The 121,896-nt window shown below is 47.3% G+C and overlaps 1 protein-coding gene across 1 annotated transcript; it reads left to right on the top strand.

Moving 5' to 3' along the window:
• The first annotated feature begins 58,903 nt into the window (after nucleotides 1–58,903).
• Nucleotides 58,904–119,780, top strand: UCK2 (uridine-cytidine kinase 2). Its single transcript, XM_073643008.1, has 7 exons — nucleotides 58,904–59,179; nucleotides 89,887–90,046; nucleotides 99,410–99,506; nucleotides 102,217–102,362; nucleotides 107,990–108,087; nucleotides 110,293–110,341; nucleotides 118,794–119,780. Exons 1-7 carry the CDS (start codon nucleotides 59,084–59,086, stop codon nucleotides 118,934–118,936), a joined length of 789 nt encoding a protein of 262 aa, XP_073499109.1. The 5' UTR covers nucleotides 58,904–59,083; the 3' UTR covers nucleotides 118,937–119,780.
• Nucleotides 119,781–121,896: the final 2,116 nt, after the last annotated feature.

A 121,896-nucleotide genomic window follows, 5' to 3' on the forward strand; every position in this document is an offset into this window, starting at 1 on the left:
GATGGTCCAGATGGATGGAGTGGAGGATGGCTGGTTGATGGACACCCCACGCAAACACGGATACAGCGCCAACAAGGAGAAGGTGGAGTAATGTTTTGGGCTGGAATCATGGGGAGAGAGATTGTCGGCCCCTTTAGGATCCCTGAAGGGGTAAATATGAACTCCATAATGTATGTGGAGTTTCTCAAACAGCACTTCCTGCCATGGTTCAAGAAGAAGAACTGTGTATTCCACAGCAAGATCATTTTCATGCATGATAATGCACCGTCTCATGATTAGTAATTTGAAAGCTTAAAATGGTTGGTGAGGTGATTTTAACCAATCATCATGCTTTTACTCTCCCCAGGATGACACAGGGGTAGAAAAGTCGTTTCGGATCCATGATTTGTTCATCTTTATGAACGTGAGTCTGTCTACATTATCAGTGGAGAGCCGCGTGCACTTATCTGTCAGCACACCACAAGCAGCGCTGAACACACGTTCAGACAGAACGCTGGCTGCGGGGCATGACAAGATCTCCAAGGCGTAAGTGGCTAGCTCCGGCCATTTATCCAGATTGGAAGCCCAAAAAGAGCAAGGGTCCAGTGACACAGTCATGGCTTCAATGTTTACTTGGAGATACTCCTGTACCATCGTCTCTAGGCGTTGACTATGTGTCAGACTTCTTGTCTCCTGTGGCCTTGCAAAGGATGGGCTAAAAAAGTGGTGAAATGATTCCGCAAAATTGATGTTACCAGCAGATACTGTGTTTCTGTTACGGTTTGAGTGCTGAACACTCGACGGTCCCACGGTTGGCAAGTTGGAACTGTGAGATTCACTACGTGCACCACTGCTGTTTTGTGGAAAAGCACATGTAAGATTCTGCAACAGTCTCTGCTGATACTCCTGCATGCGTGCATCCCTTTCTATGGCAGGAATAATATCTCAAATTTACTTTTGTACCGGGGATCTAACAGTGTGGCAACCCAGTAGTCAGGATTATTTCTAATTCTCACAATTCGAGGGTCATGTTGCAGGTAGTGCAGCAAGAAGGCACTCATGTGTCTTGTGCATCCAGGAGCACCAAGTACCTGTTGTGTTGGTGGCGAGGTAACAATCATGCTTCCTTACTCTGTCCTCTCCCCCCAACCTCGCACAACCGAAATGTGATCAAGGTCTCCTTCATCTGATGAGTCTTCCATCAGTTCGTCCTCCACTTCTTCCTGGGCTCCTGCACCTTCCTCACTAGTTTGGCTGCTACCATGCGCCCTGGTAAAACCATCTCCCCCACCCTCACATGCCTGCCGCCTTGGTGCTGCCGACCGTCTGGACCTTGCAGATGTTAGCCCTTCCGCATACAACTCCTCCTCCTCTACTTCCTCCACCTCCTCTTGTGCCACCACTTGACTCCGAATTCTGTTTAACATGTGCTCCAGCATGTAAATCACCGGAATAGTCATGCTGATAATGGCATCGTCAGCACTAAACATCTTCGTCGCCATTTCAAAACTGTGCAGAAGGGTGCATAGGTCCCTGATCTGAGACCACTCCTCCAGCGTGATTTGCCCCACCTCTGGATCTCGTTGGCCCAGGCTGTTATGCACACGCCCGGGCTGAGCGGCGTGTGCGTGTGATAGTAGTGATTCCACTGGACCGTGCCGGAGAGTGAATGCCTGGAGGGGCGTGACTAAGTATTCACCCGATCCGACCAGGGTCGCACGACGGCATACGACGCCAGTGCACCAAGGAGGAACCGAGCAGAGGGACCAGGTGCTACTCCAGGACAGACCCCGGACACGGCTGTTGACCCACACAGGGGAATACAGGAACAGGCTGGTAGGCTGGCACACAGACTGGAGGGTATAGGCAGGCACGACTGGTATGCAGGCAGGCGGGTAAAGGCAAGCGCAGCTAGAGTGCAGACAGGGAGGCACTAGCAGGTAGGAACACAGGCGGGATAGGACCCAGTACACACTGGGACTCAGGAACAGGCAGGTTAGGCTGGCACAGACTGGTGGATATAAGCAAACACGGCTGGTATGCAGATGGGTGGATACAGGCGAGTATGCAGGCAGGGAGGTACTGGCCGAAAGGACGGGCTGGAGCACAGAAAGGTTAAGACCCAGTACAGACTGGGTCACAGAACCGCAGATGCGGTAGACAACCACAGCAGAGAGGGAACGCCCGAAGCGGTGGGCAAGAACAGAGCAGGACGGGACTGCAGGAGCAGCGAGCACAAGCAGGGCAGGACAGGACTGCCGGAGCAGCGAGCACAAGCAGGGCAGGACAGGACTGCCGGAGCAGCGGGCAGAAGCAGGGCAGGACAGGACTGCCGGAGCAGCGGGCAGAAGCAGGGCAGGACAGGACTGCCGGAGCAGCGGGCAGAAGCAGGGCAGGACAGGACTGCCGGAGCAGCGGGCAGAAGCAGGGCAGGACAGGACTCTGTTCACACGGAACAGACAGGAAGGGAAAGACAGAGCCAGACACCCACAGGGTACTAGCAGTGAAGTAGCGAGTGGACCACAAACTCACAAACGGGAGTACAGAGACAACAGGCAGGAGTTAGGTACGAGTTCAGACTCTGCAGAAAAAGGAAGGGAACGGACATAGAGGAAAAACAGGTAAAGGATAGGAGAGAGTTCAGACTGGAACTGAGTGTACGGAGGAGACCGACACTGCAGCGGGATACAGGAGCGGGTCTGGGAATACTGCCCCCAGAGAGGCGGGAGGAACAGGCTAGGAGCGTGTTCAGACAGGACAGACAAGATACACAGAAAGGACTCAGTTCAGACACGGGAACTAATACCGCAAAGCAGGAGACATACAGGACTTAGTTCAGACACGGGAACTAATACCGCAAAGCAGGAGACATACAGGACACAGTTCAGACACGGGAGCTGATACCACAAAGCAGGAGACATACAGGACTTAGTTCAGACACGGGAACTAATACCGTAAAGCAGGAGACAAACAGGACTTAGTTCAGACACGGGAACTAATACCGTAAAGCAGGAGACAAACAGGACACAGTTCAGACACGGGAGCTGACACCGCAAGGCAGGAGAAATACAGGACACAGTACAGACAGGCCTGGAAATAAAGCCTCCAGGAAAGGCGGACAGGGAAACAGGAACGGGACCTGGCAACTACAGAGTGCAAGCACACACTGAAAGAAAACACATATGCACAGGCAGGGATAGAAGGGAGCTGCTGAGCTATATACCAAGTGTCAGACAGCAATAGGCTGAGGACGCACAAGGGGTGTGACCCACAGCAGGTACAAAAAGCAGGAAGTGATCGGGCGCCGCCCTTAAGCAGCAGAGACAGACACAAACAGACAGCATGGAGGGAAGCCAGAGAGACACTCTGGACAGGAGATCAAGTGCGCTCTCTTGCACAGTGGGAGATGGACCACCATGCAAGGACGCCGCCAGGTATGTTACAGTACCTCCCCCCTTACGCCCCCTCTTCTTCAGGCCTGCCAGAATCTTCCGCAGGGAATTCGAGGACCAGTCGTTCACTGGGTTGGAGGGGGACAGAGACTTGAGGGTAATCTCTGCTTCGAGGTACATCTTGTCAAGCTCACAGGAAAAAATAGACGGGTTATCAGGTACATAATGAGGAAAAGTCACTGTCTCTTTGTTATCTGGTGGTACCCCGGAGGATTCAGGAAACAACTGGAGGTCCTCCGCCGGGTCAGAAGAGTGCAGAGGCTCAGAGAAAACAACTGCTTCAGAGTACACTATGTCGGACTCACTGGAGGAAGCAGGCGAGGTATCGGGTACCGAGTATAGGAAAGTCTCTGTCCATTCACCACCAGGTGGCACCCCGAAGGGTTCTGAACACAACTGGAGGTCCTCCGCCTGGTCGGAGGGGTGTAGAGACTCGGGAGTAACCTCTGCTTCGGAGTACACTAGGTTGGACTCACTGGACGAAGCGAGCGAGGTATCAGGTACAGAGTATAGGAGAGTCTCTGTCCTTTCACCACCAGGTGGCACCCCAAAGGGTTCTGAACACAACTGGAGGTCCTCCGCCTGGTCGGAGGGGTGTAGAGACTCGGGAGTAACCTCTGCTTCGGAGTACACTAGGTTGGACTCACTGGAGGAAGCAGGCGAGGTATCGGGTACCGAGTATAGGAAAGTCTCTGTCCATTCACCACCAGGTGGCACCCCGAAGGGTTCTGAACACAACTGGAGGTCCTCCGCCTGGTCGGAGGGGTGTAGAGACTCGGGAGTAACTTCTGCTTCGGAGTACACTAGGTTGGACTCACTGGACGAAGCGAGCGAGGTATCAGGTACAGAGTATAGGAGAGTCTCTGTCCTTTCGTTACCAGGTAGCACCCCGAAGGGTTCAGGAGACAACTGGAGATCCTCCGCCTGGTCGGAGGGGTGTAGAGACTCGGAGGTAACTACCACTTTGGGGTACCCATTGTCAGGCTCACAGGACGAAGCGGACAAAGTATTGAGTACCGGGTGTAGAGAAGTCTCTCTCCATTTGTCATCGAGTGGTATCCCGGAGGATTCAGGAGGCAACAGGGGATCCTCCGCCAGGTAGTAGAGGTGCACAGACTCAGAGGTAACCACAGCTTTGGAGCATCCTTGGACATGCACACCGGTTAAAGAGAGAGAAGCATCTGATGCCGGGTGCAGGAAGTTCTCCTGTGTGGAGTCTGGATGGGCAGAAGTCTCTTCGGGCAGGAGAACTGGTGCACTACCCACGCACATTACCCATTGGGGTTTCTCCGGGATACAGGGAGATGAAGCTTCAGTAGGGACTTCTAGGTTGGGGTCAGGAGGTCTCAGGGAGAACAGACCCTGGCGTGACGGCTTGCCTCTACGTCTAGCACGTCTGGACTGCCTCTTGAGGTTGAGAGAAGTATTCCGGAAAGCGTAGTCACCCTGTGAGGATTCTGGGTGGGCAGTAGTCTCATTGGGCTGGAGGACTATTGCGCTACCCACACACATTACCCATCGGGGCTGCTCCGGGATATTGGGAGGTGAAGCTTCAGCAGGAGCCTCCGGGTTAGGATCATCGAAGACCATTAGAAAGGCCACCAGGAAGGCCATTAGGTCCCGGAGGATCGGATCCTGTGTTTCATATAGGGGGTTGATCCATTCCAAGGCATCACCCGCCAGGTAAGACATCATAAAGGCCACTTTAGCCCAATCGGAAGGAAAGTAGAGAGGGTAGGCCTTAAAGTGTAGCATGCATTGCTCCACAAATGCACGACACTGTCTTGGATCCCCATAGTAACGTGGCGGATCCGCAGGAACGAGAGCTGATAGATCCATCTGGACGGTGCGTAATTTCGCCTGGAACTCAGCTAAGAGAAAAAAAATTTATTTATTTATTTTAATGCATATATTCGCTGGAAAACTTCTCAGAGGGCGAAGGCCGTGGGGCTCAACGGGAACCATGGCCTGAGCATGCTGTTATGCACACGCCCGGGCTAAGCGGCGTGTGCATGGGATTGATAGTGATTCCACTGGACCGTGCCGGAGAGTGAATGCCTGGAGGGGCGTGACTAAGTATTCACCCGATCCGACCAGGGTCGCACGACGGCATACGACGCCAGTGCACCAAGGAGGAACCGAGCAGAGGGACCAGGTGCTACTCCAGGACAGACCCCGGACACGGCTGTTGACCCACACAGGGGAATACAGGAACAGGCTGGTAGGCTGGCACACAGACTGGAGGGTATAGGCAGGCACGACTGGTATGCAGGCAGGCGGGTAAAGGCAAGCGCAGCTAGAGTGCAGACAGGGAGGCACTAGCAGGTAGGAACACAGGCGGGATAGGACCCAGTACACACTGGGACTCAGGAACAGGCAGGTTAGGCTGGCACAGACTGGTGGATATAAGCAAACACGGCTGGTATGCAGATGGGTGGATACAGGCGAGTATGCAGGCAGGGAGGTACTGGCCGAAAGGACGGGCTGGAGCACAGAAAGGTTAAGACCCAGTACAGACTGGGTCACAGAACCGCAGATGCGGTAGACAACCACAGCAGAGAGGGAACGCCCGAAGCGGTGGGCAAGAACAGAGCAGGACGGGACTGCAGGAGCAGCGAGCACAAGCAGGGCAGGACAGGACTGCCGGAGCAGCGAGCACAAGCAGGGCAGGACAGGACTGCCGGAGCAGCGGGCAGAAGCAGGGCAGGACAGGACTGCCGGAGCAGCGGGCAGAAGCAGGGCAGGACAGGACTGCCGGAGCAGCGGGCAGAAGCAGGGCAGGACAGGACTGCCGGAGCAGCGGGCAGAAGCAGGGCAGGACAGGACTCTGTTCACACGGAACAGACAGGAAGGGAAAGACAGAGCCAGACACCCACAGGGTACTAGCAGTGAAGTAGCGAGTGGACCACAAACTCACAAACGGGAGTACAGAGACAACAGGCAGGAGTTAGGTACGAGTTCAGACTCTGCAGAAAAAGGAAGGGAACGGACATAGAGGAAAAACAGGTAAAGGATAGGAGAGAGTTCAGACTGGAACTGAGTGTACGGAGGAGACCGACACTGCAGCGGGATACAGGAGCGGGTCTGGGAATACTGCCCCCAGAGAGGCGGGAGGAACAGGCTAGGAGCGTGTTCAGACAGGACAGACAAGATACACAGAAAGGACTCAGTTCAGACACGGGAACTAATACCGCAAAGCAGGAGACATACAGGACTTAGTTCAGACACGGGAACTAATACCGCAAAGCAGGAGACATACAGGACACAGTTCAGACACGGGAGCTGATACCACAAAGCAGGAGACATACAGGACTTAGTTCAGACACGGGAACTAATACCGTAAAGCAGGAGACAAACAGGACTTAGTTCAGACACGGGAACTAATACCGTAAAGCAGGAGACAAACAGGACACAGTTCAGACACGGGAGCTGACACCGCAAGGCAGGAGAAATACAGGACACAGTACAGACAGGCCTGGAAATAAAGCCTCCAGGAAAGGCGGACAGGGAAACAGGAACGGGACCTGGCAACTACAGAGTGCAAGCACACACTGAAAGAAAACACATATGCACAGGCAGGGATAGAAGGGAGCTGCTGAGCTATATACCAAGTGTCAGACAGCAATAGGCTGAGGACGCACAAGGGGTGTGACCCACAGCAGGTACAAAAAGCAGGAAGTGATCGGGCGCCGCCCTTAAGCAGCAGAGACAGACACAAACAGACAGCATGGAGGGAAGCCAGAGAGACACTCTGGACAGGAGATCAAGTGCGCTCTCTTGCACAGTGGGAGATGGACCACCATGCAAGGACGCCGCCAGGTATGTTACACAGGCTATATGTCAGAACGTATTGCACCAGGGCTTGTCGGTGCTGCCACAGTCGCTGCAACATGCGCAGAGTTGAATTCCACCGGGTAGGCACATCGCATTTTAGCCGGTGAAGTGGCAGGCCCAACGACTTCTGTAGAGATGTAAGTCGCTGAGCTGCGGGATGCGAACGGCGGAAGTGAGCACACAGCGACCGTGCCCTCTGCAGAAGGCCATCTAGTCCGGGATAGTGGGCTAAAAATTGCTGGACAACCAGGTTGAACACGTGAGCCATACAAGGCACGTGTGTGACAATGCCCCGGCGAAGGGCCGCACCCAGGTTTGCAGCATTGTCGCACACGGCCTTCCCTGGTTTCAGGTCCAGTGGAGACAACCATTCATAAAATTGGTTCTACAGAGCTGACCACAACTCCTCAGCTGTGTGACTCACATTTCCCAGACATTTCAAAGTAAAAACCACCTGATGACGTTGAGCCCTACTGCCAGGATAGTAAGGAGGTGTGCAGGATCCCTTCTGCACAGTTAGAAAGCTTGTGGCATGACCAGACAGGCTTTGGGTGCAGGTGGAGGACCGAGAGGAGGTTGAGGAGGCAGAAGCAGTGGAGGAACTTTGAGATAAAGAGGATTGACGCACAACTCGTGGGGACGGCAAAACTTGGACAGCAGCCCCTTGTCCTGCTGTCACCATAGTTACCCAGTGCCCAGTCAGCGACATGTAAAGCCCCTGTCCATGCCTACTCGTCCAAGTGTCTGTGGTGAAATGCACCCTGTCACACACAGAGTTTCTAAAAGAAGCGGTGATGTTGTGTGCGACATGCTGGTGGAGCGCAGGCACACCTTTCTTTGAGAAGTAGTGCCGACTGGGCATCTGGTACTGGGGCACTGCGACGGACATAAGGTCTCGAAAATCCTCTGTGTCCACCAGGCGGAAAGGCAGCATTTCTGTAGCCAAGAGCTTGCAGATGGTGAAATTCAACCTCTTAGCTTTCTCATGGCTAGGAGGAAATGGTCTTTTACTTGTCCACATCTGAGGGACCGAGGGCTGGCTATTGTGCTTAGACGGGGTTGATAAGGGTGTCCCCTGCAAACTGCCGGTCTGTGAGGAAGATGCAGGCAGACATGTTAGGTTGCCTTGATCCAAAAGTGGTGCTATCAATGTCGGACAGCGCTCAACACCAGCTGGTGTTACCACCTCCAAAGAAAATGATGACCTGCCAATCACGCTGGCTGTTGCGGGTAAAGAGGTGGCAGGTCTGCGCCCCAAAACAGGTGTGACTGCAGTCCCCCCAGTCACAGAGGATGAAGAGGCCGCGGATGCACAAGATATGGCAGACGGTGGTTGGCCCGGCCGGCAAGGCCGCATTGTAGCACAGTGAGCTTCCCACTGCAACTTATGCTTCATGTCCATGTGCCGGTTCATGCATGAAGTACTCAAACTATGTATTTTTTGGCCTCTACTTAGCTTTTGCTGACAAATGTTACAGATAACACGAGTTGGGTCATCTTTATCGATCTGAAAAAATGCCCAGGCTATGCAAGGCTTAGCACCCATGCGACCTGAAGAGCCACCACGACTTGTGGTGAGAGGCAGAGTTGTGTTTGAGGATGCAGTTGTTGACGTGCTTCCAGTACTACGTCTCTGTCCAGGAAGGCGCAACCTGACCTCGTCGTCACTAGCATTCTCCTCCACCTCCTCTGCTGACCTCATCTCTTGGCTGACTGTGGGTTGACAGTAAGTGGTATCTCCAACCTCATCATCATCACCCTGTGCGTTATCACACCCGTCATCCTCAGAGCCAACCTGTTCCTGCCCTGACAAAAAACTGAAGTTGTCGCTCCAATCAGGTATTTGAGTCTCATCATCGTCTTCCTCATTGTCTCCACCAACAGGAGTTACAGTTTGGGAATGAGGGTCTACATTATGGTCAGAGCCTTCAGCGTCTGGTCCTGGATCCGACTCATAAAGATTCTGTGCATCAGTGCAGATCATTTCCTCGTCTGGATTCACAGAAGAGCTGGAGCCGACCTCTGATTCCCAGGCTATAGTATGAGTAAACAGCTCTGCAGACTCAACCATCTGTTCTACCTCATACTCAGACGGGCAGCTGGAGATTTGGGAGCTGTGAGGAAGCAAGTGCGATTGGGGTGACACCTTTGAGGACTGGAGTATTTGTGATGTTGAAGTTGAGGTGGAGGAGAGCCCACTTAAAGGAGCACTTGATATCCGTTGAAGCACCTGCTGTTTTTGTGCCTCATCTGGAATTTGTAGCGATTGGCGTGGCCGTAAGAAAGGGATCTTATCACATTGTCCGCTAAAAGAAGTAGACATTTTAGTTTGGCTCGAAGATGGTCTTTCTTCTGCAGATGTTACTGTTGCTTTAACACCTACCCCACGGACACAACCTTTTTTCCCCTTCCCAAGACGCCTATTCCCCTTTCCACCAGCAGCAGGCCTTTTTCCACTCATTTTGGTGGTTAACTAATTCACAACTCTGGAGTTGTTTGCACAAAAAAACAATGGATGGGAACCGAGCAGAGCTGAGTGGCCAAACTGTGGTATTAGGTCAAAACTATTGGCTGGGTTAGATGCAGAAAAAAATTATATTCAATTTGCAACCTGATGGAGGTCAGTATAGATGGACTAATAGACCAAGTCCCACACACTGCTAGAAGCCCAAATATTTTTTCAGAGCTAGATGCAGAAAAAAATTATATTCAATTTGCAACCTGATGGAGGTCAGTATAGATGGACTAATAAACCAAGTCTCACACACTGCTAGAAGCCCAAATATTTTTTCAGAGCTAGATGCAGAAAAAAATTATATTCAATTTGCAACCTGATGGAGGTCAGTATAGATGGACTAATAGAACAAGTCCCACACACTGCTAGAAGCCCAAATATTTTTTCAGAGCTAGATGCAGAAAAAAATGATTTTTCATTTGCAACCTGATGGAGGTCAGTATAGATGGACTAATAGACCAAGTCCCACACACTGCTAGAAGCCCAAATATTTTTTCAGAGCTAGATGAAAAAAAAAATTATATTCAATTTGCAACCTGATGGAGGTCAGTATAGATGGACTAATAGAACAAGTCCCACACACTGCTAGAAGCCCAAATATTTTTTCAGAGCTAGAAGAAGAAAAAAATTATTTTTAATTTGCAACCTGATGGAGGTCAGTATAGATGGACTAATAGACCAAGTCCCACACACTGCTAGAAGCCCAAATATTTTTTCAGAGCTAGATGCAGAAAAAAATTATATTCAATTTGCAATCTGATGGAGGTCAGTATAGATGGAATAATAGAACAAGTCCCACACACTGTTAGAAGCCCAAATATTTTTTCAGAGCTAGATGCAGAAAAAAAATATTTTGAATTTGCAACCTGATGGAGGTCAGTATAGATGGACTAATAGACCAAGTCCCACACACTGCTAGAAGCCCAAATATTTTTTCAGAGCTAGATGCTGAAAAAAGTTATATTCAATTTGCAACCTGATGGAGGTCAGTATAGATGGACTAATAGAACAAGTCCCACACACTGCTAGAAGCCCAAATATTTTTTCAGAGCTAGATGAAGAAAAAAATTATTTTTAATTTGCAACCTGATGGAGGTCAGTATAGATGGACTAATAGACCAAGTCCCACACACTGCTAGAAGCCCAAATATTTTTTCAGAGCTAGATGCAGAAAAAAATTATATTCAATTTGCAACCTGATGGAGGTCAGTATAGATGGACTAATAGAACAAGTCACACACACTGCTAGAAGCCCAAATATTTTTTCAGAGCTAGATGCAGGAAAAAATTATATTCAATTTGCAACCTGATGGAGGTCAGTATAGATGGACTAATAGAACAAGTCCCACACACTGCTAGAAGCCCAAATATTTTTTCAGAGCTAGATGCAGAAAAAAATTATATTCAATTTGCAACCTGATGGAGGTCAGTATAGATGGACTAATAGAATGATGCTATGCCCAAAAGGTTTTACTTCACTAGGTGCAGTAAAAAATTGGTATTCTATACACAGGTGGTGTAGCTTGCAACACAGATAGGCTACTCCACTGACTAACACACTCTGCAATAGGCCAAAAAGGATTAGCTTTGCTAGATTTAGCCAAATGCTGTGAAAAAAACTTGAACAGCACTGGCACAGACCTGCCTGGCAAAAACTGATAGGAACTGATGTAACTTAGTCCTGAAAAGGACTGCAATTACAATTTGTCTTTACTCCCAACCTATCTATTTAAGAGCACAGACCTGCCTGATAAAAGTCATAGGAAATGCTGTAACCTAGTCCTTAAAAGGACTGCAATCACAACTATTCCCTACTCCCAAGCTATCTGTAGATTTGTGCGAAAATTGGCTTGAAATTAACGAGGTATAGCACACACAGCAACAGCGGTGCCGTCTAACACGCAGCTGCAGCAGTGAGAAAATGGTGGCGACGGGGAAAATGGCTGGGTCTTATAGGGCAAGGACATGCGACATACACTGCCAATGACACATGCCCTTGCTTGTGCGAAAAAAAGCACTTCGCTCCGTGTGTGTGCTGCTGATAGGCTGACAGATTGCACCTCCCCACTGTAAATGCGGGAAAGAGAAAAAAAAATGGAGATCTTCATTATTCCTGCAGAGATCCATCCCCTGCCCCTCCCCCCGCCCCGCTGTACACTCAAACTGCGTATTAACATTAATTTTCATCATTACTGAGAAAAAATCCAGTTATGATTTTGGTGCACGAACAGTTATCGAACATAACCTCGAACAGCCAAATTTTTTTCAAATCGTTCGTGTTCGCCGAACGTCTCGAACACCGCCCAAAACAGCTCGAATTGGAGATTGGCGAACAGTTCGAGTCGAACAACGCTCATCTCTAGTGTTTAGTTGCTTCCTCGAATGGGTTGTAATGGACGTTTCTAAGGGGGCACATATTACCCATTACCTCGAAAACTTCTTATGCCTGGGCCCAAAAGATTCGCCACAGTGTGAATACACGCATTAGTCCACCTGTGAGAAGGAGAGAGCTGGAGGGAGAGCGGACACCACAGAGCCAAGGGGTTAGATGGAGAACGGAAGAAGGAAAGAGGGCGAGAGAGGTAAGGGAGTACAGTGGAAGGCCGACCTGAGCTCCCCCTTGTTCCTGCTGGGCGGGGAACAGCCCTGAGAAGAAAAGCTGCTTGCGCATCCCTTTGAGGTTACGGGCGCGAGCGGGCAGAGGGACTACGCTGGAGTGCGAAGCCAACACGGTCAGTCCGTTCCTGCCTGTGCGACCTCCGTGTCACCGGGTTTGTGCCAGATCCGCGGTGGACCCTGACGGCCCGCCCCCCTCTCCCACTACTGGTGCCTGTCCGTTGGTGGGTCGAGCCCCCCCGCGGTGGGGGGAGTAACATCTGCAGAAGAAAGACCATCTTCCAGCCAAACTAAGATGTCTACTTCTTTTCGTTGACAATGTGATACGATCCCTCTCTTACGGACACGCCCATCGCTACAAATTCCAGATGAGGCACAAAAACAGCAGGTGCTTCAACGGATATCAAGTGCTCCTTCAAGTGGGCTCTCCTCCACCTCAACTTCAACATCACAAATACTCCAGTCCTCAGAGGTGTCACCCCAATCGCACTTGCTTCCTCACAGCTCCCAAGCCTCCAGCTGCCCGTCTGAGTATGGGGTAACACAGATGGTTGAGTCTGCACAGCTGTTTACTCATACTATAGCCTGGGAAACGGAGGTCTGCTCCAGAGCTTCTGTTAATCAAGACGAGGAAATGATCTGCACTGATGCCCAGAATCTTTATGAGTCGGATCCAGGACCAGATGAAGAAGGTTCTGAGCATAATGTAGACTTTCGTTCCCAAACTGTAACTCCTGTTGGTGGAGACAATGATGAAGACGATGATGAGACTCAAATACCTGATTGGAGCGACAACTTGACTTTTTGGTCAGGGCAGGAAGAGGTTGGCTCTGAGGATGACGGGTGTGAGAACACACAGGGTGATGATGACGAGGTTGGAGATCCCACTTAGTGTCAACCCACAGTCAGCCAGTCGATGAGGTCAGCAGAGGAGGTGGAGGAGGATGTGACTAGCCCAAGGAATGGTGATGACTTGGTACCCAGACCTTTGCCTGGCCTTTGGGATGTCGCGGTGGTCGGCTCCCGGGCCCGTACCCTGGGGTCACTCTTTAAAAGGGTGGATAATTGTTAATTTTATAAGAGTTCGTGACGCCACCTGTGGTATCTGGTGAGAAGCACCAGCGCTGCAGCAGTCCACTGAGGCCGGTGATAAGGCAGCTCGATGGTATAGCTCCCCACAGGTGGAGCTAGGCCTCAGGGCAGCGTATGCAGGGGGAATGCAGGACAGGCGAGCCCCAGCTGGGTCAGAGCAAGAATGGGAACGGACACGGTAGTCACTTCAGTACCTTTTACTGGTGGAAATTCAGGCACATGCCGGAGCACAGTAGGGTGAAGGGTGCATATCAGGATCCCCCCCAATGAGTGGGTGTAGGGCCTCCTGTTTCTTGCCTCTGCGTAGTAAGTTTCTGAACTGCCTGGAGCTAGGCCTAACTTTGTCTCTGTCCTGCACTGGCTGACCTTGTTGTAGGGCCTTGTCTTGGAGTTCACGCTCCCGGTATGCGGGGCCTAAGCGTCTCCTGGCTCTGTTACGTATCAGCACCTTAGCGATCCAGGGACTTGTAGTTCTCCAGGGATTCCGGTTATGCCTTACTGGGTCATAGAGATCCCAGTAAGCTCGGATCCGGTGTCCGGTAAATGCTTCGGGGTGAGCTGGTTAAGCTCCTCTGCCCCCTATGTACTAACTCTCCACTCGCCTTTGGCCTACTCGGGCCCTCACTAGGCTATACACACTAATGGCAGCTTGCCGCGCTTCACCGATCTTATGGCGCCGGCACACCTTAAGCTCTAACGGGGCTCCCTGAATCTAGCTAGCAGGAGCCTGAATCAGCTCCACTGCAGACTGACCTCTCTTAGGCTTCTCTACTGCAGGAACTCTTCAGAGGAACTGAACTGCCTAGCTCCACCTTCCCTATTTATATCCCTAACGGGCTCCCTCTGCTGGTCTGAGGTGGAAGGTGGAGATGTGTGAATGTTTATGGGGGCCTCTTGTGGAGGATTCCATCAATGCACTCTTCGAGGATCTGTGATACCAAGCGCAGCTGGGCGTCACAGATGCTATTGACGACGAGGTTAGATTGCGCCATCCTGGACAGAGACGGAGTACTGGAAGCACGTCAACAACTGAATCCTCAACCACAACTCTGCCTCTGACCACAAGTCGTGGTGGCTCTTCAGGTCGCATGGGCTCTAAGCCTTGCATAGCCTGGGCATTTTTTCAGATCAATAAGGATGACCCAACTCGTGTTATCTGTAATATTTGTCACCAAAAGCTAAGTAGAGGCCAAAAAATCCATAGTTTTAGTACTTCATGCATGAACCGTCACATGGATATGAAGCATAAGTTGCAGTGGGAAGCTCACTGTGCTACAATGCGGCCTAGCTGGCCGAGCCAACCACCATCTGCCCCATCTTGTGCATCCGCGGCCTCTTCATCCTCTGTGACTGGGGGGACAGCAGTCACACATGTTTTTGGATGCAGACCTGCCACCTCTTTACCCGCAACAGCCAGTGTGATTGGCAGGTTATCATTTCATTTGGAAGTGGAAACACCAGCTGGTGTTGAGCGCTCTCCGGCATCGAGAGCACCACCTTTGGACCAAGGCAACCTAACTTTTCCGCCTGCATCTTCCTCACAGACCGGCAGTTTGCCGGGGACACCCTACTCAACCCCGTCTAAGCACAACAGCCAGCCCTCGGTCCCTCAGATGTGGACAAGTAAAAGACCATTTCCTCCTAGCCATGACAAAGCTAAGAGGTTGAATTTCACCATCTGCAAGCTGTTGGCTACAGAAATGCTGCCTTTCCGCCTGGTGGACACAGAGGATTTTCGAGACCTTATGTCCGTCGCAGTGCCCCAGTACCAGATGCCCAGTCGGCACTACTTCTCAAAGAAAGGTGTGCCTGCGCTACACCAGTATGTCGCACACAACATCACCGCTTCTTTGAGAAACTCTGTGTGTGACAGGGTGCATTTCACCACAGACACTTGGACAAGTAGGCATGGACAGGGGCGTTACATGTCACTGACTGGGCACTGGGCAACTATGGTGACAGCAGGACAAGGGGCTGCTGTCCAAGTCTTGCCGTCCCCATGAGTTGTGCGTCAATCCTCTTTATTTAGAAGTTCCTCCACTGCTTCTGCCTCCTCAACCTCCTCTCGGTCCTCCACCTGCACCCAAAGCCTGTCTGGTCATGCCACCCGCTTTCTAACTGCGCAGAAGGAATCCTGCACACCTCCTTACTATGCTGGCAGCAGGGCTCAATGGCATCAGGCGGTGTTTACTTTGAAATGTCTGGGAAATGTGAGTCACACAGCTGAGGAGTTGTAGTCAGCTCTGGAGACCCAGTTTCATGAATGGTTGTCTCCACTGGACCTGCAATCAGGGAAGGCCGTGTGCGACAATGCTGCAAACCTGGGTGCGGACCTTCGCCGGGGCAATGTCACACACGCGCCTTGTATGGCTCACGTGTTGAACCTGGTTGTCCAGCAATTTTTAGCCCACTATCCCTGACTAGATGGCCTTCTGCAGAGGGCACGGTCGCTGTGTGCTCACTTCCGCCGTTCGCATCCCGCAGCTCAATGACTTACATCTCTACAGAAGTCGTTGGGCCTGCCAGTTCACCAGCTGAAATGCGATGTGCCGACACGGTGGAATTCAACTCAGCACATGTTGCAGCGACTGTGGCAGTACCGACAAGCCCTGGTGCCTGGGCCAACGAGATTCAGAGGTGGGCCAAATCACGCTGCAGGAGTGGTCTCAGATCAGGGACCTATGAAGTTGACGTGCCCCCTGGGCCGTGGGGTACCCGGAGCCGGGCCGGTAGACGCTGGGGGTGGTAGTCACTGTGGCGGTGACCCGGTCCGTGACCCAGGGCGGTCAATCCAAGGGTAATTTGTATATATGGGTTTTATAATGTCCAACTACGCCACCTGTGGAGTGCGGCCAAAGGGGCCGCCGCTGCGGAACAGTCCTCTGAAGCTGGTGGCTTTGCAGCAATGGTATTATTACTCCCCACAGGAAGAGTGTAGCTTCAGGGCAGTGTGGGTGGATGATGGTAGTTGTAGTGCAGGGAGTCAGTAATGAACACAGAGTCCATGTGATGCAGTCCCAAGAACTTTACTCACAGTTGTTGCAGTCCAGATTACAGGTACCAGAGCATTCTCCCCCGTCGTGCTGTGCGTACTCAGTGAGGGGCTCAGTCCACCCCCAGATAGCTCCGGAGTTCTTAGCAGGACCCCCTTCTGTGTGTCCTTTCTCTGGCCTTCTCCCTGCACCTCACACCCAGTGACACTTCTATCCGGTATCCTCAGGCCTTGGCAGGCGACATATGTTCCGTCCCCTGCGTCCTATCTGGCTACCTTCTTAGTGAGGCTGGTGTACACTTTGGCCTGCAGTACATGAAATGCTGCTGCCTCCGGTTTCTAGTTGAGCCTTGCTGTTTCTCCGCTAGTTGAGGGACCGGTTCCCCTTATCTGGCCTGACACTGGGAGACATGATGATGCCATCTTATTAATGCAGTGCACTAGGCTGGTGTTTTTTGTTATGAAGCGTATATTTTTGTTAGCCAGGCGCGCGCCCCATATTTCTATTGCTACCACTATTGGGAAGAAAAATTATTTTCCGGGCTAGATGCAGCTAAAAATTATTATTAATTTCAAAGCTGGTGGAGCTTGGTATAGATGGCCTAATATAATGAGAACCACACACTGCTACTATGCCCAAAATTATTTTCCAGGCAAGATGCAGCTAAAAATTATTAGCAATTTGAAAGCTGGTGGAGCTTAGTATAGATGGCCTAATAGAATGAGTACTACACACAGCTAATATGCCCAAAATTATTTTACAGGCAAGATGCAGCTAAAAATTATTATTAATTTCAAAGCTGGTGGAGCTTGGTATAGATGGCCTAATAGAATGAGTACCACACACTGCTAATATGCCCAAAATTATTTTACAGGCAAGATGCAGCTAAAAATTATTATTAATTTCAAAGCTGGTGGAGCTTGGTATAGATGGCCTAATACAATGAGTACCACACACTGCTACTAAGCCCAAAATTATTTTCCGGGCTAGATGCAGCTAAAAATTATTATTAATTTCAAAGCTGGTGGAGCTTGGTATAGATGGACTAATAGATTGAGTACCACACACTGCTACAGGCCCAAAAGGTTTTACTTGGATAGGTGCAGTAAAAAATTTGTATTACATACACAGGTGGTGTAGCTTGCAACACAGAGTAACGGGTCTGGGAGGTGGAACCTCTGAGCAACTATACAAAGGGGCAGTCCTTGTAAGGAAGCGGGTGACTCCCAGGGAAGGCGGGCAGGCAGTCACGGCTAGTGACGGGGACAGTCTCTGGGTAAGAGGGCAGGAGGTCACGGCAAGTGACGGGGACAGTCTCTCGACAGGCGGGTGGTCACGGCAAGTGACGGGGACAGTCTCTTGACAGACGGGTGGTCACGGCAAGTGACGGCTAAGCCTCCAGGTAGGCTAGCAGGCAAGTAGCAGGTGGACGCTCCCAGGTGAGCGGCAAGAGTCTCTGGACAGACAGGTGGTCACAGCAAGTGACGGCTGAGCCTCCAGGTAGGCTAGCAGGCAGGTAGCAGGTGGACGCTCCCAGGTGAGCGGGCAAGAGTCTCTGGACAGACAGGTGGTCACAGCAAGTGACGGCTGAGCCTCCAGGTAGGCTAGCAGGCAGGTAGCAGGTGGACGCTCCCAGGTGAGCGGGCGAGAGTCTCTTGACAGGCAGGTGATCACAGCAAGTGACGGCAGAGCCTCGAGGTAGGCTAACAGGCAGGTAGCTGATGGACGCTCCCAGGTGAGCGGGCAAGAGTCTCTGGACAGGCAGGTGGTCACAGCAAGTGACGGCAGAGCCTCCAGGTAGGCTAACAGGCAGGTAGCAGATGGACGCTCCCAGGTAAGCGGGCAAGAGTCTCTGGACGGGCAGATGGTCACAGCACGTGACGGCAGAGCCTCCAGGTAGGCTAGCAGGCAGGTAGCAGGTGAGCGCTCCCAGGTGAGCGGGCAGACGGATCCATAGACAGACTGGCAGGGCTGGTAGGCAGACTGTCGGACCGCAGGAATGTCAGCAGATAGACACGTATCAGGCAGGTATCAAACAGGAAACTGGCAGGTAACTGGCAGGTAACTGCCAGGTATCTGGTAACGGGACCTGAGGGCTGAAGCAGAGTGAAAGGCTATGCTACAACATTGCCCAGGCACCTCCATTTTGGAGGAGGTGCCTTATATATGGAGAGGTCCTCCAGCCATTGGCCGGGGACTCCTTAGGACGGCGTGCGCGGTCCCTTTAAGAGAGGGGGAGCGCGCGCGCGCGCCCTAAGCACAGTGGCCGGGAAGGAGCGCGCGCTGCCAGCAGAGCGGGAGGAAGACGCCGGGCACGGAGCGGAGAGGTGAGGGGAACAGCGTCCCTGCCTAGCAGGAGGCAGGGACGCCGACGCTACAGTACCCCCCCCCCTTTAGGCCCTCCCTTTTTTAGGCCAGATAGAAATTTATCAAGGATGAGAGGGGCATGGATGTTCTCCCGGGGCTCCCACGTTCTCTCCTCAGGACCAAACCCCTTCCAATCTACTAGAAAAAAGGTCTTTCCTCTTACCCTTTTGGTGGCCAGAATGTTCTCTACCTCAAACTCGTTTTCAGCAGAAACCGGAGCAGGGGGCGTACCTGTGGACTTGGAAAAAGAGTTAAGTACCACGGATTTGAGGAGAGATACATGGAAGGAGTTAGGGATCCGCAAGTTGGCCGGGAGTTTCAATTTATAGGCCACCGGGTTGATCTGTTTTATAACCTCCAGTGGGCCGATGAACCGAGGCCCTAACTTGTAGGAAGGAACCTTGAGCCGGACATACTTGGACGAGAGCCAGACTTTATCTCCAGGACGGAATTGTGGAGGATCCAGGCGTTTTTTGTCTGCATGTTTTTTCATACGCTCGGACGACTGAAGGAGTGCGGATCGGGTACTCTCCCAAATGGAAGAAAATTCGCTAACGAGAGATTCTGCAGCCGGATTGTCCACCGAGGTGGAGACGGGAAATGAGATCCGAGGATGCCGACCGAAGACTACAAAAAACGGGGATTTGGAGGAAGATTAGCTCTCGTGGTTATTGTAAGAGAATTCGGCCCATGGTAGGAGATCCACCCAGTCTGAATGGTGGGCATTAACGAAGTGCCGGAGGTAACTGGTCAGGATCTGATTGATCCGCTCCACTTGACCATTGGACTGTGGGTGGTAAGCGGAGGAGAAGTCCAGGGTGACGTCTAGCAGCTTACATGTGGCTCTCCAGAAGCGTGAGGTGAACTGAACCCCACGATCCGACACGATGTGGAGGGGCAGGCCATGGAGACGGAAGATGTGGCGGATAAAGTCTTTAGCCAGCTCGGGTGCAGACGGGAGGCCCGGCAGGGGAATGAAGTGAGCCATCTTGGAAAAGCGGTCAGCGACCACCCAAATGACCGTACAACCGGCAGAGACAGGGAGATCTGTTATGAAGTCCATAGTTATATGCTGCCAGGGGGCAGCAGGTACTGGAAGAGGAAGGAGGCGACCGGCTGGCAGGTGTCTCGGAACCTTGTTGCGGGCGCAGGACACACAGGCTGAAACAAAGTCTATTACGTCCTTGTGCAGGGTAGGCCACCAGTAGTGCCGGGTAATAAGCTGGAGGGTCTTTTTCTGACCGGCGTGGCCAGCTAGCTTAGACGAGTGACCCCAGTGTAGGATCTTCTCCCAATCAGGTACAGTTACGAACGTCTTACCGGGAGGGAGACGATTTAGATTCACGGGGGCCACCTGCATTACTCTGGCGGGATCGATGATTTGTTTAGGTTCCTCCTCGGGATCAGACACCAGGAAGGATCGGGACAAGGCGTCAGCTTTGATGTTTTTGTCAGCCGGGCGAAAATGAAGGACGAAATCAAAGCGAGCAAAAAACAAGGACCACCGGGCTTGGCGCGGGTTAAGTCTCTGGGCACTCTGGAGGTAAGCCAAGTTCTTGTGGTCCGTGTAAATTATTACCGGGTGAAGAGCCCCCTCGAGCAGGTAACGCCACTCCTCCAGTGCCAGCTTAATGGCCAATAACTCTCGGTCTCCTATAGAATAGTTGCGCTCAGAAGAGGAGAAGAGTTTGGAGAAGAAGCCGCAAGTTACCATTCTTCCGGAAGACGACTTTTGGGTAAGTACCGCTCCGGCTCCAAAGGAGGAGGCGTCAACTTCCAGGAAGAATTGTTTGTTGCCGTCCGGGCGATGCAGCACCGGGGTGGAAGAGAAAGCCTGTTTTAAGGAAAGAAAGGCTTCCTCTGCTTCGGGCGGCCATTCTCTGGGATTAGTACCCTTACGGGTGAGCGCAGAGATTGGGGCAGTCCGGGAAGAGAAGTGCGGTATGAAGAGGTGGTAGTAGTTGGCGAAGCCCAGGAACCGCTGAATAGCCTTCAACCCCTCTGGTCGAGGCCACTTCTGGATGGCAGACAGTTTCTCAGGATCCATTCATAGGCCAGTCTGAGAGATTATGTAGCCCAAAAACGGAAGCGAGGTCTGCTCAAAGAGGCACTTCTCATATTTAGCGTAGAGGTGGTTCTGCCTGAGCCTGAGCAGGACCTGACGAACATCCCTCCGGTGAGTGAGAAGATCCGGAGAGAAGACCAAGATGTCGTCCAGGTACACCACTACGCAGGAATAGAGAAGGTCCCGGAAGATGTCATTGACCAACTCTTGAAAGACGGCGGGAGCGTTACAGAGACCAAAGGGCATTACCAGGTATTCATAGTGGCCGTCCCGGGTGTTGAATGCCGCCTTCCATTCATCCCCCTGACGGATACGGACCAGGTTATAGGCCCCACGGAGGTCCAGCTTGGTGAAGATTCTAGCCCCCCTCAGACGGTCAAATAACTCCGGAATAAGCGGAAGGGGGTATTTATTCTTCAGCGTGATCTGGTTAAGGCCTCTATAGTCTATACAGGGACGGAGTGAGCCGTCCTTCTTCTTAACGAAGAAGAAGCCTGCTCCCGCCGGGGAGGTAGATTTCCGGATAAATCCCCGGGCCAGATTCTCCTCAATATATTCAGACATGGACCGGGTCTCAGCAGCGGACAAAGGGTAAATACGCCCACGGGGAGGAGTAGCGCCGGGTATCAGGTCGATTGGGCAGTCGTTTGGTCTATGAGGGGGTAATGTCTCTGCCTCCTTTTTATTAAAGACGTCCGCATAAGACCAATAGGGAACCGGAAGTCCATGTAGATTGGCTGGGGTAGGAGAAGGACGGACAGGATGGACGGGAACTAAACAAGTCTTATGGCAGTCCTGTCCCCAGCGAGGGACTTCTCCGGTCTGCCAATCAAGCACGGGTGCATGTTTCTGAAGCCAAGGTAGGCCTAGCAAGAGGGCGTGAGAGAGTCCAGGCAGAACATGAAAGAAGATGCTCTCAGAGTGCAGCATTCCCACCTGCAGAGTAATGGATTCGGTGATGAGTTGGATGGGACGTGGTAAGAGGCCCCCATCCACGGCAGCGACAGATAAGGGTACAGCCAGAGGTTTGGTGGGAATGCGTTATTTCTCTACCAGGGACTGAGAAATGAGATTTCCGGCAGCTCCAGAGTCAAGTTGGGCTAGTTCAAAATAACAGTTCTCCCCGCAGATGATAGAGACCGACAGCAACAGAGATGGAGAGGGTTTACTCTTGTCTAGGACGACCTCTCTGAGCGATCCTAGACACAGGCGTTTCCCGACCTCTCCAGGCATGAACGGATCCGGTGCTCCTTACTGCCACAGTAGAATCAGCTCCCCTCGGCTCGGCGTAACTCTTGACGGGTTTTGACCATCTTGGTCTGGTCGACCTGCATAGGCTCGGGTGAGTGCGCCTGGGGAGTAGCGGGAGAAGAGAAGGGTTTCTGAAAGGTAGGGGCTAGATGTGGAAACCTCCTCTCACGGGTGACCTCTTTGGCGCGCTCCTGGAACCGGATGTCAATCCGGGTGGCAAGAGTTATTAAGTCGTCGAGAGTGGTAGGAATGTCCCGACCGGTGAGTTCATCTTTAATATGGCCGGACAGACCCTCCCAAAAGACAGACACCAGGGCGTCGTTATCCCAGGCCAGCTCCGAAGCAAGGGTACGGAATCGTATGGCATATTGGCCCACGGTGAGATTTCCTTGACGGAGGCGTAGCAGAGATGATGCGGATGAGGTCTTCCGTCCTGGTTCGTCGAAGACTTTCCGGAAAGCCGAGAGAAAGGCTGGCAGGTTGGACACCAGGGGGTCTCCTCTCTCCCACAGAGGATTTAGCCAAGCCAGTGCCTCCCCCGTGAGATGGGACATGATGAAGGCTACTTTGGCTCGGTCGGTGGAAAACTGGTGTGCCAACAGTTCGAAGTGCAGAGTGCACTGGTTAATGAAGCCCCGGGCCTGGCAGGGATCTCCGCCAAAACGAGGAGGAGCGGAGAGGCAGGGACTGGGAAGAGATGCCATAGTGTTGATGGGCAGCGGCGGTGCCGGGGGAGTAAGTGTGCGAGTGGAGGCAGCTCCCGATGAGGCAGAAAATGTGTCCAGGCGGGAGTTAACACTATGCAGGTGACTCAGGATGGACTCCTGTTGGGACCTCTGACGGGAAAGTTCATGACATAGGTCCAAGAGCGAGGGAGCTTGGGTGCCACCGGGTTCCATGGCCCGAGCAAACTGTAACGGGTCTGGGAGGTGGAACCTCTGAGCAACTATACAAAGGGGCAGTCCTTGTAAGGAAGCGGGTGACTCCCAGGGAAGGCGGGCAGGAAGTCACGGCTAGTGACGGGGACAGTCTCTGGGTAAGAGGGCAGGAGGTCACGGCAAGTGACGGGGACAGTCTCTCGACAGGCGGGTGGTCACGGCAAGTGACGGGGACAGTCTCTTGACAGACGGGTGGTCACGGCAAGTGACGGCTAAGCCTCCAGGTAGGCTAGCAGGCAGGTAGCAGGTGGACACTCCCAGGTGAGCGGGCAAGAGTCTCTGGACAGACAGGTGGTCACAGCAAGTGACGGCTGAGCCTCCAGGTAGGCTAGCAGGCAGGTAGCAGGTGGACGCTCCCAGGTGAGCGGGCAAGAGTCTCTGGACAGACAGGTGGTCACAGCAAGTGATGGCTGAGCCTCCAGGTAGGCTAGCAGGCAGGTAGCAGGTGGACGCTCCCAGGTGAGCGGGCGAGAGTCTCTGGACAGGCAGGTGATCACAGCAAGTGACGGCAGAGCCTCCAGGTAGGCTAACAGGCAGGTAGCTGATGGACGCTCCCAGGTGAGCGGGCAAGAGTCTCTGGACAGGCAGGTGGTCACAGCAAGTGACAGCAGAGCCTCCAGGTAGGCTAACAGGCAGGCAGCAGATAGACGCTCCCAGGTGAGCGGGCAAGAGTCTCTGGACGGGCAGATGGTCACAGAACATGACGGCAGAGCCTCCAGGTAGGCTAGCGGGCAGGTAGCAGGTGAGCGCTCCCAGGTGAGCGGGCAGAGGGATCCATAGACAGACTGGCAGGGCTGGTAGGCAGACTGTCGGACCGCAGGAATGTCAGCAGATAGACACGTATCAGGCAGGTATCAAACAGGAAACTGGCAGGTAACTGGCAGGTAACTGGCAGGTATCTGGTAACGGGACCTGAGGGCTGAAGCAGAGTGAAATGCTATGCTACAACATTGCTCGGGCACCTCCATTTTGGAAGAGGTGCCTTATATATGGAGAGGTCCTCCGGCCATTGGCCGGGGACTCCTTAGGACGGCGCGCACGGCCCCTTTAAGAGAGGAGGAGCACGCGCGCGCGCCCTAAGCACAGTGGCCGGGAAGGAGCGCGCGCTGCCAGCAGAGCGGGAGGAAGACGCCGGGCACGGAGCGGAGAGGTGAGGGGAACAGCGTCCCTGCCTAGCAGGAGGCAGGGACGCCGACGCTACACACAGTTAGGCTACTCCACTGACTAACACACACTGCAAGAGGCCAAAAAGGATTTGCTTAGCTAGATTTAGCCAAATGCTGTGAAAAACACTTGCACAGCACTAAAACAGACCTGCCTGGCAAAAAGTGATAGGAACTGATGTAACCTAGCCCTCAAAAGGGCTGGAATTACAACTAGTCACTACTCCCAACCTATCTGTCGATTTAAGAGCACAGACCTGCCTGCTAAAAGTGCTAGGAACTGCTGTAACCTAGCCCTCAAAAGGGCTGCAATTACAAACTAGTCCCTACTCCCTAAACCTTTCTGTCTATTTAAGAGAAAATTTGCTTGCAATTCAGTTACACAATATAGCGCTAACAGCAGTAGCAGTGCCATCTAACACTCAGCTGCAGCAGTGAGGTAATGGTGGCGACGGGGAAAATGGCTGAGTCTTATAGGGCAAGGACATGTGACATACACAGCCAATGACACATGCCCTTGCTTGTGTGAAAAAAGCACTTCGCTCCGTGTGTGCGCTGCTGATAGGCTGACAGACTGCACCTCCCCACTGCAAATGCGGGAAAGAGAAAAAAAAATGGAGATCTTCATTATTTCTGCAGAGATCCATCCCATGCCCCTTCCCCCGCCCCGCTGTACACTCAAACTGTGTATTAACATTGATTATCAGCATTACTGTGAAAAAATCCAGTTACGATTTGGGTGCACGAACAGTTATCGAACATAACCTCGAACAGCCGGATTTTTTTCAAATCGTTCGGGTTCGTCGAACGGCTCGAACACCGCTCAAAACAGCTCGAATTTGAGATTGGCGAACAGTTCGATTCGAACACCGCTCATCTCTATTCATGAGGTAATAACTCTGGAATGCTTCAACAGATGCAACTGATTCTGAGACTGTTTTTTCATGACATATTGTACTTCATGATAGTTGTATAGTTGTAAAATTTATTTGATATGACTGGCGTTTATTTGTGAAAAAATTCAAACTTTGAATTTTCATGTCCTTAAATCAGAGAGATATGTCACACAAAATAGTTAATAAATAACATTTCCCACATGTCTACTTTACATCAGCACAATTATGGAACAAAAATTTTTTTTTGTTAGGGAGCTATAAGGGTTAAAAGTTGACCAGCGATTTCTTATTTTTCCAACAAAATTTACAAAAACATTTTTTTAGGGACCACATCATATTTGAAGTCACTTTGAGGGGTCTTTATGACAGAAAATACCCAAAAGTGAAACCATTCTAAAATCTGCACCCCTCAGTGTGCTCAAAACCACGTTCAAGAAGTTTATTAACCCTTCAGGAATTTTTGGAATGTGGAAGAAAACAATGAAGATTTAACTTTTTTCACAAAAATGTTACTTTAGACCCATTTTTTTTATTTTCTCAAGAGTAACAGGAAAAAATAGACCCCAAAATTTGTTGTGCAATTTCTCCCGAGCACGCCGATACCCCATATGAGGGGGAAAACCACTGTTTGGGCGCACGGCAGGGCTTGGAAGGGAAGCAGCACCATTTGACTTTTGGAATGTAAAATTTGCTTGAATAATTAGCGGACGCCATGCGCATTTGGGGAGCCTCTGATGTGAAAAAACAGGTGGAAACCCCCCACAAGTGACACCATTTTGGAAACTAGACCCCTCAGGGAACTTATCTAGATGTGTGGTGAGCACCTTGAACCCCCAGGTGCTTCACAGAAGTTTATAACGTAGTGACGTGAAAATAAAAAAATCACTTTATTTCCAAAAAAATTATCATTTAGCACAAATTTTTTGATTTTCAAATGGGTAACAGGAGAAATTGAATTCCAAAAGTTGTTGTGCAATTTCTCCTGAGCATGCAGATACCCCATATGTGGTCAAAAACAATTTTTGAGGCACAGTGCAAAGCTCAGAAGGGAAGAAGCGCCATATTTGAGTTAATATTTTGCTGGGCGGGTTTGACAGTGCCATGTCACATTGGCAGAGCCCCTAAGGTGCCAGAACAGCAGAACCCTCCATTAGAGACCCCATTTTACAAACTACACCTGTCAATGAATTCATCTAGGGGTGCAATGAGCATGTTTACACCATTGGGCAGTGAAGAAAGAATAATTAAATTTTTACCACCAAAGTTTTGTTTTAGCCCCAGATTTTACATTTTCACAATGGGAAAATGGGTAAAACTGGCACCAAAATTTGTCACACAATTTTTGCTGAATGTAGACATACCCCATATGTGGCTGTATAGTTCTGCTTAGCCACATGGTGAGACTTGGGAGGGATGGAGCACTATCTGCCTCCTGGAGCACAGATTTTCCTAGCATAGTATGCAGACTCCATATACAGAGCTCCTATGTAATTCAGGTGAACCCCCGAGGGATCCATTCACTATAATGAGGCAGCAGAGTTAGGCCTCTTTCACATATCAGTGTGTCCGGTAAGTGTGGTGACAGTTTCCACACGTACTGGAGACACATACACATGCAGACCCATTCAAATGAATGGGTCTGTGCACGTCAGTGTGTTTCCACGGACACACGGTCTTTTGAAACACACTGACGTGCACAGACCCATGCAAAACACGTTGACATGTCCATTAGATCACGCTACATGTGCCACAAAACATCCCACACCGAGAACATCCGTGCGTCATCCATGTGACACGGACTGGCGCCTGGGAATCAGTGTTCAGTTAGTGTTGTTCCAAAATGCCAGACGCTGAACGCTGCACTTATTATTGTCCCCTGCTTGCGCCTGCGATCAGGGACAATGATGAGAGTAGTATTCTGCTCCCGCTGTGTCCTGGTGTAAAAATAAGAATAAAATAAAAAAAAATCCTTATACTCACCTGTCCAAAGATGTCCCCCGCTGTAATCCACCTGACCGTTCACGCAGAGGAGCTGGAGAGAATGATTCGCTCCAGCGAGCGAGTCCTGGAGCTGCTCTGAGTTCAGTGAGTGACAGGACACCGCTCGCTGAGCACAGCTCCGGGGTCTGCTCGCTGGAGCGAGTCATTCTCCCTGGCTCCTCGGCGCGAGCAGTCAAATGGGTTACAGCGGGGGACATCTTTGGACAGGTGAGTATAAGGATTTTTTTATTTTATTCTTATTTTTACACTAGGACACAATAATATTTGATATAGAAATAAAATACTACTCTCAACATTGTCCCTTGCTCGTGTTTATCTCAGCGCCAGCAGGGGACAATGATGAGGGCAGCATTCAGCACCCAGTGCTTGGGAAAATTCGCCTAATTCCCAGGTGCCGATATGTGTGCTCCTGATGCGGCACACGATTGCCACACATATGCCACACAGGTGCACACGGACACGGATATCTCCAGTACTGTTTTTTTCAGTACTGGAAATATCAAGATGTATGAAACCGGCCTTACTCTGGACTCCGTCTGGCCTCTGTTTAGCAGTGTCCTTTTTTTTCAGAGGTTCACAAAACTGTTGCCGACGGCACTTTTATGCACGCCTAATAAAAAGACGGACACCGTGGGATCACAGGCCAGACGGCGTCCACAGTGCCTCCGTCTGCCTCATTACAGGGAATCTTATGCGGGTTCCATCTGAATCACGTATTTCAGAGATATACATGGAAAACCCGGTGTAAGCGCTCAGCGCAGGATAAACGTGAGCCGAGCCATACTGCGATCTTTGGGAGGCAGAATGAACAAATCAGCAGCAGTTGAAGAATTGGTTTTACTTATTTTATTCCTCATGCGGTATAAGTGATTAGACAACTTTATTCTTCGGGTCGGTGCGATTACAGCGATCCCAGATTGATATCGGGTTTTTATGTTTGCCAGCTGTCACACACTAAAAAAAACTTTTTTTTTGTAAAGACTAGTTTTTGCATCGCCATATTTTGAGAGCTATAATTTTTCCATATTTCCGCTGACATAGTTATGTAAAGGCTTGTTTTTTACAGGACAAGTTGACGTTTTTATTGGTACCATTTTCAGGCATGTGACATTTTTTGATCGCTTTCTATTTCGATTTTTGGGAGGCACATTAAACAAAAAACAACAATTCAGGAATTGTTTTTTTTTATGCCGTTCTGCGTGTGTTAAAATTGATAAGGCAGCTTTATTCTTCTGGTCAGTACGTTTACAGCGATACTACATTTCATTTATATCTTTTTTTATGTTTTGCCGCTTTTACACAATAAAAACAATTTTATAGAAAAAATTTTTTTGCATCACTTTATTCTGAGAGCTATAACTTTTTTTATTTTTCGGCAGATAGAACTGTTTCATGGCTTGTTTTTTTGCGGGACAAGATGACGTTTTCAGCTGTACCACTTTTATTTACATTCGTCTTTTTGATCGCGTTTTATTCCACTTTTTGCTCGGCAGTGTGATGATAAAGCACTTTTTTTTGCTTCATTTTTCTATTTTTTTACACTAAAGGGGTTAAATAGTGGGGCGGTGATACCAAATATGTGTACTTTTATTGTTTTTTTCATAATATATATACATATATATATATATATATATATATATATATATATATACTGTGTTCCAAATTATTATGCAAATAATATTCTCAGATTTTCCCAAATTACCTATATGAATTGCAGTCATTGTAATTTTCCAGTCAAATAACTATTAGAGTACAATTGAAAAGTTTTTGTACAAACTGCCTATGATAACAGTATATTTTTTAAAAAATAAAAAACTCAAACTGCACTCAAAATGCATGTTCCAAATTATTATGCACAGCAGAGTTTTCAACCTTTTCATTTTAATAAAGAACAAAAAAATGGTCATTTTTGAAATTATAAGCATTAGCAGGTTATTACAAACTGAAATCAAACAGTTTTCAACTCAAAACTTTATTCTAGGTGAAGTTACATTTGCACATAGGACCCCTTGTTCGAAAGGAGCTTCTGAACTCTCTCGTCCATTGAATTTGTCAGGTTTTGGATGGTTTCTGCTTTAATTGTTTTGCATGAGGACAGAATACCCTCCCAGAGCTGTTGCTTAGATGTGAACTGCCTCCCGCCATCATAGACACTCCTTTTGATGATGCTCCAGAGGTTCTCAATGGGGTTGAGGTCAGGGAAGCATGGGTGCCACACCATAAGTTTGTCCTCTTTTATGCCCATAGCAGCCAGAGATGCAGATGTGTTATGTGCAGCATGAGACGGGGCATTATCATGCATGAAATGATCTCGATGGTCCAGATGGATGGAGTGGAGGATGGCTGGTTGATGGACACCCCATGCAAACACGGCTATGGCGCTAACAAGGAGGAGGTGGAGTAATGTTTTGGGCTGGAATCATTGGGAGAGAGATTGTCGGCCCTTTTAGGATCCCTGAAGGGGTAAAGATGAACTCCATAATGTATGTTGAGTTTCTCAAACAGCACTTCCTTCCATGGTTCAAGAAGAAGAACCGTGCATTCCGCAGCAAGATCATTTTCATGCTTGATAATGCCCCGTCTCATGCAGCACATAACACATCTGCATCTCTGGCTGCTATGGGCATAAAAGGGGACAAACTTATGGTGTGGCACCCATGCTCCCCTGACCTCAACCCCATCGAGAACCTCTGGAGCATCATCAAAAGGAGTGTCTATGATCGCGGGAGGCAGTTCACATCTAAGCAACAGCTCTGGGAGGGTATTCTGTCCTCATGCAAAACAATTGAAGCAGAAACCATCCAAAACCTGACAAACTCAATGGACGAGAGAGTTCAGAAGCTCCTTTAGAACAAGCGGTCCTATGTGCAAATGTAACATCACCTAGAATAAAGTTTTGAGTTGAAAATGGTTTGATTTCAATTTGTAATAACCTGCTAATGCTTATAATTTCAAAAATGACCATTTTTTTGTTCTTTATTAAAATGAAAAGGTTGAAAACTATGCTGTGCATAATAATTTGGAACGTGCATTTTGAGTGCAGTTTGAGTTTTTTATTTTTTTTAAAATATACTGTTATCATAGGCAGTTTGTACAAAAACCTTTCAATTGTACTCTAATAGTTATTTGACTGGAAAATTACAATGACTGCAATTCATATAGGTAATTTGGGAAAATCTGAGAAAATATTATTTGCATAATAATTTGGAACACAGTGTATTTATGATTTTTTTTATTTTTCAAAAAATATTTTTACAACTTGTTTCACTTTTTTACTTAGTTCCACTATAGGACTTTCACTTTCTGCAGTCTGATCACAGTTATAAGGTATAGCAGTGTGTATTCTTTAACCCATATCGGTGTGAGTACTGTGCTGTTTAGCCGCTGTGTGTATTTTTTAACCAATATCTGTGTGAGTACTGTGCCTTTTAGCCGCTGTGTGTATTCTTTAACCCATATTGGTGTGAGTACTGTGCCTTTAAGCCGCTGTGTGTACTCTGCAACCCTGCCTATGGGGGTACTGTGCCCTATTGTCTGGCAGAGAAATTTTTTATCAGCTTCTCTGGGGAAAGTGTGAAATCATGCTTTGTGGGTGAAATTTTTAATCAACTTCTGTGGGGGAAATGTGGAAATATGCACTGTGAGTAAAATTTGTTATCAGCTTCTATGGGGGAAATGGGGAAAATGTGGAAACATGCTCTGTGAATGAACTTTGTTATCAGCTTCTCTGGGAGAAATGTGGAAACATGCTCTGTGGGTGAAATTTGTTATTAGTTTCTGTTAGGGTACTGTGCCCAAAAGCCACTGTGTACTCTGCAGCCCTGTCAGTACCTAAAAAATAATTTTACTCTAACTTTGTGGCCAGGTCCAATGCTCATTAAAGGATTTAACTACTCATTCCAATAACAGAGCCTATAAATTGTCATGGATGGCTTTTCTGTCTCGCAACATCAACTGCCGAATCAGTTGAGATGTGGTTAATTTGTTTGACTGCTGCCCATCTTGGATGTGGTACCCATTTATCTGGCTACTGCTCCAGAATAGAAACCTGATTCTCCATTACATGAGTGTACTCTGCAACCCCGCCAGTGGGTGGTTTGAGATTGAATGGCTGAGAGTGCGTTCAGTTCCTTCACTTTGTGACCCAGCGGATCCCTTCTTAATCATGGCCCCAGTTCGGACAAACAAGAATATAGAAACAGTACAATTCCATCCCTAGCTGAAGTATTCAGGCGTGGTTGCCTGCTTTGAACACAAATTTTTTACAAGATAAACACTTCGGGCCCCCAGGGCCCTAAGGCAACAGCATTTGGGAGGCGTCCAAAGGCAAAGTGGCTGGAATTGGCAGTAGCAAGCCTCGCGGCGGACCGCCAGCTCGATCCAAGATCATACTACCAGCTTTTTGTCTGCGATTGCTTGTACACTGCTGCAGGTGAAATTTTGGAACTGTGGGGGAAATGTGAAAACATGCTCTGTGGGTGAAATTTTTAATAAGATTCTGTGGGGGTACTCCGGACCATGCTCTGTGGGTGATATTTCTATAAGATTCTATGAGGGGTACTATGGCCCATGCTTTGTGGGTGAAATTTTTAAGCAGTTTCTTTGAGGGTACTGTGCCCCATGCTCTGTGGGTGGCATTTGTTATCAGCTTCAGTGGTATAAATGTGTAAACATGCTCAGTGGGTGAAATTTGTAACTGGACTGATGGTAGCAAGCCTAGGTGAAGACCGCCAGCTCAATCCAAGATCATACTACCAGCTTTTCATCTGCAGCATTTGTAACATACATTACTGTTGTAGACATTTTGGAGCTATCTCTAATTTAACCATATACAAACTGGATGACCTTGTCATTAGAGATATTTGTGTCCCAAATTGCTTTACGTCATTTATTATATCATACATATCTTTTTTCTTGCCTTCATGGAAGCACTTCATTTCAGTGTATATGTTTTCATGGTTTTCTTTTTATTATTTACTAATAAAGTGATTGTGGTTTAATACTCATATGTTTGTCAAAAAACTCAATTGTATTTTGAATCTAGTGTACAATAGTATTGCCTGAAACTTTTTTTTTATATAAATAATGATGTACAAACCACTGGTAGGATTCCCCTCCACAAAAAAATATCTAAAAAAGTTATTCTAATGCTTGGTAAGTAAAACATAAATTATAATCATTATTGTTTAAATAAGAGACAAAATCTGGGACGGTCGAAACATTACTGGGCCATAAAAGAAGTACCGTAAATCGTCCATTTATAGGCCGTACCAGAAAAAGGATTGGTAGGGCTGAAAATGAATTTTTGATCTCACCAAGACATAAACAAAATTGCAAGTGATGGGGAAAATTTAGAGCCCATCAGAGCACCCTCAATTTTCAGAAAAAAAACTCTAAATTAAATATAAAGAAGTTATGACCTAGTAATTACTGTAATGCAATCAAAATGAACTGTTTAAGTCCATTAGTGTAAGAACTGAAGCTATCAAAATGATGCTGTATCGCCTCTATAGTAAAATGATGGGCGACAGTAGAGTATAATTAACAACATCACAAGTGATAATTTAGCATCCCAATGAAATTCATCAAAAAATCTTAGAATTGTTGTACTGTCCTTCAAGTAGCCAAGAATTCTGGCCACTAATGGTTATAAGTGATGATCTATCCATTCACTAAAGTCCTTATTGGTTGACCCTATACCCAAAATAATGGGATGTAGTGGAGAAGGGAAAACCCTTTTATGAGTTTATGGAAAATAGGGATAATAAGATGATCTAATAATAAACATTTTTTAATTTTACTTGTAATAACTCCCAATGCTATTTCCTCCTTTAAACATCTAAGGAGGGCATTTTGAAAAGTATAGTGGGATCTGAAATTAAATGTTTATAAGTATCCCTATTATCTAAAATCAACAATGATTGTTTCCTAGATAAGGAGGCATCTATAACCACCACACACCCAGCTTTGACCGACTGTCAGATAAAGAGATTATGGTTTGAGTGGAATTCTTTAATTGCATCAAAATGATCTTTATTTAGATTCCTATGTGCTGTTTGTGTTCCAATTTAATCATGAAAAATTTTAAGGTCCTGTTCCACCAATGTTTGAAATAAATCCAAGGTGGAACCCTGGATTCCAGTGGACAATAAGATTGTTGATAAGGATTTTTGGATTTGAAAATAACATCACTGTCAGACAATTAAAAAACTTTTTTATTTTCCATCTGGAGTTGCTGTAATGACAAAACGGCATTTTGTTCAGTGAAGAACAGTTCTGCAAATTCATTGGGCTTGATGGAACTCGTAACTGATAATATTGGTTCATTTGTTTAGTGAAAAAATAAGGAGCCAGGAGGTGAGAAAACCTATTAACATCCCTGATAGTATGAAAAAGATAGAGATTTTGGCTAGGGTCAAAATGTAATCCCAGAGCCAGAACCACAATTTGGAAGGAAGAAGGGATTGTAGGAGTAAGTACAAGAACATTATTTAAACATATATTTAATAGTGTTGAGCGAGCATGCTCGACACTGCTCGTTACTCGCCCGAGCATCACACTACTCGGGATGTTCGGCGAGCACCGAGCATTTTCGGGTTACTCGGGCGGGAGCTCGGGTCTCCGCCCTGCACGTTTGGCGCTCTTTACACAGCCAATGAACATGCAGGGATTGCCAGCCAGTCACTGTAATGCTACAGCCATGTTGTTTGTGGGCATTACAGTGATTGACTGGCTGCACAGCGTCACCTCGAGTATTTAAAACCGGGCGCCGCCATCTTGGACACAGTCGCTCCAGATCAGCCAGTGCAGGGTCAGTGCTGCTGAGTTAGGGAGAGATATATAGTGCGAGATAGGTAGTGTAGGGTCTCTAAAGCCTGCCAAATCAAACAAACAGTCCTTCTCAGGACTAATATCCTTCCCAGATATCAGGCAGGCAGGCAGGCTGTATAGGAGACGCAGTGGTTATACCAGCAAACGCTGCATTACAGTCCTGTGAGCTCCTGTTGGTCAAATTGCTAGACTTATCACCCCGGTCTCAGGGGCCAGGAAAAAATGATTTTTTTTTCATCTAAATCCTGTATTATTTTTTTTTCCTCAGTCATATTGTCCAAATACGTGTCTTATTAACCTTTAGGAATTTCCCCCCCCAACAAAAAAAATGAGTGTGTCTGTGACTGTACAGACACCAATATATCTGTTTAAAAGAGTCTGGTGTAGGCTAGAAAAATAGAACTGTGGTTTTGCAGTTCCACGGGTCAAATCTCTGTATTATCCTGCTTTTGGCATTTTTTGCCGTAAAAAAACAGTAATAGTGTCTCCCTGACTGTTCATACACCAATATATCTGTTTAAAAGAGTCTGGTGTAGGCCAGAAAAATAGAACTGTGGTTTTGCAGTTCCAAGGGTCAAATCTCTGTATTATCCTGTTTTTGTCATTTTTGCCGTAAAAAAAAAACAGTAATAGTGTCTCCCTGACTGGTCAGACACCAATATATCTGTTTAAAAGAGTCTGGTGTAGGCCAGAAAAATAGAACTGTGGTTTTGCAGTTCCACGGGTCAAATCTCAGTATTATCCTGCTTTTGGCATTTTTTGCCGTAAAAAAAATGTAATAGTGTCTCCCTGACTGTTCAGACACCAATATATCTGTTTAAAAGAGTCTGGTGTAGGCCAGAAAAATAGAACTGTGGTTTTGCAGTTCCACGGGTCAAATCTCTGTATTATCCTGCTTTTGGCATTTTTTGCCATAAAAAAACAGTAATAGTGTGTCCCTGACTGTTCAGACACAAATATATCTGTTTGAAAGATTCTGGTGTACACCACATAACTACAACTGTGGTTTTGCAGTTCCACGGGTCAAATCTCTGCATTATCCACTTTTGGGTCTTTTTTACATAAAAAAAACAGTTTGAGTGTGTCGCTGACTGTTCAGCCCCAAATACATCTATTTTAAAAAGTCTGGTGTACGCCAGTAAATTAGAACTGTGGTTTTGCAGTTCCATGGTTCAAATCTCTGTATTATCCAGCTTTTGGCCTGTTTTACGTAAAAAAAACAGTAATAGTGTCCCCCTGTCTGTTCAGTCACAAATATATCTGTTTAAAAGATTCTGGTGTAGGCCAGACAAATAGAACTGTGCTTTTCCTCTTCCACGGTTCTAATCTCCTTTTTATTACCATTTTTCCATTGATAGTGCGACTGATCCCACACTTGGACACTCTGAAGAGCTGTTCACTGGTCTATTTCCATATTTGTGCCCCTCGCCTGCTCCGCTTGAAGTGGTGGAAGAGGAGATCCCATTTAGCGATGCCCAAATATTTGAACAGGCACGGCCACAGGAAGTTGACGCTGGCAATTTGTGACAAGAGGAGGATGATGACGAGGCACAATTGCCACAAAGTGAGGAGGATCGTGGTGCGCAAGTGGAAGAGGAGGAGGTGGTTGATGATCTAGTAACTGACCCAACGTGGCAGGAGGACACGCAGAGCGAAGCCAGCAGCACACAGGGGGAGGGAGGCAGAGTACCCCAACAGGCAGGAAGAAGCAGTGTGGTGGCCGCACACAGAAGGCGGGCAACAGTTCCCCGAAACACCAACACGAGGGATGTTGCAAGTACAATCGGTAGGTCTTCCAGAGTCTGGAATTTTTTAAAGACTCTGCTGATAACCCCAAAAAGGCCATTTGTACCACCTGCCATGCCAGCATTAGCAGGGGTGACAAAACTACCAGCCTGACCACCACCAGCATGATCAGGCACATGTCAGCAAAGCATCCGACTTTGTGGGACGAACCCCAGGGTCCACGACCAGTGTCAGAGGGTGTCACCACTGCTTCTTCCACTGTTGAGCGTGTGATAGAACCCCCTGTTGTGCGTGCAAGGCAATCCCCTGTCCATACTGCATGTAAAGATGCCCCCTCCTCTCAGTCTTCACTTGTTATGGCAGTTTCTCAAGAAACAGCATCAACGTCCATGTCCCACCGCAGCGTTCAATTATCCATATCCCTGAGCTTTGAACGAAAGCGCAAATTCGCAGCCAACGCCCCACAGGCCACAGTTCTAAATTCGCACATTTCACGACTGCTTGCGTTGGAAATGCTGTCTTTTAGGCTGGTGGAGACGGAATCCTTCCGCAACCTTATGGCAGTGGCCATCCCTCGGTACTCGGTCCACAGCCGACACTATTTTGCCCGGTGTGCCATCCCCGCACTACACAAGCATGTGTCCCAAAACATCTGCCGTGCCCTCAACAACGCAGTTACTGGGAGAGTCCACCTGACAACGGACACATGGACAAGTGCTTGTGGCCAGGGACGGTACATCTCCCTGACGGTACACTGGGTAAACATAGTGGAAGCCGGGACCCAGTCGGACCTTGGGACGGAACACATCCTCCCCACACCGAGGATTGCGGGCCCTATGTCAGTCAGAGTTGCCCCCACAGTGTACAGCTCCTGCGCATCATCCTCCTCCTCCTCCCCATGTTCAGCCTCCATCTCAGATATCACCACATCAGTTACAAGCTGGAAGCACTGCAGTACTGCCTCAGCCAAGCGGCAACAGGCTGTGCTGAAACTCATAAGCTTAGGTGATAAACCTCACAATGCTTGTGAGTTGTGGACAGCTGTGAAAGAGCAGGCAGATCTGTGGCTGAGACCGCTGAACCTACATCCAGGCATGGTCATGTGTGACAATGGCCGTAACCTGGTGGCGGCTCTGAGATGAGGCGAGATCACACACGTACCATGCCTGGCTCATGTGCTTAACCTCGTGGTTCAGCGGTTTCTTAAATCGCACCCCGAGGTGCCAGATCTGCTCGTCAAATTACGCCGCCTGTCAGCTCATTTTCGCAAGTCGGCTACAGCTTCCACCGCCCTTGCTTTGTTGCAGCAGCGTTTGCAGCTTCCAGCACACCGACTGGTGTGTGATGTCCCCACACGTTGGAACTCTACCCTCCACATGTTGCAAAGGATTTGTGAGCAGAAGAGAGCAGTTGTGGAGTACCAGCTGCAACAAGGCAGTCGATATTCAGGTCAGACTCCACACATAAGACCTCAGGAGTGGACCTGGATGTCTCACATATGTACCATCTTGACAAACTTTGAGGAGTCCACCAAGATGGTGAGTGGCGATGACGCCATCATTAGCGTCAGCATCCCACTTGTCTGTCTTTAGCAATGCTCTCTGCAGAGAATTAAAGAGGAGGCATTGCAGCCAGAGTATGATGAGATGGATCAAGAAGCCGTAGCAGGCAATTACACACAGCCCAGCCTCATCTCATCCCAACGTGCATTGGGGGACAATGAGGGAGAGGAGGAGGAGGAGGAAGAACAGGAGCTGGTATCATGCGCTGTAGACGGTAGTACCTGTACAACTGTCATACCGTCGGTTCAGCGTGGGTGGCCTGAGGACAGGGGGGAGGAGGAGGAGAGCATGGTCAGTCGTCATCTTGGTGAGGACACGGAAGTCTTGCCCGTTACCAGTCTGGCACGCATGGCTGACTTTATGTTACGCTGCCTTAACCGTGACCCTCGCGTTATCAAAATGTTGGGTGACAGTCATTACTGGTTGGTGACACTTTTAGACCCCCGCTACAAGGAGAACTTTCACTCTCTTATTCCTGAGGTGGAGAGGTCTACAAAAATGGGGCAGTACCTGAAGGCCCTTGCTGCAGAACTGTTAAAAAAATTCCCATCTGAACACGCTAGCGGCAGAGGTCACAGTTCGTTGCCCAACCAAGGAGTACAGGCGAGAGAGACGCAACTCCAATACAGCAGAGGCAGGGGAACACTGTCAACATTCTGGGACAGTTTTCTGAGACCCGCCCAGCTTACAGGCCCTGAGGCGCGGGGTACTCTCACAAGGAGTGGAAAGTTTCAAAAGATGGTGAGGGAGTACCTTGCCGACTGTACCAGCATACTCCGTGATTCCTCTGTGCCTTTTAATTTTGGGGTATCCAAGCTGGACACTTGGAATGAACTCGCTCTGTACGCCTTGGAGGTCCTGGCCTGCCCTGCCGCTAGCGTGTCATCGGAGCGTGTTTTTAGTGCCGCTGGGGGAATTATAACAGATAAGCGCACTCGCCTGTCAACTGACAATGCTGACAAGCTGACCCTTATCAAAATGAACAAGGGCTGGATTGGGCCAGACTTCTCATCACCACCAAATGACAGCAGAGTAACATAAAGTCAAATCCACTGTGTTATTTCGGGAGGTGTATTCCCATGCACCGCTTCACACCCACACATGAGTATACGCTTCCTCATTTCGGCTGTATTTTGCTCTTCTCCTTATCCTCAGCCTCCACCACCCTATACCACCAGGGTGACCTTGGTCCGTGTTGCCAGCATTGCAAGTTCCTCTATCTATTTTTTGGCAGTTTTTGCTTGGAAGGCATAGGCAAAGACTATGGGAGACCCACTCCCCAATAATGGGAATAATGTTTTTAAGATGATGTACTGCATGGCTCTTGTTTGCCAGCATTGCAAGTTCCTCCCTCCTAATTTTTGGCAGCTTTTGCTTGGAAGGCAAAGGCAAAGACTATGGGAGACCCACTCCCCAATAATGGGAATAATGTTTTTAAGATGCTGTACTGCATTGGTCTTCCACGGGGCATTTAAACCGTCTTGTTAAGCTACTGCGACCTCCACCACTTTTCCAATGGGCATTAAAACCGTCTTGTTAAGCTACTGTGACCTCCACCATTCTTCCAAGGGGCATTAAAACCGTCTTGTTAAGCTACTGCGACCTCCACCACATTTTCAAGGGGCATTGATATTGTCTTTTTATTCCACTGCGACCTCCACGTCTCTTCCAAGGGGCATTAAAACCGTCTTGTTAAGCTACTGCGACCTCCAGCACTACTCCAAGGGGCATTAAAACCGTCTTGTTAAGCTACTGCGACCTCCACCACATTTTCAAGGGGCAGTGATATTGTTTTTTTATTCCACTGCGACCTCCACGTCTCTTCCAAGGGGCATTAGAACCGTCTTGTTAAGCTACTGCGACCTCCACCACTTCTCCAGGGGCATTAAAACCATCTTGTTAAGCTACTGCAACCTCCACCACATTTTCAAGGGGCATTGATAGTTTTTTTATTCCACTGCGACCTCCACGTCTCTTCCAATGGGCATTAAAACCGTCTTGTTAAGCTACTGTGACCTCCACCACTTCTCCAAGGGGCATTAAAACCGTCTTGTTAAGCTACTGAGACCTCCACCACATTTTCAAGGGGCATTGATATTGTCTTTTTATTCCACTGCGACCTCCACGTCTCTTCCAAGGGGCATTAAAACAGTCTTGTTAAGATACTGCGACCTCCACCACTTCTCCAAGGGGCATTAAAACCGTCATGCTAAGCTACTGCAACCTCCACCACTTTTCCAAGGGGCATTAAAACAGTCTTGTTAAGCTACTGCGACCTCCACCACTCTTCCAAGGGGCATTGATATTGTCTTTTTATTCCACTGTGACCTCCACGTCTCTTCCAAGGGGCATTTAAACCGTCTTTTTAAGCTACTGTGACCTCCACCACTCTTCCAAGGGGCATTAAAACCGTCTTGTTAAGCTACTGCGACCTCCACCGCTCTCCAAGGGGCATTAAAACCGTCTTGTTAAGCTACTGCGACCTCCACCACATTTTCATGGGGCATTAATATTGTCTTTTTATTCCACTGCGACCTCCACGTCTCTTCCAAGGGGCATTAAAACCGTCTTGTTAAGCTACTGCGACCTCCACCACTTCTCCAAGGGGCATTAAAACCGTCTTGTTAAGCTACTGCGACCTCCACCACTTCTCCAAGGGGCATTAAAACCGTCTTGTTAAGCTACTGCGACCTCCACCACATTTTCAAGGGGCATTGATATTGTCTTTTTATTCCACTGCGACGTCCACGTCTCTTCCAAGGGGCATTAAAACAGTCTTGTTAAGATACTGCGACCTCCACCACTTCTCCAAGGGGCATTAAAACCGTCATGCTAAGCTACTGTAACCTCCACCACTTTTCCAAGGGGCATTAAAACCGTCTTGTTAAGCTACTGCGAACTCCACCACTTTTCCAAGGGGCATTAAAACCGTCTTGTTAAGCTACTGCGACCTCCACCACTCTTCCAAGGGGCATTGATATTGTCTTTTTATTCCACTGTGACCTCCACGTCTCTTCCAAGGGGCATTTAAACCATCTTTTAAAGCTACTGTGACCTCCACCACTCTTCCAAGGGGCATTGATATTGTCTTTTTATTCCACTGTGACCTCTACGTTTCTTCCAAGGGGCATTAAAACCGTCTTGTTAAGCTACTGCGACCTCCACCACATTTTCATGGGGCAATAATATTTTCTTTTTATTCCACAGCGACATCCACGTCTCTTCCAAGGGGCATTAAAACTGTCTTGTTAAGCTACTGCGACCTCCACCACTTCTCCAAAGGGCATTAAAACCGTATTGTTAAGCTACTGCGACCTCCACCACTTTTCCAAGGGGCATTAAAACCGTCTTGTTAAGCTACTGCGACCTCCACCACTTTTCCAAGGGGCATTGATATTGTCTTTTTATTCCACTGCGACCTCCACCATTCTTCCAACGGGAATTGCATTTCCTCCTAATTTTACTCAGCTTTTGCTTTTCAATGCATAGGCGAATACTAAGGGAGACCCACTCCCCAATAATGGGTAGAAGGTTTTTAGTATGCTGTAATCCACATCTTTTTCAAGGTGCATTGCAGTTCCTCATAATTTTTGGAAAGCCTTCCATTCACTGCTTAGGCCAAGAGTGCACAGGAGACCCAGTTGCTATAAATGGAAAAACGGTTTAGTTAAGGCCCTCTGATCTCCATGTCACTTCCAAGGGGCATTGGAGTGCCTCGAAATTTTTGGTAGGCATTGCACTCACTGCATGCCCTTTAACTGCGTAGCCGAACCGCTCCTTTTGGTACAGAAACATATCCTACAAGACATGTGTAGTTGACTGGCCTGATATTGATGTGAATGGTCCCTGTTCCTCCTGCTCTTTCTCCTTTGCCACCACCTCATCCATCATTCATCTCCTGAAGCTTTGTTTCAACGGAAGTCATAGAACTGGGATAGTAGCAGGAAAACATCCAGCAATCCTTGGAGGAGGTAGGATATACACCAAAACGCTGACCACCTCAGGCCTAGCCGCTACTACATACATGCGCTTGCATTCCAAGAAAACAAAGCAGACGCTAACTTCTATCATCATCATCATGCTCCTCATCTTGGCACTCTCAACTCCCCTGATGGAGAAGCCAGGGCCAACCGGAGGAGTCTGGCTCTCTGGTGGGCTCGTCCAATGCTGCCCTAAAGCAGGCCGGGCTAAGAAAAGTGTGTGGGGGGATGTTCCAAGGAGAAATAGGGGCGGCTGTGGACCGTTTATGGACACCCAGCCGCCCCCAGGCGGCTGGGGAGCGTGTGTGGACACTAGGCCGCGGGGCGGCTGGGGACCGAGTATGGACACCCGGCCGCCCCCTGGCGGCTGGGGACCAAGCGTGGACACCCGGCCGCCGGGCAGCTGGGGACTGAGTATTGATACCTCGCTGCCGAAGCAGCCATGAGGTAGTGGCCAGCTTCGGCCTCCTCCAAACTAAAAGGCCCCATTTCAAGTGCAAGCTAGCAGAATGGTATTGCAGCCTGGGTGTGAGTGGGTGTTTGGTTGCACACTTACGCTTGCATTCCAAGAAAACAAAGCAGATGCTAACTTCTATCATCATCATGCTCCTCAACTTGACACTCTCAACTCTCCTCATGGAGAAGCCAGGGCCCACCGGAGGAGTCTGGTTCTCTGGTGGGCTCGTCCAATGCTGCCCTAATGCAGGCTGGGCTAAGAAAAGTGTGGGGGGGGGGATGTTCCAAGGAGAAATGGGGGCGGCTGGGGACCGAGTATGGACACCCGGCCGGCCCTTGGCGGCTGGGGACCGAGTGTGGACACCCGGCCGCCGGGCGGCTGGGGACTGAGTATGGATACCTCGCTGCCGAAGTAGCCATGAGGTAGTGGCCAGCTTCGGCCTCCTCCAAACTAAAAGGCCCCATTTCAAGTGCAAGCAAGCTAGCAGTATGGTATTGCAGCCTGGGGGTGGGTGGGTGGGTGGCAGGCTGCATACTTGCGCTTGCATTGAAAGGAATGGGGGAGGAACAATAGAAAACACTGCCCTGGGACAAGAACTTGCACGGGGATAGTTGCAAGTCTGCATCTTCTGATGCGGAAAGGATGACTTCTGATGGGCACACTTTTAGGCAGTGACCTGAGTGTCAGAAATGCTTCCAGGGGTCTTCTCCATGCTGTTCCCATGTCTTTTCATCACTGTATGCATGTGTCACACAGCACATGGCCAGATAAGGTTGTAAAATGTTAAAATGACATTTCCCGGTGAATGCATTTGTCACGGTTGAAAGCAATACAAAAGTGAAAAAACACATAAAAAATGCTACTTGTGAACATAGCCCAAGGTGTGGAGGAGTATTTTTGTTTTTGGTTATTTATTTTACCTTATACAAAGTCTTTACCCTGGAAAGGAAGCTCCTTAACATATTTCACAGGAAAACCGTTTCAGTTTAGTTTTTGAACGTTTTATTGTGATCCCGTAAAAGTGGCTTAATACCTCTGACCACGTTGTTGACAGCAGTGACCTGGGGGTCAGAAATGCTTCCTGGGGCGATGCCCATGCTGTCCCCATGTCTTTTGAGCACTGTCACTATCGTTTTGGGCACTTTTTAGGCTTTATACAGACTGCCGGGGGTGCCGCCGCAAAAATGCTCGGGTCTCCCATAGACTAACATTGGGCTCGTTGCTCGGGTCGAGCACCCGAGTATCACAGCGAGCTCGGCCCGAGCTTCTAGCACCCGAGCATTTTAGTGCTCGCTCAACACTAGTAGACACCTTTCAGACAGTGCAAGTTCCACTGCGTTAAATATCTCAGCAGTTTCAAGACACTTTGCCCAAAACACCAGGGAGAAGCACATAACATGTGTTTCATGGGAATAGAAAAGGTTTCTAGACCAATACGTGGAGGTGATATTAAAAGAAAGATCCTTAACAGGGAGGGTTTTTGGATTTTTCGATTGCAGAGCAGGGTTCCACACGGTCTCAACATAAGACAAGACTTGATACTACAGTGTAGTTACCATGATTTTTTTTACCATAAAATATAATATATATAGGATTTTATCAGTGTGTACTTTTTTCTTGTTCCTATGTATTTGTTTTTTTTCTTTTCTGTATTTTCTAGGTTATTGAACTGTTTGATGTGTGTTTTCTATTTTGTATTTTTTCCGTATATGTGAAAGTTTTTAAGGAATCTTTTATTTAGGTCTCTTAATAGTGCTGTGTGGATTTCTCTTCTTTGAGTCTGCTTGTACTTCTCACCAAGAGCCTCTAATTCAAAACATCAATCACCTGTGTAAGTGGGAGGATTCCACAGCGCTATTAATTTGACCTAGTCTCATAGCAAATTAGATCATGACTAAGACTCAATAAGTCGAAACGCTTCGTTCATATGGGAATGTGGTTGGTGGTAGCTTTTGGCTCGTATCCTTAGGACTGTTTTTAAGTGATTTAAATAAAGAAAAACTGATTTTATCTTTACCAATCGCTGGATAAACCTTTTCTTTCTGCAATGCCCCTAAACTGGTTCGTTCGTTCCACGCCTCTCATGCTGAGAAACCTGGTCCTGAGTGTCCGGAGGCCACTCGTAGAAGGGGGGTACTGTCACAAGTGTGACAGTGGTTCTGGATCCAGTTGTAGAAGGTCATTGCGCTTGGCTCTCCATCTCTGTAATGTAGTGATGTCCTTCTCTCTCTAGGACCTAGCAGTTACCTTCACCTTCTGCTTCTAATTCACACACCCTTGCTGGATGTTTATATACCCACAGTCTCTCCAGAGAGTCGCCGGTGATAGCTCTATTTTTCTCTGTCCAGGCCTGAAGTACTAGTAGTCAGCTAGTTTCTTCTTGAAGTTCCCTTGGAGGATAGTTGCCGTGATCTCTCTGGTGTCTTCTCAAGCTAAGTGTATTGTCTGTTTACCTTTTTGTCTTTAGTTGCAGTGGGGGCTGACTAGTGCTCACCCCGTCCCTTCCCTACCAAGGGCCTATCGCTAGGGGCAGTCAGGGATTAGGTTTCCTGCTCGGTGATAGGTGCGGAACCTATTTAGGGATGTTAGGGGAGTCAGGGTGATTGTCAGATCTGCCTAGGTGTCTCCACTTCCCCTTTCCCTAGTGTTTGGGCTTCCTCCCCCACTTCCCATCATTGAGTTCTTCCCTCACCTTGCGGGACATCACTGGGATTTTACGGAGAAATTCAATTGACAGAAGTTAATCTCTGAATTTAATGTCCATTATTATGCTCTGAGGTCTTGAGAGACCCCAGAGCACACTAAACATAACATGTGAAAAAGAAAACACTTATACTCATCTTACTGCTCACCTCTCTGCGGCTGCTTGCCCACTTCTCTGCACCTCCGTCACCTCCCCAGTGTTCACTCTAGACCAGGGCTTCCAGCCGTGAGTAGGCCCCAGAACTCCAGGGCCTGCTTGCTGTCATAAGTCTTGGCATAGTGTCATCACCAGGCAAGAGATGCAGTGCGACTGAGGCACAGAGGACCGGACAATGGCCAGAGAGGTAAGCAGCCTGCAAAAGGTTAAAATGAAAAAATATACACTTAGCTCACTGCTCATCTTTCTATTTCTGCTGCTACCTGCCCTCTGCACTTCCGTCGCATCTCAGGCCTGGCATTAACTTTACGGCGGCACTTTTGAGTCCCAGCGGGCACTAGAGATCACTGCGCATGCAGCCGGAGGTCACGATCTGGTGTTCGCTGTAAGCTGGAAATTCGGCAGCAAGAAGGCACCGGAGCATGCACAGTGAACTCTAGGGTCTTCTCGTGGCTGGAAGCCCCAGCGTAGAGTGAACTCTGGGCCGGAGATGCAACTTGACAAAGGCACGTAGGACCAGACAGCAGGCAGCGAACAGGTAGGACAGCGGAAAGGTGAGCAGTATTAGTCTGAGGATGATAAGGACTGGCTGCAAGATGTTCACATGACCTGTTGGTATGAGGATGATAGGGTCTGGCTACAAGATGTTCACATGGCCCGTTGGTCTGAGAATGATAGGGTCTGGCTACAAGATGTTCACATGGCCCATTGGTTTGAGGATGATAGGGTCTGGCTACAAGATGTTCACATGGCCCGTTGGTCTGAGAATGATAGGGTCTGGCTACAAGATGTTCACATGACCTGTTGGTCCTAGGATGATAGGGTCTGGCTACAAGATGTTCACATGGCCCATTGGTCTGAGGATGATAGGGTCTGGCTACAAGATGTTCACATGGCCCGTTGGTCTGAGGATGATAGGGTCTGGCTACAAGATGTTCACATGGCTCTTTGGTTTGAGGATGATAGGGACTGGCTACAAGATGTTCACATAACCTGTTAGTCTGAGGATGATAGGGACTGGCTACAAGATGTTCACATGACCTGTTGGTCTGAGGATGATAGGGACTGGCTACAAGATATTCACATGGCCCATTGGTATGAGGATGATAGGGTCTGGCTACAGGATGTTCACATAAGCTGTTGGTCTGAGGATGATAGGGACTGGCTACAAGATGTTCACACGGCCCATTAGTCATTAGTCTGAGGATGATATGGTCTGCGACAAGATGTTCACATGACCCGTTGGTCTGAGGATGATAGGGACTGGCTACAAGATGTTCATATGACCTGTTGGTCTGAGGATGATAGGGACTGGCTACAAAATGTTCACATGACCTGTTGGTCTGAGGATGATAGGGACTGGCTACAAGATATTCACATGACCCATTGGTCTGAGGATGATAGGGTCTGGCTACAGGATGTTCACATAAGCTGTTGGTCTGAGGATGATAGGGACTGGCTACAAGATGTTCACATGGCCCATTAGTCATTAGTCTGAGGATGATATGGTCTGCGACAAGATGTTCACATGACCCATTGGTCTGAGGATGATAGGGACTGGCTACAAGATGTTCATATGACCTGTTGGTCTGAGGATGATAGGGACTGGCTACACGATGTTCACATGGCCCGTTGGTCTGAGGATGATAGGGTCTGGATACAAGATGTTCACATGACCTGTTGTCTGAGGATGATAGGGACTGGCTACAAGATGTTCACATGGCCAATTAGTCTGAGGATGATATGGTCTGCGACAAGATGTTCACATGACCCATTGGTCTGAGGATGATAGGGACTGGCTACAAGATGTTCACATGACCCGTTGGTCTGAGGATGATAGGGACCGGCTACAAGATGTTCACATGGCCCGTTGGTCTGAGGATGATAGGGTCTGGATACAAAATGTTCACATGACCTGTTGGTCTGAGGATGATAGGCACTGGCAACAAGATGTTCACATGACCTGTTAATCTGAGGATGATAGGGTCTGGCTCCAAGATGTTCACATGGCCTGTTGGTCTGAGGATGATAGGGACTGGATACAAGTTGCTCCTGTATCTTCTTGCAGAGGCTTTGCATTAGATTGGACATGATTTGGATCCTCTGATCAGCCAACATCCTCTTGGTGTTCCCTCACACAAGAAAATACAGGTGGTAGTGCATCTGTGTTGGCTCGAAGCACTCGACAACTGTAAGAATGAACTGTTTCCCGTATCACAGCCGGTTGGTAAGGCATATTGGCTTGTGGCTCTATGACAGTGACTCCCTGTCTCAGTCATTTTCTGAGTGATAATCTACCTGAAAAAGCTCTGTGTGAACAAACTGGGGTCACCATGGCTATGGCATGGCTTTCCATAGCCCTGTCCTCAGGATGGCTGGGGGTCACCATAGCTATGGGATGGCTTTCCACAGCCCTGTCCTCAGGATCACTGGGGTCACCATGGCTATGTGATGCCTTTCCACAGCCCTGTTCTCAGGATCACTGGGGTCACCATGGCAATAGGATGGCTTTCCACAGCCCTGTCCTCAGGATCACTGGGGTCACCATGGCTATGGATGGCTTTCCACAGCCCTGTCCTCAGGATCAATGGGGTCACCATGGCTATGGGGTGCCTTTCCACAGCCCTGTCCTCAGGATTACTGGAGTCACCATTATACTATGGTGGGGCCTGCATTATACTATGGGGGTGGCCGCATTATACTATGGGGGGGCTGCATTATACTGGTGGGGCCTGCATTATACGATGGGGGTGGCTGCATTATACTATGGGGGGCTGCATTATTCTATGGGGGGCTGCATTAGACTCTGGCGGGGGGCTGTATTATACTGTATAGGGGCCTGCATTATACCATGGGGGGTGGATATTATACTCTGGTGGGTGGTTGCATTACACTCTGGGAGTGGCTGCATTATACTCTGGGGGGTGGCTGCAGAATACTATGGCGGGTGGCTGCATTATACTCTGGTGGGGGGCAGCATTATACTGTGGGGGGGGCTGTAGTATACTCTGGCGGGTGGCTGCATTATACTCTGGTGGGGGGCTGCATTATACTCTGGCGGGGGGCTGCATTATACTCTATCAAGGACTATGAGGTGCATTATATTATATGAAGGACTTTGGGGAGTGCATGGTACTATATGGAGGACTATGGGATGTGCATTATACTATGTGAAGCACTATGGGATGTGCATTAAACTATGTGGAGGACTATGGGATGTGCATTATACTATGTGGAGGACTATGGGATGTGCATTATACTAAACAAGTATTATACTATATTGAGGACTATGAGGTGCAATATAATAAACAAGTATTAAACAATACGGAGGACTATGGGGTGTGCATTTTACAATACAGAGGACTATGGGGGGTGCATTTTACAATAAGGAGTATTATGGGGTGTGCATTATACAATATGCAGGACTATGGGGTGTGTATTATACAATATGGAGGACTATGGGGTGTGCATTATACAATATGGAGGATTATGGGGTGGGCATCATACAATATGGAGGACTATGGGGTGTGCATTATACAATATGGAGGACTATGGGGTGTGCATTATACAATATGGAGGACTATGGGGTGTGCATCATACAATATGGAGGACTATGGGGTGTGCATTATACAATATGGAGGACTATGGGGTGTGCATCATACAATATGGAGGACTATGGGGTGTGCATTATACAATATGGAGGATAACGGGGTGTGCATCATACAATATGGAGGACTATGGGGAGTGCATTATACAATATGGAGGACTATGGGGTGTGCATCATACAATATGGAGGACTATGGGGTGGGCATCATACAATATGGAGGATAACGGGGTGGGCATTATACAATATGGAGGACAACGGGGTGTGCATCATACAATATGAAGGACTACGGGGTGTGCATTATACAATATAGAGAACTATGGGGTGTGCATCATACAATACAGAGGACTATGGGGTGTGCATCATACAATATGGAGGACTATGGGGTGTGCATCATACAATATGGAGGACTATGGGGTGGGCATCATACAATATGGAGAACTACTGGGTGTGCATTATACATAATGGAGGACTATGGGGTGTGCATTATACAATATGGAGGACTATGGGGTGTGCATTATACAATATGGAGGACTATGGGGTGGGTATCATACAATATGGAGGACTATGGGGTGGACATCATAAAATATGGGGGACTACGGGGTGTGCATTATACAATATGGAGAACTATGGGGTATGCATCATACAATATGGAGAACTATGGGGTATGCATCATACAATATGGAGGACTATGGCGTGTGCATCATACAATATGGAAAACTACTGGGTGTGCATTATACAATATTGAGGACTACGGGGTGTGCACTATACAATATGGAGGACTATGGGGTGGGCATCATACAATGAGGAGGACTATGGGGTGTGCATTATACAATATGGAGGACTATGGGGTGGGCATCATACAATATGGAGGACTATGGGGTGGGCATCATACAATATGGAGGACTATGGGGTGTGCATTATACAATATGGAGGACTATGGGGTGTGCATTATACAATATGGAGGACTATGGGGTGGGCATCATACAATATAGAGGACTATGGGGTGTGGATTATACAATATGGAGGACTATGGGGTGGGCATCATACAATATGGAGGACTACGGGGGTGTGCATTGTACAATATGGAGGACTATGGGGTGTGCATCATACAATATGGAGGACTATGGGGTGTGTATCATACAATATGGAGGACTACTGGGTATGCATTATATAATATGGAGGAGTATGGGGTGTGCATTATACAATATGGAGGACTATGGGGTATGCATCATACAATATGGAGGACTATGGGGTGTGCATTATACAATATGGAGGACTATGGGGTGTGCATTATACAATGTGGAGGACTATGGGGTGTGCATCATACAATATGGAGGACTATGGGGTGTGCATTATTCAATATGGAGGACTATGGGGTGTGCATCATTCAATATGGAGGACTATGGGGTGTGCATCATACAATATGGAGGACTATGGGGTATGCATCATACAATATGGAGGACTATGGCGTGTGCATCATACAATATGGAAAACTACAGGGTGTGCATTATACAATATGGAGGACTACGGGGTGTGCATTATACAATATGGAGGACTAAGGGGTGTTCATTATACAATATGGAGGACTACGGGGTGTGCATTATACAATATGGAGGACTACGGGGTGTGCATTATACAATGTGGAGGACTATATGGTGTGCATTATACAATATGGAGGACTACGGGGTGTGCATTATGCTGTATGGAGGACTATGGGGAGTGCATTATACAATATGGAGGACTACGGGGTGTGCATTATAGAAAATGGAGGACTATGGGGTGTGCATTATACAATATGGAGGACTATGGGGTGGGCATCATACAATATGGAGGACTATGGGGTGGGCATCATAAAATATGGGGGACTACGGGGTGTGCATTATACAATATGGAGGACTATGGGGTATGCATCATACAATATGGAGGACTATGGGGTGTGCATTATACAATATGGAGGACTATGGGGTGTGCATTATACAATGTGGAGGACTATGGGGTGTGCATCATACAATATGGAGGACTATGGGGTGTGCATTATACAATATGGAGGACTATGGGGTTGGCATCATACAATATGGAGGACTATGGGGTATGCATTATACAATATGGAGGACTATGGGGTGTGCATTATACAATATGGAGGATCATGGGGTGGGCATCATACAATATGGAGGACTATGGAGTGTGCATTATACAATATGGAGGACTATGGGGTGTGCATTATACAATATGGAGGATTATGGGGAGTGCATCATACAATATGGAGGAATACTGGGTGTGTATTATACAATATGGAGGACTATGGGGTGTGCATTAAACAATATGGAGGACTGTGGGGTGGGCATCATACAATATGGGGGACTACAGGGTGGGCATTATACAATATGAAGGACTATGGGGTGTGCATCATACAATCTGGAGGACTACGGGGTGTGCATTATACAATATAGAGGACTATGGGGTGTGCATCATACAATATGGAGGACTATGGGGTGTGCATTATACAATATGGAGGACTATGGGGTGTGCATTATACAATATGGAGGACTATGGGGTGTGTATCATACAATACGGAGGACTACTGGGTGTGCATTATACAATATGGAGGAGTATGGGGTGTGCATTATACAATATGGAGGACTATGGGGTGGGCATCATACAATATGGAGGACTATGGGGTGGGCATCATAAAATATGGGGGACTATGGGGGGTGCATTATACAATATGTTGGACTATGGGGTATGCATCATACAATATGGAGGACTATGGGGTGTGCATTATACAATATGGAGGACTATGGGGTGTGCATTATTCAATATGGAGGACTATGGGGTGTGCATAATACAAAATGGAGGACTATGGCGTGTGCATCATACAATATGGAAAACTACGGGGTGTGCACTATACAATATGGAGGACTACGGGGTGTGCACTATACAATATGGAGGACTACGGGGTGTGCATTATACAATATGGAGGACTACGGGGTGTGCATTATACAATATGGAGGACTACGGGGTGTGCATTATACAATATGGAGGACTACGGTGTGTGCATTATACAATATGGAGGACTACGGGGTGTGCATTATACAATATGGAGGACTACGGGGTGTGCATTATATAATATGGAGGACTACGGGGTGTGCATTATACTGTATGGAGGACTACGGGGTGTGCATTATACAATATGGAGGACTACGGGGTGTGCATTATACAATATGGAGGACTACGGGGTGTGCATTATACAATATGGAGGACTACGGGGTGTGCATTATACAATATGGAGGACTACGGTGTGTGCATTATACAATATGGAGGACTACGGGGTGTGCATGATACAATATGGAGGACTACGGGGTGTGCATTATATAATATGGAGGACTACGGGGTGTGCATTATACTGTATGGAGGACAACGGGGTGTGCATTATACAATATGGAGGACTATGGGGTGGGCATCATACAATATGGAGGACTAAGGGGTGGGCATCATACAATATGGAGGACTATGGGGTGTCCATTATACAATATGGAGGACTATGGGGTGTGCATTATACAATATAGAGGACTATGGGGTGGGCATCATACAATATGGAGGACTATGGGGTGTGCATTATTCAATATGGAGGACTATGGGGTGTGCATCATTCAATATGGAGGACTATGGGGTGTGCATCATACAATATGGAGGACTATGGGGTATGCATCATACAATATGGAGGACTATGGCGTGTGCATCATACAATATGGAAAACTACAGGGTGTGCATTATACAATATGGAGGACTACGGGGTGTGCATTATACAATATGGAGGACTATGGGGTGTTCATTATACAATATGGAGGACTACGGGGTGTGCATTATACAATATGGAGGACTACGGGGTGTGCATTATACAATGTGGAGGACTATATGGTGTGCATTATACAATATGGAGGACTACGGGGTGTGCATTATGCTGTATGGAGGACTATGGGGAGTGCATTATACAATATGGAGGACTACGGGGTGTGCATTATAGAAAATGGAGGACTATGGGGTGTGCATTATACAATATGGAGGACTATGGGGTGGGCATCATACAATATGGAGGACTATGGGGTGGGCATCAGAAAATATGGGGGACTACGGGGTGTGCATTATACAATATGGAGGACTATGGGGTATGCATCATACAATATGGAGGACTATGGGGTGTGCATTATACAATATGGAGGACTATGGGGTGTGCATTATACAATGTGGAGGACTATGGGGTGTGCATCATACAATATGGAGGACTATGGGGTGTGCATTATACAATATGGAGGACTATGGGGTTGGCATCATACAATATGGAGGACTATGGGGTATGCATTATACAATATGGAGGACTATGGGGTGTGCATTATACAATATGGAGGATCATGGGGTGGGCATCATACAATATGGAGGACTATGGAGTGTGCATTATACAATATGGAGGACTATGGGGTGTGCATTATACAATATGGAGGACTATGGGGAGTGCATCATACAATATGGAGGAATACTGGGTGTGTATTATACAATATGGAGGACTATGGGGTGTGCATTATACAATATGGAGGACTGTGGGGTGGGCATCATACAATATGGGGGACTACAGGGTGGGCATTATACAATATGAAGGACTATGGGGTGTGCATCATACAATGTGGAGGACTACGGGGTGTGCATTATACAATATAGAGGACTATGGGGTGTGCATCATAAAATATGGAGGACTATGGGGTGTGCATTATACAATATGGAGGACTATGGGGTGGGCATCATACAATATGGAGGACTACGGGGTGTGCATTATACAATATGGAGGACTATGGGGTGTGCATTATACAATATGGAGGACTATGGGGTGTGTATCATACAATATGGAGGACTACTGGGTGTGCATTATACAATATGGAGGAGTATGGGGTGTGCATTATACAATATGGAGGACTATGGTGTGGGCATCATACAATATGGAGGACTATGGGGTGGGCATCATAAAATATGGGGGACTATGGGGGGTGCATTATACAATATGTTGGACTATGGGGTATGCATCATACAATATGGAGGACTATGGGGTGTGCATTATACAATATGGAGGACTATGGGGTGTGCATTATTCAATATGGAGGACTATGGGGTGTGCATAATACAAAATGGAGGACTATGGCGTGTGCATCATACAATATGGAAAACTACGGGGTGTGCACTATACAATATGGAGGACTACGGGGTGTGCACTATACAATATGGAGGACTACGGGGTGTGCATTATACAATATGGAGGACTACGGGGTGTGCATTATACAATATGGAGGACTACGGGGTGTGCATTATACAATATGGAGGACTACGGGGTGTGCATTATACAATATGGAGGACTACGGTGTGTGCATTATACAATATGGAGGACTACGGGGTGTGCATTATACAATATGGAGGACTACGGGGTGTGCATTATATAATATGGAGGACTACGGGGTGTGCATTATACTGTATGGAGGACTACGGGGTGTGCATTATACAATATGGAGGACTACGGGGTGTGCATTATACAATATGGAGGACTACGGGGTGTGCATTATACAATATGGAGGACTACGGGGTGTGCATTATACAATATGGAGGACTACGGTGTGTGCATTATACAATATGGAGGACTACGGGGTGTGCATGATACAATATGGAGGACTACGGGGTGTGCATTATATAATATGGAGGACTACGGGGTGTGCATTATACTGTATGGAGGACAACGGGGTGTGCATTATACAATATGGAGGACTATGGGGTGGGCATCATACAATATGGAGGACTAAGGGGTGGGCATAATACAATATGGAGGACTATGGGGTGTCCATTATACAATATGGAGGACTATGGGGTGTGCATTATACAATATAGAGGACTATGGGGTGGGCATCATACAATATGGAGGACTATGGGGTGTGGATTATACAATATGGAGGACTATGGGGTGGTCATCATACAATATGGAGGACTACGGGGGTGTGCATTGTACAATATGGAGGACTATGGGGTGTGCATCATACAATATGGAGGACTATGGGGTATGTATCATACAATATGGAGGACTACTGGGTGTGCATTATACAATATGGAGGAGTATGGGGTGTGCATTATACAATATGGAGGACTATGGGGTATGTATCATACAATATGGAGGACTATGGGGTGTGCATTATACAATATGGAGGACTATGGGGTGTGCATTATACAATGTGGAGGACTATGCGGTGTGCATCATACAATATGGAGGACTATGGGGTGTGCATTATTCAATATGGAGGACTATGGGGTGTGCATCATTCAATATGGAGGACTATGGGGTGTGCATCATACAATATGGAGGACTATGGGGTATGCATCATACAATATGGAGGACTATGGCGTGTGCATCATACAATATGGAAAACTACAGGGTGTGCATTATACAATATGGAGGACTACGGGGTGTGCATTATACAATATGGAGGACTATGGGGTGTGCATTATACAATATGGAGGACTATGGGGTGTGCATCATACAATATGGAGGACTATGGGGTGTGCATTATACAATATGGAGGATAACGGGGTGTGCATCATACAATATGGAGGACTATGGGGTGTGCATTATACTGTATGGAGGACAACGGGGTGTGCATTATACAATATGGAGGACTATGGGGTGGGCATCATACAATATGGAGGACTATGGGGTGGGCATCATACCATATGGAGGACTATGGGGTGTCCATTATACAATATGGAGGACTATGGGGTGTGCATTATACAATATAGAGGACTATGGGGTGGGCATCATACAATATGGAGGACTATGGGGTGTGGATTATACAATATGGAGGACTATGGGGTGGTCATCATACAATATGGAGGACTACGGGGGTGTGCATTGTACAATATGGAGGACTATGGGGTGTGCATCATACAATATGGAGGACTATGGGGTGTGTATCATACAATATGGAGGACTACTGGGTGTGCATTATAAAATATGGAGGAGTATGGGGTGTGCATTATACAATATGGAGGACTATGGGGTATGCATCATACAATATGGAGGACTATGGGGTGTGCATTATACAATATGGAGGACTATGGGGTGTGCATTATAAAATGTGGAGGACTATGCGGTGTGCATCATACAATATGGAGGACTATGGGGTGTGCATTATTCAATATGGAGGACTATGGGGTGTGCATCATTCAATATGGAGGACTATGGGGTGTGCATCATACAATATGGAGGACTATGGGGTATGCATCATACAATATGGAGGACTATGGCGTGTGCATCATACAATATGGAAAACTACAGGGTGTGCATTATACAATATGGAGGACTACGGGGTGTGCATTATACAATATGGAGGACTATGGGGTGTGCATTATACAATATGGAGGACTACGGGGTGTGCATTATACAATATGGAGGACTACGGGGTGTGCATTATGCTGTATGGAGGACTATGGGGAGTGCATTATACAATATGGAGGACTACGGGGTGTGCATAATACAATATGGAGGACTACGGGGTGTGCATTATACAATGTGGAGGACTATGGGGTGTGCATTATACAATATGGAGGACTATGGGGTGGTCATTATACAATATGGAGGACTATGGGGTGTGCATTATTAAATATGGAGGACTATGGGGTGTGCATCATTCAATATGGAGGACTATGGGGTGTGCATCATACAATATGGAGGACTATGGGGTATGCATCATACAATATGGAGGACTATGGCGTGTGCATCATACAATATGGAAAACTACAGGGTGTGCATTATACAATATGGAGGACTACGGGGTGTGCATTATACAATATGGAGGACTATGGGGTGTGCATTATACAATATGGAGGACTACGGGGTGTGCATTATACAATATGGAGGACTACGGGGTGTGCATTATGCTGTATGGAGGACTATGGGGAGTGCATTATACAATATGGAGGACTACGGGGTGTGCATTATACAATATGGAGGACTACGGGGTGTGCATTATACAATGTGGAGGACTATGGGGTGTGCATTATACAATATGGAGGACTATGGGGTGGTCATTATACAATATGGAGGACTATGGGGTGTGCATTATACAAAATGGAGGACTATGGGGTGGGCATCATACAATATGGAGGACTACGGGGTGTGCATTATACAATATGGAGGACTATGGGGTGTGCATCATACAATATGGAGGACTTTGGGGTGTGTATCATACAATATGGAGGACTACTGGGTGTGCATTATAGAAAATGGAGGACTATGGGGTGTGCATTATACAATATGGAGGACTATGGGGTGGGCATCATACAATATGGAGGACTATGGGGTGGGCATCATAAAATATGGGGGACTACGGGGTGTGCATTATACAATATGGAGGACTATGGGGTATGCATCATACAATATGGAGGACTATGGGGTGTGCATTATACAATATGGAGGACTATGGGGTGTGCATTATACAATGTGGAGGACTATGGGGTGTGCATCATACAATATGGAGGACTATGGGGTGTGCATTATACAATATGGAGGACTATGGGGTTGGCATCATACAATATGGAGGACTATGGGGTATGCATTATACAATATGGAGGACTATGGGGTGTGCATTATACAATATGGAGGATCATGGGGTGGGCATCATACAATATGGAGGACTATGGGGTGTGCATTATACAATATGGAGGACTATGGGGTGTGCATTATACAATATGGAGGACTATGGGGTGTGCATCATACAATATGGAGGAATACTGGGTGTGTATTATACAATATGGAGGACTATGGGGTGTGCATTATACAATATGGAGGACAATGGGGTGGGCATCATACAATATGGGGGACTACAGGGTGGGCATTATACAATATGAAGGACTATGGGGTGTGCATCATACAATCTGGAGGACTATGGGGTGTGCATCATACAATATGGAGGACTACGGGGTGTGCATTATACAATATAGAGGACTATGGGGTGTGCATCATACAATATGGAGGACTATGGGGTGTGCATTATACAATATGGAGGACTATGGGGTGGGCATCATACAATATGGAGGAATACTGGGTGTGCATTATACAATATGGAGGACTATGGGGTGTGCATTATACAATAAGGAGGACTATGGGGTGTGCATTATACAATATGGAGGACTATGGGGTCTGTATCATACAATATGGAGGACTACTGGGTGTGCATTATACAATATGGAGGAGTATGGGGTGTGCATTATACAATATGGAGGACTATGGGGTGGGCATCATACAATATGGAGGACTATGGGGTGGGCATCATAAAATATGGGGGACTATGGGGGGTGCATTATACAATATGTTGGACTATGGGGTATGCATCATACAATATGGAGGACTATGGGGTGTGCATTATACAATATGGAGGACTATGGGGTGTGCATTATTCAATATGGAGGACTATGGGGTGTGCATAATACAAAATGGAGGACTATGGCGTGTGCATCATACAATATGGAGGACTACGGTGTGTGCATTATACAATATGGAGGACTACGGGGTGTGCATTATACAATATGGAGGACTACGGGGTGTGCATTATATAATATGGAGGACTACGGGGTGTGCATTATACTGTATGGAGGACTACGGGGTGTGCATTATACAATATGGAGGACTACGGGGTGTGCATTATACAATATGGAGGACTACGGGGTGTGCATTATACAATATGGAGGACTACGGGGTGTGCATTATACAATATGGAGGACTACGGTGTGTGCATTATACAATATGGAGGACTACGGGGTGTGCATTATACAATATGGAGGACTACGGGGTGTGCATTATATAATATGGAGGACTATGGGGTGTGCATTATAAATACACCTGTAATGTTTCTGTGTGATGGTACAATCTGTGAGCATTTGGGGGCCCCACTTTGTCTACATCCGGCCCTGGCAATGGGATGGCTTTCTGCAGCCCTGTCCTCACGATTACTGGGGTCACCATCCTCGCACATGGCTATGGGATGGCTTTCTGCAGCCCTGTCCTCAGGGTTACTGGGGTCACCATGCTCGCACATGGCTATGGGATGGCTTTCTGCAGCCCTGTCCTCAGGGTTACTGGGGTCACCATGCTCGCACATGGCTATGGGATGGCTTTCTGCAGCCCTGTCCTCAGGATTACTGGGGTCACCATGTTCGCACATGGCTATGGGATGGCTTTCTGCAGCCCTGTCCTCAGGATTACTGGGGTCACCATGCCCGCACATGGCTATGGGATGGCTTTCCGCAGCGCTGTGCTCAGGGTTACTGGGGTCACCATGCCCGCACATGGCTATGGGATGGCTTTCTGCAGCCCTGTGCTCAGGGTTACTGGGGTCACCATGCCCGCACATGGCTATGGGATGGCTTCCTGCAGCCCTGTCCTCAGGGTTACTGGGGTCACCATGCCCGCACATGGCTATGGGATGGCTTCTGGGACTTTTTGGACGGTCCTTCTCTATCAGGCGGATTGTAGGTCTGCAGCCACATACATGTCTGCTGGAAGCACAGCCGTCCGGGCACACCCTCATCCCGGCAGCGCCTTAGCTCCCTATGGAGGGAGAGGAGGGTCAGAGCAGGGTGACAGCCCGACCCTCACTCCCCTCCTGCCTGCTGCTGCCGCCGCCTGGCATTGTGCCAATCAGTCGGTGTGCGTGGGACACAGTGACAGCGTCTAGATCCAGCCTCCACCGACTCCTCAAATAAGAGATGAGGGCATCATCATGAAGAGGAGGAGCAGACAGCCGTCCTAGCGGAGAGCCGTGACACACACTGGAGGGAGGGAGCACTCGGGGAAGCATGGCCGGGGACAGCGAGCAAGCACTGCCCGAGCACACGCCGCACAACGGACAGCCCTTCCTGATCGGCGTCAGTGGGGGCACAGCCAGCGGCAAAGTGAGTGACCTGTAGTGTCGTGGCAGGCCGGGAAGCCGGCGGTGTGAAGGCCGGGAATCCGGCTGTGGGGAAGCCGGCCGCACTGCTGGGCATCATGGAGGAGCTGCATGATTGGTGGGAGCCGTGTGCAGGCAGCACTGGCGCCTCCGCACCGCCGTCACATGGACGCGTTCTCCACGCCGCAGACTGCACGGCTACTGCCCTCCTGTGGTGGAGCGGACACCGGGCTCTCCGGAGTGTGGGGGCCGCGCACCGGGCGGGAGTGACGGCGAGGACCGCTGCGCCATCACCGTGCACATGGCAGCGGCTTCCGGGACCAGCTATTAGTGGTGTAACTGTATAATGGCGTCATGACACTGTAATGGTGTGGCGTATAGCTGGGAGGACTGTACACGGGATGGCACTATAATGGTGTGGTGTATAGCTGGGAGGACTGTACACGGGATGGCACTATAATGGTGTGGCGTATAGCTGGGAGGACTGTACACGGGATGGCACTATAATGGTGTGGCGTATAGCTGGGAGGACTATACACGGGATGCCACTATGGTGGTGTGGCGTAGAGCCGGGAGGACTGTATACGGGATGCCACTATGGTGGTGTGGCGTAGAGCCGGGAGGACTGTACACGGGATGCCACTATGGTGGTGTGGCGTAGAGCCGGGAGGACTGTACACGGGATGCCACTATGGATGTGGGCAGGGTCTGGCTGGGGGCCAGCGTGGGTTGAACTGGCTGCGGGCTGGGGCAGTGAGCTGCGCAGGTTTCCGGTTTGCGCGGCCATCTTCTTGAAGCTGTGGTCTACAGGAAAATGGCCGCTTGAGCTACAAGTCAGCGCATGCTCCGGCTCGGACGGCCATTTTCCTGTGGATCACAGCTTCAGGAAGTGACCGCGCACACCGGAAACCTGCGCCGCTCACCTCCTCGGCCCGCATTCAGTTCAACCCGCGCTGGCCCCCAGCCAGACATCCGCAGCATGTCACCTCCTCCTCCTTTGATGCCGCCAAGGAGGGAGATCCCGCTCGCCCGCAGGTACGCAACGTTCGGACCATGAGACGCACCCCCCTTTTTCCTCCCAAATTTGTGGGGGGGGGGGGGGGGGGAGTGCGTCTTATGGTCCGAAAAATACGATATATCTGTGAGGACTGTACACAGGATGGCAGTATGATGGCGACATGTCACTATAAGTTTAAAACTATATGTTTTAAGGCATTTTTATTACTTACTACAAAGTCAAAAGTTTACATATATTAAGATTACTATGCCTTCTGGACTGCCCATATGATGATGTCATGTGTTTGGAAGCTTCTGATAGTTTTTTTGGAAACATCTGAGTTAATTAGAGACACACCTGTAGATGAATTTTAATGCACACCTGAAACACACTGCTTCTTTGTGTAGCATCATGGGAAAGTAAAGAAATCAGCCAAGATATCAGGAAGAGAATTGTGGACTTGCACAAGTCTGCCTCCCATGCCAAACCCTCCCAATTTTTTTTTATTTTTTTAAATGTAGTAAATGAGTGTGGTGGTAACCACGGCAGTAACCGCAGGGTTAAAATGCGATTTTATAGGTGAATTTATTCTTTATCTTTAGCAACCATTTCCTCCTTGTGGCAGATTTCTCGCAAATACTGGAATCTGCTATGTCTGGAGCCATTCATGGCTGTAGTGGACTGGTCCGTCTTCTGGGCTTCTCCCTTTTTCGCATCACGGATGTAGTGGACAGCTCCGTCTTCTGGGCTTCTCCCTTTTTCGCATCACGGATGTAGTGGACAGCTCCGTCTTCTGGGCTTCTCCCTTTTTCGCATCACGGATGTAGTGGACAGCTCCGTCTTCTGGGCTTCTCCCTTTTTCGCATCACGGATGTAGTGGACAGCTCCGTCTTCTGGGCTTCTCCCTTTTTCGCATCATGCTCTTTCGGCCCATGAAGTTGATGTGGATCTGGTAGAATGAGCCTTTAAGGCAATCGGTGGATTCATCTGTTGGTTGTTATAGGCTTCCCCCATTGCCTTTTTGATCCAGTTTGCTACAGTGGATTTAGCTGCCTTCCTTCTCTGTTCTGCCCTGAGTGCTGTATAAATAGGTTCCCATCCAATCTCCAAGACTCAGTTTGTTGAAGATAATAAAGGACAACTCTGCGGACATCTAGGAGGTGGAACTCTGCTTCCTTTGAATTGGAAGGTTTCTAGCAGAAGGAGGGAATCATAACTTCCTGGGAGCGATGGAAATCCTTAACTACCTTTTGGAGAAAGGAAGGGTCCAGGCGATGCGTAATTCTATCTTCGGTCACATTCATGTAAGGTTCTCTGATGGAACGGGCCTACTGTTCTACTCTCCGTGCTGAAGTGATGGCTACTAAGAAGGCAGTCTTATGAGAGAGAGTCTGTATTGTGCTAGAGGATAGAGGCTCAAAGGGAGAGAGGGTTAAACCCTAGAGTACCACATTTAGATCCCAGGATGGGACCTGAGACTGAATTCTTTGTTGAAATCTGAGTGCTGAAGTTATGAATCTCTTGATCCACCTATGAGAGGCCAAATCTTGGTCGAATATGGAACTTAGGGCTGAAATCTGCACCTTAAGGCTGAGTTCACACGATGCGTATTTAATGCGTTTCCGCTGCGTTTTTGCAGTTGCGTAAACGCCGCGGAAACGCATGAAAAACGCATGGTAGAAGGGCAGCAATGTTCCCCAATTGAAATCCGCATGTGCTGTGCCCATGATGCGGATTTTTCCACAGCGTAAACGCTGCGCTCAAAAATCCGCAGCATGTCAATTAATTTTGCGTAAACGCGGCGTTTTCGCCGCCATTGACTTGCATTAGAACGCGCCAATTCTGCAAGACTGCATCTGTACTTGCATTATTGGCGCGTTCTAATATGCGGATGGTACCCGGGTGTGGAGGAGAGGAGAGTCTCATCCACACCCAGGTACCATTAAAAAAGCTGTAAAACAAGAATAAAATAAAAAAAATATATATATCTTACCATCTGTCGGCCCACGCAGCGCTCCTGCTTGGTTCCCGGCACTTGCAGTGAGTTGAAGGACCTGCGCTGACGTCAGAGTCATGTGACGGGTCACGTGACGCTGACGTCGGCAGGTCTTTCAATTCAAAGTTGCCGGGAGAACGGAGTGTAAAGCAGGACAGCGCGGGCCATCGGAGGTAAGTATATACACTCTCTCGGGTCACACTATATAAATCCATGCTGTTTGCATGGATTTATATAGTGTGACCTAGTTGTCAAGCACTTTCCAGGTGATGCTAAAATCGCCTGGAAAGCGCTTGTCAATCTGCATGCGGAAACACATGTGGATCCGCATGTATTCTGCAGGAAAAACACATGCACAATCTGCATGCGTTTTTTCTGCCAGGGAGATGCAGAAATGATGCAGAAATTTTCTGCTTCATTTCTGCATCGTGTGCACATACCCTAAGGCTGAGTTCACACGATGCGTATTTCATGCGTTTCCGCGGCGTTTTTGCAGTTGCGTAAACGCCGCGGAAACGCATGGTAGAAGGGAAGCAATGTTCCCCAATGGAAGTCCGCATGTGCTGTGCCCATGATGCGGATTTTTCCGCAGCGTTAACGCTGCGGTCAAAAATCCGCAGCATGTCAATTAATTTTGCGGAAACGCGGCGATTTCGCCGCCATTGACTTGCATTAGAATGCGCCAATTCCGCAAGACAGCATTTGTACTTGCGTTATTGGCGCGTTCTAATATGCGGATGGTACCCGGGTGTGGAGGAGAGGAGAGTCTCATCCACACCCAGGTACCATTAAAAAAGCTGTAAAAAAAGAATAAAATAAAAAATGTATTCTTACCTTCTGTCGGCCCGCGCAGCGCTCCCGCTTGGTTCCCGGCACTTGCAGTGAGTTGTAGGACCTGCGGTGACGTCAGAGTCATGTGACGGGTCACGTGACGCTGACGTCGGCAGGTCTTTCAATTCAAAGTTGCCGGCAGCCGGGAACTTTGTAAAGCAGGACAGCGCGGGCCATCAGAGGTAAGTATATACACTCTCTCGGGTCACACTATATAAATCCATGCTGTTTGCATGGATTTATATAGTGTGACCTAGTTGTCAAGCACTTTCCAGGTGATGCTAAAATCGCCTGGAAAGCGCTTGTCAACCTGCATGCGGAAACGCATGTGGATCCGCATGTATTCTGCAGGAAAAACGCATGCACAATCTGCATGCGTTTTTTCTGCCAGGGAGATGCAGAAATTTTCTGCTTCATTTCTGCATCGTGTGCACATACCCTAAGAGTGCTGGAAAAACAGGCATTCCTCACATGTATTAAATCTGTCAAACAGTCGCAAATCATGTTCACGGAGCGACAAAAACTTAAAGCCCGAGCATTCTATAAATACTCGGTGCTCGGCCGAGTATACGCAGCAAAGGGTTAACCGAACATACTTGCTCATCACTAGATGTGAAGTATCAGGAATATCCGGGTCGTACCATGATAGGAATCTTTTCCATATTTTGCCGTATATCGCATTGGTTACTGGCTTCCTACTCGGAAGAGTTTTTATAACTTCTTCCGAGAGACCTTTGGATCTTAAGATCTCGGCTTCAGTAACCAGGCTCCAGGTTTAGCCACTGAGGATTGGGATGGAACAGGGGGCCTTGAGAGAGAAGGTTGTTAACCTGTAGTAGTATCACCAGACCCTCTAGGCAAAGTTCTGTGATGGCCCCGAACCAAGGCATTTTGGGCCACAGAGGGGCCACCAGAATTGTTGCCACTCTCTCTAACCTGACTTTCTGGATGCTTCTTGCTATCAGCGGTATTGGAGGAAACGCATAGACCAGCTTGAAATGGCAGGGATGGGCTATTGCGTCCAAATTCATGGCATTTTGTCTCGTCTGTCCAATGAAAAGAAGAGGGGAAGTTCTGCGTTTAACCGACTGGCAAAGAGATCTACCTCGGGGAGACCCCATTTTGCTACCAGCGACTGGAATATCTGAAGATTCAGGCTCCATTCTCCTGGCTGGATATCTTTCCTGCTTAGAAAGTCTGCTTGAACGTTGTTTGAGCCTTTCAGGTGTATTGCTGAAAGTGATAGGAGATGTTGTTCTGCCCAAAAAAATATTCGGCTGTTTTAGGCTGTGTACCTTTTTACCTCCTTGATGACGAAGGAAGGCAACTGTAGTCCCGTTGTCCAAGAGAATCTTGATGTGAGAGCCCTGGATTAGGTTGACTGCCGCTTGAGCATTTTTTTTCCTACTGCCATTAGCTCCCTGAAGTTGGAGGATCTGGCACTGATCTCGGGACTCCATCTGCCTTGAAAGGGAATCTAGGCCACCATACCTCCCCAGCCTTGTACACTGGCTTTGGTAGTCACTGTAATTTAGAGGGTCCTGGGTCCAAAAAATTCCCCTCTGAAGATCTCGGGAGCTTAGCCACCAAGAAAAAGAAGCTTTTATCCGACCGGGGGTCCTGAACTGTTTGTTTAGCGAGTCCCTTTGTCTGTTCCAGAATCTTTAGGATATGATCCTTAAGGGACCTTGAGTGGGCCTGTGCCCACGACACCGATTGGATACAGGCTGTCATAGACCCCAATACAGATCTTGTCGCTCTCAACGTTGGATTCCCTTGGTGTCTGAAATTTGAAATTTTGGATCTGAGAGCTGTCTGATGCTCCAATGGTAGAAAGGACATCTGTTTGTTGGAGTCCAGCAAGACACCAAGGAATTTCCTCCTTGATGAAGGGAGGAGTTAGGACTTTTTAGGTTTGGAACCCAACCTAATGACCAAAGGGTTTTTAAGGTTATAGAGGCGTGAAGATTGAGTCACCACTGAAGGAGCGACAATCAACATGTCGTCCAAGTATGGAATTATGCAGACGCCCTGTTTCTGGATGAGTGCAATGACTTCTGTCATAATCTTCGTAAACACCCAGGGTGCTGAAGAGATGCCGAAGGGCAGTACGTTGTACTGGTAGTGAACTGTTATATTGTCCCTGAGGACTGCAAACCGCAGAAACTTTCTGTGGGACTGATGAATCGGCACATAGTAGTAAGCATCCTTTAAATCTATGGTCGCCATGACGAAGTCTTTCCCTATTAGGGGAATAGTTGATTTTATAGACTCCATCTTGAATTGTCTGTATTTGATGTGATGGTTTAGGGACTTCAGGTTGATTGATACGTGCGGTCCCTGATGGTTTCCGTTTTAGGAATATTTTTGAGTAGTGACCCGTCCCCTCCCGGCCAGGGGGGGACCAGAGACACCACTCCCGAATTTGAAAGTTTTTTTTAGGCCGACCGATAGGAGTTCCTGAGCCCCCTGAGAAGGAAGGGACGTGACCCTCAGGTCTGAGGGGGTTGGGGCGACTTGAATTCCAATAGAAGACCCTCCTCGATGGTATTGAGGATCCACTGGCAGGAAGATATTGCCTGCCACTGGGGAAAGAAATTGGGTCTTCTGAGAGGAGGATAAGGGCTGATTTGTAATGGTGGAGACCCTCAGCGCTGTTTTCAGTCTCCCCTGATGAATCTATTTGGGAGGAAACGCATTGGGAGCAGGATACCTCCAATACTCCTTGGTCTTGAATAATAGGATGACATTATACCAGGATGAATTAAGCCATGATGCACTATAGGATTGGGTGAGATTGTTTCATTATGCTTTGTACAACAATAACCCGAAGGATTTTTTTTTTTTTTTTAAGTGAGGCTTTGTTGATTTTCCCTGACATGGTCCACGGTACCTTTTTGTTAAAGGGCATGTGGGATTTCATTGTATACCTAAGGTTATTGATAATGTATTGCACACTCCTGTGAGATGAGTCGCAGGATTTATATATGTGCTAGGTTGGTGAATATTATCTTGACCTATTATACACCTTTTTGAGCACATGCATGGTATCTCTATATGACTGTTATTAAAAATGTCAACCAACACTAGTAAGGGTAATATTTAATTATATGATCCTCTATGTTCTGAATGAAGCGGACTCTTCTAAACCCTATATACTTGGCATTTTGAGGTGTGGTTAGCATGTATATACAGCTATAAGCTGTTGATGGTAATTCAGAAGACCCAGGGTTCATTATATGGCTTTGTTTTTGTTTTTTGTTTTTTAATATAAAGAAATTTTAATATATATATCTAATAAACGTTATATTTTAACTACCTTGCTTATGATAAAATACAGCGCTGCCTTGCCGGCCCGACAGCACTGCAGGATCTCTTCATGCCCCAAGGGGGACAGGAAAACACTGGGGATTGACGGTGAAGAGGGCTTTTTAAACTCTCTACGTTCCTGTCCCCCAATAGGGCGTGGACAACATCCTCCAATGCTGTCGTGGAAGGCTTATTGAGAAATCAGAGGTGACGTACGTGTGATGATGTAATGCCCATGTGACTTATGGGCAGAGCCATGTAACAGATTACAAGTGAAGTGTTTTCTGGGGCGGGAAGAGGCACTGGTGACAGGTAACTAGGGAACAGGGATACATGGGATCGCAGGGTAGATAAGGGGGTGCTGGCTGCATGTTGGATTACATATGGGGGTGCACTGGTTCAGGCTGAATGTGGGGGACATGTGGAAGGTTTGCTGGACACATTTGGGGGTGCAGGTGATATATGGGAGTGCAGCCCAAATCCCATCAAGGACAACAGCTGCAAGGAGTTTGTATGTTCTTTATCTTTGCGTGGTTTTCCTCCGATTTCCTCCCACACTCCAAAGACATCTAGATTCCCTATGGGAACAGCGATTATGATAATGATGTCTGTAAAGCACCGCACAATATGATGGTGCTATATAAGCAATGCATAATAGATAAATAACAATATATGTGGGGAGTAAATATGTAGCGCCCCGAAGGTTCGGTTGCTACAGGGGTATTGCACCTCAACCAGAGGTGTGATATTTCACTCCCAGGTAAGGATGGAGTGTGGACCAGGGCTTAGTAGCTGCATACACACACTCACCCCATTTCCGGGGGACAGCTCGACGGTGCTCCCATTTAAATGCAGGCACAACTGACCATGTCCCTGGCTGGAGGGGGGAGAGAACCCAGTGATGTAGGAGCAGTAGGGGACGGTTTCTGGAGCATAGGAAGGAGCTCATTGGGTGCTGGTCACCTGAGCTCATACAGAGGCAGATAAAAGGTGGGAGCCATCTTAGTTCAGTGGTCAGTTCAGTACAGTGGAGAGGTGACAGGGAGCAGAGGCTCTGTAGGAGCTTTGCTCAGAAGGCAGGCCTGGGGTGAAGGCCAGAGAAGAGAAGAAGGAGAAGGAAGGAAAGAGGAGAGACAGAGGAGTAGAAAGGCTCCAGAAACAAGGAGGCAGAAGGGACCCTAAGAGAGCAGAACGGACAGCAACCGTTGCAAACCTGCGTTATATCGGGTGAAGGGTCAGGCCTTGGAAGGGTAACGGATTCCCAAGTTGGTAGAGGTAAATCATCCCTCAGCCAAGAACCGGAGGTCGTGATCATCTATTGGTGCGACCCCCCCCCCCCCCCCCCGCCAAACCTGCTAGGAAGGCACCATATAGGATAGCGGGAAACGGGGGCCAACGTTTGCCAGCAAAGATCCGCGGCAGCTGGACAGAAGTTTGGTCACTGGTGGGGCACGAGAGGCCAGAGAAAGGACAGAAAGGGGTCCTGTGCCATACTCCTGAATTGTCTGGGGGTTGACCGAGCCCCTCACCTGGTGGACGCAGCACGGCTTGGGCAGTCCTTGCCGACGGAAGTGACTTGGATATCAACTGTGAGTAAAACCGTGGACTGTATCATTGGACTCTGTGTTATTTATGCTGCGCCTGCACCATCACCCCCAGCATCCACATACTCTGCCCTGAGGCTATACTCTTCCCGTGGGGAGTTGTCCTATCCCTCTGCTGCACGCCAACACCAGCCTCAGCTGTCTGCCTTGCAGCGGCGGTTATCCCTGACCGCAATCCACGGGTGGCGTAGTCGGACATTCAAATCTATAAATAGACTGCCACGCCATTTGGTCTGACCACCCTGAGCCACGGGATCGGGTTGCCACTTCTACCCCCATCAGCACCGTACACAAGAAGGCCCGGTTCCGGATACCCCACAGCCCAGGGGGCGAGTCACATATGAGGATGCAGGCTGTATGTGTGGGGTACATGGGGTGTGAACTGTATGTAGGGGTGGTACATGGGGTGTGGACTATATGTGATAGAGTGCCACAAAGGAGGGGAAGGTAAGCACTCCTTATTGGAGCTGAAAATGCAAGCACTTTTTACTGTAGACAGTGAGGGGGTACAGTATGGAGAGGGGGCATTGAAGAAGGGTTTTGAGGCTGTATTTTATAATGCAGGTACAGTGTATAGGCCATAGTTATTATTGGAGGTTGGTTTGACAGCTACTGTTCATAAGAAAGGACAGTGTGGCGGCTATAGTTCAATGGGGAATGATGGTTTGGAATTATATAGGACAGTTTCAGTGGAATGATGTGGTCGGAAGCCAGAGTGTAAGCGGTCAAAGAGGGTACAGGAGAGGTAGGAGAACAGTTCAAGATGGACGTGTTGTTCCAGTAATTTTCAGGCATAGTGGAGAAGTGATATGGGGTGATGGCTAGACGCAGAGGATGGGTCAAGGGAGGTCTTTTTGAGGATGGGTGTGATCGAGGCATGTTTGAAGCATGAGGGGGAAAACACCAGTTGTTAGTGACAGGTTAAAGAGATGGGTTAGGGTTGGGATGAGGTAGCACAGGATGTGGTGAATTGTGATCTTTAGACTAAAAAGTTTATCTTCTGTAATGGCGGAGAAGCTAGTTTTGGAGCAGGAGGGGTTGTAGGCCAAAGCTTTCTCTGATGTTATCAATCTTCTGCTTGAAGAATGTTGCAAAGTCTTCAGCTGAGAGGAGAGGGAGGGGGTGCTAGGGGAAGGAGGAGAGAATTGAAAGTACTGAATAACTGTTTAGGGTTGTGCCAAAGGGAGGATATGAGAGATGTTTGTTTTGCTGCTTTGAGTGTGGACTTGAAAGTGGTGAGGGACTGTTTGAATGTGATGAAGTGCTCATTGGAATGGGATCTTTTCCATCTCTGCTCTGCAACCCTGGAAGCCCGTCTCCGTTCTTTAGTCAGGCTGGTATGCCAAAGATGTGGGGTGATTGTGAGCTTTGGAATGTGCCTGCAAGAGGGAGAATGGACTCAAAGTGAGTGTAAATCAAGGTGTTTGAGATTTCTGCAACTGTGTGCAAGTTTGTGGAGTGGGGATTGTGCACCTAGAGAGGAGAGGGAAGAGAATGTAAGTAGGTTATGGTCAGACAGAGGGAGAGGTGTGTTAGAGAGTTTAGATAGGTAAGAGGCTGGTGAAAATGAGGTTCAGTATGTGGCTGTCTTTGTGAGTGGCTGCAGAGGATCATTGAGCAAGGCAAAATGGGGATGTTGAAGTCCCCTATGATAGTGGGAATGTCAGTGGAAAGGAAATTAAGTAGCCGTGTGATGAAGTGGTCCAAAAAAGGTGGTGGCTGGCCCTGGGGGTCAGTAAATGATAGCCGGTTGGAGGGGGAGTAGATATGCACAGTGTGCACCTCCCAAAAGAAGGGAGGGTAGTAGTGGAATTGGGGTAAGGCTGTGTCAGAGAGGGTGGAACAGGTTTTAGTGACGAAATGATCAGGGATGTATGAAAGTTTGTTGCAGACAGAGCAAGCGTTCCATAGAGCTCCTGTTAGTGGGACTGTGGAAGTGGGAGCTGGGCTAATGGGTGTGAGGTTAAAAAGGGAAATTTGTGATGGATTGGGAGGTAGAAATGACTGTGGGGATGTGGTGAGGAAGACCAGGATTTGGAGAGATATCACCAGCAGTGAGGAGGAGAAGAGAAAGTTTTAGTAGGTGGGAGCTGGAGAGGGCATGTCTGTGTTTGGAGACAAAGGAGTGTAAGTTGAGGAACAGATCTGAGAATGTGAGATAGATGGGGAGGTTGGAGGGAGAGAGAACCAGTTTATTAATGGGTGTAGGGATTAGGGGGGTTAGTAGTAAGTGAAGGACTATGGGGGTGAGAGTGGAAACAAACAAACATTGCTTAGGCTATGTGCACACGATGCGTTTTTAATGCCTTTCCGCAGCTTTTTTGCAGCTTCGGAAGCGCATTAAAAACGCATGGTAGAAGGGCAGCAATGTTCCCCAATGATAATCCGCATGTGCTGTGCACATGCTGCGGAAATTTCCGCTGCAGATTATCATTGCGGAAAAAAACGCAGCACTAGCAATTTTGCCAAGTGCTGCGTCTTCACCGCCATTGACTTGCATTAGACCGCATGGATTACGCATCACTGTATATGTAGATGCGTAATCCAAGCGTTCTAATGTGCGGATGGTACCTGGGTGTAGATGAGAGGAGACTCTCCTCCACACCCAGGTACCATTAAAAAATCTGTAAAAAAAAGAATAAAATAAAAAATAAATGTATACTTACCTTCTGTCGGCCCGCGCTGCACTCCTCCTTGCTTCTGCACTTTGCAGTGGATTGAAGGACCTGCGCTGACGTCAGTCATGTGACGGGTCACGCGACGCTGACGTCGGCAGGTCTTTCAATCCACTGCTGCCGGCAGCCGGGACCGAGCGAAACAAGCCAGCGGTGGCCATCGGAGGGTAAGTATAGATTTATTTTTTTATTTTTAACCACTCTAGGTCACACTATATAAATCCATGCAGTTTGCATGGATTTATATAGTGTGACCTAGTTGTCACAAGCACTTTCCAAGTGATGCTAATCGCTTGGAAAGCGCTTGTCAATCCACATGCGGAAATCTCAGTGAATAACGCTTCATTTCCGCATGTCCCTGGCAGGAAAACGCATGTACAACCCGCATGTGTTTTTTTTCTGCCAAGGAGATGCAGAAACGCTCAGGAAAAATCCTGAGCATTTCTGCATCGTGGGCACATAGCCTTACTGTGACTATTTATCCAGTTACTTTCAGTTCCCTTCTGGTTCTATTCTGGTCTAATTCATTGCAATACACTTAGATGCACTGCAGATACAAATATGCAACTTGTGCGTGCACAGGCCCTTTCACATCTGCATCATGTCAACACTTTCATACGTTTTCACTCATTTTAAATGGATTGTCCGGCCTTGGGCTACAAGTCTGCAGTTGCTCTGTGACTTGTGAAAACTCACATCGTGCCGGCGCCGGGAGCTACTTGCCACAAATGTGACTTGCATGTATGCGGTCACGTGCCGACTAGATGGGCGCAGCCTCGCTCAATGCAAATTTATTGAGCGAGGCTGGATACGGTCTAGTCTGAATGTGGCCAGGAGTAGGCAAATTACATACTTGCAGTCACTCCCAGTATCGGACAATCTTGACAAATGTAAATACGCACACTTTTTATGCAGTGTTTTTTCTGCTAAGAGACACTTGATGTAGAAATGTCTGCAGGAAATACTTAATGTGTGCACACACCCTTAGTATGTTTGAAAGAATGATACGTTTTTCAATCCAGATAAGCGAATAGAAATAAAAAAATTCTTTATTGTGACTTTATTAAAATAGCAGCATGGTCGTAGAAAAGTAGCCGATGCGTTTAGAGTCTGACTATAATTGTAAATAATACAGCCCGGCTTGAAATGCGTCAGCTATTTTACTATGCCCATGCTACTATTTTAGTAAAGGCACAATAAAGCATTTTCTTGCTCTGCTGGATTGAAAATCCTTTCTCATCACTTTGACCAAAGCTGTTTGATACCTGACCAGCCTTAGATTCACCGCTGGGTAGCTAGGCCTGACTGACGTAGCTGTGTCACTCCTGTGTTGTGGGACAGGACGCTTGTGATGAATTAGGTGGGGCTGGATTGTGCGTTGTCACACTAAACTCTGTTGATACTGTAGCCTAGGGAATTAGGTCAAGTCCTGGTTATTCCCCTTGCAGCCCCCCCCACCTTGTCAAGCGGAGGATGTGAGTGAAGCAAGACTTAACTGTTTAGCTGTCATATCCAATGCAGTGATGTGTACAGTAGAGGTTTATCAGAAAAGCCCAGACTTCTTTGTCACTGATGCATGGTGTTCTTGCCAGCTGTGCTGTCCTTCAGTCGTGTGTTGTGTAGTGTCTCACATGCTGGATCCTTTCCAGGTGCTGTCATGGAGTGCTCTTTCCAGCTTGTTTCTGTGCTCACAGCTTTGTGACCTCTTGAATATGGATCTGCAGAGAGGTTTTCCATGATTTCATAACTCTTTGTTTATTACTATGTGAAGTCTTTTCATCTAGAATAAACAAGTTAGACCAATAAATGACCTTTTATCAATCACCCATGACAGCACCACACTAGAGGGGATCTGCCCACCAAGGACAGGAAACCTTCAGGCTAAAAGGGCGACTCCTCTCTCCTGCCTTGGTTTCCTGTCCTTGATGAGGGGATCCTTTTGCAGGCTTACCTGCGTTATGAAAACTAAAAGGAGGAAAAATTGCTTACATCAGATGTTGGGGGGGGGGGGGGATGTGTAGTCAGGTATCTCTGAGCCACTGAAAGCTGCAGAAAAGACCGGTCATCCTTCGTATGTCACCAGGGTGCTTGGAAAGGGTATAGAGCCTCAAAACCCACCTTTGCTAAATGGATTAGGGAGCCCAACTCTCTAGCCTACTCTTAGACCTTCCGGCATTTCCTCTCTGCTTTAAGAGCTCATTCCACTTGGGCCGTAGCAACCTCCTGGTTCGAGAAGGCAGAAGAGATATGTAATGCAAAAAAAAGCACGGACCGCACCTCCAAAAAATCATACTTTGATCTAATGCCTCTCGGCAAAAATATATGTAACTGAACATTAGGGTCTTAGTTTAACATTCTGATCAGACTGTATGAAGCCCACTGCCACGTCACTGCAAACCTCGTAGTGGGTCCTAACCTTTCCTGTCTGAAGGGGAGCGGAGACGTGTGCCCACCACCGCCGCATTGACAATGCACCAACAGGGCGGGCGGCTTCGTGCCTCACAGCACCCATGCTGCAACACCGAGTTCCCATGATTCCAGGCCACTCCGCCCCACAAGCACAAAACCACAGCAACAATGGCCGACACTGCAACAACACCACATGAAAGGAGCATTGTAGAGCGCGTGTGTTCAAGTAAGTATGTCAGTGAAAACTTTCATTAAATATTGGTGATGGTGAAAAACTGCAGGTGTTGCCTCAATTTTGGCCACTAGTGTAGGTGTTGGCTATGGGCTGTAGCTATAAATAGAGAAGGTATTCCTATAGGAATATCAGTAGGATTGTGCATAAGGAGAACGCTTTTAATTGATAAAAGTGGTAGCCGACATCTCACTAATGCATCAACCTTCAGGCTCCCGTTGGGCACGGGAATACTACTTGCTTCAACTAATATAACCTGTGTTCACATCTGCACGAGTCGTATATGGCTTAAATCTGTTGCCTCTGAGAGGGCAGAACATGGCAGATTTACCAGGTGTAGATGAAGACTTGCCTGGGACTTTACATTGTTTCATCAGACTCAACTTTAGGCCTCTTTCACACGTCCGTGTGTCCGGTACGTGTGGTGACAGTTTCCACACGTACCGGAGACACTGACACACGTAGACACATTCAAATGAATGGGTCTGCTCACATGTCAGTGTGTTTCCACGGACCGTGTGTCCGTGTGCTCCACACGCTGACATGTTCATTTTTGGACTACAGGACGTATCACACGGACCCATTCAGGTCAATGGGTCCATGTAAACACGTGCCGCACATTGATGCCATCCATATGACACGCACTGGCGCTTGAGAATCCGCATTACAGTTGAACACTGCCCTCATCATGATTCCCTGCTGGCGCTGCGATCAGCACGAGCAGGGACAATGATGAGTAGTGTCTGGTTCCGCAGTGTTCACCTGTAAGTAAAAAATAATAAAATAAAAAATCCACATACGAACCTGTCCTAAGTGTCGTCCCCCCCCCCCCCCTGCTGTAATCCATGCGATCGAGGAGCCGGGGCTGCAATCAGTGAGTGACAGGACACCGCTAGGTGAGTGCAGCTCCGGAGCCCGCTTGCTGCTGCGGCTCATTCTCCCCGGCTCATCTGCTGATCGGTCGCACTGATTACAGCGGGGGACACTTGGAACAGGTGAGTATATGGATTTTTTTTGTTATTATTTTTACAGGTGGACACTGCGGGAGCAGACACTACTACTCTAATCATTGTCCCTGCTGGTGCTGATCGCAGCGCCGGCGGGGAACCATTATGAGGACAGCGTTCAGCATCCAGCGCTTGGAAACAGCGTTAACTGTACACTGATTCCCAAGCGCCGGTACGTGTGATCCTGATGCGGCACTCGGTTGCCGCACGTGTGACACACACGGGCCTGGATATCTCCGGTACTGGAAATATACGGACATGTGAAACAGGCCTTAGGCTTTTGGCAATTGCTGGTATTATAATTCGGTCCCTTCTAAAATTCTGCACCTATTGGACACAGCAACTGCTGAATGTAAAGGGGACGTAGCAGCAGAAGATACAAATTAAGTAAAAATGTAAAGACCTTAATCATGGACGGGCAGTTCATTTTCCCAAGGGGCCACATGAAAGTCTGTGACTGTTGTAGCGGGCCGAACCAATAGGCTGAAATTAATTCCTTTATATGTTTAAAAATATTTAAACACAGGTTATAATCTGATTTGTCTGTGATGCATCAGCACTAAATAGTGTAAGTTGGTGAAGTAAGAAAAATCTAGGCATAAATTTTAATTTGTGTTCAAACAACTATAAATTGGCATGTGCCTATGTATTCACCCCTCTTGATATGAACCACCCCCCCCCCCCCCCCCCACCAAAAAAAAAATATTCCGGTGCAAGCCATGTGCTTAGAATGCACACAGGTGGACTTCCTTTCACTAAGTGTCACATAGTCTTGTCAGTATATACACTTTACCCAACACCATTAAGCATGAAGACCAAAGAGAACTCCAAACAAGTCAGGGACAAAGTTGTTGAGACTCACAAGTCAGGGTTGGGGTATATTTAAAAAAAAAAAACAACCGATGAGGAGGATGATATCCATTATCATGAAATGGAAAGAACATGGCACCACAACAAACCTGACAAGAGAGCCACCCGCCAATACTCTCAGCCCAGGCAAGGAAGGCGTTAATCAGAGAGGCAGCACAGAGACCAAAGGTAAACCTGAAGGAGCCGCTCCATAGAAGTAGCCTTTATGGGAGAGTGGGCAGAAAAAAGCCTTTACTTACACACACACACACACACACACACACACACACACACACACACACACACACACACACATTGTAAGGCTCATTTTTGAGTTTGCCAAAAGACGTGGGAGACTCCCTAAATGTATGGTGGAAGGTGCTGTGGGTCAGATGAGACAAAATTGAACTTTTTGGCCACCAAGGTAAATGCTATGTCTGGTCCAAACTAACACAGCTCATCATCCCAAGAACATCATCCTCACAGTGAAACATGGTGGTGGCAGCATCATGGTGTGGGGATGTTTTTCAGCACCAGGGACAATCGTCCCGAGTCAAGAGGGAGATGGATGGTGCGAAATACAGGGATATTCTTAAGAAAAAGCAGTTTCAGTCTGTCAGTGATTTGAGACTAGGACAGAGATTCACCTTCCAACAAGACAATGACCCAAAGCGTACTATTAACCCCTTTACTCCCCAAGGTGGTTTTCACTTTAATGACCAGGCCAATTTTTACGATTCTGACCACTGTCACTTTGAGGTAATAACTCTGGAACGCTAAAATGGATCCCACTGATTCTGAGATTTTTTTCATGACATATTGTACTTCATGATAGTGGGAACATTTTTATTCTATATCACTTGTGTTTGTGAAAAAAACGGAAATTTGACAAATTTTGCAATTTTCAAAAATTTTAATTTTCATGCCCTTAAATCAGAGATATGTTGCACAAAATAGTTAATAAATAGCTTTTCCCACATGTCTACCTTACATCAGCACAATTTTGGAACCAAATTTTTTTTTTAGTTATAAGGGTTAAAAGCTGACCAGCAATTTCTCATATTTACACAACCATTTTTTTAGGGACCACATTATATTTGAAGTGACTTTGAGGGGCCTTGAAAGTACAATCGGTAGATGAGTACAAAGTGGCGTATACCTGAAGTCAGCAGTAAAGGTGAATTGGGATTGTGGCGTCCCATTTGCTCCACTTGTAATGACATGTTGCTAGCTGATACTTCATGGGGAAAAATGGGGTCAGAAAGCAGTAATTGCATATTCTACATTCATTGCATGCTGAATTAACAGCTGTCTGCGCTTGATAAATGGGTAAAATTTCTTGTAAATACAGGCAACTTCACAATTTGCCTCTTATTTAAAATCCTCTTTATTCTCAAGAACGGAGGGATTTTAATTTTATCATGCACAGCTTATTGCCTAGGTGACCGGCCCACCTTTGCAGTTGATCAGAAGTGGCCGGTTTCCTAGGCAAGGATGCACGCTTGTGTGGCACCCCAGGGGTCTGGTTTCCACAGTAATAGCAATATTACGTCTGTGAGCAGGTGGGAGGTCTCCTGGGCAGGAATCCTAAGCATGCCACACCTCCTGCCCAGTCCTGGGAGGGGAAGAACTTCCCCTACAAAAACTGGGGCTGAGGCAGGGTTAGGAGAGAGGAGTTCCAGACAGAGACGGAGTCTGGTCTGGACACGCAGAAACAGGGACAGATAGACCTCAGGAGCTCTGTAGGAGCCAAGGAGAAGCGCCAGGGGCTGGAGCTGTGCAGAGCTCGCCCTGGGAGAAGGTACTAAAACCGGACACAGGAGTCCGAGGCTGTGGGGACTAAGATATACCCAGCAGCAGAATCCATCCGGCAGGGGATTCCAGGTCCTCTGGCCATAAAAGCCCGGAGGCTCAGTCACAACGAAGGGACCAGCACCGCCATCCCGGAGCGGAGGCTAACAGGAGGCCCCAGGACACCAGCCATATGGGTGAGCACCACACGGTATACCCAGGGACGTGGGCTACTTGTAACCGCCGAAAGCAGGGTAGCCAGGAAGGGTACAGACTAACGGGAAGGCCTACAACTCCACCTGGCCAGGGGGACTCCGGCTTACTCGCAGACTAACCAGGCCCCAACTACTAGCCAGTACTCCCGGGGGAATTTGCCTTGTACCATCAGTAAAGACCCTGAACTGTACCCTCGCGTCTCTGTGCTTCCTTGTCGCACCATTAGTGCTGGGACATCCACACCATCACTCCCAACATCAACCTCATCCTCTGCCCTGAGGCCATACCCCTCCCGTTGGGGGTTATACCATCCACGCTGCACATCCGTACCACCGGCCTCAGCGGACTGCCCTGCAGCGGCGGCTTCATAGCCGCATTCAACGGGTGGCGTAGTCGGACACTAATACCATCATACCAATAACTGCCACTTAGTTTGACCACCCTGGGCACGGACCGGGTCACCGCCACACGAAGACTACTAACCCCATCGGATCCGGCTCCGGGTATTCCCCGCGCGCACGCGCGCCGCACTACAGCACTGGCCCAGGGGGCGAGTCAACTTTTGCGTAGTCGGCAGGATTACGTGCCCGCAACCACCGGGTACTGCGTGCCTGAAAAAAAGACTTTTATACTTACCTGTGGTGAAGTTTCCCGCTGTCCGGAGTCGTTTCCCACCATCCGGAGCCAATTCCCGCCATCAGACGCCATCTTGGACCGTTTCCCGCCGTCTTCTGCCTTCTTCCCGCCATCCGCAGCTGCTTCCCGCCTTCGGACGCCATCTTCGGGACGCCGCACAGGAAGAAGAGGGGCGTGGACTCCGAAAGCCCGCGAGAACTGAAGCCCCGCCTCACGTCCGGACGTTGCGTAAGGTCCTGGAAGGAGCCCAGCAGACGCCGACGTCACAAGAGCGCGACGGAAGGTCCTCAACCCTGACGATCCACTGCGGAGCCGCGGCCTACGGAAGAGGATCATCGCAAGGTAGGCCACGGTCCACTAGGGGGGAGGAGGATGTCGGATACGGAGGAGAGCTTCACCGCCACAACCGCCGCCAGCGCCACCGCTGCTGCGGTCATGCCTTTCACCATGCCCTATATCCCGGGGGCAGCCTGGCTACCCCAGTACTCAGGGGAGTCACATACCCTAAATGGCTTCAGAGAAAGGCTGGATAGCCTCTTCCAGGTGTATCCCCTCACGGAGGCGCAAAAAGTGAGCATCCTGGTGGCCCAATTAATCGGGGCAGCCCAAAGGGAGGTAAAGTCCTGGCCACCTGGGAGGAAGAGGACTGTCCGAGAGATACTAGCCCGGCTGAAAGACACATTTGACACCCGCACCTCAGCCGAAATAAAGCTCAGATTTTACGGGTGCAAACAGCGAGCACATGAGAGTATAAGAGACTATGCTTTAAACTTACAAGAGGCCCTGAGAGCCATTAAGCAGGCAGACCCTGACAGCGTGGGAAATGAAGATAAGCTGTTGACTGAACAATTTATTGAGGGTCTACTGTGCAATGCCCACCGAACCCAGTTGCGGGCAATGGCCTTACAGGACCCTGACCTGGACTTTGCACAGTTCAAGGACAGAGCCATCCGGGTGCTCCGAGAACCGGCACCAGGTGGCGCTGTGACCCACAGGCGCCCTGCTATCACTTACCACCAGGGGACGGCGCCCTTGTCTGCAGAGCCTGTGGGAGCTGATGCGCAGGCTTTAAACAGTGACCCGGCTACAGACCTGCACCATCAGGTCCAAGAGCTAACTAAAAGCGTTGCCGCGCTAACCCGAACTGTGCAGTCTTTACAGGTTTCTACTGCAGGGAAGATCGAGCTGGCATCCGGACCGGAGGACATCCCGTGGCGCCGACCAAGGAGGACCCCACCGGCCAGAGGAAGACCCAGCGATCGATACGAGGACGGACGACCTATTTGCCGCCGCTGCAATCAACCCGGACATGTGGCAAGGTACTGTCATTTAAACGGGCACAACCTGGGGTAGAGGGCCAACCCCCAGGCATAAGACCATCAGGCCCATCAAACTGGCGTGATAAATACGTAGGGGGACGTCCAATCTTGCCTGTGGTACTGGATGGCATTCCTATGAGTGCCCTACTAGACACTGGGTCACAGGTCACCACCATCCCGTACGTGCTCTTCAAGCAGTACTGGAATGATTCGGACATAACCCGCTACCCAGACGACGACCTGAGTATCATCGCCAGCAATGGTCAGCCCGTGCCGCAGGTGGGATTCAAGGAGGTGACCATTAAAATCGGTAAAGTCGAACTGGCGGCACAAGGACTGATTATAGTGGACATAGACCGTCATGAGAGTCACCCTGGGAACCAATGTAATTGAAAATTGTCTTGCAGAGGTGATTCTCATTTTACAGCAGGTTGCCAAGAACGCCAGTTCCGGCCAGCAGCGTGTGCTCCAAAAAGAGATCCGGGCGCTGATGAAGCGGCAACAGGTGGAACTATCTGGTGGTGAGATAGGTAGCGTGAGAATGTGTGACCCGTTCCCTATTGCCATGCCCCCAAAAAGTGAGATGATGATTTGGTGCCGGGCAGCTATTGGTCTAAGAGGTAGAGACTACCAAGCAATGGTAGAACCCGTCTACTCAGACAGTAGGCCCACCATTTTGACAGCACGGTGGGTGGTCGATGTACGCCATGGGAGGGTGCCCGTTCGCATCATAAATATCGGTGAGAGAGAAGTACACCTGCCCCGGTATGCCACGCTAGCTAAATTGTCCACCATAAACCAGAATTCTGTACAGGCCGTGGAACCCTTGCCTCCATCTCAACCAGAGGAAGGTAACGGCTCTAAGAAACCAGTGGGGGACTGGTGTCAGCAACTACATCTGGATACTGACTCCACTCCCTCACACCAGAAACGAGTCTATCGGGTGGTTCAAGAGTACGAGAGAGTGTTTAGTAAATACCCGTTAGACTTCGGGCGAGTAAAGGGGGTAGAACACCACATCCCCACGGGAGACCATCCTCCCATAAAGGAGAGATACCGACCCGTACCCCCTGCACACTACCAACACGCCAAGGGGATGCTTAGAGACATGAAGGAGGCTGGGGTAATCAGGGACAGCTGTAGCCCCTGGGCAGCTCCACTAGTCTTAGTGAAAAAGAAGGACAACACTATGAGAATGTGTGTAGACTACAGGAAGGTCAACCGTATCACACACAAAGATGCGTACCCGTTACCAAGGATAGAAGAGTCCTTAGCTGCATTAAAATCTGCTAACTTCTTCTCTACTTTGGATCTCACTAGCGGGTACTGGCAGGTTCCTGTAGCAGAGGCAGACCGGGAGAAGACCGCATTCACCACCCCGATGGGTCTCAGCGAATTTAACTGCATGCCGTTCGGGCTCTGCAACGCACCAGGAACCTTCCAACGGTTGATGGAATGCTGTCTGGGACACCGGAACTTCGAGACGGTCCTGTTATACCTGGACGATGTCATCGTCTATTCCAAGACCTACGAGGACCACCTGAAACACCTGGCAGAAGTGTTCGAAGCTCTGGCAAACTACGGCCTAAAGGTGAAACCCTCCAAGTGTCACCTCCTGAAACCAAAGGTGCAATACCTGGGACATGTGGTGAGTGCTGACGGAGTGGCTCCTGACCCTGATAAGATCACCGTGATTAAGGACTGGCCAAGACCCTCCAGCATAAAGGAAGTGCGGCAGTTCCTCTGGTTGGTAGGCTACTACCGAAGATTCATTCCCGGTTTCACCAAAATGGCAGCCCCTATGCAGGACCTCCTGATAGGTCAATCTCGAAAAGCCAAAAACCAGAAGCCGCCCTTCAGGTGGGAAAAGCTGGAAGAGGAGTCCTTTTGCCAGCTGAAGATGGCCCTCCAGGGTGATGAAATCCTGGCATATCCAGACTACAGCCAGCCCTTTAGCCTCCACACGGACGCAAGTAACATCGGGCTAGGAGCCGTGCTGTCCCAGATCCAGCAAGGAAAAGAACGGGTAATCGCTTACGCTAGCCGAAAGCTACGACCCACCGAGAGGAACCCTGAGAATTATAGCTCATTCAAGCTGGAGTTCCTGGCAGTAGTGTGGGCAGTGACCGAACGTTTCAAGCATTACCTTGCCTCCTCCAAATTCATCGTGTACACGGATAACAACCCGTTGACACACCTGGACACTGCAAGGCTCGGTGCTCTGGAACAGAGATGGATGGCTCGCCTGTCCAACTTTGAATTCACCATCAAATACCGGGCAGGACGCTCAAATGCCAACGCGGATGCCCTGTCTAGAATGCCGAACTTACCGGACGTAGGGGAAGATCCAGAAGATTTGGAAGAAGTTGAGCTCCCTGCGTTCCACCGTCATGGGATTACCCTGTATTCCAACCGTGTGAAGGACAGGCGCTCTGCGACGTTCAATCCCTTGCCCCACTACAACTGGGCGGAGACGCAAGACAGTGATCCTGCAGTCCGCCTGGTGAAGGAAATGCTGACCCAAGCCGATGCCAGTCTGGACCCAGACGCCCCAGAGGAGACTAAGCAACTGTGGAAGGAGAAAAGTAGGCTGTTCCTCTACAGGGAGAAGTTGTGCCGGAGAATGGTTAACTCTCGAACGCATGAGTTGACCTGGCAGGTAGTGGTCCCCAGACGAGACGCGGCTATGATTCTGGAGGCGTACCACAACGGAGCAGGACATTTCGGGTGGAAGAAGCTGGAGTTCTTATTGCGTGAACGGTTCTACTGGGTAGGCATGAGAGGAGCTATCGAGAGGTGGTGCAGAGACTGTGGACCGTGCCACCTAAGAAGGAAGGACCGTGCCAGCCAGAAGACTCCCTTGCAGCCCATCATCACCCGACTGCCACTGGAACTGGTAGCCCTGGACCATGTGAAACTGGCTCCAAGCAGATCTGGGTATGTCTACGCCCTCACAATCGTAGATCATTACTCCCGGTTCCTGGTGGTGGTCCCGGTAAAGGACTTAACGGCTCAAACAGCAGCTAGAGCCTTCCAGCAGCACTTCTGCCGTCCACACGGGTACCCGGACCAAGTGCTGACAGACCAAGGGCCAGCCTTTGAAGCGGAAGTCTTCTAGGAGTTCTGCAACCTGTATGGCTGCACGAAGATAAGAACAACGCCCTATCACCCACAAACTAATGGACTCTGCGAGAAGATGAACCAGGTGGTGATAGACCTCCTGAAAACATTGCCCCTGGAAGAACGCAGTATGTGGCCTGAGAAGCTGCCTGATCTGGTGGACCTATACAACCACATCCCTGTAGGTTCTACCAACTGTACCCCGGCTTACCTAATGAGAGCGAGACCTGGTAAGCTGCCTATCGACCTGGATATGGGAGTCCTGACGCCCGAGGACACCTCGCCAGAGGCAGACTGGGATACAGGGCGGCAGCAGCAGTATCGGAAAGTGCAGGAGAGCGTGGAGCGAAGTCTGTCTCAAGCTAGAGAAAGGCAAGAAAGGGCTTATAATCAGTATGCTCCCGCTGTTCCCCTGGTACCTGGAGAGCAGGTCTTGAAGAGGAAAAGACTGCTCCACAAGTTGGACGACCAGTGGGAGGAGGACCCGTACACCGTACTGCCATCAAGCCATGAGAGCCCAAAGATTTGCGTGATCAGTAAGGATGGAGGAGAAACCACAGCCGTTGTCTCCAGAGACCACCTGAAGAAGTGTCCCGAGCAGCTGCAAAACCCTGAAGAAGAAGATCAAGAAAACCCTCGACCCGCAGAGGAAAGGGAAGAAATGATCAGGACTGTACTCGGAGACTTCCCCCGGTCTTGGACACAAGTAAACGGTGCTGTCGTGGTACCCGTCCTCACCTTTCTCCAGCCAGCCCCGCAAGTGCCTACAGAAGAACCAGTAGAGCTGGAAGAGCAGCCGGCCCAAGAGGCAGAAGAGTCCACACCAGCAGTACAGGAGGATCAACCCTCTGCTAGTAGTGAGCCTGCCGTGCCCCTAGTGAGCCAAAGAGTGCGCAGAAAGCTGCCCAGCCTGCCCATAACACCTCCTACACCCTGTAGTGCAGGACCAGTTAGTGAGCTCCGTAGGTCCACTAGGGTTACCAGAGGCCAGATGCCCGTATGTTGGAGAATCTAAGTTGGCTAATTGCTTTAACTATTTTATGTTTACCTGTTTTGTTGTAGCCGTTGCTAATTATGTTTTTCAGTTACAGGTTTCTTTATATGGACTGACAGGTTATGGACAGTGAGTAACCGGAACTCTGTTGTAAATATGTTTGGAGCGTAACCCAGGAATGGACTAAAGACTGTTAAAGACTCGGGGCAGGACAGACCCCTACCTGGTTACGGCTCCCTGTTCTTTGGTGAAATGGACACCCTTATTGCTTCCCGGTTACGGACACGCCGTGACCATCTCATGTATTTAATTGTTATTGCTTATATCCTGTTATGTTTAGTCCGGGAGTACTAAATTTCACTAGGGGGGAATGTGGCACCCCAGGGGTCTGGTTTCCACAGTAATAGCAATATTACGTCTGTGAGCAGGTGGGAGGTCTCCTGGGCAGGAATCCTAAGCATGCCACACCTCCTGCCCAGTCCTGGGAGGGGAAGAACTTCCCCTACAAAAACTGGGGCTGAGGCAGGGTTAGGAGAGAGGAGTTCCAGACAGACGGAGTCTGGTCTGGACACGCAGAAACAGGGACCTCAGGAGCTCTGTAGGAGCCAAGGAGAAGCGCCAGGGGCTGGAGCTGTGCAGAGCTCGCCCTGGGAGAAGGTACTAAAACCGGACACAGGAGTCCGAGGCTGTGGGAACTAAGATATACCCAGCAGCAGAATCCATCCGGCAGGGGATTCCAGGTCCTCTGGCCATAAAAGCCCGGAGGCTCAGTCACAACGAAGGGACCAGCACCGCCATCCCGGAGCGGAGGCTAACAGGAGGCCCCAGGTCACCAGCCATACGGGTGAGCACCACACGGTATACCCAGGGACGTGGGCTACTTGTAACCGCCGAAAGCAGGGTAGCCAGGAAGGGTACAGACTAACGGGAAGGCCTACAACTCCACCTGGCCAGGGGGACTCCGGCTTACTCGCAGACTAACCAGGCCCCAACTACGAGCCAGTACTCCCGGGGGAATTTGCCTTGTACCATCAGTAAAGACCCTGAACTGTACCCTCGCGTCTCCGTGCTTCCTTGTCGCACCATTGGTGCTGGGACATCCACACCATCACTCCCAACATCAACCTCATCCTCTGCCCTGAGGCCATACCCCTCCCGTTGGGGGTTATACCATCCACGCTGCACATCCGTACCACCGGCCTCAGCGGACTGCCCTGCAGCGGCGGCTTCATAGCCGCATTCAACGGGTGGCGTAGTCGGACACTAATACCATCATACCAATAACTGCCACTTAGTTTGACCACCCTGGGCACGGACCGGGTCACCGCCACACGAAGACTACTAACCCCATCGGATCCGGCTCCGGGTATTCCCCGCGCGCACGCGCGCCGCACTACAGCACTGGCCCAGGGGGTGAGTCACTTGTATGGTTTAGTGCTTGCAGCTCTGATTCTGAGCAGATTTGCAGGATTCGGTCAGCTTCAGCCCCACTTTCACATCTCCATTGTTGCCCCTCCTTTACTTGCAGCATGGGAGAACACACCGTTTTAGACCAGTGTTTCCCAAACTCAAGTCCTCACGACCCCACAGGTCATGTTTTCAGGATCTCCTTAGTATTGCACAGGTGATGGAAGTATCATCAAGGCATCAGGAATTCTCTCACCTGTGCAGTACTATGGAAATCCTGAAAGCATGACCTGTGGGGTCCGTGAGGACTGGAGTTTGGGAAACACTGGTTTAGACTGTCATTGGTGTGAATTGTGAATCTTTAGGGGAGTGGTACTCTCCTGAAGACAGAGGTGGTTTCATCTGTAGATTGAATGTTGAAGGCTTCCACTTTTGTTTCCTTTTTTTTCCATTAGCAAAGATGTAAAGGAATATGCATTGTGTTTCAGGCTGCAATCTTCCAAAGTCCACACAAATTGCCACATTTTTGACAAAGATTTTTTTTTTTTTGTGGTAAAATGATCTGGTATTGAGGAAGTTTGTGCCCCCTCCACTACAAAAAGCAGTGTGACTATTTTTTTAATTGCGGGAACAAGCACTTGGAAGCTTCCTGTACTGCGGCACATATTTAGTGGACACAGCTTTGGCAGATGGTGAAGGGGTTGTCCACTACAGTAAGTTATTGTTAATGGGCCCAGGACTATGGGGAGGAAAATCCCTGTACTCGCCTCATACACAGGCTCCACCCCTCAGCATGCCATACAGTGTCACCTGCCTGTCCTTTTGCATCACATGACCCTGCAGCCATTTTTTGGCCACTGATTGGCTGCAGCAGTCTTATTTAGGCCTTTTGATGGATGTTGATGGCAGAGGACCAGCTGGCGATTGAGGTCACGGAGGTAGGTATAGGGTGTCTCGTTCACTTCCTCCACCCTGTGCTCATTACGATTGACATTTTTGCAGCTCTTGATATATGGAATTTCCCTGCTTGGGTGTGATCTGCTAAATTCAAAACAATTTGATGTTTCTTGAAGTTTAGCTTCTCGTAAACATTTTACCCTGAGAGACTGAAAGACTGCAGGGTGTATATGTATATCTTGCAACCTAAAAACACTGGCCTGAGGGGTGGGTGGGAGCACTCCCATTCCTTAACATTTGCCAACAGGGGAGGGGGAGTACTTGGTCTATAACAATGTTGTGGTAGAAAGGAACATTCACATTAATGGCGGACCCAAGGTTTCTCAAGAACAACATGGTGCCGCCTTCTTGTAGTGTATTCTGGTCTCTTCTTTGTCCTTGGTAAGTGACACATGTACCTAGCATCCACTTGCTACGGATCAGTGTTTCCCAAACTCCAGTCCTCGCTGCCCCCAACACATCATGGTTTCAGGATTTGGCATTGTACAGGTGAGAGAACCTGTGGCCATCTCTGATACCTTAGAAATTCCATCACCTGTGCTGTACCAGGGAAATTATAAAACCTGATCTGTTTGGGAATTACCGATGCACATTAGATGAATTTTTTTCTTCTTCCATTGTTTCGTGGTCCAGTCTCAAAGCTCACGTGGCCACTGTAGGCACTTTTGACAATGAACAGGGGTCAGGCTCCATGTGTCACAATCTGTAATGCTCTGCGTGTTCTGACTCCTTTCTGTCCTTGCCAGCAATTTGTGATTCACTAGCTGCCCTGTAGGACTGGACCAGGTGGGCTAGTCCAGACTTCATGGGCTAGTCACAAGAATGGCTGTTTGAGATACATTGACCTGGCTATTACAATCTGGCAAAAAAAATGGTGGTTATGCTCGTCCACTTTTCAGCTTTATACACGTCAAGTTGAAGAGGTGACCGTTCACTTGCTGAATAAATTATCCCATCCTTGGATAGGTGCCAGGAGATGATCAATGCTGTTCACCTGTCAGTGGTTTTAATGTTGTGTCAGTCACTAAATATATTTCACCTAAGGCAGGTAAGGGGGAGACATTCCAATAGAGAAGCTCTACAAGTTTATTCTTGGCTTTTTATGTTGTAACTATCTCGGTATGAGGTGTGTTCATGCCTAGCTCTTTATATTTCATCTCCATCTTTCAGGCGTCATGCACATGGCTGAATTACAGCTGAGTGAGCTCCAAGTATAGAGCATTACTAAGGGAGCCATAGACGTCTGCAGCGCTGCTTATTGGAGCGCTAACCTTCGCCCGGACCAGCAATGTGCACATATCGGTAGTAAATTATCAATAGCTGTCAGCAGACCGCTATGGCTCTGACAGCCGTTCTCCTGGCCATTATATAACTATGCATGCTCTTTGGGCCAAGCATGCATGTGCTCTTAATGGGGTGAGATGAACAGGCTGATACCAGACATCCCTGGGGTGACTTGTCTACCTCAGGAACTACCACTCCCAAATGTAGGCTTAATGGCTAATATACACAAGGGCATCTGACATCTGGGAACAAAGTTGGCCAAACCTAACATTTCATCATACAACCCCTGGCAAAAATTATGGAATCACCGGGCTCGGAGGATGTTCATTCAGTTGTTTTAATGTTGTTGAAAAAAAGCAGATCACAGACATGGCACAAAACTAAAGTCATTTCAAATGGCAACTTTATGGCTTTAAGAAACACTAAAAGAAATCAAGATAAAAAATGTGGTACTCGGTAAGGGTAATTTTTTTTCAGACCAAGCAGAGGGAAAAAATTATGGAAGGTGAAAAACAAACACACAAAAGAACACTCCAATACATCACTAGTATTTTGTTGCACCACCTCTGGCTTTAATAACAGCTTGCAGTCTCTGAGGCATGGACTTAATGAGTGACAAACAGTACTCTTCATCAATCTGGCTCCAACTTTCTCTGATTGCTGTTGCCAGATCAGCTTTGCAGGTTGGAGCCTTGTCATGGACCATTTTCTTCAACTTCCACCAAAGATTTTCAATTGGATTGAGATCCGGACTATTTGCAGGCCATGACATTGACCTTATGTGTCTTCTTTCAAGGAATATTTTTGCTCTATGTTAGGATGCATTATCATCTTGAAAAATGATGTCCTCATCCCAAAGCATCCTTTCAATTGATGGGGTAAGAAAACTATCCAAAATATCAATGTAAACTTGGGCATTTGTTGAAGATGTAATGACAGCATCTCCCCACTGCCTGTACCTGACATGTAGCCCCATATCATCAGTGTCTGTGGAAATTTGCATGTTCTCTTCATGCAGTCATCTTTATAAATCTCATTGGAACGGCACCAAATAAAAGTTCCAACATCATCACCTTGCCCAAAGCAGATTCGCGATTCATCACTGAATTTGACTTTCATCCAGTCATCCACAGTCCACAATTGCTTTTCCTTAGCCGATTGTAACCTTGTTTTTTTCTGTTTAGGTGTTAATGATGGCTTAAGTTTAGTTTTTCTCTATGTAAATCCCATTTCCTTTAGGCGGTTTCTTACAGTTCGGTCACAGACATTGACTCCAGTTTCCTCCCATTCGTTCCTCATTTGTTTTGTTGTGTATTTCCTGTTTTGGAGACTTATTGCTTTAAGTTTCCCATCTTGATTCTTTGATGTCTTCATTGGTCTACCAGTATGTTTGCCTTTAACAACCTTCCCATGTTTGTATTTGGTCCAGATTTTAGACACAGCTAACTGTGTGTGAACAACCAACATCTTTTGCAACATTGCGTGATGACTTTCCTTCTTTTAAGAGTTTGATGATCCTCTCCTTTGTTTCAATTGACATCTCTCGTGTTGGAGCCATGATTCATGTCGGTCCACTTGGTGCAACAGCTCTCCAAGGTGTGATCACTCCTTTTTAGATGCAAACTAACGAGCAGATCTAATTTGATGCAGGTGTTAGTTTTGGAAATGAAAATTTACAGGGTGATTCCATAATTTTTTCCCTCTGCTTCGTCTGATAAAAATTACCCTTACTGAGTACCACATTTTTTATCTTGATTTCTTTTAGTGTTTCTTAAAACCCTAAAGTTGCCATTTGAAATGACTTTAGTTTTGTGCCATGTCTGTGATCTGCTTTTTTTCAACAACAGTAAACAGCTGAATGAACATCCTCCGAGCCCGTTGATTCCATAATTTTTGCCAGGGGTTGTATGTATGGGTTCAAGATAGCTATATAACCAATATGACTGCCACTACAATCTCTTATAGGAGGTTGTCAAGCTGACTGCTTATTTATTGGGTAATTTCTCTGCCACAGGCCATGGCACTTGTGGGGGGCGCTGTAACTAAATCAGTGTTGGTGCTAGCCCTGTATTACTATGCTAACAAAACGGCAAACTACCACAATTCTTCAGTGTGAAACTGCACATCTCCCTTTTAAATAGGATAATGTGTGTAAGTGGCATTTATGTAGGTAGACGTCTTCATATTTTACATTACGGCATGACGTGTGTGTGTATATGTATATGTATATGTGAGGGGGAGCAGCACAGGTGATCCCTCCAGTTCTGGCCGCAGGATCCATTCTAAATGGCAATACCCGCACATAGCTCTGGCTTCATACATTTGCCTGGGGAATTACTCCACCCAGAGTGCACAATGGATTTCCACACCAATGTTGGATCAGAAGTCTAAGCGCCCCCAAGTACGGCCATTGATACCACAGCCATTACTTTGTTGTCCTGCAGGAGATGACTTTCAGGCCTAGTTTTAACACAACATAATGAGCCAGGATTATGAAATGCAGTTTGTAATAATAAGAACTTATCTGTTTTTGTTATGAACCTGTATAGTGTAACTTTCACTGAACAGAAGTTCCTTAAATCGGTCCGAGTCGGCAATGATTATGTGCTATTTCTCAATGACTGTGCAGACTAGATTTCAGGAACTTATTCTTATTATTTTCAATCTCGTGGTATTCTCCTTGTACTGTGCTTATTCTGCACTCATGATTTTGTGTACAGCCTCTTCTGATTTTTGGCCTTCGTCAGGCTGCTGGTGCCCAATGGATGAACACACTTGGCTGACATACAGGCTAAATGTACAACACACATGTGAACCTTGCCTTGTATTGCAATGTTTTCCTACCCATAAGAATGAAAACTGCGTCTGTGCTAGAGAGAATTCAATGGGGCCCTCATAGTAGCCGTAGTGATCTTTCTGGCTTGTCACATGGCTTATAGCAGTGGTGCCCTACAGACCCCATTGACTTTTAATAGGGTCCTTCAGGTTCTGTGAAAGTGGCGTTGTCTGACAGGTAAAGCACTTAATACGTTATGGTATATATTATAAATCTGTCTTTTTTTGCTTATTCTTCTACAGTCATCTGTATGTTCCAAGATCGTGCAGCTCCTGGGCCAGAATGAGGTGGATCATCATCAGAAGCAGGTGGTTATGATAAGTCAGGACAGCTTTTACCGCATATTGACCCCGGAGCAGAAGAGTAAAGCTCTCAAAGGCCAATTCAACTTTGATCACCCAGGTAAAACCTACTGTGTCCTGACCATATTTGCAGACTGACACTTGGGCTTTTAAATTCCAGATAAATTACAAGGCTACTATTATTACCTGTTCAGTATTCGATGCTGATGATGTTCTATGTGATATTCTAGTGGAGTCGATACTTGTTTCGTCAGGATATTTTGGTTATTTAAAGGAGTGGTCCGAAACTAACATTTATTTTAATCCTAAATGTGTATTTAATGTAGTAATCTAATTTATTTTCTAATATACTTTAAGTAAAAAGTGCCTATCGTCCCCTCACTACTCTGACTACTTTTATTTTTATTTTTTTTACCTGCTTCCTGTGATGCTTCATTTGAGAACCCCCAGTGCATGCTGGAATACTCGTACGAGGGCAGAGATTGCGGTCACTGCTGCAGCCTCTGCCCCCACCCTGACAGTGTCATCAGTGACTTCAGTTTCCTTTCTGTACTGAGCATTTATCAGTTGTCAATGCTCACATGTGCTGAGTAGGAGCTTGTCACTGTGCATCATTCTTTTTAATGGATAGTGACAGTGCGCTCCCTTGCCTGCTCTGATGAGAAGTGACAAGTCGGTCAGCAAAGCCCACGGTCAGTGCACACTGAATAGATTATCCGACGTGCAGAAAAAGCAGAGACCAGTCCCGCTCTTTGAAATGATGTCTCTTTTTAGAGCTGGTGAGGGAGCGCACTGTCACTGCGTATTGCACATTGACAAAATCCTTCTGAGCATGCTAGCCCAGTCCCTGAAACGGACATCACGGATGACTCTCCATCTCTGGGGCAGAGGCTGTGGCAGTGATCTCAGCCACTGCTCATTTGAGTATCCCAGCATGCACTGGATTCTCACTAAGTGTCATCAAATAGGAAGGTTTAAAAATTTTTTTTAAAATAAACATCAGAGTAGTAAGGAAACGATGGGGACTTTTTAATTTCAAATACATTAGAAAAGAGATTAGATTGACATTTAATAGATCACCCCTTTAAGAAAATCTGTCTGTGTAAATTTGTACACCTTATATATGATACTCTTTACGAATTGTTTCCGTGCAGAGAATAATGGTTCAACGCTGCCCACTGTTTTTTTTTTTCCCTTGAGGCCAGAATGGGGTTTCCTGTTTAAACGAGTCTCTTATAAGCACAAAACATCTGCTGTTGTGAGGGTTTCTTTTTGTTACATAGTTCAATGCTAATGTTGTCTTCCCATTGTCACCCAGCTTCTCATATGTTCTAAGTGAGGAGGCATATTACATGACGCCAGTTTCCTCAGTCCCTAGTATAAAACTGATCCACACCCACCAGAACGATAAACCATCCAGTTGTAGCATTAGAAACATAATAATGGCTCATATAATTTACACACAAAAGATTTGCAATTTTATTTAATTAGGTAACAATGCGTCAAATGAAATTAATCAACCATTAAAATATTGGAACAGGTGATGGTAGCTGCCCTGTTTGTAAAGGAGTTTTCAGGATTGGTTAAAGGGTATTCTAGTATACAAAACTTGACTCCTTGAATATATGTGGCTCAGAGTATAAAGCCTCAAGATTTTAGCTTCCTACATAATCATTGATTAGTTACTAGCACAAAATGTGATGGCTATAGCCCATTACCAAGGGTTACGACCTGTAGTCCCTTTTTACTTTGCTGGTTGAGCATGCTCTGTTCCAGCACTATGAGCTAGAAGAGGCTATAACTGGGAACTAATGTGAGGAACTCAGCAGTTAAAGGGGTTATCCAGGACCTTTTTAGGCCCAAAGTATTTTTTCTCCAATAACCCCCCACGACAGCACCAAAGGAGGATGTCACCCCACCCTGATAGGGACAGGAAACACAAAGAGGTTAAATAGCCCCTCCCTCATCCTCCCTCCAGTGTTTTTCCTGTCCCTATTGGGATGAAGAGGTCATCCAGGGTGCTCTGTGCCGGCGGCAGACACCCAGTATACCTTTAAGCCAGGCAGCTGGGACCGGGCAGTTTTTTTCTCCTCCTACCCTTATGCTGCTCCCGTCTCCTCCGGGACTCGGGACCCCTGTCCCCACCGAGTCCGCGCCTGCGGTTAAGGTCCGGTGGGTGTCGGCCTGGAGGCCTCCTCGAGCTCTCCAGTCCCGCTCCTCCCCCCTCTCAAGGCGGTCTCCATAGTGGAGAGACGCACGCTGGATCCTGGAAGTGATGCGGACCGCCAATAACGTCACTTCCGGTGTGCGTTCCACCCTGGAGAAAGGGAGAGAATAACCCCCCAGGTGTTCCTGCTTCACCAATTGGATCAAGGGGGAGGAGCCTTGCCACCCCCCTCCCCAGGGAAAGAGGGAGAGCGCGGAGTCAAGTCGCCTATATAAGAGCCCTGGACTGAAGACATCTAAGGTAGGACTTAATCCGTTTTGTAGTTTTACACTGGATGGTCAGGAATTTACCTTCTCCATGTCTGCTTAGCCCAGCGCAATTCCAGTCCCAGTAAGTCTGGCACTGGGGGTCCTTTCCTAGGTGTAGGTTAGAATTGATACATTAATTACCCTTCTCCCTCTTTTTTAGGGGGACAAGGATCCTGCACCAGGAAATAAATCTAGCCGGAAATGTCCTACATGTTCAAAAAAAATTATCTTCTTCAAGCAAAAGATATTTATGCCAGAAATGCATGGAGAAGATTATTAGGGAAGAGCAGCCGTCCCTCATAGACGAAATTAAAGGGATAGTCCGTCAGGAGGTTCAGTCTTCATTGGCCTCCTTTTCCCGATCCACTTCTGATTCGCCTCCAAAGGCTAAGAAGAGGAAGATTTCCCTGGAAGAAAAAAGAGACTCGGACTCCCAGGACGAAGTATCCCTTCCAGAAGACCTTATAGAGGAAGGTGAAGTCAGCCCAGCAGAGGAAGGTCTGGAAAATAAGAACTATTAGGCTGTGTGCCCACAATGCGTTTTTAATGCGTTTCTGCAGTGTTTTTGCAGCTGCAGAAACACATTAAAAACACATGGTAGAAGGGCAGCAATGTTCCCCAATGATCCGCATGTGCTGTGTACATGCTGCGGAAATTTCCGCTGCGGATTATCATTGCGGAAAAAAACGCAGCACTACCAATTATTTTGAGAAAGTGCTGCGTCTTCGCCGCCATTGACTTGCATTAGACCGCATGGATTACGCATCACTGTATATGTAGATGCATAATCCAAGCTTTCTAATGTACGGATGGTACCCGGGTGTAGATGAGAGGAGAGTCTCATCCACACCCAGGTACCATTAAAAATCTGTAAAAAAAAAAAAGAATAAAATAAAAAATAAATGTATATGTACCTTCCGACGGCCTGCGCAGCGCTCCTCCTAGCTTCCCGGCACTTTGCAGTGGATTGAAGGACCTGCGCTGACGTCAGTCATGTGACGGGTCACGCGACGCTGACGTCGGCAGGTCTTTCAATCCACTGCTGCCGGCAGCCGGGACCGAGCGAAACAAGCCAGCGGTGGCCATCGGAGGATAAGTATATATTTATTTTTTTATTTTTAACCACTCTCTCGGTCACAGTATATAAATCCATGCCGTTTGCATGGATTTATATAGTGTGACCTAGTTGTCACAAGCATTTTCCAAGTGATGCTAATCGCTTGGAAAGCGCTTGTCAATCCGCATGCGGAAATGGCAGTGAATTAACGCTTCATTTCCGCATGTCCCTGGCAGGAAAACGCATGTACAATCCGCATGCGTTTTTTTCTGCCAGGGAGATGCAGAAACACTCAGGAAAAAATCCTGAGCATTTCTGCATCGTGGGCACATAGCCTTATTTTTCAATGGAATTTATGGAAGACCTCCTCTCAGCAGTAAGAAGAACGATGGAAGTGGAAGAAGAGAAGTCCAGGAAGAGATGTTCGGTGGTCTCCGCTCAAAGTAAAAGATGGTGTTCCCGATACATTCAGGATCTAATCCTGGACGAATGGGAAAATCCTGAAAGACGACTGAATACACCAGCAGAATTGAAAGACAGGTTTCCGGTAGATGAAGAAACCTCAAAATGTTGGACCGAGATACCTAAGGTCGATAGTCAGGTGGCAAGAGTCGCTAAAAAGACCGTATTGCCATTCGAGGACTCGTCGCAACTAAAGGATCCTCTGGACTGCAAGATGGACAGCCTTCTCAGAAAATCCTGGGAAACATCAGCAGTCCTTCTGAACACAAACTTAGTCTCCACGTGTGTTGCACGGCCCATGTCAAGATGGCTCAACCAGCTTGAAGAGCATCTGGCTATGGGCACATCCAGAGAGGAGATACAAGCTTCCCTACCTTTACTGCAGAAGGCCACTGACTTTCTGGCGGATGCTTCAGCGGAATCTGTGAGGGTAACCGCCAGGGCCGCAGTCCTATCAAACTCCACAAGGCGAGCACTATGGCTGAAATCGTGGAACGGTGACGTGGCCTCTAAAATAATACTTTGTTCCATTCCCTTCAGGGGAGAATATATGTTTGGCCAGGCCCTTGACCTCCTGGAGAAGGCAACTGATAAAAAGAAATCCCTGCCTGAACCCAGACACTACAAGAAGACCCCCTTTCGCCCCCCCTCGGGAACAGAATCCCCAGTACAAGGGGAAAGGCAAGTCCGGTCGATGGAGCTACCCCAAAGGGGGGAAAGATAGGAATATTTTTTTCCCAAAAGGACAGCGACAACAGAAGCGGTTACGCCAGAGTAGTGGGGGGATGAATCATGAAATACCTTCCCCAATGGCAAAAGATCTGCTCCAGTCAATGGGTCTTGAAGGTAATTCAAGAAGGGGTAAAGATCGAATTCTCCACATATCCTCCAAGAAAAGGAAGGATAACTCGTCTAACCTCCCCAAGATTAAAGACCGCACTGATATCCGGCCTAAAAAACCTACTATCCTTGGGGGCTATTTCACTGGTCCCAAAAACAGAAATACACACAGGCCACTATTCACGCCTGTTTATGATAAGGAAACCAAACGGCACCTACAGAATAATAATAAATCTGAAACCCCTAAACCAATACATCATCTACAGAAGATTCAAAATGGAGTCCATCAGATCAGCAGTTCCCTTGATAGGACAAGAATATGTGATGGCAACCATCGACTTACAGGACGCATACTATCACGTCCCTATACATCCAACATACCGGAAATTTTTACGGTTTGCGGTGGTTCAAGAGGATCAAACGTTGCATTTTCAATTCAACATATTGCCGTTCTGGATATCCTCAGCACTGAGAATATTTACCAAAATTATATCAGAGGTAGTGGCTTCAATCAGAAAAGAAAAAATCTGCATCATTCCCTACCTCGACGACTTCTTACTAGTAGGTCCCTCGGTGGAAGCACTCCAGGAAGATCTGCAGAGAACAGTCCAAATCCTGACCACCCTAGGGTGGTTGATAGATCATCAAAAGTCAGACCTGATCCCTGCCACAGAAAAAACGTTCCTTGGTGTTCTACTAGACTCCGCCAGACAAACCTCCTTCCTACCAGAGGACAAACAGCTACTTTTGAGATCCAAGATATCGAATCTGAAGACCCTGAACAGGGTGTCCCTAAGGTTTGCCATGTCAACCCTCGGCTCCATGACAGCCTGCATCCAATCCGTAGCCTCGGCTCAGGCTCACACCAGGGTATTGCAAACCCATATTCTTGCACAGTGGGACAGATCCCCAGACTCCCTAAACAGGAAGATCATGATCCCTCATTATGTGAAAACATCCCTGTCATGGTGGCTCAGCCAAAGAAACCTAGGAACAGGGGTTCCATGGTCTCAGTTCCCTCTGATAACAGTCACGGTTGACGCCAGCAAGACGGGATGGGGAGCTGTCGTTGCTCAAACCCCTTTCCAAGGGGTATGGACAGAAGAGACCAGCAGGAGATCCTCCAACTTCCGCGAGTTAAAGGCAGTGGAGGAGGTTCTCAAAATGTTGGCTCCAATCATTACGGGCAAACACGTAAAAGTCTATTCAGACAACATGACTACCGTAGCTCACCTGTCCCATCAAGGGAGTACAAGATACGAGAATCTAAAAAGTATCTCAGCAAGAATATTCTTTTGGGCGGAAAGACATCTTCGTTCCTTATCAGGTCTGCACATAAAAGGCTCAGACAATATCCAGGCCTATTTTCTGAGCAGAAGGAATATCCATCCGGGGGAATGGGAGCTGGACTCAGACATTTTCCACATGCTGACCAGACAATGGGGTCGTCCGGAGGTGGACCTCTTTGCAAGACTCCAGAACACCAAGGCAGAAAGATACTTCTCCCTAGATCCAGACAACGTATGCCTGGGGATAGATGCATTCGCTCACCCGTGGCGTTTCCATCTGGCTTACGCTTTTCCCCCAATTCCATTGCTACCCAGGACCTTACAGAAAGTAAGGACCGAGGAGGTCAAAATAATTTTGATAGCCCCACTTTGGCCCAAAAGGAGCTGGTTCTGTGCACTGAACAGTTTAAGCATAGAAGGACCTCTCATTTTGCCAGCAATCAAAAACCTTCTCCATCAGGGTCCAATACTCCATCCAGATCCAGAGAACCTCCATCTAGTGGTCTGGCTTCTGAGTTCACAATCAAAAATGAAGGCAAAAGGACTCAGACCGAGTAATTCATACCCTACAAAAAAGTAGGAAACAAATCACAAACTCCATATACAGCAAGATATGGAAGACCTTCCTAACATGGTATAAACCTAATGTACCAGATTTTTGGCATCCTGACATGACCCAGATCTTGAATTTTCTACAAGAGGGGCTGGAAAAAGGCCTTAGACCCAGCACCCTGAAGGTTCAGATCGCGGCGCTAAGTATCTATTTTGACCAGAGCCTAGCCGAACACCGATGGGTTAAAAGGTTCATGACAGCAGCTACTTGTCTGCGTCCCAGAATAATCAACCACGTTCCCTCCTAGGATCTTAATATCGTCCTTAAAGGTCTGACAGTACCACCGTTTGAACCTTTGCCCTCAATAGAGCTGGATAAATTAGCCTGGAAAACAACATTTCTAGTAGCGATTACCACTGCCAGGAGAGTGGGAGAAATCCAGGCCTTCTCAGTGAATGACCCTTATCTGAGAATCCTGGATGATAGGATTATTCTACAACTGGACCCATCTTTCTTGACAAAGGTAGTCTCAGACTTTCATAGGTCTCAGGAGATAATTCTGCCTTCCTTCTGTCAAAACCCAAAAAATAAAAGGGAAGAAGAATTCCATACTTTGGACGTAAGGTGGGTTATTCTTCACTACCTCCAAAAGACAAAGGCCTGGAGGAAGGATCAGAACCTCTTTATTCAGCCATCTGGTCAGAACAGAGGGAAGAAGGTCTCAAAGGTTACCATCGCTACTTGGATCAAGAAAGCAATTGTGGAATCATATCCAATCCAGAATCTCTCACCACCAGAGAAACTGAAAGCACACTCTACTAGAGCCATGTCCGTCTCCTGGGCAGAAAAGGCTAGCGCTTCCCTCGAGCAGATATGTAGAGCAGCTACATGGTCCTCGGTCCATACCTTCACCAAGCATTACAAACTTAATTTAATGTCCATTAAAGACTTGGCCTTTGGGCGGAAAGTGCTTCAGGCCATTGTCCCTCCCTAAACATGAGTCTTTGGTACTCCTCCTTTGGTGCTGTCATGGGGGGTTATTGGAGAAAATAGAATTAGACTTACCGGTAATTCGGTTTCTAATAACCCACTTTGACAGCACTGGTAATTCCCTCCCAGACTTGGTTAGCCAATCATTTAATTTGAATAAATATAATTTGAAGCATCCATACTTGTGTGGTCCTTTATAAAAAAACACTGGAGGGAGGATGAGGGAGGGGCTATTTAACCTCTTTGTTTCCTGTCCCTATTAGGGTGGGGTGACATCCTCCTTTGGTGCTGTCGTGGTGGGTTATTAGAAACCGAATTACCGGTAAGTCTAATTCTATTTTTTCCAACAGGGAGGTAGTCCCTAACTATCTGCTTGTTGTACTTGGTGCTGGCTCACAGTGGTCACAGACCGCTCCAGCAAGTGATTCAGCTGCTCCACGTCAACAGAGCAGCTCTTCCTTTTCCGGGCTGCGGTCGATGTGGCATGACTGCCAGCATGAAGCTGATTGACAGCCATCTTCCCGCAGTTAGGCAGTGGAGATCTGGTTGTCAATCAGCATGACATCGGCAATCATGCCCTGTCGATAGAGTAGAGTGGAAGAGAAGCCGCTGCTCTGGTACTACCTGCTTGTTGGGTCCACAGTGTAAAAAATAAAGAACTAGTCCCGAATAACGGCTTTTTTAAAGGAAAGCAATGATCAGAAAATTGCTTTTTGTTTTAAATTTAGATGTTTTTTTAACTGTTTCTTCAGAGAAGAAGAGGACTAGAACTCTAGCGCCACCTATTGGAAATGGCACACCTAAACGTCAATATCGACCCTTTAACGAGCCTTGAGACATGATTTAGGATAAAACCAAAATCTTTGGGTGTTGCCCCTTCCTCAGTATAAAGCATGCATTTTTAAAAAATGTTGGGCATTATTTATTTTTATTTTTTTGTTAAATCTCATTTTTTTTATTTTTTTTTAATTAAAAATAATAGAAATCTTCCAGTTTTAATTCCTATTGATTTAGGACATGTACATTAGCAGGAATGAATAGCCTCAGACCCTATCTTTTGTATTGAGGCACCTAATCAGCATGTGGAAAGGTGATTGAAGACGGGAGCCGGGTGAGCTGTGACCACCTACTGTAATTGGTGGATCCTGTGTTATTCGCTGTGTATTACCTGCCTCTGATGATACGGAGCCTCAATGAAAGGACAGGAAATAGATACTGTTCAGATGATGGCTTCCCTTTAATGAGAATGAAATGCTGAAGATGGTTCTCACCCTGGGAGTTCAGGAGATGTGGAGGACCGACCTGGATTAATACAGCAATACAAATTGGGAGCGGTGGTCTGCTGCCCAGATGGGCTGCTGCTGGAAACAAGCCACCTCTGCTGCACATGGGGAGCAGCTTGTAATAGAAACGATGAGGATGTCGTATGAAAGTCCCCGTACTCCTTCACTGTCAGCTGAAAGCTTGTGATGCCGTCTAAGTGCTACATCTGCCGACTGCCCTATACACGTGAATGCACGGCATGGCTTTTAAGCGAGGGGGCAAAAAGATGCAGCTAGACACCTCTGGCAGTGGCTCATCTCCTGGCATCACCCGGTAGACTTTTGAAGCTTTCTTTCTTGACGCGCTCCTTGACTTGTTTCATGGTAAAGGCTGTGTTGACGTTTGGTTGATGGTTGTAGTTGTACAAAGAACAGGTATCCATATACTCTGGAGTTCAGCGTATATAGTTCTACGTAACAAGGGCCTTTTCCTTGGAGCAATCACCTCCTTACAATTGATCTTTTTTTCTCACAGATGCCTTTGACAACGAGCTTATCTTGAAGACTCTCCAAGAGCTAATGGAGGGAAAAACTGTCCAGATCCCAGTGTATGACTTTGTTACCCACTCCAGGTAATCGGCAGAGGAGCTTGCATTGTTACATGTTCTGTAATATGAATAGATTGCTGTATACATCCTAAACATGGGTTGTCAATGCGGGAGAAAAGCTTTTTTGATAATGCAAAATATTTTTGCCAAATCGGACTCTTTGATAGTAGGACCTCCAATAGGGATATATTAGTGTTGGCAGTGGTATTCATTAAATACCCTCTTTGTGCACCTAAGCATTTCTAAATGTCTTTGCATATTGCGGTCTGTTTGCTGACGGATTCACTTACGTAAACAGCTCCTATTTTGCGTTGATTTGTATTAGTGCATTCTAGTAAAATTAATCTAAAGGGAATCTGTCACCAGGATTTTGCTACCCTGAGAACAGCATGATGCAGGGGCAGCGACCCCGATTCCAGCGATATATCACTTACTGTGCTGCTTGCTGAAGTAAAATTGAACTGTTGTCTGCTGCAGATCTGTCAGGTCTCTGAATGCTGAGGTCTGTATAACCCCGCCCTCACCACAGATTGGCAGCTTCGTGTACACTGTGCATAGGCAGAAAAATGGCAATCAGTGGTGAGGACTAAAGGTTTTTTAGAGCTCATGATATGGAGGTGTATGTATCTGCCCGTTTTATTAGTGATAATCTTCTGTAACTTTATCAAAACTACAGTAAGCAGCCCAGTAAGTGACACATTGCTTGAATCAAGGTCTCTGTCCCTACATTATGCTGCTCATAATTTGGTGGCAACATGTATTTCCTTTAATTGCCACTATTCTAAAATTAGTGTGGTTCTTATCAAAACATGGCCCTGGTATTTCCACATACGAGAAAAATAAAGACTACTGTAGTGCTGAATTAAGTCTTCAGCGGTATTTACTCAATCTAAAATGTAATTTATCATATACGTGCATTAAACTTTGTGCTTTGGACCCCCAGCCTATAGAAGAACATGCAAACGAATTTAGAATGCCCCCAATGACGGCAGTCTACACCCCCTGCCATGCCCCCATCAGAACAGTGGTCAGGAGTTCACCCCTGGCTAATTCTCCACTGACTGTAGAAATTCCCCTACAGCATATCCCATTCATTATGGGTGGACCCGATAATTGAAGTAACCAATTTCTGTCATGATCCTATACTTTACATATTCCTTCATCATGGGTCATGGCTACTTTGTCTAGATCTCGCAGCGTGTACCACCCACAAGTCTTGGCATCCAGCAGTATGTGTGGGGGTACTAAATGCCAGAGGTTTGGAAGCCTGTGCCACACAATGTTCTTCCTATCCACCTTGTTGGTTCCTAAGGAGAAAAGCCTGTCTGCAGCAGTCATAGAAAAAGACCGTGCTCGCATCCATCTCCCTTCTTTCCTTCTATAATTGCATTATAAATGCATAGTCTGAGCCATATAAGCTGTATATTATGATGGCGAAAAGATCGGGCCCTCGGATATCTTTTCACTGTTTATATCTGACAAGCTGACCTGCACCTGTAGGGGAATTGTAAAGCAGACGGAGCTGGATCCCTGTTCCCTCACACTATAAGATAGTGACTATATGATGATATTGCATAGTGTATTGGTATAGCGCTCTACAATGAGAACTGTAATATTGCCCTCTTATGAATTCCAGTCTTCAGGGCGGCCATGTGACGTGTGTCCTGCTGGAGGAATATAAAACCTAGAAAGCTTAGAGGATTCGTCTTCATAAAGAATAGTACGCCACTACAAGCTGGTCATTCCACAACACTGCTGTGCTGCCATGCCACAGTGCTTGTCCAGAGGCTGTGCCCATGTTGGCAGCGCCAAGTACTTGCTCAAACAAACTGCTGGCATCACCATTAGAGAGAACGCCGATCCCATACTTGCCGCAGTTACCTTCTTAGTGGGTAGTGATGGGCTGACGTGCCAGCAGGGGCCTAACAAAAGCCTCCCCATACTGCCATAAGGATGTAAGGATGTGTCTGTTAGATTGTCTGGCAAGCGAAATGCATTGCAATGCAAAGTATTCCTCTGTGTTATGGATAAGCCTCTGAAGTCGCTATAGTAAAAATGAAAAAAATGTGTTGCACTGATTAATGGCAAATGATTAGTAACATTTTCAGAATTGGCACATTGAGGCTGAGGCTCCAGTTATAAAGCCCGTCCTATTCCATCTGTGATCTACTCCTCCACCGTCTCCACTCCATGCTCCCTATCCTTACAGCAGCGACTTGCAGGATTTCAGCTTCCGGCATCAGTTCTGTAAGGAATAGATCTGCTCATAGGGAGTTCTGTGATGCTGGGAACGCCTGACATACATTACCACATTGCGATCTGAAGAGAGCAATTCTGACAGAACGGTGCCCACGAGAACAACCTGATTTTAAATGGACTATTTCAGTCAAAATCGTTCGAGTAGTAAGTGTGGTAAGTGACATTGACGGTGTTAGCTGACTGATGGTCACAATTGACTTTCAATGGATTTGTCCATGGAGTTAATTTATATATAGATTTATAATTTTTTTTTTTATTATTTAAAGAACGTTCCCTAAAATATCTTTTGGGCTATTGTGATGGTGTTTGACCAGGCTGATCGTAATGGCCAATATGGCTGTGTATAAATGTATTCACCAAAAAATCAACAAACTTCAACTTAATGTGTATGGCCCTCTAACCCCTGACTTGGAAATTGCTGGAAATGCTTGATCTCCTAATCCCTCTTGGTTTTTCTTGCACTTTTCTCCCTAAGGAAAGAGGAATCATCTGTAACGGTGTATCCAGCAGACGTTATACTCTTTGAGGGCATTCTGGCATTTTACGTTCAAGACATCCGGGACATGTTCCAGATGAAGTTGTTTGTGGACACAGATGCAGACACAAGGCTGTCAAGAAGAGGTGCGTTTGATAAATTAATGGGCTCATGTAAAGATATTAATTTTGACAAATTATTACTTTCTATTAGATTAAATTCACGTATTTTAGGCTACGGTCAGTGGCTCCATTGGGGCTTATTTCTGAACCATGGAAAACTGGATTCGGGCATTTGCGCTGCCAGGACCATTGACTTTAGCCTGCATCATTAGAGTTGCATTATGCTGTAGCAAACATCCTTTTCAGCAGTATTCACATATTTGCAGCGGACACCAAAGCTCGGTTGGTCACATTTTGGTGCCCATTTCAAATAGGTGAATAACGCGCCCCTCCTCACACCTACTCAATCCTCCTCCAAAACTAGCTTCTACATCATTACGGAAGATCAAGTTTCCTCTTTACTCTCCAAATCACACTTCACCACCTGTGAACTTGACCCAGTCCTGTCCCACCTCATCCCCAGCCTTACCACTATCTTCATCCCAACCCTAACCCACCTCTTCAACCTAATAACTGGTGTCTTCCCCCTCATGCTTCAAACATGCCTTGATCACACTCATCCTCCAAAAAGCCCTCCCTTGACCCATCCTCTCTGACATATCACTTCTCCCCTATTCCTCAAAACTACTGGAACAACATGTCCACTTTGAACTGTCCTCTCACCCTGCTCTTTTTGACCGCCTCCAATCTGGCTTCCGACCACACCATTCTACTGAAATTGCCTGACTAAAGTCACCAAAGACCTACTAACCGCCAAATCCAAGCGACACTACTCTGTCCTCCTCCTCCTTGACCTGTCATCTGCCTTCGACACAGTGGACCATTCCCTCTTACTACAGATTCTCTCATCTCTTGGCATCACAGACTTGGCCCCATCTTGGATCTCATCATACCTAACAGACAGGACATTCAGTGTCTCCCACTCACACACCACCTCCTCATCTCTTCCCCTATCGGTCGGTGCCCTCCAAGGCTCAGTTCTAGGACCCAGGTTTTTCTCCATCTACACATTTGGTCTGGGGCAGCTCATAGTCTCACAGCTTTCAGCATCACCTCTATGTTTATGACACGCCGATCTCGACCCGATATCTCCTCCCTGTCTGTCCGCTATCTCATCCTTCTCTGACAGATTTCTAAAACTTAATATGGATAAAACAGAATTCATCATCTTTCCACCATCTCATTCATCGCCCCATCTGACCCATCTATCAATGTCAGTGGCTGTTCACTCTCCCCAGTCTCGCAAGCTCGCTGCCTAGGGGTAACCCTGGACTCTGATCTCTCCTTCAAACCACATATCCAAGCCCTTTCCACTTCCTGGCGACTCCAACTCAAAAATATCCCCCCGGATCCGCACATTGCTCAACCACGAGTCTGCAAAAACAATAATGCACTCCCTCATCATTTCCCACCTCGACTACTACAACCTCCTGTTCTGTGGCCTCCCTTCCAACACTGTCACACCCCTCCAATCTATTCTAAACTCTGTTGCCCGACTAATCCACATGTTCCCCTGCTATTCCTCGACCTCTCCTCTGTCAATCCCTTCACTGGCTCCCCATTGCCCAGAGACTCCAGTTCAAAACCCTAACCACGGCATATGAAGCCATCCACAAGCTGTCTCCTCCATATATCTGTGATCTAGTCTCCTGGTACTTATCTGCGTGCAACCTCTGATCCTCTCAAGCTCTCCTTCTCTATTCCCCTCTTATCTCTTCTTCTCACAATCGCATATAAGATTTCTCCCGTGCATCTCCCCTACTCTGGAACTCTACCCCAACATATCAGACACTCGCCTCCCGTGGAAACCTTCAAAAGGAACCTGAAGACCCACCTCTTCCGACAAGCCTACAACCTGCAGTAACCCTCGCCCCACGATACCGCTGCACGACCAGCTCTACCCTCACCTAATGTATCCTCACCCATCCCTTGTAGACTGTGAGCCCTCGCGGGCAGGGTCCTCGGTCCTCCTGTACCAGTCGCCGTCACGTTTTGTTAAAGATTATTGTAATTGTTTTTGTATGTATACCCCTTTAAGCTCCAACAGTCACTGAGCATACCCTAAAATGCAATGTAAACATAGCTTTAGGTACTGTTTTACACGTCTGTGTTTCATGTGCTTGGCATCCCTTTTTTTTCATGTGGAGATCACACACGTTTAGCTTATGGGGGGGCTTGACTAATGGATAGTTGTTGTGTTTTTTTTTTTACGATTTTTAATGGGTGGGAGAAGGTTGGAAATGTATTCATTTTTTTACATTTAAGGAAAATTGATTGCAGAGAAATGTAGTTTTCTTTTTTTGGTTTTCAACAGGCTTGGCGTCCGGGGGACGTCAAGCAATGCCCACCTATCTGACTATTATTCCACTAAATCGCTGCCTAGTTACCATTTTCCCTCCCCCCGCACGTCACAGGGCGCTGTGACGTGCGCTTTCCCTCCTCACCTCCCAGCGCATGCGCAAAGCGACCGTTGCATGGGAGTTAAAAACTGTTTGCTCCAGGGAATCGCTGGTGATACTTCTATGTATCTTTTGTGCATGCTTGAAGTGCTATCTGTTGGGTGGCTTCTTCTCTGGTGCCCTTGGAGGACAATTGGCTTACTCCTCTGGTGTCTGATCAAATAAGTTAATCCCCTTTGTTTGTCTACCTTGTTGTCTTTAGTTTGTAGTGGGACCTGACCAGTGCTCACCCATCTCCCTCCCCCTTCCTATCTAGGGCCAAGCTCTAGGGACATGCAGGGTTTGGAGTTCTGCTCGGCGATAGGTGTAGAACCTATATAGGGACGGTAGGGTAGGCAGGGTGTTATTAGATTTGCCTAGGGGGTCTCTACTCTCCCTTTCCCTAGTGTTTAGGCTTTCTCCCCCTCTTCGTGTTGCACGGAGTCTTTCCCACACCCTGCCTGACAGTGAGGAGCTGACACTATGCATACGAGTTACCCCTAAGTCTGTTAGCAAAACCTCTGTCTACTCATAGCTGAGATGGAGAGAACGTGGTCACCAGTCTCATGAATACACCGTGAGCCCATGAGGAACTCTCCTCTTCTCATTGCAATATATACACCTTTTAACCACCGGGATGTCCAGCTTTGTTATAGTGGAGGTCCATAGGACTGGTGGATGATTTATATCTATAGGATATGGAGATACAAGCTCTGTACGATCACTCAGGAGCCTCACTTCTGGGGTAGCCATATGTCCTTCACTCGAAGGCTATGTGCCCACGATGCAGAAATGAAGCAGAAAATTTCTGCAGCATTTCTGCATCTCCCTGGCAGAAAAAATGCATGCAGATTGTGCATGCGTTTTTCCTGCAGAATACATGCGGAATACATGCGGATTCACATGCTTATCCACATGCGTTAACGCATGTGTTTCCGCATGCGGACTGACAAGCACTTTCCAGGCGATAGCATCACTTGAAAAGTGCTTGACAACTAGGTCACACTGTATAAATCCATGCAAACGGCCTGGATTTATATAGTGTGGCCGTAAAAATAAAAAAATAAAGCTATACTTACCCCCGATCCCCCGCCGCGTCTGCTGTCGCGCTCGTCCTGGCTTCTTCCGGGTTGCCGGGCTCTCGCGAGACAGCCTGCGGTCACATGACCGCGACGTCATCTCAGGTCCTGGAAGATAAGCGCTGCAGGGGCCGCCGGACAGGTGAATATAAACTTTATTTATTTTATTCTTTTTTTTTTACAGGTACAATGGTACCCAGGTCTGGATGAGAGTCCCCTCTCCTCCAGAACTAGGTACTATCCGCACATAGAGACGCATATAATCCACGTGTACAAATGTACAGACACGGATTCTATGCGTCTCAATGCAAGTCAATGGCGGCGCTTCCACAAAATTAATGCACATGCTGCGGATTTATGAGCGCTGCAGAAACGCTGCGGAAAAATCCGCAGCATGTGCATTGACATTGCGGAATGCCATTGGGGACCATGGGGTGCGGATTACCAAGCGTTTTTGATGCGTTTCCGCTGCGGAAATTCCGCAGCATAAACGCATGAAAAACGCATCGTGTGCACGCAGCCTAACTGCTTACTGAGAAGGAAAAACTAGTAAACGGGTATTCTGCAAGAGGTACTTCCAGTAGTTTTTGTTTTCATTTTTGTGGAAATATGATTTTCTTAAAATAGATTTCAGTTTAAGTTTGTTTGTGTTTGTCCCGGTTTGTCTGATCTCTGCTCCTTGTTAGATCCTAGTCAATATTTCCGTGCATCTCGTGTATTAATTGCATAACCAGTATTCAAAATCAATGACTAACCTTAACACAATAGTGCTTGGACAAAATACATGTTGAGCAGTACTTGCATTTAGGATCATTTTAATCTGTATGTGTGGCACCCCAGGGGTCTGGTTTCCACAGTAACAGCAATGTTATGTCTGAGAGCAGGTGGGAGGTCTCTTGGTCAGGAATCCTATGCATGCCACACCTCCTGCCCAGTCCTGGGAGGGGAAGAACTTCCCCTATATAAACCTAGGGCTGAGGCAGGGTTAGTGAGTAGAGAAGAGAAGCAGCATAGGAAGAAACAACAGGAGCTCTGTGGGAGCAGTGCTACAAGGAGTCAGGGGCTGGCAGCTGCAGAGCTCGCCCTGACTGAGAAGTTATCACCGGACCCGGAGTCCGAGGCTGTGGGGACTAACTCCTATCCAGCAGCAGAAACCGACCGGCAGGGGATTGCAGGTCCTCTGGCCCAGAAACCCGAAGGCACGGTCACACGCGTGGGACCAGCACCGCCGTCGTGGAGCGGAAGCTACTAGAAGGCCCCGAGTCACCGGCCATACGGGTGAGCACCACACGGTACACTCAGGGACGTGGGCTACTTATACCCGCCTCTAGCAAGGTAGCCAGAAGAGTATCGTTAGTTTGGGAGGCCTACAACTCCGCCTGGCCAGGGGAGATCCCATCTGCTCAAGGACTGACCAGGCCTCAATCGCTAGCCAGTACTCCGGGAGGGTCTATCTTTGTCACCAGTAAAGACCCTGAACTACACCGTACCGTCTCCGAGTGGTTCCTGCTACCCCCATCATCCACGTCGGCTGCCCTGAGGCCATACCCCTCCCGTTGGGGGTTATACTATCACGCTGCACAATCCTACCACCGGCCTCAGCGGTCTGCCCTGCAGCAGCAGCTCCTTAGCTGTACTCAACGGGTGGCGTAGTCGTCCAACATCTACCGCTGATACAGCGCCACTTAGTCTGACTCCCTGGGCACGGACCGGATCACCGCCACGAGACTACAACCCTCAACAGATCCGGCTCCGGGTAAGCTCCCGCGTGCGCAACGCTGCGCGACACGGGCCCAGGGGCGCGTCATATGAACAATGTTCAAACCCTTGTGTTATTGACAAGTGAGGGTGTTGGTAGCGCTCCCTATTTTAGCCTGTTGGTCACGCTGCAATCAGATTGCATGGGGCCAATCTGGTTACTGCCATACACCATAGTATCAGATCCTACCAGTGGCAGAGTCTCATAGGTGGACTGTTCAAGCCCACTTCTGAGAGTGATTAATGTGGGGGAGGGGGAATGTAAATGAAATGTGGAAAAGCCCAGATCAGAGTTGTGTTTTTCTCCATGAAAAATGATTTTCGAACAGTTTTATTGTACTGCATGTGTGATTTAAGTGATTTTGCTTTTTTGCAGTGCTGAGAGACATCAATGAACGAGGCCGGGATTTAGAGCAGGTTCTTTCACAATATATAAAATTTGTGAAGCCAGCCTTTGAAGAATTCTGTCTGCCAGTAAGTACACACAATTCAAATTTTTTTTTGAGGTTCTCTGAAGATGTACTGTTCTCAATTCAGCCATAATAATTTACCCTTTTATTGCAAAAATGAGAGTAAGTTACATCAGGACATGTAGATCATTCTCACTACATCTGGTGGTACTGGTTCTGATCCAAGCAATTTAACCCCACAGATACTGAACCTATTGACAATTTGTGTGTGTTAAAAAAAAAAAGAAAAAGAGATTATATCTGTATCTCTCTATCCAGATATAAATTGTGCAACATCATCATCTTATCAAATACAGAAAACAACTGGAGGTTGCCCACAATCCTGACTCTTACTTACTAGTTTTGCCATACCTGCTTAAGGATACTGCCCCTAAATAAGCCCATGTACCTTTTCTGCCAATTTTGATGTTTTATTCCTTTTTTGCTTTGCTTCCTGTGCCCTGGCACCAGCTCTGTCATAGTGATCACTTCCCCTTCTGAATCCTCTTCTCTTTTCTTAATAAATTTCCCATCATGTGCTGGGCTGCAAGCCAGATGTGAGCACAGACCTGTAACTCTGCCTATACCCCTCCATTCCTCACCCAGCTTCACACACCGCCCCAGCACGATCTCCTGGACAGGACACTGCAGGGAATAGAAGTAATGTAAACCAAAGATAACTGTTTAAAAGCAGCAGTCTGATTTAAATTGCTACCAATAACGGAAAATGTATAAAAGCACCTCACGGGAAAATAATGGCTGTATCACAGATTAAATAATAAAAATAAGGTTGCTAAATAGAAGAAAATATGAATGGCATACTAAGGTGAGAATTAGTAAGTAAATTGCTCTCACCATATGTGTTATCAAAGTTCAGCAGGTGTCCATATCATGAAAGGTCCGTAGTAGTTGTCCCATAGATATATATCAAGTAGATTTATTCAAACTTTGGCGTATGGCATTGCCTGTTAAGCGGTTGTCTTTGGCGTATGGCATTGCCTGTTAAGCGGTTGTCTTTGGCGTATGGCATTGCCTGTTAAGCGGTTGTCTTTGGCGTGTGGTATGACAACTCTTCTGGGGTGCACAGAGCCATGATTTCTCTCCAGCAGTGTCAGCATTGCATTTTGAGTTCTCTGATTGGGGACACTGCTGTACTCGCTATAAGTAAGAGACCTGAATGTATTCACATTATAAAGGCAATACAGCAGGGTGTATATGCATCATACAGCAGTGTGTACATGTATATACACCCTGCTGTATACATACAGGTAGGAGAGCGAGATTTGGAGGGAGAGCTGGCAGCATTTACAGATACCGAGTGAAGTCTGCTGAATGCAATTGCCATATGACTTGTGCATGGCGTATAAGCCTCCTCACACTGGCATGCCACTCTCCACAAGGAGAAATGTTACCTTGGGGTACGTGCACACTATCAGTGATCGCTGCGGATTGGATGCAGTGCACTTGCGCTGTGTGCAATCTGCAGCAGCCAGATGTTACAGCATAGTGGATGGGATGTCAAGAAATCCCATCCACTATGCACCTGCGGCTCACCCGCGGAGATGACATGCGGTGCGTCTTTCCAGACTGCAGCATGTCAGTTTCTCTTGTGGAGACAGAATTTCTCTTGCAGAGACTAGTATCAGTGCAATGTATAGGCTGCGGTGAATCCACATGGTTCAATGAACACGTGCAGATTTAGTTGCGTGCAGCGCTTTGGACGCAGCATAAAGTATACGGTGTTCAAAGCGCTGCCAATACTGACCGTGCGCACATACCCCTAGATCCCAATCTCAATTTTCACTGAATACAAATTTCACCACTGATTTTGAGAATTTTTAAAATGGAAGATCAGTCCCCCTTTCTTTCCCATAATGGGCTAATAAAAGTTGGGTAATAAGTTGTATGTTGCCAATGACAAATGCAACTCAACCCACAATAAAAAAAAAAAAAAGTCTGCATATGCCTAGGTCAATGAGAAAATAATCATGGCTTCTAGAAAGTAACAGTAAGGAGGAAAAAATTAAAAATGTTTGGTCATTAAGGCCAAAATAGGCCTAGTCCCTGGCGGTAATCGCATCACTGTCTGTATTATAAATTTGGGAAGTGATTTCCACAGTAAATGTCGTGTGCTGAGTCCGCCTTACTAGAGCTCCTCTGAAGAGTGAATTGCTGGCATGAGAGCTCTTAATGCATTTTACCAATCACTTTCCCCCGCATTGTATTGTAGACCAAGAAATATGCTGATGTGATCATTCCCAGAGGTGCTGACAACCTGGGTAAGTAGCATCAGTTAAATCTAAACCGAGTGGTCAATTTTGGATGTAGGAATATTAAAGAGTTTGTCCAACTTATTATTTTTTTTTTTTTTCTTAAATACATACATTGACACCTTTTTGGGCTTTTTATTTTCCTGCCGATTTTAAATTTGATGTGTTCTGTGGTTATAATCAGCTGAGAGGTGTTCAGAAAGAGCCAGATAAGGCTAAGTTCACATTGTGTCTCCTTGTCGGGCAGGGCTGTGGAGTCGGTAAGCCAAACCGCCGACCACTCACTTTCCACAAATCCCTCATACATGGCTCATGTTAAAGTGATAAATTTACTGTAGGGCAGATTCATCTCAGCTAAAAGTCTACACCCTTAGATCAGGAATAGGACAGACATTTATAGGACATTTCATAACTTTCCCAAATTCTTATGAAAAAATATTCCCAACAAACTGCATTGAACTACTGTACCCAAATTATATATTTTAGGAGTTGGAGTCGGTTCATTTTATACAGACTCCACCAAAATGGACACAGACTCCTGAATCCACAGCCCTGCTGTCGGGTGCCCTATTTGACTGAAGTCAGCGGTGAAAAACGCACAGAGCATTGACATATTGTAGATTAGATTATTTTCTGCACCAAATCTGCAAGTCACAAATACTCAACGTGTGTGTGACACTTCAGGTTTCTCATTCACTTTGCTGGCATCAGCATTGCTTCAGGTTTTGTCACAAAAGCGCACCAAATCTGCAATATGTGCACACAGCCTAAGGAGGTAATGTTCCTGACCATGGCAACTTGGTATACTTCATATTTACTTGCTTTGCAGTAGCCCACTGTAAAGGAAGAATGTCAGCTGTGCCTTCCTATACTGTTAAAACAAATGGTTTGCAGGATCGCATCTGTCAAACAGGTTGATGGAATACACTCTTGGCCTCAATCTGGTGAATGGCAGTATACGTTGCGAACTTTTCCTGGACGTGAACTGGAATGTTGTCAGTGTATAGATATGGTGTGCACCTAGCCTCACAGCTAGCCTCACGCTTTTATCATACCGCCAAACAAAAAGTGGAATGAAACACTATGAAAAAGACTAATGTAAATAAAAATGGTACCGCTGAAAATGTCATCTTGTCAGCAAAAAACAAGCTGCCATACAGCTCCATCAGCTGAAAAACAAAGTTATAGCTCTCAGAATAAAGCGATGCAAAAATATATTTTTTTTCTAGAAAATAGTTTTTATTGTGCAAAAGCGCCAAAGCAAACATATAAATGTGGTACTGCATACTGACCCAAAGAATAAAGCTGCCTCATCAATTTTACCAAACGCAAAACGGCGCTAAAAAACCCTCAAAAAACAATTCCACAATTGTCTGTTTTTTGTTTATTCTGCCTCCCAAAAATTGGAATAGAAAGCGATCAACAAATGTCACGTGCCTGAAAATGGTACCAATAAAACGTCAGCTCATCCCGCAAAAAACAAGCCGTCACATGACTCTGTCGGCCGAAATATGGAAAAATTATAGCTCTCAAAATATGGCGATGCAAAAACTAGTCTCTGCAAAAAAAAAGCGTCTTTTAGTGTTACAGCTGCCAAACATAAAAAACTCGATATAAATCTGGTATCGCTGTAATCGCACTGACCCAAAGAATAAAGTTGTCTAATCACTTAAACCGCATGAGGAACAGACTAAAAAATAACTAAATAAACTTAAAACCAATTCTTTACCTGCTACTGATTTGTTTATTCTGACTTTCAGAGATCGCTCGGCTCACATTTAAATCTCGTGTAAATCTCTGAAATACGTGATTCAGACAGAACCCCCGGCGGAAGATTCCCTGTAATGAGGCAAATGGAGGCACTGTGGACGCAGTCTGGCGTGTGATCTGGCAGTGTCCGTTTTTTTTATTAGGCGTGCATAAAAGTGCCGTCGTCCGCAGTTTTGTGAACCTCTGGGGGGGGGGGGCACTGCTAAATAGAGGCCAGAGTAACTCTGCTGACTCATTATAGTGAATGGATCTCTCGGGTGTTTAATCTGTATTACTTCACTTGGAGATTTAAATGGAACCCCAGATATTCAAGCTCAGCGTAGAGCACAAGATAAATGGGAACATTTTACATAACATTTTGGATCAAAATAAAAGCTTCGACTCAAACCACAAAAAAAGCAAGTCCCCACTCATGTCTGACATCTGTTAACGGAAACATAGGGGGCTTCCACGTTACTAGTAGCACAAAGGCTTTGGAAAAGTGAAATGGCACTTTTCCCCCAAAAGAAATTCAGCAAATTCTGTGTTCCCAAATACAAATGCCCACCTCCCTCTTAAGCCCAACAGTGTGCCTAAACCTGAGTTGGCGTCCACATGTTTGGCATTTCTGTAGCGATGAGAACCCGCCTAATTTACGGGTGCATGTCTCCAGAAGCATGAGCTGAGCACAACGTACTGGTCACTTTAACGTACTGGTCACTATAACGGCAGTTTGCAATGTTCACTCGGCAACATCCACTACTGCTTGTTTCTGGAAAACACCCATGTAGTTAAAATCCTCACCACACCTGTAGATAAATTCCCAGAGGGGTGTAATTTCGAAAATGGGGTCACTTGAGGGAGATTCTGCTCTTCTAACACTTAGTTTGCAGACTCCATATACAGAGACCCTATTCCAGGAAAATCTGTGCTCCAGGAGGCAAACAGCGCTCCCTCCCTGTGGAGTCTCGCTGTGTGGCTAAGCAGTACTGTTCAGCCACATATGGGGTATTTCTATTTTCAGCAAAAATTGTGTGACAAATTTTGGTGCCAGTTTTACCCACTTCCTAGTGTGAAAACGTAAATTCTGGAGCTAAAACAAAACTTTGGTGGCAAAAATGTAATTATTCTTTATTCGTTCACCCATGACAGCACCACGAGAGAGGGGATCCGCCCACCAAGGACCGGAAACCTACAGGCTTAAAAGGGTGGCACCTCTCTCCTGCCTGTTTGGTTTCCTATGCTTGATGAGGGGAACCTAGTGCAGGCTTACCTGTATGAAGATAAGAAGATTCTTCCTAGGCCTGGCTGTCCGGGCTAGGTGGGGATGCCTTCTCCACCTCGGTCAGTGCAGGTCTCTTAGGGCGCCTCAGTGGGCCTTACGGCTGGTAAGGTGATGTGGCCGATGAGAGAGGCGGAACCTTTTCATGCTGGGGAGCGCGGCCGGTAAGGTGATGCGGCCGGCTAGGAGAGAGAGGCGTGGCCAGTGACGTATGGGGCATAAGCTGGTGACGCACCCTGGTGGCGGATGCACCAGAGATGGTGCCCTGATTGATGTAGGGGCGTTCCCGGCTAGGAACATTTGACATCATGTTTTCCAGCAGTGTTATGGGCACAGTACCATTCCAGGACCCTGCTGTGGAATATCCTGTATAATGAATCAGTCCTCAAGGGACATCTGGAGGGTAAAATGATGTTATGCCTTCGTTCGACACTATCCCTTTGGTGGCTGGATGTCAAGAACCTGTCCAGGGGAGTCCCCTGGGTGATAAATCCATCACGTGTAGTAACCACTGATGACTCCCACAGGATGGGGGGCCCATCTAGGAGGAGAAATAATACAGGGTATCTGGACAAGGGATGAAAAAGTGCTTTCCTCTAAAGTTTAGGAGTTTTTGGCTGTGGAACGAGCAGTAAACTGGTTCCTTGTATCCTTACAGGGCCAAAACGTCAAGGTTTTGTTGGACAACAGTGTTTCAGTGGCATATTTAAACCACCAAGGGGGAACCAGATCAAAATCCCTAATGAAAATCTCAGATCAGTTGTTGCAGAAAAACATATCCTCTCCCTTACCGCCTTACATACAAGAGGAAAAGAGAATACCAAGGCAGACTTCTTAAGTAGATCTACTCTAAGAGAAACAGAATGGACCTTTAAACAAAAGATCTTCACTCAATCCAGAAATGGGGCCTCCCAGTGGTGGATCTGTTTGCCACCAGAAAGAATCGGAAGGTGAAGGATTTCTGTTCCCTGAGCCCAAGGGAAACCCAAGATTCAACCTAGGTTACGCATTCCCTCCTGTGTCTCTTTTCCCTATTGTCATCAGGAAGATCAGAGCGGACGGGGCTAGTATTATACTTATAGCTCCCTTCTGGCCCAAAAAAACTTGGTTCTCTTGGTAGATTTTGGTTTCGGACCCTTGGGTCCTTCCGTAGATTCCGGATCTCCTTTCACAAGGACCAATTTTCCATCCTCATGCTCCGGGTCTACACCTGACTGCATGGAATTTTCATCAAATTTAGTAGATGCCCTCCTATGTAGTAGAAAAATTATTACTACATGTATTTATGCAAGAACCTGGAAAAAAAAAGTGGCCTTTTCAGGGGCCAACATTGAGGATGGGGCTCCTATATGAAAAATTCTAGAATTCATTCAGAAGGGCCTTGAGTTGGGATTGTCTACAAGTACCCTAAAGGTTCAGGTGTCAGCTCTTGGGGCCTTGTTTAGCTGTGATCTAGTGGGGAATTTCTGGATATCAAGATTTATTAAAGCATCTTTTCGGTCTAGACCCATTACAAAATCAAATCTCATGCCCTGGGACCTGAATTTAGTCTTTAAAAGCTTTGCCCAAATCTCCCTTTGAACCCGTAGATTTGGCATCCCTAAAGAACATTTCCCTTAAAACTTCTCTTCTGGTTGCATTAACTTTGGCCAGAAGAGTGAGCGACCTCCAGAGCCTGTCCTCTGCTCCACCCTTTACTCAGATATTAAAGGACAGGGTAATCTTCAAACCATACCCGGCATACCTCCCTAAGGTGTCTACCCGCTTTCATAGAACTCGAGATAGTTTTACCATCTTTTTGCTCCAATCCAAAAAACCCAGAGGAGGAGAGGTTACACTCCTTAGATGTTAGGAAATGCATAATCAGGTACCTTTATGTCACTAAAAGTTTTAGGAAGGATGGTCCCCTTTTTGTGTCACCAAGGGGTTTAAAAAGGGTGTAGGGCATCGAAACCCACCATTGCTAGGTGGATAAGGGATGCCATCGCTCTAGTCTACTCTTCAACTGGGGAAGAAGTACCAGAAGGTCTAAGAGCCCATTCCACTTGGGCCGTGGCGACTTGGGCGGAGAAGACTGGTGTGTCCATAGACGAAATATGTAAGGCTGCTATTTGGTCCTCTCCCTCCCCCTTTTACAGATAATATAGGCTAGATATTGGTGTCTCTGCTGATCTCGCCTTTGGGAGAAGGGTGCTCCAGGCTTTGGTCCATCCCTAGAATCTTCATTCTCTGTAATTCTTTCGTGGTGCTGTCATGGGTGATTGAGAAAGTCTTAGTTACTTATCAGTAACAGGATTTTTTGGAACCCATGACAGCACCCTTATATTCCCTCCCTTCACGTTTGTGGGAGCACCACCTTTAGATTGTTATAAGCTCACACTTATAGGTGTCTGGATGTTTAAAAAAAAAAAAAAAAAAAAAAAAAAGGATATTTAAATGATTGTTGTCGTACTAACCTTGGCGGTCCTCTCATGCTCTGTAAACCAAATGAGGTGGGAGAGAGGTGATGTCCTTTTAAGCTGTAGGATTCCTGTCCTTGGTGGGCAGATCCCCTCTCTCGTGGTGCTGTTCTGGGTTCCGAAAAATCCTGTTACCGGTAACTAAGACTTTCTTCAACGCCCAAGGGTGTAACATTCTGAGAAGCACATGTAGTGTCAACATGCTCACTGCACCCCTAGATGAATTCATTGAGAGGTATAGTTTGTAAAATGGGGTCTCTTATGGGGGGGTCCTGCTGTTCTTGCACCTTAGGGGCTCTGCCAATGTGACATGTCACCATCAAACCAGCCCAGCAAAATATGAACTCCAATATGGAGCTTCTTCCCTTCTGAGCTTTGCACTGTGCCTCAAAAGTAGTTTTCAATCACAAACTGGGTGTGTGCGTGCTCAGGAGATATTGCACATCAAATGTTGGGGTTCACTTTTTCTCCTGTAAGGCTAAGTGCACACGATGCGTATTTGAAGCGGAAATTTCCGCTTCATTTCCGCATGTCCTTTTTCCTGGAAAACGCATGCGGAATTTGGCATGCGTTTTTCGCGCGTAATTCGCGCGTTTTGCACATGCGGAATTGCCTTGCGTTTTCTACTGCATTGTAGATGGCAATTCCGCATGCGTAAACGCACAAAGAATTGACATGCTGCGGAATTTCCGCACAACAAAACGCTGCGGAAAATTCCGCAGCGTGGGCATTACAATTGCGGAATGCCATAGGGGACCATGGCAAAAGGCTAACATGCGTAATTCATGCGTTTACGCTGCGGAATTTTCCGCACAAAATACGCATGAAATACGCATCGTGTGCACATAGCCTAACCCTTGTGAAAAAAATTTTGCCTAAAAACTTTTTTGTGGGAAAAAAAAAGTGAATTTTTTAATTTCACAAGTCAACGTTATAATTTTCTGTGAAGCGTTGGGGGTTCAAGGTGCTCACCACATATCTAGATAAATTCCCTGAGGGGTCTAGTTTCCAAAAAGGGGTACTTATTGGGCATTTTCACTGTGTAGGCACACCAGGGGCTCTGCAAATGCGACATGACGCCCGCAGACTATTCCATCAAAGTCTGCATTCCAAAACGTCACTCCTTCCCTTCCAAGCCCTGACAGTAGTTTTCGACCACTTGGAGTATCAGCGTACTCAGGAGAAACTGCACAACAACTTTTGGGGTCCAGCTTCTCCTATCACCCTTGTGAAAATTAAAAAAATTGCGGCTAAGATAATTTTTGTGGGGAAAGTGTTTGTTTTTTGGGTTTTTTTTTTTCATGGCTCTACGTTATAAACTTTTGTGACACACTTAGGAGTTCAAAGTGCTCACCACACATCTAGATAAGTTCCTTGAGGGGTCTAGTTTCCAAAATGGTGTCATTTGTGGGGGGTTTCCACGGTTTAGGCACATCAGGGGCTCTGCAAACGCGACATGGCGTCTGCTAATTATTCAAGCAAATTTTATATTCAAAAAGTCAAATGGCACTCCTTCCCTTCCAAACCCTGCCGTGCACCCAAACAGTGTTTTTTTCCCCCACATATGGGGTACCTGCGTGCTCAGGGGAAATTGATTTTAGGGTCCATTTTTTCCTATTACCCCTGCAAAAATAAAAAAAATTGGGTCGAAAGTAACACTTTAGTAAAAAAGTTAAATGTTCATTTTTTTTCTTCCACATTCCAAAAATTCCTGTGAAGCACCTGAAGGGTTAATAAAGTTCTTGAATGTGGTTTTGAGCACCTTGAGGGATGCAGTTTTAGTCACTTCAAATGTGACGTGGTCCTTTTTAAAAAAAAAAAAGGTAAATTTTGTTGGAAAAATGAGAAATCGCTGGTCAACTTTTAACCCTTTAATAGCTGCCTAATTAAAAAAAAAAAAAAAATTTGCCTACAAAATTGTGCTGATGTAAAGTAGGCATGTGGGAAATGTTATGTCACACAAAATAGTTAATAAATATCTCTCTGATTTAAGGGCATAAAAATTGAAATTTTGAAAATTGCAAAATTTTCACCAAATTTCTGCTTTTTTTCCGCTGAGGTCACGTCTAATTTTACCAAGTACAATATGTCACGAAAAAACTGTCAGAATCAGTGGGATCCGTTGAAGCGTTCCAGAGTTCTCATAAAATGACACTGGTTAGAATTGTAAAAATTGGCCTGGTCATTAATGTGCAAACCATTTGGGGGGGGGGGGGTGTAAAGGGGTCGAAATTGATGAGTCTCCAGGCTTCTGAATTACCTCCCGGGGAACTCACGATGTCTGAGCCAGGAACGGCGGTGATTTATGCGTTGTGCATACTCCCGGCCAGAGCCTGACTATTGGGCATGGCCTCGCTCCATACACTTGTATAGAGTGAAGTGGACGCACCCACTAGTTGAGTTCTATCTGGGGGTATGTATAACACATATATACCTTCTGTTCCTGGCTCAGAAACCGGCGAATCCTCGCTGCTCACAGTGTGTTCCCTGGGGGGATTCACAAGTCTGCAGTGACTCTGTGTGACTTCACATCTGGTACCAGCACTTTTAGCCAGCCTTGTAATGCATGGATAGGCCGGGTCCTTCAGTGTGGCCCTTTTTTAGTTTTTCTTTACAGCCACACATACCATGAGACTTCCATTATTTACCATCTTATTGAGCCTTGTCTTGAAGGATCGGCCTGGTATGAATACTGTGATAAAACCACTGTGGGGTTGATGCCAGCTTGCTGCATGGAATCTGCTGAAATGCAGAGAATTTCTGAGCCTCCCTCTGTTTTAGTTCTTTTTGTTTATCTTTTCTTTGGATATTTCGTGTTGGAACCTTTTCCACCAGGCAACAACAAACTCCTTGTAGAGTGTTGTAGCAAAGTCTTTATAAAATATATAGATATGCAATGTTATTACGGTTTTCTAAAAAATTTAAATACACTTTTTTTTTTTTAATCTATTTTGCTTTTATTTGATCACAGTTGCAATCAACTTGATTGTTCAGCACATCCAGGATATTTTAAATGGTGGCTTAACAAAGCGGCAGAGCAATGGTCATACGAACGGTTACAGCAGCCACCGGAGCCGGCATTCCTCAGAGTCCAGCAGCAGCCGGCCTCACTAATATGCCCGTGAGAGGGGAATCTGGATACAAGCAAACCAATACGTGTTCCTTGCAGATCTGCCGTGAAGAGACTAGGAATGAGACTTGGAGTAAAATCTTCTCTTCCGGCATATTGACATGCTGACAAGTGCTCTGCAAGAAAAGTATTACTTGACTACTGCGACTAGAACCAAACCTGCTGGAATTTGCTGGTGTCTGTGCGGGAGTTGAAAATCAGTGGCTTAGTACGCTGATGAGGGTGAGGGTTTTTTATTTGTTTTTTTTTTTCCCTTTTTGTAACTCTGAATTAGGGGAATGGTATGGTGGCTACGTTTATCCAAACTTGAACGCTCACTGACTACTGTAAGAATGAAATTCATCCATCTCGTGGAATCCAATTATTTGTATTTTTTTGTCTCAATGTGAATTTCTGTATAATACAGTTGTTTGCCACAAAAGTATTTTCAAAGGTTTTTGCATTCAAAGTGTTCATTGAGAGAAAATGGTGAGTGTGTATTGGGTCATACCTGGAATCTGAAGTGTCTGCATGGAAGTTTCATTTGATTCTACTTGTTTAAGCGGGTTTATGGTGATCGGTGGTTCCTACCTGGCAGACCAAAACTCTTGCCCTTCTCACGTGCCAGTGCTGTGGACAGGACAAGAGGAAATTACATTTTCATTGTCTTTGAAGTTGGCAAATATTTATTGTATTTACTTTGTCATGTGATATTGCTTATGATATATAATTTTTTTTAATCTTTACTGACTTCTACTCTTTTTTGGATCAAGTTAACGATCTACTGTCTGGGTGCCACAAATATGAAATACAAACATTGGAATAAAAAATAAAATTTTACTTGAAGGAGCTGTGGAATTACTTTATTTCGGCTTGTGAAGGTTAAAATATTGTATAAAAACAATTGTATTAAGACTCTAGCCTTCTGTCTAGGTAAATTACCACTGTGTATTTGGAGACCTACAAAATATAAAAAACTTGAATTCAAGTCAAAAAACAAAAACCATCAAGTGTATAGTTTTTATATCACCAAGTCTGACAGAACAATCTAGAGTACCTATTGCCAATCTGGGGCTGCCACTGATTATAGCTCGTCGTCAAAGCGACCGACCACCGCTGTGTAACAGCAGCAAGTGAATATGTACAGCTGCTACAATGCACCTTAAGTTCACACTATCAGTATTTGTAACCCAAAACCAGGAGTGGCTAAAAAATGCAGAAGTGGTGACATGTTTCTACTATTCCTGTTCTCTGACTGTTCCACACCTGATTTTGGCTTACTAATACTGAGGAAAAATCCTGACCAAATAGTGTATGTGTGGCCGTAGCCTTACAATGATTGTGGGGATCTCTGGAGTGATGGCTCATGATTCCAGCCACCTCCCTCCTGCACATTCATTGCTATAGAGCTGTTCTAGACGCGTCTGTTGGCCAAAACCCTCCAGCCAATGTCTGTCAACTGTTTGGCGTGTGAGCGTTTTGACAGTTCTCTCTCCACAACGCACTCTGACTCGGGAGGTCAGAGCCCTTATGTGAGGGATTCTACACTACAGTACACTTGTTACAGTGGGATCATGAAAACCACGCTTTTCTTAGTGGGTTGTCACAATCCCAGTGCTTCTGATGCTGAAGAGACAGCAGGCTAACCTGGGATATGTTCAGACGAATGCATCTTTGGTCTGTCATGTCCATGTGGAGAATGGATGGCGCACAGACCAATGGTATCGAGAGCAGAAAAAAATCCAGCTTCAAGGATGCTCTAAAAACCTAGCTTTATTGTGTAAATCTGCGATAACATGGGTGTTACAAACCCTAGAGGGGGGAAATATGGTCTAGCAGATGCATTTCAGACAGTAAGGTCTTTAGTTATTGCAATAACTGCTGCACTGCTGGTCTCCTGAGCTTTTGGGTTCCTTAATGGGTGAGCTTGACTGTTTCTTTTTCTTAATACAGACCAGTGGTATGTTATGTGCCTGTTCACATGGACTATTTTTCACATACACTTCAGGTCGGTGGTGATTGAATTGCGGCATGCGCTAGTCTGCTCTGATTTACACACCAGTGCATGTAAATAGCCAGCAGCTCCTGAGTACAGTGAACCAGTACACAGGCCAATCGGGTCTCCAAACTGTAGAAATGACTGGCTCCGAGTTTTAAAATTACTGTCTGAACTTGGCCTTTTACTGCTGCATCAGAGTGCACACAGTTCAGGCTAGCAGACGGTGCTGGCCTGATGTGCCAGTCAAAGAGGAACGCCAGCAATCGTATCTTGTTGGGGACTTGAGTATACTCAAGAAATTGGGACAAACCCTTTTAAAGGTCAGGCCAAGATCCCTATGTAAGTAAAAGCAGAACATGTGAAAGATGATAATTTAGCATCCAGAGCAAGTGTGTCTATCACAGATACCAGTGTTTGGTGAGAGGAGAAAACTATTATTGTGCCATGCCCTGCTCCTTTCCAGTCATCGGGGCAGCACGGAGTAGTCATGGTGGTTCTCTAATCATGTCTGCTGTGTAACTGGTGTCCTGCGCAGCACATTCACATGGTGAGCGGAATGTCAGTGGAGCAGTGGGCATAACTGGAGGATGACTGTTCTGCCCTGATGTCTGGGTGTGAGCAGGGCGCAGCATCATTCTAACATTGGTGAGTGTAAGTAGATCTCTCCTTATCCACCCCAATCTCCCTCTCCCCCCTTTTTACCCCCCTCACCATCCCCCCTTTCTGTCACTGAGCGCTGATCAGTATTCGATCGCTTGATTTTTGGCAGTTTTTTTTTTTTTCCTGCAGCGGCCGAGCGCTGATCAGTGACGCAAATCACTGATCAACGTCCGTGCTCGCTGTTTTCCAGTACTTTTTTTTTTTTTTTTTGTCCTTGTCCATTCCCCCCCCCTCTCCCCCACTTTGCACCACGGCAGTGCGTGCAACCAGCAGCCACTGAGCGTTGATCGGTGACACACAAATCAC

The sequence above is a fragment of the Phyllobates terribilis genome, unplaced genomic scaffold (assembly GCF_046119375.1).
Source record: "Phyllobates terribilis strain yellow unplaced genomic scaffold, ASM4611937v1 Scaffold_8__6_contigs__length_399053987, whole genome shotgun sequence".
NCBI lineage: Eukaryota > Metazoa > Chordata > Amphibia > Anura > Dendrobatidae > Phyllobates > Phyllobates terribilis.

Excerpts from the sequence above, each read along its gene's own strand:
- UCK2 (XM_073643008.1), top strand. The coding sequence starts at position 59,084 with ATGGCCGGGGACAGCGAGCAAGCACTGCCCGAGCACACGCCGCACAAC. Across the intron at positions 102,363-107,989 it reads CACAAGGCTGTCAAGAAGAG|TGCTGAGAGACATCAATGAA; the intron begins GTGCGTTTGATA and ends GCTTTTTTGCAG. Across the intron at positions 108,088-110,292 it reads TTGAAGAATTCTGTCTGCCA|ACCAAGAAATATGCTGATGT; the intron begins GTAAGTACACAC and ends ATTGTATTGTAG.